At 44.1% G+C, this 144,179-nt stretch overlaps 1 protein-coding gene, 1 long non-coding RNA gene and 1 pseudogene across 10 annotated transcripts; 1 reads left to right on the plus strand and 2 right to left on the minus strand.

The window, feature by feature from the left end:
• Nucleotides 1-2,913: 2,913 nt before the first annotated feature.
• PSEN2 (presenilin 2) lies at nucleotides 2,914-30,688 on the minus strand. Of its 8 annotated transcripts, none has more exons than XR_005214760.1 (14): nucleotides 30,611-30,668; nucleotides 24,023-24,059; nucleotides 23,780-23,856; nucleotides 19,425-19,584; nucleotides 17,554-17,768; nucleotides 15,884-16,025; nucleotides 13,873-13,940; nucleotides 12,975-13,195; nucleotides 10,761-10,859; nucleotides 8,710-8,793; nucleotides 8,104-8,205; nucleotides 5,339-5,457; nucleotides 3,451-3,662; nucleotides 2,914-3,356 (listed from the first exon to the last, which is right to left on the minus strand). XR_005214760.1 is itself a non-coding variant. In XM_037822728.1 (14 exons), exons 5-14 carry the CDS (start codon nucleotides 19,563-19,565, stop codon nucleotides 3,507-3,509), a joined length of 1,347 nt encoding a protein of 448 aa, XP_037678656.1. In that variant the 5' UTR covers nucleotides 19,566-19,584; nucleotides 20,878-20,997; nucleotides 23,780-23,856; nucleotides 24,023-24,059; nucleotides 30,611-30,668; the 3' UTR covers nucleotides 2,914-3,506. The 8 variants fall into 8 exon arrangements, 7 of the variants coding, with proteins under 7 accessions (XP_037678656.1, XP_037678641.1, XP_037678645.1 ...); XM_037822728.1 differs by adding an exon at nucleotides 20,878-20,997 and having other exon boundaries at nucleotides 2,914-3,662; XM_037822713.1 differs by having other exon boundaries at nucleotides 2,914-3,662.
• Nucleotides 30,276-33,106, plus strand: LOC119524087. Of its 2 annotated transcripts, XR_005214761.1 has the most exons (4): nucleotides 30,276-30,791; nucleotides 31,117-31,219; nucleotides 31,373-31,564; nucleotides 31,645-33,106. It is a non-coding gene; the product is annotated as an uncharacterized LOC119524087 (long non-coding RNA). The 2 variants fall into 2 exon arrangements; XR_005214762.1 differs by lacking the exon at nucleotides 31,117-31,219 and having other exon boundaries at nucleotides 30,280-30,791.
• A 24,549-nt stretch (nucleotides 33,107-57,655) lies between these two features.
• Nucleotides 57,656-87,962, minus strand: LOC119511297 (annotated as a pseudogene).
• Nucleotides 87,963-144,179: the final 56,217 nt, after the last annotated feature.

Genomic DNA, 144,179 nt, shown 5'->3' on the forward strand with positions numbered 1-144,179 from the left:
TTCACCAACAAGAAATAACAATTAAAAATGTTTATGCACCCAATCAAGGCGCTCCAAAATACATGAGACAAACATTGACTAAACTGAAGGGAGCAACAGACACATCTACAACAATAGTAGGAGACTTCAAAAAAAAAAAAAGTAAAGTGCCAGATATATACAGTATGGTACTAGTGGGGATTGAATCGTGTCCCCCAGAAAAGGCATCTTCGGGTCGCAATCCCTGGTCCTGCAGGTGTGAACCCATTGTAAAGAGGACCTTTGAAGATGTTGTTATGAAGCTGTGCCCAAACCGAACGATGGTTGGCCTTAACGCAACACGGCTGAAGTCTGTGTACGCAAACGGAATTGGACACGGAAGAGAAGCCACAGGAAGCACGAAGCCGGAAGTCAACTGGACCCAGAAGAGAAAGAAGACACTGCCATGTAATGGAAAAGCCAAGGACTGAGGATCGCCGGCAGGCAGCCCCAACACACCACAGTCTTTGGGAAAAAAGAGCATTGCCTTGCTGATGCCTAGATTTTGGACTTCTCCTAGCCTCAAAACCATAAGCCAAAAAATTACCATTGTTTAAGGCAACCCATTGTATGGTATTTTTTTTTTTTGTAGCCAGGAAACCAAAACAGATACCATTTCTGTAAAGTTTTTAAAACATCAACATGCAAAACTAAAATACAAGTGTATGGGAAGGCAACAGACTCAGAACATCAGGGATGGGGGTGCTATGAACGGGACCTCAAAAGTATAAGGTTTTATGTCTAAAAACAAATCTGCAGCAAATATGGAAAAATATTAAGATTAGTTGATTGCTTACATCTGGGGGGTAGGTATGTAACTGTCTCCACACCAGATCCCTGTTCTGTTCAGTGTATCTGAGTTAACATCTTTTGCCAACGCTCCTTTCTTCCCTTGTTCCACAAGTGCTCGGGCTCCCCAGTGCCGCAGCGCCTCGGGGACAAGCTTCTGCAGGTGGGCTCTCCTCAAAGATCTTGTTTTCTCTCCAATGGCTCTTATCCTGGCGTTTTCTCACATTTACTTGTTCTTCCCCATCTTAACAGACTTTCCCTTAACCATGTGGCCCCTTCAAGCACCATCTTTTTCTCCTTCCTTCACTGTCAATCTGCTTGAGTCCAGGGCCTCCTCCTTCTGCTTGGACCTCCACCCGCAGAACCCCCTGATCAGGCCCTTGACAGACTTTCCTAAGCCCAATAAATACAAACATTTATCCAGTATCATCTTTGGAAACCCCACCCTAAAACTCTTTCAAAGACAAACTCCGCCCGAACTGCCAAATTCAACGGGCTTTTTGCGGTTTTCCTTCCCCTTCCCCTCTTGGTGACTTTCAGCACCAGGGACTATTCCCTCATCTTAAAACCAGTACTTAAAATGGCAACAAAAGCCTACTTCTGACGTTCCCAACCAACGCCACCACCTGCGTCTGACGCTCCTTAGTCGCAAGCCAGCCAAGGCCCGGGCTTCCTGCTGCCGGTGCTGCGGATGCTGCCACTAGGCAAATGGCACTTGGCCTTCTCAGTTCTCCCCTGCTGGGTCACCACGTTTTATTTCTGCTCTTCCACCAACAGCCCAGGGAAAAGCAAGCTCCTGTAAAGCATCAAAATACAGAATTCCCTCATTTCTCTCATAATAAAGAGCCAGTGACAGCACGCATGTTATTTCTGGAACAAGTAGACGGAGCTATCAGCACAGCCCCAAACAGGGCGCCTGCATCTCCTCAGTTTATTCAACGGCCATCCTCGGCAGCAGAAACAGGAGCTGCTCTGCACTGCTTCAAGGGGCTCAAGTCCCCACTGAAGGGCATTTCTTAGAACCTCTGCAAAACCCAGGCCCTGATCAGAGTACAGAAGAGAAGGAAAAACCAGCCCGTCCGCTCCCTCCAACTAAAGCGCCTGGAGCAACGACCATAGAAGGAAAGGAGAGAGAGTTTCTGAACACCAGTGCCCCTCAGCCTTCCCCCAGCCACCACCGCGTGCTGGTTTCTCTTAAAGACAGACACTTGGATGTCTTGGCAACCACCAGGAAGTGCTTCTGACAACGTGCCCAGCAGGCCCATGGGAGAAGCCAGCACACAGTGATCTGCCCAGTGCACTAGCGAGCTGTTGGGCATCATGCCTCACCACCCTCTGAAAACCTTTGTTCAGGAAACTTTCTAGGTAAAGAAATGATTTCACAAAGTCAGGGATAAGCTAAGCCTTTTTCTTTCTTAAGTGGGCAAATCTCTTTCCTCCAGGATCTGTGACACATGTTGTGCCAGTTTGGATGTATTATGTCCCCCAAAACGCCACATTCTTTGATGCAATCTTGTGGGGGCAGATGCATTAGTGTTGATTAGTTTCGAGCCTATTGGTTCAGTGTTTCCATGGAGATGTGACTCAATCAACTGTGGGCGAGAACTTTCATTGGATTATCTCCATGGAGGTGATGCCCCACCCATTCAGGGTGGGTCTTCATTGGATCACTGGAGTACTTTAAAAAGAGCCACACAGGCCCAGACACAGAGCAGCTGTGAGTGACATTTCGGAGAGCACCTGAGAGTGACATTTGAAAGAGCTGCAGCTAAGAGAAGACAAAACACCCCAAGAGCAACATTTTGGAGAACGCCATTTTGAAATGCAACCTGGGAGCAAGCGGATGCCAGCCATGTGCCTTCCCAGCTAGCAGAGGTTTTCTGGATGCCATTGGCCATTCTTCAGTGAAGGTACCTGTTGTTGATGCCTTACCCTGGATACTTTATGGCCTTAAGACTGTAACTTTTTAACAAATAAACCCCCTTTATAAAATCCAATCCATCTCTGGTGTTTTGCAAATAGCAGCATTAGCAAACCACAACACACGTCATCGCAGGAGCACCAGCACAAACAGATGCAAAGAGAAGGGTTGACATTTACAAACAAAGAGACCCAACTCCAACATTCCAGTGGTATTCTTCTATTTATTGATATTAACATGAAGCCATTTCCCAGCAGCAATGATGCTGTAACAAGAACAGGACTGAATTTCTACAGGTAATAAAATAACAATGACATCATAGATAGAGCACTGGGAATATTCCTTGCAGAAAACACTGGCTTTTCTTCCTCGATCAGCATGACTGGGTGCTTAGTCCAGTTTCCCGAGCACGTACTCCTGGTCCCTCATTTACACTGGCCCTCGGAGAACTCCGGATCACGGAGCCTGGACCGGCATCCTTCTCCATGTCCCCTCCCACACGGCGTGGGCCTTTCCGATGATCTGGATCTGCTTCTGTTTCCTCACTTCTGTGAAGCGAGTGCTGATAAAGGAGGAGCCGAGGGCTGGTGACGAAACAACTAGCACCAAAAAGCTGGTTCTGCTTCATCTTCATGAAGTAAACACAATACTTTTTGTTATTCTTTCTTTTTTAAGGAAAGAAAAGTCTTAAAAATATATGGCACTAGCGTGTAAGACTATACCACTGCATCATGTTAGAATCTCCTGAACATCCAGCCCGCAGCACTTGCACTTCTCGTCAGATGTAGAGCTGGTGGGCGGCCAAGGTGTCCATGAATGGCCGCACCAGGTTGTCCGTGGAGAAGTAGAAGATGAGGCCGAACGTGATGGAGATGGGGAGGGCGGGCAGCGCCTTCTTGAACACGGCCAGCAGCAGGAGGGTCAGACACAAACCCTGCACGACACAAAAGGGGGTGTGGATGCCAGGGCGGAGGGGTCGGTTAGGGAAGGACTCAACAAGGACCAAGTCCCTGGGTCAGGAGCTTGTGTAAGGACTTGTCAGGAAACTCCACAGAGCACCCAATTATCGTCCTGGAGCCTCCCCACAGCTCTGTAGGGAACCTGAGCACAGAAGTTCACTCCCACTATTACGGGATGATTTGTGCCCCACCAAGAGATATGTTCAAGTCTTAATTCCCAGAGCCCACGGAGGTGACCTGATTTGGAAGTAGGGTCTTTGAAAATGTAATTAGCTAGGATGAGGCTAAGAAGGGCCCTAACCCAATGTGACCGGCATTCCTGTAAGAGGAAATCTGCACACAGCCAGAGAAGAGGGCCATCTGAGGATGGAGGCAGAGACTGGAGTGACACAATGAGCCACGATGGTCAAGGATGGCCGGCAACCAGCAGACGCTAGAAGAGGCATGGAAGGATTCTCCCCTACAGGTTTTGGGGTCAGATGATCCTTCTGGCATCTTGACTTCAGACTTACAAACTCCAGAACTGGGAGGCAATAAATTTCTTTTGTGTTAAGCCACCCAGTTTGTGGTACTTTGTTACAGCAGCTCGAGGAAGCTAACACGCACTCACCACCCTGCAAGTTGGTGGATGAGCCAGAAGGAAGGGCCCTGACTCCTAGACCAGTGCTCTGCCCACCAGAGCACACGCCCTCCTCCATCCCGCTACCGTGCCATAGGAACGGTAGGACGCCTCCCCGTGGATCATATGCTCATATGAGAGCTGGCTGGGATCGACAGAAAGGCCAGTGAGGCTGTCAGCAGCTCACACAAGGAACCCACCCGCCCTGAGGCAGGTGCAGAGTTGCCCATCCTGCCCGCTGGCCGAGGGAACCAGAGGGCCTGCCCTAGCCTTGGGGGAGCAGCAGGGCAGCAGGGCAGAGCCTGGAGGTCCATTATCCCATCCCTGACACACACTTGTGGGCAGACGCAGTATCTTCAAATAAAAGGAAACACCCACCTTAATGTGCCCTCCACGTCACATCCAGGGCTTTCACTATAGGGCAGAATACCAAGTATGTGCCTCTCTGAGGCTCCACTTCCTCTAACCCACATAACCCTGTTATGTGCACCTGGCCACAGTAAGTGATTCTAGGGGCCTCCAAATTTCACTGCTGGGGTCCAATCCCCAGGAGACCTCTGGAACCCAGGACCCAGTGACATCCAGGTGACATGGAGAAGAGGAGAGGGCACCAGCACAGGGTCAGACCCCGAGTCAAACTAAGATACGCATCCTCTTAGCTTTGTGCCCAGGGGCAGGGCCCAATATTTAGTTCCTCTCGCATCAACCTGAGGGAGCCAGACCCACCCACAGGTACTGGGAGACAAGCACACCCCGTCCCGCCAAATGGCTGGCACGGAGCCCTGCGGTCACTCGTGCCCCCGTGCTGTCTGGGCCGTCTGGGGAGGGTCTTGCTGACAATGACCCCCCGGCAGGCCTCAGTCTCATCTGGAGAGTCCTGACAACCTCTGCTGCTCCAACCACTTGCTTTCGCTCCAGGGGTGGGGGAAGACCTGAGAACTCCCAAGAGATCCTGGGGCCCCCACGAAGGCCCCGAGGGATGGCCAGGAGGGGTGGGGGTCAGGGGATGGCCCGGGTGTCCACCGCACTCACGATGAGGATGGCGACGAAGCAGGCCAGTGTGGTGTTCCAATCCCCGCTGCCCGTGGCCGCCGCCTTGCCCACCAGCACGCTGTAGAAGATGAAGTCCCCGAGGCCCAGCTTCACGCCCCCTGCGGGGGAGAGGGCGGAGTCGCTGGTCTCCCAGGAGGCTCCGGAGGAAGCCAGCGGGGAACGGGGGCCCCCGGGAAGGGGCGTCCGAGCCCCCACCCAGCCCAGCTCTCGAGGATGAGAGACGGGCTGCATGCGAACAGCAGTGCCAGGGAAACGGGGGGAAACCCAGGGTCTGGGCGCCTTACAATCTGGATGGTCAAAAGCTGGCATTTCTGATACTCAGGTAAAACCAGTGCTTGGCACTTAGGTGAGCAAAGAAGAGAACAGATAAAGATGTATTGCCTGGGGCTGGGAGGATGCTGTACAACTTGGTGCCAAGTATGAATTATAAATAATTTTAGGATATTCAATTTTACTCCTTTCAAGAACAGGGATAATGCCTAGATAGACATCCTCTGGAGACCCTGCCCTTTAAAAATAGGTAAAAATAATTTGTAATTGGCAGGTCCATTACTGATAAAGATTCTTTAAATGCTTGCAAGTTCACTTCACAATTGCCCTGTCCTCTAGTTTATGGGATTATTTTGCTCCTCACAAACAGTAACACTGTTTGTATACTAAACTCCAACGACAAGGGCCACCTGCCCACCACTCCCTCCTCCCCTCTGGGCGCCGACAACGAGGTGTCCCCCTTCCCGGTCCAGGCAGCGTCCTGCTGCCACCCTGGGCCACGTCTGTCCCTTCCTCCACCAGACCTCTCTCCACCAACACTGCCTTTTCTCCTCTGACTTCAGCTTTGCCCAGTTAACTGGCTCCATCCCTGGCACCTAATAAACACGTTTTAAGTTTTGCCTGTTTTAAAAACATGGCTTTCCTTGTCCTGGCCCCTCTCTTGCTACCAAACTTAACTCCTGCTATCTTGCTCTCTCCCCTCCCCTCTTCTTTTTCAATCAGGAGTCCCAAAAGGTCCCCGTGCTCACCTCCTGGTCCCTTCCAGCACCCAGGGACACCAGGCTCCTGTCCCACAGCCCCGTCCACCCAGCCCAGTCAGGGCCCATGCGGTGGGCGCTGCAGCCCCCACATCACCAGCCTGTCAGTGCCACGGCCTCCTCCAGCTCCTTCCCTTCGTCCAGCCATAAATGATGCCACAGGCCATGTCCTCGGCACTCCGCTCTGACCCTGCACCCTTCCCTGGGTTCTCTCCTTGGAGCCCCCATTCTTCTCTCTCCTTGGAGCACTCATTTTGTCAGCACTTGCTGAGAACTCTGGATGCGCTACAGGCCCCCCACCACCTGCACTACCCAGGCCTGTCATACCCCACGGCTGGGGGTCCCCAGGCCGCCTCCTCACTTGTGCCCCACTGCCTCCTCCAGGCTCTCAATGTCTCTTGCCCAGACCGTGACTGTGCCCGCCACGTCTTCCAGCGGCCTAGCCCCTGCTGTTCCTCACTGCAGCCAGGGATGTGTCTGGAGTGCAGATCTGCCTGTTCTATTTTCCTGCTTAAAGCTCAAGAATATCTCCATCACCTCAGGGATAAAACCCAAGCTCTTCCCTGTGTGCACTGCCCTTGGGGGTCTGACCCTCACTATCCCCAGCTGCTCCCTCTGCCTGGCCATCCAACAGCCACCGAGCGCCCCGGAGGCTTCCCGTCCTCTGGTCTCCCGGCCTCAGCAAGTAACTTCCCCACCGCCCCATCGGCTGAGTGCCACCTGCTCATCTCTGGAGACCCACCTCCAGTTGACCTTCCTCCCCAAACCTGCACCCCATCATCAGCGTGCTTTATACCTAACCACGCCCCACCTGGGCTGAAATCCCACAGCTGCTCCCGGGAAGACTGTTTTATACAGCAGCACCCCTGTCCCACTCACACATGGAAGGTGGCCCACAAATAGGTACTGACTGACTCAGTGTTTGAATCCTCCTGGGAAAGTAACCACGTCATCGCAGAACTTCTCTGGACGTGTCTTCAGGCCTGTCTTCCACTGGATTAGGCCACCCTGTCTCCCGGCCACAGTGGTCTCTGCCTGGGGAAGCCGCCACCCAGCGCTGCCCCTCGCCCTGCCCCCGCCCCGTAGGCCACTGTGGACCCCAGGACAGAGGCATTGGGGTCCCTGCTGTGACCTGCTCAGCACCCGCACCCCTCATCTCCCCCACAGCTGCACAGGGGCATCCTGCAGGCTACTCGAGCCAACACATCCCGATGAACTTCCCACCAGCCACCACCTGCCCTCCCGACGGTGCCCATCCTCCCACACAACTGAAAACCCTTCAGTGGCTCCTACCACTTGTGGGATAAAGACCAGAATCTGTCTTGCTGGAGAAGGCCCCAGGCCCCTGCCTGCCTCCCCAGCCTCGGCTCTGCCCTCACCATGCAGCTCTGGGGGCCTTCTCACACTTCCCCTCCCCTAGTCACGGCCGTGACTCAACCTTTGCTCAGCTCAGAAGCTGCTTCCCTTTTAGATGGAGTCTGTCCCTCAGCACCTACTCAGTGCAGGCACATGGTTGGGACACGGTAACACATTAAACAAACGGCCCAGCCTGGACACAGAGGCCCCGTGGCCTGTCTACAGGACTCTGCCTTGGCGGGTCTCCCTTCGATGTGGTGAAGATGTCCCTGATGTGAAAAGGGGCTTCCCCTCCCCACCACAGATTCCGGGGAGCACCCACACCCCCCACAGCAGACCACCTGGACACGGGCACCTTACTTTCCTCCTCTTCCTCCAGCTCCTCCCCCGGATAGCCAGGCAGCGGGGGCTCAAAGACTTCTGGGTACGAGGGCTCCCCAAAACTGTCATAGGAGTCTTCCTCTGGTGTCCAGGAAGAGAAGACAACCAGCACCACCGTGAGGAGGGGGCAAGGAAGGGAAACAAAAGCACAGTCAGAGGGTCCCCTGGTCTCTGGGGAACAGAGCTCCAGGAAGGGGTCCCTTGAACATCACCCCCTGACCCCGGTGCTCCCCCAGCCTCACCCACCACCACCCACGTCCAGCCCTCAATGCAAAGAGAGTGGCTCTCGATTCCTTTCAACAAGGAAAGGAAACGAAGCAAAACGAAGCCAGGGCAGAGGATCCACAGTTCAAACCTCCGTCTCCAAGATGTGTGTGTGTGTGTGCGTGCAGGAGGGTTGGCTTGAGGATGGCACACCCCCTTCCGCCCCCCTACTTGCGCCACTCAGAGAGGCCAGGCGGAGCTGGGTGTAGGATGGAGGAGCACACACCCCGCCTCAGCCTCTGCAGAGCTGGGAGCAGGCAAGGAGCCGCCTCCCAGTAGACAGAGGCTGCCAGGATACTCACAGGCACCCTGCACACTCACCCATCTCTGGGTCGTAGGGGAGCTGGAGGGCTCCCTGAGAGGACGGGTCCAGCTTGGCCATGCCCACTGTCCACACCATGGCGGCTGCAGAAAGGAGAAAAGGGCCCTGTCTCAGGAAATACCAGCTGTGGCAGCCCTGGGGCCTCGAAGGCAGGGGGCCAGCTCTGTCCCCAGGAAGCGTGAACAGGACCCTCTGTTCACCTGGGGGCCCCAGGAGAGGGGTCCGGACTCACTGGCCAGGTGTGGGCGGACAACTCCCTCTCCTTTCTTTGTTTTGCCCTCCTCAAATAACAACAGAGGCGCACAGTTTTGTGAAATAATGCTCTGATCTCTGGTCCAGAATTCGCTCCTGAACTTACCATCCCTTATCTCTGACTCTCCACTTGAAAGTCCACTGAGCATCTCAAATTGAATACACCCCAAAACACACAGCGATGGTGCTACCCAACCTGCCCCCTGCCCCCTGGCTTCTCCCTCAGGAAACACCAACCCCATCCTTTCAGTAGCTCAGATCAACGACACTGACATCATCCTTGACTCCTCTTTTTCTCACAACCCACCCCCTAGTCATCAGCAAATCTTGTCAATTCTGCCCCCAAGTATCTCCACATCCAACCCCTTCTCGCCATCTGTACTGCTGCCCCCTGGTCCAAACACCTGCCCTCTCTCTCCTGGGTTATTGTAATAGTCTCCACTAGGCTGTCCTGCTTCCACTCTTGTCCCCGTGCGTTTCTGTCTTTGCTTAGCCACCTGTGTGACCATCCTGAAACGTCAAGTCGGGTCGGCTCCCATCTCCCCATGGCTTCCCATCCCACCCGGGAGCAAGAGCAGAAGTCTGTGCTCTGGCCGAGCACGACCTGGACCCTCCTCACTCCTCCAGCCTCACCTCCCTCTCTGCTCCGGCCATGCTGACCTCACTGCTCCCCGAACATGCCCGGCAGATGCTGCCTCAGGGCCTGCGCACCTGCTGCTGTTCCTTCTGCCTGCAATGCTGTTCCCTCAGTTCTCTCCCTTCCCCGGGCCAGGTCTCAGGTCAAAGGTCACTGTCTAATTGAGGGCTTCCCTGGCTACCCCGTGCACACCACCAAGTCCCTCCCTAACCTGAAGTCCCCAGGTCCTCACCCTACTTGAATTCTCCACACAGCACTTACTACCTCCTGACTCCCGTCTATTTGGTTCCTGTCTGTTTCCAGGGTAGGATGTGAGCTCCGGAGTGAGCCCCAGAGCCTCAGAGCCAGTGGGTGTCAGACGGATGCTGAATGAAGGGACCAGGGACGCACACGATCTCATCCCAGCCTCAGAAAGTCCCCACCATGTGCTTTCACACCGTGAGGCAAGACTGGTAATGCAGCTTCATTCTTTATTTGAATTATCTAGCACTCTGCAGCCACTTCACAAGCTATTTCCCCAGAAATTCAGGGCTCTCTATTTAAACAAGCTCCACCATCTCAACCATCGGGGTGGGTAAGGAAACCACAGGGCTGCAGGTTCTGTGAGGGCAGACAGTGTCCCTAGCGCCTCGGCAACACTTGCTGTGAAGTGGGGACGTGACAAACATATAAATCCAAATCCCTGAACTCTGACCCCAAACCAGGGGTGATTCTGGATGCCTTCCCTTCGGAGACGATTAACGTCCGTCAGTCCCCCCACTGCCGAGAGAGCCCAGTGAAAAGGAGGAGCACCCGCTCCCCCGGGCTCTGCCCTCAAGAGTTCCTCTCCAAAGAACCTCCCCAGGAGCCCAGGAGGGGGAGGCGGAGGGGAGGGCGCAGGGCCCCAAGGCACAGGGTCTGCACCACTGCAGGACGGACGGCACTGCACGCGGGACACAGCCCCTCGGGCGGCCCCTGCCTGCTCCACCTTTCCAAGCTTCTTCCTGTGGGACAGCAAGAGAGGGACTGCCTGGTCTCTGGAAGGCGGAAACCCCCGCGGGGTCACCAAGCCAGCTCCACCCCTGCGGTCAGGGAAAGGATCCTGTCTTTGGTCAACCTTGAAAGCCACGGGCAGTCCCTCGTCCCACACAGGCTGCCGAGCAAATGCACCAAGTCACTCACAGGAGTAGATCAGGGCAGGAAAGATGGGCTCGTTTCTCTCCTGGGCCGTCTCCACCAGCATTCTTAGTGGCCCTTTGGGGCACAGCACAGCCACGAGATCTGGGAAAACAAAGAAGTCCTTGCTGTGTTAAAGACATGTACATTCCTCAAAAAGCTAAGCAGAATTACCATATGGCCTGGCCATGGCACCTCTAGGTATATACCCAAAAGAACTGTAAGCAGGGACTCAAACAGATATTTTCACACTGATGTTCATAGCGACATTATCCACAATTGCCAAAAGATGGAAGCAACCCAAGTGTCCATCAATGCACGAATAAACACAATGTGGTAAATACGTACAATGAATATTACTTGGCTATAAAAAGGGAATGAAGTTCTGATATGTGGTACAACATGGATGAACCCTGAAGACATTGTGTTGAGTGAAATAAGCCAGACACAAAAGAACAGATATTGTATAATTCGACTTAAAAGAGGTATCTAGAATAAGCAAGGTCACAGAAACAGAAAGCAGATTAGAGGTTACTAGGGGCTGGGGTGGGGGTGGGGGTGGGGAGTTAACATGCTTAGTAGGTACAGACTCTGTTTGGGGTGACGGGAAAGTCTTGGTAATGGATGGAGGTGATGGTATCACAACACGGGGCACTGATTAATACCACGGAAGGGTGCACTTAAAAATGGCTAGAATGGGAAATTCTGTGTCATGTGAACGTGAGACAGAGAGAGAGAGAGAGGGAGAGAGCGCAAGAGCGAGCGCCCCATGCAGGGAGTCAGGGGCCCGGGTCTCGAGCCTCTTCTAACAGGCTTGGTGCCTCCCTGGGCCTTGGTTTTCTAGATATAAAATGAGGCTGGTAAGACTGGAAGGGATGGGCAGTCTGAGGTATTAAATGCCACAAACAGGTCAATAAAGACCAGACCAGAAATGAATCACTGAAACTGGCATTTTGGGTGATATCTGGTGGCCTCTTCAGAGAACAATTTCAGTGGAGTAATGGGGACAAAATCCAGACTGCAGAGGAGGGAGAGAAAGTAATGGATGCTATTGGAAAGCGAAACACAGGAAGCTGGTGTGCATGTAAACTGGTAAAACCTAATTAGAGAGCAGGTTCGCCTTAAAGCGTACTGCCTCTTCAATCCAGAAATCCCACTTGTGGGAATCTTTCCCAAGGCACTAATTGCACATTCACACGGACACCGAGCCCACGGATCTTCAGCAGCCCATCATCTGTAACAATATTGCCTTTATGATACTAAGATACCGCAGTCAAGCTCAAGGTCCGCACAGGGGCCGGCACACAGCAGGGGTCCAGGGCAGATCTGCGTGTTTGAGTAGGAACGAACAGTGGTCATTTGATTGTGTATTTCTGACATATGGTAAAGAATATCAGGCCATCATTAAAAGCACTGTTATATCAATGTTTAAATGTGGCAAAACATTTGCAGCATATTAAAGTGGTTTTTTAATCGCAGGTTTGTTTTGTTTTTTTTTTAAAGACATTTCTTCCCAAACAGCTCCCAGAGAGATGAGCCAGCACTCAGAGACAGGGAGTGATGGGGCCACAGAGTGAGGCTCTCAGAAAGTGCCTTGCATTGGGCTAATATCCCAAACCTGCCAGTTTCCAGTACAATCCAGGGTCTGCACTGGCTGGTGCCCAGAGCAGGGTCTAAAAAGAGTAACTGCAAACCAGGAAAAGCTGTGTGCCTCAGAGACCCAGTGATGGGCTTGGAAGTCAGGCAAGATCTGGATTTGAAATCTATTTCTCTAAGCCTTGAATTCTTTGTCTCTAAAATGGGAGCAAAGGCTCTGGTAATCATGCTAATATTAATCAAATAGCAAACATTTTGGGTGCTTATTATCCGAAAGCACTCTGCCAAATGCACGTAGGGTTTTTGAGGAGCGAAGCACCTGGAGTATGTAAAGGCTTAGCAGTGCCTGGCGCAGGGCTAGTGCTCAATAGTGATTGCCATCATGAGTCATGCCAACAGTAACGGAAAATAAGGAGTTCACAAGACTACTGGGCTTTCCCTCTAGAATGCTGCCAGTCTGTGGGGCTCAGATGTTTTCCGAAGGGGACCCTCTCAGAACGGAGACCACTGAGGCAGCCTCAGGCAGGGAGGTTACCTTCCCAGCCCGGCCACGAGTGCAGCAGTGAGAAGACTCGGCAGCCAACAGCCCCACTGTGCCCCCCGCCCCCAGTGGGGCCTGCCTACCATACACGGAGATGGCACCCAGGATGACCCAGGCAGACCACTCCGGGAGGTACTTGATGAACACCAGGGCCATGAGCGCGCTGATCATGATGAGGTAGGCCTGCTGCAGCACGAGCGGGCCCTTCCAGTGGATGCACACCATGCCCACCGCCCCGAAGTTCCAGACCGTCAGCAAGAGGGTGGGGTAGTCCATGGCCACGTTGTAGGTTTTGAGCACTTCCCTGCAGGACCAAAACGGAGCCCATTGTGGGGGGTGGGGGGAGCGACGAGACGTGAGACCCTCACACAGCTGAGCCCCAACCTGGGCCTCTCCAACCTCTGGCCTTATTTACTAATAGCCCCTTCCTCCATCTCCAGTGGTCCTATAACTAACCTCTTGAAGTGTTTTCTCGAACAAGGTGGGGAGTAAACTGATGATTCACACTTGGGAGGGTTTACACAGACGGGTGCCAGATGACCTGGAAGGCCCTCTGCAAGTGGAAAAGGTCCTTAGGAAAGCATTTTTTCTCCTGCCTCCAGTCTCTCTGGGGCCCTGGATCAGGCTGACATCCCATATCAAGAAGCAACAGAAGGAATAATTTTTTGCATGAACTATGAAGTAAATGTACTCAATGCCACTGAACTGTCCAAAGATTAGGATGTAAATTTTGAGGGGTTCCTCCTCCCCTTGGGTGAACAGAGAGCCTCCTCCATGGTGGCTTTGTTTGTTGTTTGACATAAGGAACCAACTACACGGAGCCCCCACTCCACCCCGGTGTCCCCAGACCCGAGGAAGAGGAGCTGGGGGCCTGGACTCTTGGGCGGCTGATGCCAGGGAGGTCTGGGGCACCGCATGGCCCTTCCCCGCCCAGGCCCCTCGTAGGCACCGGGGCCGCCGGGGTCAGCAGCCACCACTCACCCGAGGTAGATATACGTGAAAAGGAATAGCAACATCAGCGAGGACATGATCAACCAGCCATGGATAAACTAAACGAAAGAAGCAGAAGGGAAGATCACGAGGCATCCTGAGCCACCAAGTCAGAAGGCCTGGGGTTCCTGGTACTGATGCCCAAGGCTGAAAATCTTTTCCTAGTTGTGTTATGTTATGACTAAGGCAGCTGTTCTACAGAGGAGAGGAGGGAAAGGCAAAGAAATACCTCAAGGACACCCAGCAAGTGCATGAAGGTGACGAGACTAAAATTTAGGTCTACTGACACCTAGACCAGTTGCTCTCCCCACCCGTCCACTCACTAGCTGAGAAAGAACCTTCTGGTTGCCTGCTGCATGCCAGGCCCCTGCTCTAGGCTCTGGGGATAAAACCAGCAGAGTCTCTGCCCACATGTACTGCATTCCAGTGTGAGGGGAGATGGGCAATTAATGTATAAATATATAATGTGTTAGCAGGTAGTGGTAAGTGCTATGAAGGAAAAAACCAGGCGGGATAAAGTGAAAGGGAAGCCTTGAGGATGCTGATTTACACAGGGTGGCAGGACAGGCTTGAGAGACAACGCAGGGACCCCCGTCCCACATGAGCACCTACAAACAGGTCCTCAGAAAGACATGTTCCCCTTCCCCAAGCAAGGGAAGGACGAGGACACGGGACGTCACCTCTCCCAGCCTCACCCGAGTACAGGGCTACTGACCACTCAGTCCACTGGGACGTCAGCCGGGGACCTGGCTTACTCGGCATGGAAGTGGCAGCCAAGGCCATGCTGTGAGCCCAGACACAAGGAGAAAGGGCCACCTCTGGAACGTGCGGACCCTCTTCATCCCAACCACCCCACCTGCTGGGCCATCATCACCCCTTGCCTGTCTGAACGTCACAGAACCTCCAAGGGACAGAAGGCGAGCCCGCCCGGCCTGCTGGTGCGTCCCCAGCATCCAGAGAGGGACCAGGCCCAGAGGCAGGCTCGGTAACTCAGCGAACGGCTGGCTGCACAGCACCGGGTTTCCACCCACCCCAGGCTACTCCCAACTTGTGTTCGTGCATGCTGTATCCTCGGCCCCAAGCAACATCCTTCTACCTTGCTTCCCACCACCCTCTCCCCGCCCCCCACCCCCACCCCCAAGCCTAAACACCCTGCTTCATTTACGTGGCTACTTGCCATTTATCCACGAGCTTCTGCTTAGGACAGTTCCTGCCCCTACTCACCGCCCAGCCTCCTGCTTTGTGGGGCTCGCTCCATCTGTGTACTGCGACTCTCTCCTCTTTCCACACCCAGTGCTCCTGATTTCTATCTACCTGCTCAATATATGATGGTTCCTGAATAAAAAGCTTTGTGCTGTGCCTGCATTCTGAATAGTTTTAAATGAAGTAATGCTAATGTCTAGCTTACTTCTTCTCAGACTTAAGCATTTCAAAGCCTTCCTTGGGAGAAAAGCCTAGAAACCAACATCTAAAGCTTGTGGCATCTTTGGGGACAGAAAATGCAGATGCTGTGGGCCAGGTGGGACTCAGCTCCACTACTCTCTGGGCTGTCCTGCAGCTACAGGTGGGTCCAACCCAAACCCTCCCAGGGCTGGGAGTCCTCAGCACAAAATCTGTACCTCTCCGTCCAAAAGGGAGATGAAGAATAAAATTAAATCTGGAGGGGAAGTATCAAGGTGAAGAAAGCCTAAAATAGAACTTCTTGCTTCTTGTGAAGGAGAAGCAAAATAAACTTCACTTCTAAATATGAGAAGTGACACTGCAAAAACAACTCAGTTAAGTGGGATTGTGTGTATGTTTAAAAAACAATAGTATTGGGTAATCCATGGTGGAGCACAGGGGTGGGGTGGGAAAGAAGCCCAAAATTCATGCCTATTTTGCAGAAAAAAGGAACTCTGAAAATTTAAATTAAAAAAAAAAAAAAAGTTGCTGTGTAGCTGGCTGGGAGGCCCTTAGGAGAGGACACAGGCGGGCGGGGAGGGGCCCGGTCCTCAGTCCTCACCTTGTAGCAGCGGTACTTGTAGAGCACGACCAGGAAGATGGTCATGACCACGATGACGCTGATCATGATGAGGGTGTTGAGCACGGAGTTGAGGAGGCGCTGGCCCACCGAGGGCGTGTCCTCGGTGAACGGCGTGTAGATGCTGAGGGGAAGGGGAAAGGGCTGGTGGTAGCCGGGAACAGCCGACGGCGCCAGCACCCACCTCACGGGGCCTGTATCCCCTGTGCTGGCACGGCGCTGCCCACCACCGTCACGGGCGCCCCCAGTCTTCCAACCCCTCTCCCGGCACCCTGGCCCCTGCTGCTGGCTGAGCTCCATGGAGAAACGGCCTCGGGGGCCTCACTAAGCTCCCCCCTTGCCCACTGCCCTCCCCTTCCCTGGACCATCCACAGATAATGGATAAACAAAATATGGCCTTTCCTAGAACAGAATACTAGTCAGCCATAAAAAGGAGTGAAGTTCTGATCTACCCTACAACATGGATGAACCTTGAAAGCATGATGCTAAATGAAAGCAGCCAGACTTGGAAGGACAAATATTATATGATTCCACTGGCATGAAATACTTACAACAGGCAAATTCACCTCACCTCAGGCAGATTAGCAATTAGGGAAGAGGGGTGAATGGGGAGTTATTGTTTTAATGGGTAGTTTCTGTTTGGGGTGATGAAAAATTTGGGCAATAAATGGTGGTGGTTGCACAACATTATGAATGTAATTAATGCCGTGGAATTGTATACTTAAAAATGGTTGACATGGCAGATTTTATGTTATATATATATTTTTACCAAAACAAAACTCTTTTCCTAAACCCCTAACATCTGATACACCTTCCTAGGCATATACTTTTCTCCATGGCCCTATACCAAACAAATATAATGTTGACAAGGCTGGATGATGATACTTTACACTAAAGAATGTAATTTCTGTGCAGTGTCTCTACTGGATAATTAGGTGAGCAAAGACAATAAACAGAGCAACAATTTGTTTTATAAACAAGTCATCTTTGAAAATAAAAAAACATCTTCGCCCATTCTACTTCTCAGCTCTGGTCCCCAGACCCAGCAGCGACCCCACCCAAACCTTCTCCATAGGCCCCACCCGGTCTACGACCCTTTCACCCCTGCAGCCTCCCCCACTCCCAGCCAAAGGAGCCCAGTAGCTACACTTGCTGCTGATAAACCCAAGAAACCAGAATAGGAAGCAATTTATTGATGCCTTGCTCTTTCCAGCGTGGACTGCCAGAAGCAAACCACTGGCTAAGTTCTCTTAAAGCTTTTCACCTGTGCTGTTCTGCATCCCCAACAGACTATAAGCTTCCTGGGGGCAGAGTCTTCTCTTTCTACTCCTTTCTTTAAGAAAGTAACAGCAGTGATAGGAATGTGTCCATACTTGTGCCCTCTGTAATAAAAGCCAAGATGTCTGAGCACTCGGTGGCAGAGACCGTGCCTTTACACGTATTGACACAATTCTCCCAGTAACTTCATTATTAAACCCATTATACAGACAAGGAAACTGAGGCAGAGAGAGGTTAAGGAATGTGCCCAAGTGGGTCACACGGCTCAGAGGCAGAGGACCAAGGCGTAAACTCGGCAGCTCTTCGCTCCTGCCCTTCACCGCCCAGGCAGGTGGTCAGTGCAGGCCGCACACAGCCCTGCCCCCCCGACTCACAGCTGTCCGTTCTTCTCCGTGTAGAAGCGCACGGACTTGATGGTGGCCACCACCACAATCATGCACAGCGTGACCGGCACAAACAGCATGATCACATGCTTCGCCCCATATTTGAGGGTCAGCTCCTCCTCCAGGCCTGGCGGCCGCCCGGGCACCCCACTGCAAACGTAGCGGTCAGGGTCCTCCTCGTAGTCCTCCTCGCTGTCCTGGCTTCTCTGTGGGAAACCACATTATGAAGGACATGGAATGCCCCCCCGGGTGGCCTACCCATCGGGTGCACAGATTTGTGAAACCCAAAATGAGAGGTTTAAATGTTGCTTTCCAGAGGCCAGAACCAGTCGCTGAGCTCTAGTTTAGGCATGGGAATGCAGGGATTTCTAGGACAGTTTACAGGTTTATGAGGACAGCAGTAGAGGAGACTTGGAACTGGTGCTAACCACAAGCCCGGGCAGGCAGGGGGTGCTGCAGCACCCTCAGAGGAGGCAGTCTGCAGGCCCCGGGATGGGAAAGACTGATGAATTTGGAAAACATCAAAAGATCGTTCCCCTTCCTAAGCCCAAACTCCTCAGATACGATTCAATTCTATTCACGTGGCCATACTGATTCCGGAGACAGGCCACATGACAGGAGGAAAACAGAGCTTGAACATTTTTGGTTGATAAATCACAAACTAGAATAGTCAGTATGCATGGGGAATCTTGACTATGAATGAGAACACAGGAAATTTGCAGAGGAAGAGATTACCTTAAATGTTTTCCTCCACAAAATCAAGCATGCAAATTTGGCAGCTCTGAGCTAGAGAGGTTAAATGGCTATAAGCATCTGGGAGGACGAGGGCTATGGGAAGGGAGGAGAGTACAGAAGAGTACAGAAGAGCAGCTAACAGGTGGGAAGTCTGCCAGGCCCAGCACGGATGATCTGTGAGAATTTCTGGTTTGGAATTGTGGTAATTCAGGGTCATGAGCTGTCTTGTTAATTAGACTTACAGCCAAAGAAAAGGCAAAATAAAACAAAAATTAAAAATGTCGCTTCAGCAACAGTTCTTTGCAGAGACAATTCCGATCCAAATATTTAGCTGAGAAAGGAAAACGGTTAATGAATAGGATCTGCAACAAAGAAAACTGCACAAAAATTCCAGGCAATAAAAGATGAAGATGCTAGCAAGACAAAGCTAAGGAGTGACTTAGCAGTGGCCTTGAGCTGGTGAGATTTCACTCCATGCATAGGGGAAAAAGGGTTACTGCTTCCATGGAGAACAGATAAAGCCATGAACTCATATTTCAGCAAGGGAATTAAGGTTGGCCAGGAGACAACAAATGCCATACGGAAAGGTTTTTAAATGCTATAATCAACAAAACAGAGAACGGAGTTCAGGAAAATTCAGATGTTCTTCTGCCTTGATGGGGGAGGGAGGGGGGAGGGCTAAGCAACTCACAATGTTATAAGCTCCTACGCTGGGGGCTGCAGAGACCAGATCACAGCGGAGCCCACCCACCTCCAGCTCAAAAATCAAACATGAATTAGGTATACTTGTCTTTTGGTTACCAGGTCTGGCTACCAACCAGCAGCTTTCCACCCACAATTGTCTAGCTTCTGTGCTCCCTGATCCAGCACCCGAACTCACTCTTGTGGTACTCTGTGCAACCTGCACCCAGAAAGGTAGGTAGAAGGGGCAGGGACTGGAGTGGAGAGCATATTTAACCCAGCCCAGAGTCAGTGTAGGCTGTGACCATGGTGAGTCCACTGTAGAGCCCTCAAGGATGTTCGGTGGAACTCCCTGATCCTTCCTGGCCGGCTCCCCGCCCTGTTGGCCACTTCTCACCTGCATGTTCCCCCTCCCTGGTTTGCATCCCAATGGCACAGGAACCTACCCACGGCGCAGTGTTCTCGGCGTCCTCCGGGCCCTGCCTGCCCTCCTGGCAGGCACGTGGGGTGGGGCTCTCGGCTGACATCAGGGACGTCCGCTCGTTGCAGGCTTCCTCCTCGCTGTCAGAGGCCATGAACGTGAGCATGGCCCCGCCTCGGGAGCACCTGGAGAGAGGAGCACAGGGCCTCGTGCTACTTCCCTCCAAGGCAAAAGGCAGCGGAGGGCAGAGAGGAGGCTGGGGAGGCTCGCAGACCTGGACACAAGTCCTGGGACCACCAGGAAAGGAGAGTCCTGGAGAGCAGCCCCCGAGGCCGGAGCTGCCCAACTAGAAAAGTCTGAACACTCAGTGCACCACTGTGTACCAGAAACTGTGCTGGGCTCTGGGGATACAAACGTGAATAAGAAACACCCTTGTCCTTAGAAAAAACAAAGCAAAACATATCCAGTGTGACAAACTATATTCCAGGTGTTCACCAAGAGATACAGAAGCACAAAGAAGGGACTAAGTCTCAGAGATGAGGAGTATTTCTAGAGAAGATGACAGGGGATGGAGACATTTTTCCGGTGGGAGGGAAGGGCAGGGGCACGCAGGACACTCCAGCCAGGGCCTCACATGGTCAGATGGGGCTGGGCGGGCGACGGAGATGCGGAGGGTCTCCTGTGCCGTGCTAAGGAGGCTGTACTTCATCCCAAGGAGAATGGTGAACAGTAAGATCAGATAGGTATTCAGAAGCATCAGTCTGACTGAAAAGGGGAGTAAAAAGAAGAGAAGGTGACCACCTCAGAGACTTCTGCACAGTCGAAGTAGGAATGAATATGTCCTGAACAAAGGGGGTAGCCGGGTGGATGGAAGTGAGAGGGCAGATTCCAGAAAGGATTAGGAGGTAGAGTGGACAGATCTGCATGGGGGATCAAATAAAGGACAGAATCTAGGATGACGGCCAAGCACGAACAAGAAAAAGACTGTGAATCCGACTCAGGAACTTGCTGAAGATTTATGGGTTAAAAAAGGGAGACATCTGAGTACAAAGGTCTGGGGTGGAGAGTCCTGAGTTGAGAAGCAGTGGCTAAAGCCACGGAGGCCAGTGAGACCATGCAGGGCAAGCAGGAGCGTGAGGTGGGACAAGTCCAGCTAAGAGCAGGACCCAGGAGAAGCCCACACTGAATGGACTACAGAGGAGGGGAGGCCTGTCCCCCCAAGACCACCGTGCTGTCCTGAATGGGGTTCACAAACAGTAGCAGCACCACCCGGAACCTGGTGCATCCCAAAATCCACACTCAGAGAAGGCGCAGGGCTGGGAAGAGCTGCAGGCAACCCCTGGGGAAAATGACCACCCCTCCCAAGATCCTGGACGAGGGCAGAGCTATCAACAGGGCCAGCTCTCCCATCACTAACCTCCTTGAGACCCATGGGGCTGAGCTTCATGTCTCTAGGGAAAGACCACAAGATCCACTACCTGCTGAAAGGTCCCTCCAAGCAATCTCCAGATTTTATGTGAATTTCAAACGAAGCAGGCAGGTTCCTTCCACAAAATCAGCCAGTTTCCTTCTTCCCCAAAGGGTCCGGGGCTGCCACTCTGTTTGAAGACATCAACCCTGGCTGTGGCTGGGATTATTCTCAAGTGGATTCTTAGCTCATCCCTCACATACAGGCACACCACAGAGCGTGCCTCTGTCCACCTCGTTGACTCAGGCCTGCTACAAAAGGCTCCCTCAAGAACCTTCACATTTAGGACAGACAAGTAGAGTGTTATTAGCACAGAGCAGAGAAAGACGACCGCTGGGAGGTGGATGAGAAGGACAATGTATTACTGGAGGCAAAAGGAGGGGGACAGTCCATCTAGTTGCTGGCATTAGATGTCTTACAGAGTAGAAATTAAAATAGGCCTCAAGACTAAGAATATTTTGCAAGGCAGAGATTGAAGGAGGTGGGTCATTCCAGAAAGAGGTAAATGCTTATATAAATGCATGGGGTAGGGAACAGAACATGGCCTATTCGGAAATTACCCAGCAATGATTTGGTTGAAGTGGGGGTGTCTAGAAAGCAGAAGTGGGAAGGGTGGACAGGAAGGAAGGCTGGGACCATCCTAGGAGGGGCCTGGGTGCCTGACCGAAGAGTAAGAGTGTATTTCAGCCATGGGCAGCCAGAGGAGGGGCATGCCGCTGAGAAGCACTCTCTAGGTGGGTGTTGGTCTGGTCTCTTCACTTGGGGTCCCCCCAAGACTAGGCTCAGCCCAGGACCACAGAAGGAGGATCTGCTACTCGGTAGCCAGCCCATGGGAGTCAGCACGGTCTACGTGACAGAGTCCAATTTGGGGGGGACACAGCTTCACAGCCCCAACACAGGGTGAACCCTTCCTTGGGAAGTTCTTAGCTTTAATTCCTTCACCTATGGTGAAGAGACATGCTATTTAATGGAGTTTAATGTTTTAATCTGTGAGACTCGATGTCTCTAGCATAAAAATAAATAAAACAAAATAGTTACTAAGGTTAAGAGACTTAAAAGAGTAGGAAGGTCATGCTGGAGGTTGCTCTCATGCAAATCTTAGCCAGATCTCACAAACTGCCAAGGGATGCAATGCCCCAAGCAACAATGTTCCTCAAAATCCTAAGGACATCTGGACACCACAAACAAATCACAAGATAAAGAACTCAATAAATGTCTAACCTGAAGGACAACTGGAGTGCCCCACATATCCATCAACCACAAGCAACATATGTCATCTTTTTTTTTTCTTTAAAAACCCTTGCATAGAAGTGTTAAGACGGGACACTTGAGTTGCTACCTGAATCTGTGCTCCCCGAATTGCAATTCTAAGACCCCAAATAAATGCCTTTGTTGCCTTGCAGTTTAATTTGTTATTTCTCGATTGACAGTGCATAAACCCTAAGTAAACCTGTTAGGACCTGGAAGTTCTCATTAGCCTCCTCTCACAAGGGGCACCCAAAACAAACAGCTGGTTGCATCTTCTCAAGCTAAATAATAACCTTCCATCTGGAGCAACGGCCTTAGCTGAGACCTGAAACTACAGGTGGCTCTTCTAATACTTTGATTTTTAGCCTGTCATTGTGTTTTGTGTTGGGTGTGACCAAATAATTTAGCTGTAGTCTGCCCCAGTTCCCCTCACCCCTCTGGTGTGCCTGTCATTTACCGGTGCAGTGACTGGAGCAGTAGGTAAAGGAGCCCCCTTCTAAAACATCCCCAGGGCAGAGGGTGAGCCCACCCTCCGAACCCCACCAGCAGGCGGCCTAAAAGGCTGCCTCTTCTCCTAGACTCCCAAAGTGCAAAGCAAAGGGGAAACGGACAAACAGGCGGCGAAGATGCTTCTTTAGAGGAGAAAGGGAGCTACATGGAGAGAAGGTACTGGAAGGCCAGGGCCTCAAGACCAAGGAGGATTAAGTCCTTCAAATTTCCATTTTTCCAGCAGCCAGCCAGACTGTTCCCTCCTAAAGTCTCCCCGACCTCTGGGAAGGATGCACTGGGGGAGGAGAAGGCCCAAGGCAATCAGTCCTCTAAAGAAGCAGGGAACAACGGGGCCTAATTGAAGAGAAATCAGGGCTGAGCTCTGCACAGGCTGTCCACGCAGGGCCCCCAGCAGCTAGGACAGACTGGATCCCCAACATCACAGTTTCTCAGCGTGGCCCAAGCCAACTGACACCCCCCCTGAGTCCTTGCAGTGTCAGCTGCTGAAGCAAGCCCAGGCTTGCATGGATCCCTAAATCCTCAGTGATCTAGGGGTGAGGCACTTCTATCCTCCCCCATTTTACAGATGAAGAGATGGAGGTGTAAAAAGTGAAAAGGAACAAATATTGTATGACTTCTCTTGTATGAAATATTTGGAACAAACAAATCATAGAGACAAAAAAGCAGAAGCCTGGTTACAAGAGGTGGTGGGGTGGGGTGGGGAGTTACTGCTAAATGAGTATGAGATTTTGGTTTAGGATGATGAAAACAGTCTGGAAATAGTAGTGAAAGTTATACAGTACTGTCAATATACTTAATGTCAAAGAATTGTCCACTTAAAATGGTTAAAATGATTTTTATGTTACATATATTTTACTACAATTAAAAATAAATTTTTAGAAGTGAGTTTTTCAAGATCACCCTTGATCCCGGCTTAGACTCTATGCTAGACTGCTCATTAAAAACGCAGATTCCCAAGCTCCGTTCCTGCCTGAATGTCCAGGGATCCATATTTTGAGACGGTCCCTGGTGATGCTCAGGCCTGACCCTGACCTGTCCACCAGCAGCCAGCCTGGGGCTGCCCACAGCAGGCATTGCAAATAGCCAAACAGCTAAGTTTCGGGTCAGGGCCCACCTCCCGGCCCTCAATTTTGGGGGGCAGCAGCCTCACTCACCTTCCAGCTCTGCTTAGCACTTACTGACTGCTGAACGCCAGAGTGAAAGAATGAACGGTCCGTTCAGACTAGGAAAGCTGCAGGGGGAGAAGAGCATTCTCAGGCTGCAAAAGTCCCCAAACCAGGCCCACGGTCGGGGAGAGTGTGGAAAAACCCGGGCTCAAGCACTTCAGGTACAAACTGGACTGACCTTTCTGAAGGGCCAGTAGGCAATAAAACTCAAAAGCTTAAAAACAGTCATACCTTTTTGATCCTGAAATGTAACTTCTTGGAATTTATCCTAAGAAAATAATAAAAGATTTACATAAAAACATGTTCATTACAGTTATTTATAATTGTTTTTTAAAAAAAGTAAAAATGACTGAAATGTCTTACTCTTGAAGGGTAAACACAAATTTAAAATAATAAAGGGTTGAATTCTCCCTGTTGAACAGAAGGAAAGAGAGTTCCACCTCACTCCCATCTCTCTCTGCTTTTATTTCAGAAAACCTGCCATCATAAGTTCACTTTTTCTTTGTATATAAATTTAAGACATAAAAGGTTACATAAGCCTTTTGCAAATTTCACCACACGAGGTTTTTATTTCTTTGTAACATCATCAAGAAAGATACCTCCCTACCATCCAGTTTTTGGGAAGAGATTAGCAAACTTCGAGGGGGGGGACTCCCAGGCCCTGAATTGTAAATCTACCTCTGAAATAGCTTGAGAATGTGTATGTAATGGCTGTATCAGGGATTGCAAACCACATTCAAAGGGTGAGCTGCTTTTGCAATCTCTTTGGGGACTGCCTGTGATGCTTCACATTCTTATTTAATGCCTATTCAAAGATGAAGTTGTTTTTCTTTTTCGTCTGCCTTTGTGGAAAGGTTTTCTGGGTTGAGAGATTTTGATTTCAATTACATTTCCCCAACACTCTACACCACAGTATACCCATCTGATGGGGACTACTATACAACCTCTGAAAATCTTCCCTCAAAAAAAAGAAAAAAAAAAGTTAAATTTAATAAAATATAAAACTTCACATATACTATATAACCTGAATGTTTTTATAAAATGTGTGTGTATGAAGACTGGCAAGACATATTACAAAACACTGAAGGTGGTTATCTTTGGATGGTGGGACTGTGGGTGATTATTACTCTTCTTTATATTTTTCTGTGTTTCTCAAAGTTTCTACAATAGGCATGAATTACATTGCAGCAGTTGTTTGGTTTTTTTTTTTTTAAGTTTTTAGTTTTTAAAAGGGAAATAAAGAGCGTCAACTTTTAGGCAGATTTTCTTCCACTCCTGCCTCCTCCCAAGTCCCCTTTCACTGGACTGGGGGACGACCTTCAGGACGGCTTGCACTTTCTCCCTGGCTCCTCCAGTTCACCCAGCTCCTAGAGGCACACAGAGCAGCCGGGCTGTGCTCCTTGTGCTTCCCTCTTGAATTCCTAAGAGTCTTGCTTTGCCAGGCATTTAAGTTGGTATTTAAGCCTGATGGTGCTTTGAAACCCTTGGAGGGGAAAGTCACCACCCAAACAGATAAACAACCTTCAACCTTCGCCATGGATCTGTCCACATCAGAGGGCCAGTGACGCAAAGAACTCCCGCTGGAGTCGGGAGGCTGACTCATGGGGCCCGTGGGTGTGCGGCGGGCTAATTCCCCCGCCACTGATGCAAAACCCTGTCAAGGGCACAGCAGCCAGCTCCCCTCATCTCCCACCTCCTGCTCCCCACTGTCTCCGAGGGAGCAGCGGGAAAATGCAGAGGTGCTGGTGGGCAGCGGGGTGGGGGGAGCGTCTAGTGTACGATACTATGTTCTGGAAACCCTCCTCTGAACTAAGCACTCTGGCCGAAAAACTGCCTCCAGATTAGGATGCAAAATCAAACATCTGAAGAAGCCACCGCCCATTCCCATTAATCAGCTAAAAGGGATCAAAATGCTGAATTAGCCAAACCAAGAGACTCTGACCCAGAGAAATTTCCCAAACTGTGCCTGTGTCAGCAGTTCCTGCAACTGTTATGGAAACCTGGTGACCCAGTTTCCTCAACCTTTGTTTCATTTCAGAGAAAGGTAAAGGATTGACCTTAAAATTTAAGGCCAATGGACCTGAGGTAGGAAACAGATTTAAAAACACTAAACACTAGTGGCTCATGGAAAAAGATAGAAATCACTGCTCCAAAAGCAAACTGGAACTGCTGCACTTACTACAAACACTTGGGGCTGCAGAGAGGTTTTAGATCCAGGGCACCTAGTTAATGTTTTGCAGCAGGCCGAAAAGAACAGTGTTCCCTGGCTCTCAAAGAGAGAAGCCTTGGATTTAGACAAGTCACCTTCTATGGCCTCACCTTATAATACTCCCACAATCCCTGGGAAGATTCCACAGTCTTCCCTCATACTAAGGAAGGGTTTGCATCTACCTAAGGTCAGAAGACACCCTTAGAATTCCCTGCCTGCCTCGGTCCCCTAGCCCTGGGCATCTGACCATGTGTCTGGCCCTGGCTGGCCTTCATCCACCCCTCCATCCACCCACCTCAGCCTCACCAACTGTGCTGGGTACCATATCAGGACAGAAAACACTTGCTGGGCAGCTCTCCCCAATACAGGAGGCAGTCTCAGCCAGAGCTGGGGCAAAGTCCCAAAGGGAGGCCTGCTGGCTGCTGTGCCCCCCAGGTCACGTGCCCCAGGGGACACAGATGGCTCTAGATTAACTCCCTCCTGGCCTTTCCCGGGCCCAGGCAGACTTCTCTCATTTCCATTAGTGGTGGCAGCAAACTTTGAAGCCCATCACATGGGCCATGTACCTGACACACCAATTTATTACTATTATTATTTTTTTTTTTTGGAAATGAGAAGCAACAAGCCAGTGGTCAAAAGCGGAGGCTCTGGAGGTCCGCAGGGCTAGACTCGCCTAGCTATGAAACACATATTCCTTTGCTAAGTAGCTCTGTACAATTTATTCATCTTTTGCAAAAAAGAGGAATAGACATACTTTCCATTATTGTAGAAACTGGAGATGATGTGTAAAGCATCTGGCACTTCATACATGTTTGATAAACAGCAGTTGTGATGCAGAAGAAACAGAGGAGGGTACACAGCGAGAGGTGATGGTGGAAGCCTGCCGATGCCCCTCTTGGAAAGTTACGGATCTCCTAAACAACCAGACATACAAGCTCCCTGTGTTCAGCCCCATCCAGGCCCAGAGAAAGATCTTGCTTCCATCTGTGTCCCAGTCTCAAGGAAGTCTCTCTCCTGCCCCACACCCCATCCCAGAACTCCAGCCCTAGGCCTGCTCTGCCTCCCTCAGCTACTAGCACTGAGGACCCCACGGTGGGGGGGTGGGGGGGGGCACAACAAGAGAGAGGGGCCTTGAGGGGTGGCTGGAGCACAGGTGTGGACCACAGGGGAAGTGCCCATGCATGGGCCCAGGGGCAGGAGACAGGGCACTGCTTCTCTGGGTCAATTCAAAAGGGAGGGTAGGAAAACGCCCAGCAGTGGGAGTGGCAAGATAAATAATTATACAGCCATCAAATCCAGTTTTTGAGGTATATTCAATGACAAGAAAATGCTGAAGACATAACATTAACATAAATAAAAAACAGGATATAAAACTTCATCTACAGTTTCCTACCTCTTATGTTCTAACAGATGAATGTAAGTACAGGCATTAAGTAAAATGCTGGAAGGAAATGCATACAGCATGTTAAAAAGTGGTTATCTCTGGACTGAGAGCTCATGGATGACTTTTTAAAATATTTCTTAAATTTTCTAGAATGAACATGGTTAAGGTACAGCAGAAAAGTGAGCACCCTTTTAAATTTTCTTCCCATTCCTAAAAACTATATATTAGCAAAGATGAATGAACACTACACTCTTCCAGTCAATGAAGAAGTTAAAAAGTAATGATCTGCTGCAGTAACATTTGGTTTTTCCTGAGGACTTACTTGAAATTACTCTTTTCTCCAGCCATGAACATGGCGGCTGCGCCACAGAGAGCCTGTGTCAGATCCAGCCAGCTTGAGGAGAGAACACATCCAGGCAGCCTCTCCAGAGCTCCTGACTGCTCCCTGCCCATCTCTGAGCCCTGACCACCCTTCCCCCAGCCCCTACTCAGCTGCTGTAGTCCAAGGAACAGGTGGGAATTCTTGCAGAAACATTTGTTGGCTTGTCAATCCCCAACTAAACAATGTCCATAAGGCAAACCAAAAGCTGAAAAACAGCAAGAGATGTTTTCAATAGAAACACAGGTTACCTATGTTTTGGTTGCTTAAAAGACAGGGGGGCTTCTCAGGTATTAGCCAACGGATACCCCACAGAAATTTACCAGGCAGTAGTGCAGGGATGTGGGTAGGGGGTGAAAGTGGGAGTCTCTTTCATTTCTAAAGAAGTGAAAGGACTAAGCCCTCAAGCTCACCACCAGGTGCCATACAGCTGGACAAATTTGCTAATTCTCGGAACCCATTTCCTATTCTGTAACAGGGTAATAACAAAAACCACTTCAGTGTTATTGAAGCTCCCAAGATAACTGTGACAACTACTGTACCAAACAGCTCTTTATTGTATATGAAAAACTCATAAAATAAGGTATTTGTCATTATCATCATCAATAAAGAGAGGCCAAGGTAGGTGACCTCTCTGTGCAACGGGAACCGAGAGCAGCAATAGAGGAACTGACAGGAGGGGTGCTGTTAGACACGGCAATCTGACAATCCAGGCACACCTGAGCAGCAATCTCTGGCCATGGCCCTTCCCCGCCAGACAGAAACAGGGTGCTTACCTCCCACTCATGAAAATGCCAGACTCTAGTCCTCCGCCACAGGCACTTCAACACCACCGTATGCTTTCCCCCCAACTCTGAACCAACATTCTCCCAATACCCCCACTTCCCCCTCCTGCCTTAAACGCCCCTTCACTAACCCCAGGCAGGATCTGGATGACCTGCACATGTGATGGGTGGCTGATGCGCTGGAGCCACGACCCCTGGTTGCTTCGCCAGCTGGGCCCAGGAAACACAGCTGCTGACACTATCTCCTCCTCCCCACTCCCACAAAGCCACATTCGCACGGAAGGGGAGCCTGAGTCTCACACACCTGAAGCAGCTTATCCAGAGCCTTTAATTACTACTGAAGTTCTTGGCTGAAGGCCTTAGAGGCTCAGGTGTCTACAGAATGGACTAAGAAGGCATCAGGGGCATCCGTTCTGGAAGCAGGGGTCTATCCTGATCAAGTTAGGCCTGGGAGAGGCTTGGGAGCCCAGGCTGTCAATTTTGAGTTAAGCTGGCTCTGTAACTGTTCTGCATAGGATACCTCTCAGGTTCTCCATCTGTAAATGGGGATGGTGGGACAATAGGCAGTTACTACACCAAAATGGTTCATAACTTAAAAAGGGAACACATAGTAAGTCATTAGACAGGGAAGACATTTCATTTAATGGGCCCAAGGGCTGAGGTCTGGACTGTAACCTGATAAATTAAGATTTAACAAATCATTATGGTGAGTGCATCATTATATGGATGCCTTTTTCTTTTCCAGTATATGGTACAATAGCCAAAAGGAAATAACCTGAAATGACTGAAACCCATTGAATTGCAAAGTGTAAAAACCTGAGGCCTGGCCCTGGCCTTGTACCCCTTATAGTCTTAAAATCACTAAGGCAACCCCTAATGTTAATGAAGGAACTTGAATCAGCTCAGAACTAACCATGGACTTGTTCCTGTTTTACAACTTTGGAGTCTTACAATCACAAAGGCAACCCCCTAATGTTAATGAAGAAACTTGACTCAGCTCAGAATTAACCAAGGACTTGTTCTTGCACAGGTTAGCTTAGTGCTAGCCTCCTTCACATTTAGAAATTGTAGCTGCTTGTACTTGTTTATTACAATGGGAACAATTCCATCTCCCCTTGTTTGAATCCATAAAAACCCTAAACTCCTCAAACTGGGGGAGACAGATTTTTAGGCCAAGAGGTCATCTGATCTTCTGCTTTGCACTTAGCAATAAAATCTTTCTCTCTTTGAAACCCCAGTGTCATAAATTGGCTGTTATGGACATCTCAGCAGAAAATCCCCGTTTGTTGGGTATCAAGAGGGCATAACTGGAAGTCAGGACACCTGGGTTCTAAAGCCTGGCTCTGCTATATCCTACCTGAGAGTCCTTGAACAAAGTCACTTTAGCTCTGTGGGCTCAGTTTCTTCACTGATAAAATTCAGAGTGGGGACTGGCTTGTTTTAGAAGCTTAATGCGAGGACTCTAGCTACAGCTGTTAAGTGCCTGATCAAACAGCCAAACACAGCTGATAACGAAAGCTTCTCGGCGACCCTGTTCCCAACATAGGAGGGAGACCTCCACCTTACCCCTCTCCACGCCCGGGACTGCCAAACCAAGAGATTGGGCACAAACCGGGTCCCAGACCAGGATAAAAGAACAAAATGCCCCCGCCAACACGCCCCGAGACCCACGTGCGCTGTTCCTTTAACTGCACTGCCCCTTTAATTGCTCGCACTGCGCCCACCGGCTCCGGCGGCGGGGTGGGGGAGGAGGCGGCGGCGCTGTGGAGCTGGCGGCCCGCGGCCTGGGGACCGCTCCTCACGTCTCCTCCACCTCCCGGTTCCCGGGCGGCTCCCACAGCGGCTTTCCCAGCGCCCTCCCCTCTCCCCTCCCTCGCCCGCCATGGAAGCTGGGGCCGCGGCGCGCGCAGGGGGACGCACCATCGGAGCCGGTGACGGGGCCGCAACCAGCCCAGGCGAGGGGCGTGCGAAGGGCAAGGCCCGGTCAGCGGCTCCACCCTGAATTCTCCGCGCCGCGGGCGACACACACCCGGCCCGCGCGCCCCCAACCCCGCCCGCTCACCTGCTCCGCGGAGGGGCTCGGGCAGTGTTTACGCGGCTGGCGAAGCGCCCGGCCGGACCCGGCGCCGACGCAGGCCCCGCCCCGGACCCGCCCCCGGACCCGCCCCGGCTTGGTTTGCGACGCTACGTTCCTTCTCCCACCCCGACTCTGGCCCACCTGGGGTCCGGCCGCCCGGAGGAAGGTACGTAGCGGGCGGAAGGACCTGGACCGCCCCTCGGCCTCCGCCGGGAGCGCACCGCTCGGGTCTTGTCGGCAGACGACAGGATAAACCTGACATTGGGTCTGGGCAGTATCAGTGATGTGGGCAATGACCTTAAAAGGAGTGGAGGCCGGAATTGCAAGGGGTCTTGCAGCATGTTGGGAGGAGTAGGACATTTGCTTCGTTGTCAGCCTCATTTCTCGTAGATTTAGATCCTTGTTCCCCCGACACTCCCGCAATGAGGGAGCACAATGAGGGAGTCTGATGTGACCTAACATTATGAGAAATTTCCTCATCTGTTTTCTAGAGAACTTCAGAGCCAGCAGCAACTCTGGATAAAACTGAACAGGGATGGAGTGGCTACTGATGACCTCAGAATTGGTTGTAATTTTAGGATTGAAGTCCACGGGGTAGGATGAGATTTTCATTGATTTAGCATTGTCTGAGTGGCCTCACTTTGAACACTGGGCACTGCTGATTGCATTTTTTCTCCTTGATACTGTACTCTCCTTGTTTTCCTCCTTCATCATGGCTTCACCTCTGCTGCCCATCCTTGTTTCCAGGGTTCCAGCTTCAGCAGGATTCTTTCCTCACTGTGCACACTCTCCCTGGGAAATCCAGCCATGCCCAGAGCTGCTACTTCTATGCTGATGAAGCCAAATGCTGAATCTCCAACTTAATCCACTCCCCTGAACTCCAGACACATGGACAACTGCACATGGACCAGTCCACTCAAATCCCACAGACAACTCTAGGTGAGGTCATAACTATGGTCTGGGTAATAAGATGGGAAGATAAGGGGGATGTTCTTACTTTCAGTCTTCCTGCTGTTTAGAATATGGAGGTGATGGCTGGAGCTCAGGCAGCCAACTTGGACCACGAAGATCATGAGGACAGTGAAGCAATAAAATAGAAGAAAGTCCTTAATGATTGTGGAACCACTGGCTTGGAATTACTTACTTCCTGACTTTGTTTCAAGGAAGGAAAAACAACTTTCATCTTGTTTAGGCCATTGTTATTTTGTGATTTCATTATATGCAGCTAAACCATAGCTTGATTAATACACAAACCTTTCCAACCCCGGTCCCACCATACCATGTTCTCCTCTGGCTATATTGAACTACATACAGCTCTCTCTTCCATTCCTTTGCACATCATTTACTACAAGGCATAAAGATCTATCTACTCATCTCCGTTACTGCCCCGTGAAAGTTTTTAGAGCAGGTTCTGTGTCTTTCTAGGCACTCCTGTCATGGGATCAACTTTTCTAAGGCAAGAAATGGAGGGTTAGGGAAGGAACATTTATAGTACCTCAATTATATGTGTCTTATATTTGTTTCTCTTATTTGAATTCTTGGAGCAATTTTGTGAGGGGAGACATTATTATTACCCATTTATAAAAGAGGAATTGGAGACTTACAAAGATGAAGGTGTTTCCCAAAATATGTACAGATAATGAGTGGCAGAACCAACTCTGAAACTCAACTCTGTCTGATGCAACAGCCCTTTCTACTCTGGAACGTTCCATGTCAGTGTGGGCCAGGCTGTGGCTGAGTCATCTTTGATGAATTAATTCCCTTTGCAGTTCTCCTTGGAGGTTGTCATTCTCAGCAGCTTTTCACATGATGGTTTGTGAGGGATTAGCACCTTCCTGAAGTTGACCTCAGATCAGGAAGGGATGACCTCTGCTTCGGGTTTTGGTGTTCATGGGATTTTTTTTTTCCTTTTAACACACTTTAGAAACTAATCACTGAACTTTAGAACCAGATGGACCTGGGTTTGAAATCCATCTCTTCCACTTACTTGCTGCGAGACCCAGGAAAGTTACCTTAACTCTCTAGGTCCCAGTTTTCTCATGTTTGAAGGGATATGATATCCCTCAGAGGATCATGAAGAAGATAAAAACAGAAGTAGAAATGAAAGTGGCAGAAGCACAGCAGACACTCAATCCATGTTGTCTTCCTTCCTTCTCCTCTCTATTTAAGGTGGGGATTTTGTTTTGTTTTGTTTGACACTGTGCTACTGTTCAAGATTATTCTGCACCCCTCACTGCACAGGGATCATACCTTCTGTTCCCTGTTGAACACAGGACCAGCCAGGTGACTTTAAGGAATGCCAGCAGCTGCTAGCAGTTCTCGGCAGAGGCTTTCAGATTTTGGGCGTGCTTCACCATGCTCTTTTCTTTTTGCCAGATCAGCTATGTTCCAGATAAGGGCCACTCTATTAAACTGGGTCCATAGCCAACGTGTGAAGAACATGTAGTATGAACGATAAATAAACCTTCATTGATGTAAACCCCAGAAACTTGGGAGTCATTTGTTATTGCATCATAACTTAGCCTGATCTGACTGACACATTTGCTATTTACCATCTTGCAGTTCTGTGCTATATTTTCCTTTTTAAACTTTTCTAAACGGTTTGTTTACTGCATTTATATTTTAGGTGGTGGGTACTTTTAAAATAAGTATTTTTTTCTAATTGTAAAATTTAGATACCTTATAGAAAAATTGGAAAGTATAGAAAAGTAAAGAAAAGTCACTGTTTTGGTTTGCTAGAACTGGTGAAATGCAATATACCAGAAATGGGTTGACTTTTAGGATGGGGATTTATGAGAGTACAAGTTTTCAGTTCTGAGGCCATGAAAAATGTCCAAATTAAGGCATCAACAGGATGATACCTTCTCTAAAGATAGGCTGCCAGCATCCAGAACGTCTCTGTCACCTGGGAAGACACATGGCTGGCATCTGCTGGTTCTTCTCTCCTGGGTTTCATTACTTTCAGCCGCTGGCTTCAGTAGCTTCCTCTTTGTTTTCTGTGGGTCCTCTGGGGCTTTTCTCTTTAAACTTCTCTGGGGATCTTTTTCTGTCTTTTATCCTCTCATAAAGGACTTTAGTAAGAGGATTAAGACCCACCTTGAATGGGCTGGGTCACATCTCAATTGAAATAACCTAACCAAAAGTTCCCACCCACAATAGGTCTACACGCACAGGAATGATTAAAAGAACATCTTTTCTGGGGCACATAACAGCTTCAAACCATCACAGAAACCCACTGACATTTTCATCCTCTGTGTTCAGTTTTTCTCTAGTATTATTTTCAAACTTTCTTAAATGAGGATTTGGTAGACATTTTGGAAATTGGAAGCCTTGTTTATCATGGAGAGTTGCAGATGATCAGAAGAGTAGATGAGCACTAGTGGCATTGGACCTTGCCCATGGCACACCATGGAGTGAGCAATTTCTTTGCTTCACTCTTGAACAATGCAGAGTCACATTTCCATGTCAGAATATTCTCACCAACAAGGTTCCCAGATAGAGTCAGTCTGCCAGGCAAGAAACTCAGACACAACCTGGGTGCTGGCAACAGATCTCCAGGTATCACCAGTGATGTCCTGAACGCTGGGCAAAAAGGATGCTTGAAAGAAGCAGCTCTCTCCTTGATAGGTCTTTGCCAGTAGGCCTGGTCATTGTCAGCAATCGCCTGAAAGACTCTGGTCAGTTCACCTTATGATGCTTACTTACCACAAATACAGCATTTTCTCTATGTGTTTTGGTTTGCTAAAGCTGCCAGAATGCAATATACCAGAAATGGGTTGGCATTTACCATGGGGATTTATTAGTTACAAATTTACTGTTCTAAGGCCATGAAAATGTCCCAATTAAGGCATCAACACGACAATACCTTCTCTGAAGAAAAGCCAATGGCATCCAGGGTTCCTCTGTCACATGGGAAGGTGTATGGCCGGTGACTGCTCATCCTTCTCTCCCAGCTACTGTTCTCTCTAGGTCTGGCTCCTTCAGTTTCTGTGGGTCCTTCCTTGCTTGTCCTTGCTTGTCCCAGGGCATTTTTTCTGTGCCCTCTGAGTTTTTTCTGTCTTTCATCCTCTCATAAAGGACCCTAGTAAAGGGATTAAGACCCACCTTGAATGGGCTTGGTCACACCTCAATTGAAACAATCTAACCAAAGGTCCCACCCAAATAGTTCTGCACCCACAGGGATGGATTAAAAGAACATGGCTTTTCTGGGGTACATAACAACTCCAAACCATCCTTAGAGGATGTTTGTGTTATTTTAAGAAGCTCTTCTGGTGTCTGCTTTTACTATTTCAATAATTTAAGCGAGAGTTTTCAAACTGTTTGGTTTCACACCCCTTTACTCTCCTACAACAAATCAAGGATTCCAATGGGAAAAATTGCACCTATTGCAAACTATGGACTATAGTTAATAGTGATATTTTAATATTCTTTCATCAACAGTTACAAAAGTACCACACCAATGCTAAGGGTCAATAATGGTTGGAGGATAAGGGGTATGGGATGATGTTTTGGGATTTTTTGTGTTGTTTTTGTTTTTTAGTAATGAAAATGTTCTACAATTGATTGTTGTGGTGAATGTACAATGATGTGATGATACTGTGAACTACTGATTGTACACTTTGGATGAACTGTGTGATGTGTGAATATATCTCAAAACCACTTAAAAAGAAAATTGAGGACTCCAAAAGGCTTTTGTTTATGTGGATTATATCCATCAATATTTACTATATTTGAACTTAAAACTCACAAATTTTAAAAAAATTTAGTAATTTATTTAAAAGTAATAACAAATCCATTACATGTTAACATAAATAGCATTTTTATGAAAAATATATTTTGGAAAAAAAAATAGCGAGCCAAGTGAAACTGTTTTACGCTTGTGATAGGCTCATAAATGACCCCCAAAGAGGTCCACGCCCTAATCCGCAGAACCTGGGAATGGGGACTTTGCAGATGTGATTAAGGTTAAGAATCTCGAATTGAATTATCTAATAATTTAATTTTTAAAGTGGAGAGCCTTTCCTGGCTGTGGTTGGAGGGAGATGTAACTACTGAAGAAAAGTCAGCCGGAGAGAGGTTTTGAAGATGGAGGGAGGAGCGTGAGCCAAGGCATGTGGTTGGTTGGACTCTGGAAATTGGAAAAGGCAAGGAAACAGATTCTTCCCTAGACCCTCCAAAAATAATGTAGCCCTACTTTGGTGTTAGGCCAGTGAGAGCTGCGTCAGCTTCTGACCTACAGAACTGTAAGATAGTAAATTGTTGTTAAACCACAAGGTTTGTTGTAATTTGTTATAGCAACAATAGAAAACTAATAACATTTTTGCAGGTCTCTTTAATGTCTGGCTTAACAGAAGACACTGGATTTTCACATCTGCTTCTGCATTCAGTCTGTTATGATATGCTTTGGTTGACATAAATGAAGAAAATCTGGCCTTACACAGATTTGTAGTTGGAAAATGCAGAAATATTTTAGTACCCTTTTCAGATAATTGTGAATTATTCTTTATTACTGTAGCTAATGTAACAAATTGACTTTCTTAAAGTTAATTTGCAATGAGGAATCCGAAACCATATCAATGAACTTTTTATACTGTATTATTTTAAAAGCCGTTGGTCTATCCTGCCTTTTGAATGGATCCTTTACCCATGCATGGTTTTGTAACATCATATATCGGTCATTTGGAAAAACGTGGTTCACTGAGTTATGAACATCTTCCAAATGTTGACACATTTCATTATACAATGTTTTTTTTTTTTTAATTTGTTAATATAACCACCAATCTAATCCAAAAAGTCTTTAAGTATTGGGAAGCTATCAAGCTCTCAATGGCAAATACAAGTTTATCAGAATTCTCATTTTTCACTTGAAAGCTTAAAGTTTTATCATTGGCAACAAATACCATCAGTTGTTTCTCTTGAAATGACAGGCTCACCTTGTTTATTTTCAAGAAAATGTCTGCCAAATACCCAAGTCTGAAAAACTAGGTTGTCTGTAATTCTTTCCAAAAAGAAGGTGTTCCGTGGAAAAATCAGCTAGTAGAGCTTACAATGCACAAAACCACGTAAGAGCTTTTCCTAGAGACAACCAAGGTACTTGAGTGTGTCACAGAAGTGCTTTGTGCTCACTTCCTATTTCCCCACACAGAATGTTAAAATGATCCTTGAAATATTCCATGTTCATGGATAGGAAGGCTAAATGTCATTAAGATGTCAATTCTACCCAAACTCATCTACAGATTCAATGCAATCCCAATCAAAATTCCAACAACCTACTTTGCAGACTTGGAAAAGCTAGTTATCAAATTTATTTGGAAAGGGAAGATGCCTCGAATTGCTAAAGACACTCTAAAAAAGAAAAACGAAGTGGGAGGACTTACACTCCCTGACTTTGAAGCTTATTATAAAGCCACAGTTGCCAAGACAGCATGGTACTGGCACAAAGATAGACATATAGATCAATGGAATCGAATTGAGAATTCAGAGATAGACCCTCAGATCTATGGCCGACTGATCTTTGATAAGGCCCCCAAAGTCACCGAACTGAGCCATAATGGTCTTTTCAACAAATGGGGCTGGGAGAGTTGGATATCCATATCCAAAAGAATGAAAGAGGACCCCTACCTCACCCCCTACACAAAAATTAACTCAAAATGGACCAAAGATCTCAATATAAAAGAAAGTACCATAAAACTCCTAGAAGATAATGTAGGAAAACATCTTCAAGACCTTGTATTAGGAGGCCACTTCCTAGACTTTACACCCAAAGCACAAGCAACAAAAGAGAAAATAGATAAATGGGAACTCCTCAAGCTTAGAAGTTTCTGCACCTCAAAGGAATTTCTCAAAAAGGTAAAGAGGCAGCCAACTCAATGGGAAAAAATTTTTGGAAACCATGTATCTGACAAAAGACTGATATCTTGCATATACAAAGAAATCCTACAACTCAATGACAATAGTACAGACAGCCCAATTATAAAATGGGCAAAAGATATGAAAAGACAGTTCTCTGAAGAGGAAATACAAATGACCAAGAAACACATGAAAAAATGTTCAGCTTCACTAGCTATTAGAGAGATGCAAATTAAGACCACAATGAGATACCATCTAACACCGGTTAGAATGGCTGCCATTAAACAAACAGGAAACTACAAATGCTGGAGGGGATGTGGAGAAATTGGAACTCTTATTCATTGTTGGTGGGACTGTATAATGGTTCAGCCACTCTGGAAGTCAGTCTGGCAGTTCCTTAGAAAACTAGATATAGAGCTACCATTCGATCCAGCGATTGCACTCCTCGGTATATACCCGGAAGATCGGAAAGCAGTGACACGAACAGATATCTGCACGCCAATGTTCATAGCAGCATTATTCACAATTGCCAAGAGATGGAAACAACCCAAATGTCCTTCAACAGATGAGTGGATAAATAAAATGTGGTATATACACACGATGGAATACTACGCGGCAGTAAGAAGGAACGATCTGGTGAAACATATGACAACATGGATGAACCTTGAAGACATAATGCTGAGCGAAATAAGCCAGGCACAAAAAGAGAAATATTATATGCTACCACTAATGTGAACTTTGAAAAATGTAAAACAAATGGTTTATAATGTAGAATGTAGGGGAACTAGCAGTAGAGAGCAATTAAGGAAGGGGGAACAATAATCCAGGAAGAACAGATAAGCTATTTAACGTTCTGGGGATGCCCAGAAATGACTATGGTCTGTTAATTTCTGATGGTTGTAGTAGGAACAAGTTCACTGAAATGTTGCTATATTATGTAACTTTCTTGGGGTAAAGTAGGAACATGTTGGAAGTTAAGCAGTTATCTTAGGTTAGTTGTCTTTTTCTTACTCCTTTGCTATGGTCTCTTTGAAATGCTCTTTTATTGTATGTTTGTTTTCTTTTTAACTTTTTTTTTCATACAGGTGATTTGAAAAAAGAAGGGAAAGTTAAAAAAAAAAAAAAAAAAAAAAAAAGAAAAAAGACAAACAAGGGGAAAAAAAAAAAAAAAAAAAGATGTAGTGCCCCCTTGAGGAGCCTGTGGAGAATGCAGGGGTATTCGCCTACCCCACCTCCATGGTTGCTAACATGACCACAGACATAGGGGACTGGTGGTTTGATGGGTTGAGCCCTCTACCATAAGTTTTACCCTTGGGAAGACGGTTGCTGCAAAGGAGAGGCTAGGCCTCCCTGTATTTGTGCCTAAGAGTCTCCTCCTGAATGCCTCTTTGTTGCTCAGATGTGGCCCTCTCTCTCTGGCTAAGCCAACTTGAAAGGTGAAATCACTGCCCTCCCCCCTACGTGGGATCAGACACCCAGGGAAGTGAATCTCCCTGGCAACGTGGAATATGACTCCCAGGGAGGAATGTAGACCTGGCACCGTGGGACGGAGAACATCTTCTTGACCAAAAGGGGGATGTGAAAGGAAATGAAATAAGCTTCAGTGGCAGAGAGATTCCAAAAGGAGCCGAGAGGTCACTCTGGTGGGCACTCTTATGCACACTTTAGACAACCCTTTTTAGGTTCTAAAGAATTGGGGTAGCTGGTGGTGGATACCTGAAACTATCAAACTACAACCCAGAACCCATGAATCTCGAAGACAGTTGTATAAAAATGTAGCTTATGAGGGGTGACAATGGGATTGGGAAAGCCATAAGGACCAAACACCACTTTGTCTAGTTTATGGATGGATGTGTAGAAAAGTAGGGGAGGGAAACAGACAGACAAAGGTACCCAGTGTTCTTTTTTACTTCAATTGCTCTTTTTCACTCTAATTATTATTCTTGTTATTTTTGTGTGTGTGCTAATGAAGGTGTTAGGGATTGATTTAGGTGATGAATGTACAACTATGTAATGGTACTGTAAACAATCGAAAGTACAATTTGTTTTGTATGACTGCGTGGTATGTGAATATATCTCAATAAAATGATGATTTAAAAAAAAATAAATAAAAAAATAAAAAAAAAAAATGATCCTTGAGCAAGGATAGAGATTTAATAAAATTAATAATTTTTATGCTTTATTGAGAATATTCTCTATCAAAACTGGCTTTTTTTTAAAAACCACTAAATTAGTGGCAGTGAAGAATACTAACACTACTAGTACTGTTTGGAGCCACTGAGTTGGCACCAGCAGCTTTACCCACCGATGCCTTTGTTTCTCAGTATATATGTCTACGTAGGGAAAGAGCAATAACAATGTCTCATGGTGTCTTGAAAACCAGTTTGCCCACACAGATCCCAAATGTCTGCAGAACACACTGATTTAAGCCATCTCATCTAAAGGCAGCTCCACCTTCATCCTATATCTCTATCAGACAGAGTAGATAGGCTTAGCATTTTGGTGTTTTTTTCTTTAAACCATTCAAGGATGTGTACATCCACCTTGTTGATGTGTTTCTAACAAGATTTATGAAATGCACAGCACATACTTTGCATAAAATATGGCAAATGCTTTTCTTTTTAAATAGTCTTGCATCTTGTTCATTTTCTTTGGTTTTGTGAACCACTATACATGTTATTTCTAAGGGAAATTAGTAGCTATCAAATGGTTATTCCTATTTAGTGAGGAATTACTTCATTGAAGGTAGAGGGAAAAGAGGTAATGTGTATGTTTGGATAATATTTAGTTTCATTACAGTTTGTTTTCTTCCACATCTAAATAATAAGGTAATACTGGATTATGATATAGTAATCAACACTTATCATTATCTCTGGCTTTACAGAGTTTGTTTCTATTTGAAAATACATCATCAAAGAAAAATTAAAAATTCTAAATAGTAAAAAGGAGAAAACTAACTTACGGTCACCTCCCAAAGATAACCAGTGGTAACATGTTGGTGTATTTCCTTCCAGTTTTTTTTTTTTTAATACAATATGTAAATCATTTTGTAGCCTGCTTTTCCCCCCTTAACATTGTATTATATGCACTTATTCTTGTATAGTTTTCATAAACATTATTCGAAATAGTGGGACAGAATTCCTGTGAATGGATACGGTGCCGGTTTGGATGTATTATGCCCCCCAAAACGCCATGTTCGTTAATGCAATCTTGTGGGGGCAGACGTATTAGTGTTGATTAGGTTGGACTCCTTTGCTTGTTTTCATAGAGATATGACACAATCAACTATGGGCAAGACCTTTGATTGGATAATTTCTGTGGAAGTCTTACCCCACCCATTCAGGGTGGGTCTTGATTAAATCACTGGAGTCCTATGAAAGAGTTCACAGACAGAAGGAGCTCAGAGTAGCTGAGAGTGACATTCTGGGCTAAAGCCAAGAGAGGCATTTTGAAGATGGCCATTGGAAGTAGCCACTTGCTACTCCAGAGTTTGCCTGGGAGAAACTAAGAGAATACCCCCAGACGCCTAGAGGGAAACGTCCTGGGAGAAAGCCATTTTGAAACACAACCTGGGAGCAAAGGAAGAAGGTGCTAGCCGTGTGCCTCCCCAGACAACAGAGGTGTTCCAGAGGCCATTGGCCATTCTTCTGTGAAGGTACCCTGTTATTGACGCCTTAGCTTGGACACTTTTATGGCCTTAAGACTATAACTTTGTAACCAAATAAATCCCTTTATAAAAGCCAATCCATTTCTGGTATGTTTTGCCTTAGCAAACTGGAACATATACACCATACCTTATTTAACCATTCACCTATTGCTGTACTTTCTAGATGATTTCCAATTTTTAATTGTAAGGGCATGAATTTTTCCCCTTGTATTTAGAATTATTCCTTAGGATAAATCTTCAAAAATGAAATTACTGGGACTTTTAAGGCATATTATAAAATTGCTCTTCAGAAGATTTACATCGAAGTATACTCTCCCAGAAGGGAATGGGAGGGCTTCTTTCACTCTATCCTGACTGTTATTAGATATTACCATTAAAAAAAAAAAAAAAAAAAACTTTGCTAATTTGATAGATGAAAAAACTTCATGTTGTTTTACTGTACATTGCTAGGAAGCATGAATCTTTTATTCCATATTTGTTTACCATTTATATTTCCTCCTTTGTGGATTGCCTGAGTCCTTGATCTACATATCTTTTGGTTTCTTGATGCTTTTCTTAATAATTTATACACACTTTCTACCATAAAGCTATCAGCCCATTTTCAATATTTATAATAAATATTTCCTGAGCTAACATATGGGGTCATATCAAATCAGATCCTCATGAGTCAGCGAGCTTGCCAGTATCAAATTTTACTGATACAAGTAATCAAGAGGCACAAAGTAGAGGTAGTTCTGAGACATCGGTGTGGCTCCCAGGTCCTTCCTTCCTGCACTGAACATGCCCTCTCTGGCCCAGAGTATTATATGAGGTCTCTAATGAAGTTTGTGGGTCCCCTCACATAGAGGGGGTGGGGGCATTCAGGTTGTGAAACATCTCCATTTTATATCCCAGAGAGTTGTAAAACTAATGTGACCTTCTATACCCATAAATCCATAGATTCTTTGTTTACCATATACAATTCTAAACCAGAGACATTGTATTAAAAGAATCTCACTAATAAGCACCCTCCTCCTAGCAAATATCCAGTTATCAGCATATTTATAAAGAGATTGAATCAGGTCACCAGCCTCTTTACTTCCCTGGGAGTGTCCTTCCAGTAATCAGGAGAGGAATGGAGGAATGGATACAGGCTAGCTGCTTTAATTTTTTTCTTCCCCATCTTCTGATGGCGGAGAGGGGAGGGTGGGACACCAGAAGTTTTAAAAACTTTTGAATAATTAAGGGGAGGTCTCATATGTCAATAATGGCAGAGTAGCTTGTATCAGTCCAATCTTCTCACATATAACAATTATAAATTCTAGACAAAACATTTTTAAAATATATTATTTTAAGGTACTAAAGGGCATCCAAAAGCAGACAGAAACTGGAGGCTATCTGACTCTTGAGGAAAGGAACTGCACTGAGTTAGACCTTCTTTTATATGACTTCTCCCTGGGAACACCAACCAGTCTGTGACAGCTTGGGGTAGCTAGACCTCAAGCACATTATATTGGCTTGAGTTGCAGAAAATGGAATTTGAAGCTGGCAGAGTGGCTGGAAATTGAGAGAGGCAATGTTGGAAAGGAGGAGTCCATAAGGCATAAAGTCCCCCCATGTCTGCAAACAAACTCCCCTCAAATCCATGCCTGACCCCCAAACAGTATTACTACATTACCAAAGTTAAAGAAAGACACTTTGTATTGATAAAAGAGACAATTCATAGAGAAGACATAACTATCCTTGTGTATGAATCTAATAATAGAGTTTCAAAGCACGTGAAACAAAAATTGACAGAGCTAGAGGGAGAAATAGAAAACTCCACATTAACAGAAAGCTTAACAGTCCTCTCTCAGGAATTGGTAAAACGAGACAAAACACACCACCCCCATACACACACATACACACACACCCCACACACCAGTAAGTAAAGATATAGAAGATTTGAACAACACTATTAGTTTCCAGTAGCTTCTGTAACAAAAAACCACAAATTTGGTGGCTCAAAACAACACAAATTTATTCTCTTACATTTCTGGAGGCCGGATGTCTGAAAAGGTTTCACTGGGCAGAAACCAGGTGTTGGCAGGGCGGCCCTCCCTCTGGAGGCTCTAGAGGGGAACTGTTTCTTGCCTGTCCCAGCTTCTGGAGCTGCATTCCTGTGTTCCTTGATTCATGGCACCAGCCTCCATCTTCTTCAAAACCAGAAGTGCAGCATCTTGCTTCCAGTCCCCACAGTGCTTTCTTCCTTATAGTCGACTTTCCCTCTATCTCCCTCTTACACACCAACTCATGATCTTTACTTAATTGCATTAAGCCCCTGTGGCCATATAAAGTAATATTCACAGGTTCTAAGGACTGGACCGGGATACCTTTGGGGGCTTTTAGGCAGTTTACTATAGCAACTCTGTGGCCCCCAAAGATTCATCCCACATGCAAACCACGTTCACCCCCTCCCATTATCCCCAAAGTCACAACCCATTATAGTATCAACCCAAATCCCAAATCTCATTGAAATATCAATTCAAAAGTTCCAAATCTCATCATCTAAATCAGGAATGAGCAAGACTCTGAGTATGATCCCTCCTGGGGCAAAATTCCATCTGTGGACTTGTGAAAATTAAAAACAAGTTATCTGCTCCCAAAATACAATGGTGAGTGTCTTAGTTTTCCAAATCTGTTATCACAAACATCCCAAACAGGTTTGGCTTAAACAAGAACATTTATTGGATCATGGTCTTGAGGCTAGCATTCAAAAACTGAGGTGTCTGCAAGGCAATACTTTCTCCCCACACTCTGTGACAATCCGGGCCTGGCTGCTTATGCCAGTGATCCTTGGGATTCCTTGGCTTGTAGCCCTTCCTCACATCACATGGTGATGTCTTCTTTCTCTTCCAGGTTACGTTGACTTGCAGCTCCTTCCCATAGCTTTCTCCTTAAAAGCCTCCAGTAATCCAACTAGACCAACCCTCATTCAGTTGGACCGCACCTTAACTAAAAATAACATCGTCAAGAGGTCCTAGTTACAATGGGTTCACACTCACAGGAACACAGATTAAAAACATGTCTACATTGGGGTATACAATTCAATTTCACACAGTCTGCCCTCTGGACCCCCAAAAGAACTGTTCTTCCCACATACAAAATATATTCACTCAATCACCATATCCTAAAAGTCTTAAGTCATTTCAGTAACGATGCTCAGTACAGAGTCTCATCAGAATCAGTTATGGGTGTAGTCTATCCTGGGACAAAATTCCTCTCCATCGGTTAGACCCAGTGTTCTGGTTTGCTAGTGCTGCCATTATGCAAAATACCAGAAATGGATTGGCTTTTGTGTGTGTGTGTGTGTGTGTGTATGTGTGTGTGTGTGAATATAAGATTTTATTAAAGTGTCTCACACAACTGTGAGGATGCATGAGTCCAAATTCCATGAGGCAAGAGGCATGATTCCAAATTCTGTAAGGTAGGTGGTGAACTGGCATCTCTGATGGAGGTGTTCAATGAACTCCCCAGGAGATGCTGGCTAGCCAAAGAAGTGAAGGTTCTCTCTCTTCTTCCTTAAAAGTCTTTAGCTGATTGAATTCTCTCATTGAAGTAAACAGTCACAGATGCAGGTCAGCTGATTGATGATTTAACAAATCAGCCTTCTGGTTTATTAATCAGCCACAAATGTTCCTGCAGTAACAGAGAGACCAGTGCTCACTTGACCGTACACCTGGTCACCATCACCTGGCCAAGTTGACACATAACCCTAACCAACACAACCCCCATGAACATGTTTACCGTCTCACGTTGGAAGTGATCACCAATGGCTTAGCAGTCTGGTTAGATTCATAGATGACAGAGAATCAAATATTCCCTATTGTAGCAAAGGAACCTTTGTAAACAACTGGTGGTGTGGAAAGACACCATATATGTTACTTATGTTTATGAATATGGCAAGGATCTTATTAGGATGGTTATCTTTAGAATGACATAGGCAATGAGGAATACACTAAACTGCTTTTCACAATGAGGCTGGAGATCCTGGTGGGAGAAGCTGAGAATGATTACTTCCTGAAACATGAGGATAATGGTCTTAATCTCTGTGAGACCCATGAAATTGCTGAATTTCCCATACCAGTGTCCACTGTAGGTGGAAACACCATCCAACAGGACATGCAAATTCTGATGACGTGAAATTTTTGGCCCAGGAACATGGATTAATTCTCCTAATAAATTTCTAACATATAAAAATCAAGTTTTATTTTTACTTCAGACCCTGTGGCATTCCTAAAATTAATAATGGCCTCTAGTTTTCTTTTGCAAATTTAATAGTAGTTTCTATATACCAAAACATGTCATCTGCAACCAAAAAGTTTCATTGTTCTCCATGTTTTCTGCATTTTCCTTCCACTCTTTGAATTATTACATTATATAAGACCATCACTATGTCTGTACATAATAGAAGTTATGAGAAAAAACAACCTTTTCTTGGTCTCTATTTAGGGTAAGCAGTCAGTTTTTCAGCATTTCATAAAACATAAGGTGTAGTGGTGAGAACAGAAATATTTCTAGTGTCCCCAATTTTAGTAGGAAAGAATCCAGCAATCTTTTAAAATTATGAAGTTAGCTGAAAAGTTATCATATATGCATGCTCTGGATCATACTTTTTTTAAAATTAATGTCAAGGACTGAATTCCCACATTTGGACCATCATAATGGCATTGCCTATGGGCATTGTACATTTTGGGATCTATTCTCTCTTTGATTATTAAGATGATTATTTCAGTGGGTTCTGACTGGTACTCCCTAATGGGCCATTAATGAGGGGAAATGGGAATTATCTGGACCTCTGCTTGACTCATGGATTGGCTTTTATAAAGGGGGGTTATTTGGCTACAATTCTACAGTCTGAAGGCCATGAAAATGTCCAAATGAAGGTATCAACACAGGTATACCTTCACTGAGGGAAGATCAATGGTGTTCGGAAAACCTCTGTTAGCTAGGAAGGCACATAGCTGGCATCTGCTGATTCCAGGTTGTGTTCCAGCTCCGCTCTCAGCTCATGTGTGTTCTTCAAAAGTGTCTCTTGGCTGCAGCACCTCCTTCCGTCTGTGAACACTTTTATAGGACTCCAGTGATTAAATTAAGATTCACCCTAATGGGTGGGGTAACACCTCCATGGATATTATCCAATCAAAGGTCTCGCCCTCAGCTGTTTGAGACACATCTCCATGGAAACACTCAAAGGATTCCAACCTAATCAACACTAATACATCAGCCCCCACAAGATTGCATCAAAGAACATGGCGTTTGGGGGGACAAAATACATCCAAACTAAAACACCCAGGAAACCCAGGAAAAAAGTTATCTGCTTCCAAAATAGAATGGTGGAACCAGCACAGGATAGACATTCCCATTCCAGAAGGGAGGATTTAGAAGGAAAACAGGGATCCTGGATCCCAAACACATTAGAAAACTAGCAGGACAAACTCCATTAAGGCTCAAGGTCTGAGAGTTATCTGTGGCTTGATCCCTGGCCTCTGGGCCTACTGGAGTGGCAGCTCCACCCTTTCCAAGTAGCAGCCATGCTCTTCTCAAATCTGGGGCCAAACCCTATCCTCTCCCAGCAATGAAGTGGTGGCCTTGCTTTGGGGTAGCAGCTGAACTCTCCTGAATGGGGTGGGAGCCCTCCCCGCTCGCCCGCTCGAAGACCCTGGGCAGATAGCCTGCCACCTGTAAGCGCAGGGCTGAACCTACCCTTTCCACTCAGGGCTGGGCCCACTGTCTTGGCCTGAGGAGATCTTTTCTGTCCAGAGCTTTTCTTCCATGGTTCTGCCTTTGAAATCATTCTTCATTCAGTTGATCCTTACTCTATCCCTTTCAATCCCAGCTGGCAATGCTTCTGTTCATATAGATTTTGCAAAAACCTTGTCGGCTTTGTGTGCAGTTCAAGGGGATCCCAACCATCAGACAAAAGTAATTTCTACAGATCCTTCCTGGATAAGTGCATTTCCAATCATAACTTCCTCTGAAATAGCTGACTGGAACCATGTTCAGCCACATCTTCTTTAACGAAGAATGTGTTATACCCTCAGTGGAGCCCTGTTCTCTGGGGACACATTTCCCAGAAACTCAGGGATGTCCCTGATAGAGCTGCTTCTGGCCCTAGTCACAGAGTACGCCACCTAGACAGGTTGGAAATTCTGAAATCATTGCTTAACAGCTCAATTCTTGGTTATTCCCTTTTCTCTCTTATTTTACTATAATCAGCAAGTGGAAACCAGGCCATACTTTCCACATCTATCTTGGAAAACTCTCAGCTAAATATTCAAGTTCATTGTTTACAAATTGTGCATCAGAACACACATTCTCCAAGTTCTCTGCTACTTTATAACAATGTGCTGGTTTGAATCTATTGTGTACCCCCAAAAAGCCGTGTTCTTTTAATCCAATCTTGTGGGGCAGACTTAATGTGGGTGGTTGTTTCCATGGAGATGTGACTTGCCCAGTTGTAGGCAGGACCTTTTCATTAGATTATTTCCACGGAGATGTGATCCTGCCCATTCAAGGGGGGTCTTAATTAGGTTACTGGAGTCCTTAAAAGAGCTTAGGGACAGAGCGAGAGCCCAGAGCCTACACAAACCCAGATGTTTGGAGATGCTAAGCTAAGAAATTAAGCCCAGAATTTGCCCCAGAAAAGATAATTGAGAACCCACAGATGCTTAAGGAGAAAGCCACTGGAATCAGACGCTGAAAGCAATGCAACCCAGGAGCAAAGGACCAGCAGATGCCAGCCACATGCCTTCCCAGCTGACAGAGGTGTTCCAGACGCCATTGACCTTTTCCTCAGAGAAGGTGTCTACCTCTTGATGCCTTTATTGGGACATTTTCATGACCTTGGAACTGTAACTTTGTAACCTAATAAACATCCTTTATAAGAACCAATCCATTTCTGGTATTTTGCATTTTGGCAGCATCAGCAAACCGGAACAAACAAGGATCACCTTTTTTTCCAGTTTCCAACAAAACACTCATCATTTCCTTCTAAAGCCTCTCCGGAAGCAACTTTAACATCCATATCTCTACCAACAGTCTCTTCAAAAAAAAAAAAAATCTAGGCATCTCAAAATTCTTCCAGCCTCTTCCCATCACCTGATTCCCAAGCCATTTCCATACGTCTGGGTTTTGTTTTTTTTTTTTACAGCTGTATCCACTCCCAAGTACCAAAATTTGTATAATTTTCTCCCAGCTGCTGTAACAAATTACCGCAAAGTGGGTGGCTCAAAACAGCACACATTTATTCTCTTGTAGCTTTGGAGGTCAACACTTCCTCTGAATACTCTAGGGGATAATCTCTTCTTTACCTTTTCGAGCTTCTAAGGCTGTATCCGTTGCCTTCCTTGGCTCGTGGCCCCATCCTTCACCTCCAAAACCAGTGAGCACAACATCTTCAAAGTACTCTCTGTTTTGTTGTTGCACCACCTCCTACCTGCTCTGTAGTAAAATCTCCCTTGGCCTCCCTCTTATAAGGACACTCTGGTTATCTTTAGGGCCCACTTGGATAATCCAGGGTAATCACCCCATCTCAAGATCTCCAACTTAATCCTAGCTTCAAAGCCCCTGTTACTAGAGAAGGGGACAGTCACAGGTTCCAGGAGACCCTCGGGGCTATTATCCAGCCCACCACAAACACTGTCAGTGTTTTTTAAGTATGCATGGAATGTTCACCAAAATAGACCGTATGGTGGACCAAAGAAGAACTTCCAACACATTTCAAAAGATTGGAATCTTACAGAGTATGCTCTCTGATTACAACACAAATAAATTAGAAACCAGTGACAATAAGATAACTAGAAAAGCGCTACATATTTGGAAATTAAACAGCACCCATGAGACAAGGAAGAACTCATAAGGGAAATTAGAAAATATTTCAAACAATGAAAATATAACCTTTCCAAATTTGAGGGATGAAGCTAAAACTGTGCTTTGAGTAAAAATTATAGCATTAAATAATTAAAAAAGAAAAAAGGTTTAAAATTAATTTCACCCCGAGAACTAGAAAATAAGAGCAAACTGAACCCAAAGTAAGCAGAAGAAAGGAAATGGTAACAATAACAGAAATCAATAAAATACAAGCACACAAATGATAGAGTAAATTAGCAAAGGCAAAAGATGGCTCTCTGAAAAGATTAATAAAATTAACAAGCCCAAGCAATACTGACTGAAGAAAAAGAAAAAGGATAGAACAGACTACCAATATTAATAATGAAAGCAGGGATATTGTCACAAGTCCAACAGATATTAAAAAGGTAAGTAAGGAATATTATAAATACCTTTATGTCAATACACTCAACAACTTAGATGAAATGAGAAAATTCCTTGAAATATCCAAATTACCAAAACTGACACAAAAATAAATACAAAATCTGAATGGTTGCTCTATCTACTACAGATACTGAATTCCTAAATAAAACATTTCCACACACACACAAAACCACGCCCAGATGGTTCTATGGTAAAATTTATTGAATAATTAAAGAAAAAAAATAATACCAATCTAACACAAACTCTTTCAGAAAAAAAGATGAGGAGGAAAGAATAGCTCCAATTTGTTTATGAGATCAGCAACAAATATTCTTGAAACCAAAATATGACTAAGATGCTATAAAGAAAAGAAAATTACAGACCAATATCCCTTGTGGACATAGATACATAAATCTTTAACAAAATACTAGCAAACTGAATCTAGCAACATGTGAAAATGATAAGAAGTCCAAATGGGTTTATCCCAAAAGTGCAAAGTTAGTTTCATTTTTGAAAATTAATTCACTGTACAGAGAGAATAAAGAAAAAAAACCATATGATCATCTCAGTAGTTGAAAAATTCAATACTCATTCATAACAAAAATTCTCATAAAACTGAGAAAACTAGGAATACAGGTAATTCCTCAATCTGACAAAGGCTATCTAAGAAAAACCTCTAGCTAACATCTCATTTAATGGTGAAATACTGACTGCTTTCCCGTAAGGTTGGGAGAAAAGCAAGGATATCTGTTTTTACCATTTCTGTTCAGCATTGAACTAGAGCTCCTAGCCAGTGCAATCAGGCAAAGAAAAAGAAATAAAAGGCCTAAAGATTAGAAAGGAAGAAGAAAAACTGTCATTATTTGCAGCTTACAGAACCGTCTGTAAGGCAACTATTAAACAGCCACTAAAACTAGTAAGTAAGGTCACAGAACACAAAGTCAGTATACAAAAATCAAGGGTATTTTCATACAACTAAAAACAAACTGTTAAAAAATGGAAAATTTAAAAATCCCTTTTAGTAGCATCAAAAAACAAAAAATACCTAGTGCCTTAGTTTGCCAGGGCTGCTAAGACAAATACCACAGAATGGGTTGGCATGAACAATGGGAATTAGTTGTCTCAGGGTTTTAGAGGCTAGAGATCCAAGATCAAGGCCTTGACAGGCTATGCTTTCTCCTAGAGTCTGAGGCAGTCTGGAGCTGACTGGCTGCAATCTTTGGGGCTCCTTGGCTTGCATCTCTGCCTCCATCACATGGTGATCTGACTCATTCTCTTGCTACTTCTGGTTTCTGACTTCTACTGACTGACTGTGTCCGAATTTCTTCTGCCTTATAACAACTCCAGTCATATGGATTAAGGCCCACCCTGATTCAATTTGGCCTCATTTTAAACAGGATTTTTGAAGAGCCTTGTGCCAGTTTGAAGCTGTTATGGACCCCAGAGGAGCCATGATCTTTTAAACCAATCTTGTTGAGTGGAAACTTTTGATTGAATGTTTCCAGGGATATGTGACCCACCCAGCTGTAGGTGAGACCTTTTGATTAGATCATTTCCATGGAGATGTGGCCTTGCCCTTTCAGGGTGGGTTTTGATTAGTTCACCAGAGTCATTTAAGAGAGCTCATGGAAAGAAGGAGCTCAAAGAAGCTGAGAGAGACATTTGGGAGAGAAGCTAAGATGTGCAATCCAGGGTTTGCCCCCAAGAGAAACTAAGAGCTGACACAGAACCAGATGCTTGGAGATGCTTGGAGATGCAGACATATGGACATCTGGAGATGCTAAGCTAAGAGATGAAGCCCAGAGTTTGTCCCGGACAAGCTAAGAGAGGATTCCCAGATGCTTAGAGAGAAATGCCCTAGGAGAACCAAGCAGAGAACTGAGAGAAGCTAAGAGAGACAGAAGCCAAGAGACATTTTGGAGAAAGCCACAGAGAAACATAACCCGGGAGCAAAGGACCAACCACATGCCTTTCCAGCTGACAGAAGTGTTTCAGATGCCATTGGCCTTTCTCGGTGAAGGTAACTTCTTGTTGATGCCTTAGTTTGGACACTTTTATGGCCTTAGAACTGTAAATTTGTAACCTAATAAATCCCCTTTATAAAAGCCAATCCATTTCTGGTATTTTGCTTAACAGCAGCTTTAGCAAACCAGAACAAGCCTATTCACAAATGAGTCCACCCCTTAACTAATAAGAACATCCTTAAAAGTTCTGTTTACAAATGGGTTCTGTGCCTGTTTGAATGTATTATGTCCCCCAAAATACCACTATCTTTGATGTAATCTTGTGTGGGCAGACGTATCAGTGTTGATTAGATTGTAATTCTTTGAATGTTTCCGTGGAAATGTGCCCCACCCAACCAACTGTGGGTGATGACTCTGATTGGATAATTTCCATGGAGGTGTCACCCTACCCATTCAGGGTGGGTCTATATTAAATCACTGGAGCCATATAAATGAGCTGACAGACAGAAGGAACTCAGTGCAGCTGAGAGTGACATTTTGAAGAGGGGCTACAGCCAAGAGGGACACTTTGAAGAACACACAGGAACTGAGAAGAAAGGAGCTGCAGATGAGAGACAGTTTGCAGATGGCCATTAAATGCAGACTTTCGCTCCAGAGAAGCTAAGAGAGGGAAAACGCCCCAAGAGCAACTAAGAGTGACATTTTTGAGGAAATGCAGCCTAGAGAGGAAAGTCCTGGGAGAAAGCCATTTTGAAACCAGAACTCTGCAGTAGACGCCAGCCACATGCCTTCCCAGCTAACAGAGGTTTTCTGGACACCATTGGCCATCCTCCAGTGAAGGTACCTGATTGTTGATGTATTACCTTGGACACTTTATGGCCTTAAGACTGTAACTTTGTAACCAAATAAACCCCCTTTATAAAAGCTGATCCATTTCTGGTGTTTTGCATAACGGGCAGCATTAGCAAACTAGAACAGGTTCAAACGCATAGGAACACAGATTAAGATTTTAACATGACTTTTGTTGGGTACATGATTCAATCCCCAATATTTAGGAAAAACTTTATCAAAAGATACACAAGACTTCTACCAAACTACAATGCAGTCATGAGGAAAGTCTAGAAAACCTAATTAAATGGAGAGGTATACCATGTTTATGGATTGGAAGATGTCAGTTCTCTCCAAATTTGTCTATAAATATAGTGTCATACCAATTAAACTCCCAATTAAATTAAAATATTTTTGGTAGAAATTGCAAAATTATTCAAAAATTTTTATGGAAATGCAAAGGACCTAGAATAGCCAAGACAGTCTTGAAATAGAAGAACAGTTGGAGGACTCAGAGTACCTGATTTTAAGATTACTCTAAATCTATGGTAATCAAGACACTATGGTACTGACATATGGACAAATAGATTGTTGGAACAGAATACAGAGCCCAGAAACAGTTTGCACACAGATGGTCAATTGATTTTTTGTTTTGTTTTGTTTTGTTTTGTTTTTGTCAAGTGATTTTTGACAAAGATGCCAAGGTAATTCAATAGAGAAATAAAAGTTTTCAACAAATGATGCTGGAATCATATTGGATAAATGTATGGGAAAAAATGAACTTTGTCCTCTACCTCATAGACCTACTTCTAATATTATATAACATCTAGAAAAAAATTAAAAGAATGCTTTTATGACCTTGGCATATCTCAGAGCAGATACAAGAAGCAATAAATAGAAAATAAAAAATTGATAGACTTTTTTGAAATTAAAAATTTTTGCTTATTAAAAGACATCTTAATAACAAAACAAAAAGTCTAGCCAGATTGTTGGAAAATATTTGCAATACATACATTTGATAAAGAACTTCTATCCAGCATATAAAAAGAATTTCTACAAATAAATAACACAAGAACTAATTAAAAATTGGCAAAAGATTTGAACAGAAACCTCACAAGAGAAGATATACAAAAGGCTAAAACAGACATGAAAAAAATGTTCAACATCACCAGTTGCTACTGAAATGGAAACTAAAACCACAATTGAGATACTATTTCATACTCTATGAAATGACTAAAATTAAAAAGGCTGACCGTACCGAATGCGGTGAGAATGTGGAACAACTGGTAGGAGTGTAATATGATACAAATACTTGGGACAATTGTTACATATATATTTATCTTATGGCCCAGCAGCTCCATTCCAAGGTATTTACCCAAGAGAAATAAAACATGTCCCAAAAAGGTCTCATACAAGAATATTCTTAGCAGCTTTATTCATAATAGCCCAAAACTGAAAACAGCTCCAATGTCCATCAATAGGAGAATGGATAAAAAAAATGTGGTAGAATTATATAATAGAATATTCAGCAATAAAAATAACAACTACTGATAAATGCAACATGCGTAAATTTCAAAAATATTATAGTAAATGAAGCAAGACACAAAAGAGTACCTCCTGTATAATTCCATTTATATGAAGTTTAAGAACAGGCAAAGTTAATCTATGGTATAGGAATCAGAATAGCAGTTTCCTATGGGTGGATGTGTTGAGTAACTGGAAGGAGTACCCAGGAACTCTCTAGAATTGTAGTATATTCTTCCAGAGTAGTGACTGTGTAGTGTATACACTTATCCAAAATCACTGAGTTGTATACTTAAGATCTGGGTATTTCACTGTATGTAAATATATATATATATATATATATATATATATATATATATATATATATGTATTGTGCCGGTTTAAGTGTATTGTGTCCCCCAAATGCCATTATCTTTGTGGTCTTGTGTGGGGCAGAAGTTTTGGTGCTGGTTGGATTTGCTTGGAATGTGCCGCACCCAGCTGTGGGAGATGATTCTGATGAGATGTTCCCATGGAGGCATGGCCCCACCCATTTGGGGTGGGCCTTGATTGGTGGAGCTATATAAATGAGCTGACTCAAAGAGAGAAAACTGAGTGCAGCTGGGAGTGATGTTTTGAAGAGAAGCAGGCTTGCTAGAAAGGAACGTCCTGGGAGAAAGCCGTTTTGAGGCCGGAGCTTTGGAGCAGATGCCAGCTGCCTTCCCAGCTAACAGAGGTTTTCCGGATGCCATTGGCCATCCTCCGGTGAAGGTACCCGATTGCTGAGGTGTTACCTTGGACGCTTTGTGGCCTTAAGACTGTAACTGTGTAGTGAAATAAACCCCCGTTTTATAAAAGCCTATCCATCTCTGGTGTTTTGCATTCTCCAGCATTAGCAAACTAGAACATGTATATATATATGATATGCATTGCACATCTGAAAAAATAAATGCTACTAAAAAGTTGTTTATGGTGGAGATCAAAAACAAAACAAAATACATTTAACTGGGTTTTTTCCTTCTCTTTTCTTACCCATTATAAGCATTTGATACCTTAAAATAAAATAATAAAGATTTTAAAATGTTTTTGGTATTTTCTTCTATTCAATCTAAGCTTAAAGAAATTTGAAAAAAATTTTTGAAAAAGTATTTCTTTTTTTCTTCTTTCTATTTCACTTTTTGTATTTCTCTTTAATCCATCCAGAATTTCTCTGGAGGGGAGAATGCCTGCTTCCAGTTTTAGATAGAAAAGGGCTTTCTTTTCACTTTCAAGTTCCCTACCTTTAACTCCTTGATCCTAGGTGCCTGCTTCTGGTGGCAAGGAAGGGAGGGAGGGAGGGAGGGAGGGAGGGAGAAATGTGGTGGCAAAGCATGAGGCAGCTCTTCAGTTTGAGAGGAGCAAGAGAGGGTGTCAACCTCTCCACAAAAGAGTGGTTGTCTCTTTTCTGCACATAACCATTTTTTCTCTAAATGCCTCATTTTCTGATGAATACAGCTCAAAATTTGCCTGTTTCCTCGAATTAAAACAAAAGTACAGCCGTTGAAATGCCCAAAAGAAGGCAAAACAGAAATAGTCAACTGGAAGAATAGGGAAATACTCTAAATGGAATCTAACCATCTTATGTGTATGAAATGTTCCAAATTTGGTAAGCATGAACCTTAGGGGAAATAATTATTGGGTGGTTGATTTTGGTCTTTGGGTGTCAGAATTGGGGAACTGGGGTAGTTGTAAATACATGCAGTGAGAAGATCCTGGTCTGAGCTACGGAGTTATTTAAAGTCCTGGACTTGGTGGCACCTACCCTTTATCCTGGAGCTAAACAACAGCTGGTCTTGCCATGAGTTGAAGAGAACATTGGAGTCTCGGAGGCCTTTTCAAAACCAGGCCTACGTGACAGCTACTGTCAGTAATAGCAACATCTTCAAATACAAAAAGCAGCCAGGAAATTATTGATCTTCCACAGATCTTCATAGCACTTATTCAAGGGTGTTTAAAGCTGTGAAACCTGCATTCTCTGGGATTTGTGAGTGCCACAAAATGTGATTATAAGCTAAAGCTATTTGAAAAATTCTCTACAACTCATAGAACTTAATGCCTATTAGCCCCTCCAATTCACCTCTGTTGAAGATGCTGCAATAGTGCCACAGCTTAGAACATTATTTTGGGATTTCTTCTGTTAAAATTGCTTTCAGAGCCAGGATATGATGCACATGGGGTGGGGGGTGTGGGGGGGTGAGGATCAGCTTGATTTTCTTAATTCACAACAGTTGGTTCTAAATAACTTCCGGCTGTTTCTAAAAATTCAATCTTCCCAAAAGGACAAAGGGTTGCCACCAATGAAGATATTAGAAGGAATGTGCTGCCCGCTCTTTTGAAAGTTGTGCCAGCAGAGTTTCCTATGTGTTTCACTCAGTGGTCCACAGCACTCCCCAGTGGAACTGACTTTGAAAGGGGCTTCTCTTATTTGAACACATCAGTCCTACCAGGCTTGTTATCAAATCGGCTGCGATACACATCACTTTGCCCACATGCCATTTTTTTCTTAGGGTTTTCTGTTTGGTACTATGCAAAGCACTGACACTCGATGGAAACACTCGTGTACAGATTTCTCCCCTGCTGAAAAACTGAAAAGCAAATGACGCTAAACCTGCTTCTAACATTTCTACATTTGTTCTTCAATTTTTTCATCCTCTTCTGCTCCCACTTGATGGTTTCAAGGATGAGTGGTGGCAAAAAGTTTGTTAGGAGTGGGAGGAAAATGAAAACCTTTTCTCATATCTTGCCACTATCCAAAAGGACACTCCTACATCCAGGTCAGGAAGGAAGGGCCCCTTTGTATCTCAGGCTGCAAGTCTGGAATTGACTTTGAAAATAGGTTAAAAAAAAGTCCTTCCTTCACAATTTTCTAACCTAAAAATAATCACCTCACCTTCATAGTTGAAATGATATGGCAAATGTGGCAAAATGATAAAACCAGTGAATCTGGGTATCGGGGGGAGGGTATATGTTGGAGTTCTCTGTATGGGGTTGTATTACTTTTATAACTGTCCTGCAAGCTTGAGAGTATTTCCAAATACAAAGTTTAAAGAAAAGTAGCCAGTCTCCTGCCCAGATGATGTCAGGATTGTCCTGGATTCTAGGCTACCTCCTTAGGTACCATCTCTACTCTCCCCTCCAGGTGCCGAATAATGTTTTCTTCTCAGCAAAAGTTCTTGCATTTTTATTTCCCTCTGCCTGTCATTTTTTCCTGTCGTTGCCTGGGACCTTTTGTTAAAAGCTAGGTGTCTTTTAGTCATAACCTGATTTCTTTCAAAATCTAAGTAGGCCCTTTATTGTTAATTTGTATATTTACTTTCTCAAAATGTGTAAAATAGGAGTGCATTTTCTCTCTGGTTTAAGCATAACCACATTGATATCTTTAGATAGGAGGACAATTCAGCTGACAGAGACATCTGCCACCACAGAGCACCCGGAAGGATTCAGCCAAATTTCCTGGCTTAGAAGGAATCCCCTTCCTCTTTTACTGATCCTAAACGTCTGACCCAAAGGTGTATGTGCCTGCACCCCACTCCCGCCACCTGCCCTCCACCCCCTACCCCTTCCCACATGCTCCTCCAAGAGAATAGCTTTCCCAGATGGAGCTCTCAAGGTGACAGTCGGAGATGCTTGGATTTATTTACAGGTTATGTCATGTGCGTGTGAATTCAGTAGAAATAACCTTAATCCCACTGAGAAATAATGAAGTCTTGTGACAACGGAAATAATCATTATTAAAATATTGTACCTTACAGCAATGTGAATAAAGCTCTAAAATCAGGTTGAAGTTCATAAAACACAAGTGGCACAGTTTTTTCCCTTTATACCTGCAGTCAGGGGTCCTCAGGGGCGGTGTTTCCAGGCCTCCCCCTCTTCGGTTACTGCCCCCGGGAGGCTCAGCACGCGGCCCTGTCAGCCCGGCCTCGCCTGCCCGGGTCCGGGACGCGGCTTCTCTCCCGCTAGGGGGCGCAGGGCCGCTTCGCACAGAGCGTTCCTGGGGAATCCGGGGAGGCGGGGTGCTCCCTTCCGGTGAGGCAGGGCCTGCTGGGCTCTCATTTTAGGCCCTCCGTTGGCCTTGGGTATTCAGGCCCGACCCCGCTGAGTCAGAAAACAACATGTTCTCTTGGGGACCTTGGCCGTGGCCCCCGCAGAGAGTCAGGGTCTCGGCTGGAAAACGAGTTGTGGGGGGTGGTGGGGGGTACAACGTGGTCATCTTTCTGGGAGCACTCAGAGCCCAATGGGGGGAAACAAAAGAATGCCCTCGTTCCCTTCACATTTTGAATTCTCAAATTTACATTAAATCTTAAAAGAAAAATTGCAGGGTCCAAAGAAAAATGTATTCATCTACTCTGTCTTCCTATATGGCACTTCCTAAAAGAGTTGACAATTGTGTGGGAGGCACAGGGTGCCATCACCGCTACTTCCTCACTTGTATCTTACTGGTGGCCTTTGGACCACGTAGGCTGTAAGAGTCACCTTTAAAAGGGCAGATGCTCCGGCCCCACCTTCAAGAGGTTCCAATCCACTAGGTCTGGGGTGTGGCCCAAGAATCTCTTTCTGGCAAATATCTTGTTTGATTGTCAGATAGATGATTCTCAGACACTTTGAGAAACTTCCCATTGGATTTATGTCTTCTGGTTCTTCAATTAATCTTATAGTTCTAATATAAAACTTATATTCCCAGTGGGAAAGAGTCATGCAGGAACCACATACATTCTATTTCAGGAAGACGGCCAGTTCCTTTTCCTCTTGTATAACTGGGAGCCCACTGGGCAGGACACTATCTTAGGTTCTGAAACGTGGTGTCTCCCAGCAGCCCCCACCTCAGTTCTAACCCCTGCTTCCCATTCAGCAGCTTCGGAATGGGAAAAGCCTCCTACTTTTGAGGCTTTACAGTTCCCCTGGGACCGGCAGCCTTCTAAATTGCTTTCATTTATTTACTGAGTTCTGAAAAGAAATTTTGCCTCCCGGGATAGAAGCCCACGAATGAGAACCCCCATTGCTTCTCCCTCCCTAATATCAGGACCTCCCTCAGCTCCAACTCCAAACTCACAAACACATGGTGTTGCTATGACAACTGTGACCATTCTTTAAGGACAGCCCAGCAGCCAGACCTGTGAGTAACCGAAAGGCTTTGTAGGGTGCCTCCTGCTTCGATGGCTTGGTAAACCTCTCTGTCAACAAGCTTAAGAATCAGTCATTGTGTTACTCATGTCTGGGACAGCCAAGATCAGGACATTCTGAACCAAAATCTACTTGATGTGGAGGTGACAGGTAGCTGGGCAGTGGGGTACTCCTAGCACTTCTTAAACTGACACAAACAGTGTCTTTAAAACCACAGCAGCACTAATGGCTGCATCTTCAGAGCACCTGGGAGTGAACATTCACCAGCACACACGGCACACATGGCACAGTGGCCTGGTTTCCCATTCCCTACACTCCTGGGCTCCCAGATTTCGGCACCCTTTTGCGTGATTCTCATAACCTTCCCTTGAGCCTCTGGTTAGCAGCCTCTGGTTGTCTGCCCTGGGTCTGTTATTAAGATCTCTGATCAAACCTGCCAGCAGTTTATAATTACCCAGTACTGGCACCCCCTCATGACTCTAATTATCAGACTCCAATACTCTTTGGCAGACTGCTCCTGAGCCTGTCTTCTGAAAAACCCCACCCCCCATCAAGTATCAACTCACAGGCACACATGACAGCCATCAAAGACTGCCTCCTGGCAGCACAGACTGGTCCAGCGTGGCAGGGAAGGGGCTCTGTGGCTACCAAGAGGCCTCACAAACTGGCCAGACCCAAAAGAAGATGGGTCACTATGGCCTGGGTGCCAGACCTCACCTGTACGTGCTGGGAAACGAGGCTGTCTGTGGCTCAGGGGCTCTGGGATTCAAGGAGGCTGACGGGTAACAGCTCGTGAGAAACTGAGGCATGAATGACTTACAATGAGAAGTAAGAGCAGATCCTTATGTCAGCCCAATCAGGCTGGGCAGCAGGGCTTTTCTCAGTGACCATGGGTCAGAACAAGTGTGTTGAGAGAGATGATTCCGTGTCAATGGCATGGGTCTCTGCAAGCACTTCAGAGCAGACTTCAGCTCGGACGCCCTCCCTGACTGCACTTGTCATTAATGGCTGTGCCTTATCAGTTAAATCTTTTGACCATCACCCCTAATACGAGGTGCACATACACCTGCTAGGTGAATCAGAATTCCTAGTAGCCTGATAAGGTTGTCTCTTCCCTAGACTGACTATATGCCCCTCATTAAATTTCAAGAGGTTCCACTTTTTAAGTCCCGGCACCTGGTGCACAGTAAGGATCCAATGGCACATATAGGTGCTCCTAACTATGAGCTCAATTGGCCAAGGGCATCTGGATGGGCTCTGCCAAACTTAGCCCTGTGTTCCCTTTTCTGGGCCCCCGTGGTCAACTGCTCTCCTGATGGTTACATTCTTTCTTTGCAAACACCAGGCTGTCCTGGGAGACACACTGTCTTTTAGTTACCTTATTGATTCAGCAACCAAAATTTACTGAGCACCTGCTATATGCCAGCCTTTGAGGAAACAGCAGTGAATAAAATAGTCATGGTCCTTTCCCTGCTGAAGTCTGAAACCAGGCATTAATCACGTGGGATGAGTGATATGAAAGGGTAAGGATACAGCGCTCTGGGAGCACATAGTAGAGGGATGGGAGGCCTCCTGGAGGAAGTGACGTCTCAGCTAAGCCTGGAAGTCTGGGGAGGAGTGAGCTGGATGAAAAGAAAGGGGGAATGGTTTGGTGAGAGGATAAATAATTCAGGCGGGGCAAACAGTGTTTACAAAGACTCAGATATGGGAAGGAGTAAACTGTGAAATGAGCTGAGGAGGTGGGTTGTGGCCGCCACAGGATTTGGGGTGTGGCAGCCAGGAGAACGCACCTCTGGGCCTCTGGCTCCGGGGAGCTTAACTGCCCACAAGCCCCAGCTGCTGGGCTCTGAAATCCACTTGGCTGAGGCTGCGCCTCCTCCAGCTGCTCCCAGCTGAGGACTGAGTGCAGCAGGGACACTAAGGCAGGCTCCTTCCTGGGAGCGGTGGGACTCTCCTGAGGCCAGCTCTGGGTCAAGGATTGCATGACAGCTTTGCTGAACCTTCCTTAGAAGGCACCGTCTGGGAGGCTTCTTCTCCACCTCCTCTCCCTGTCTCCTTCACTTGGGGTCAGGCTTGCATCACAGTCTAAAAGCTCCCCACACTCCTCCAGCTCCCTCCCGGTGTTCTTTCACAGATATTTTCCCAAATAAAATCCTTGCATGTTTAATCCTAATTTGGTGTCAGCTTCTGGGAGGGTCTGAACTAACACATGGGCCTTTATCCTAATGATAATTTAAAGTCCTCGAAGGGCTTTAAATGAGTGAGTTACAGGATCAGGGTGCCTTTGACAGAGCTCAGTCTGGCTGGAGGTGGGGAGTTTGATGGAGGGTGAGGCAGGATGGAATAGGGCTTCCAGGCTGTGGTCCCGGGTCTTCTGTTCAGCTGGAGGGGCCAATAGTAGAGACAGGAAGGCCCTCGAGGAGGTGACCACAGTGATGCAGGTGAATGGTGGCTTGGACTCGGGTAGTGGTGGTGGAGGTTTTAAAAGTTGGTTAGATTTGGGAGTTATTAAGGAAGAAGAGATGGAAGTGGTGATGGATTAAACATGGAAGGTGAGGGAGAGGGAGGAGTTAAGGGGACTCGAGGGTCCCGGCTCAAGCAACAAGGTGGAGGAAGCTTGTGGTTGGGAGTTGTGTCCGGCTTTGTTTAGGGGAAAATGCAGCATCTGGCCAATAGGGAGGTGAGCTCTGCTGTCCACCGTCCAAGCTCTCTGGCCTTGCTACTGCCTGTGTGAAACACCCCTTGGGAACATCCACCAACATTTGCTTGATTTCATGTGCACCAAACAGCCTTCTGATTGTTAATTTGGCCCCACATGCATTCAGGGACCAGGAAAGGAATAGTGCCCATTAAAAATGAATAAATGAATTAATTGGCATTTTAGTTTATTCAACAATGTCCTGGTTGTCTGATGGTCCTGAGCCAACCTGTCCAAGTCTTGATCAATTCTGATATACTGGCAAGGCTGGAGGCTGGATGCTGGACTATGGCAAACTCACCAGAGGAGCTTCTCTCCACACGCAGAGGCCACTGTGTCGACAGCCAGCTGGCTCAGTGAAACTGATTCCAAATTTCTGATTTCCAAAATTCTGTCCAGAACTGTAACATAAGAAATTTGTGTTGTTTTAATCCACTAAGTTTGTGATAAATTGTTTTAGCAGCAATGGGAAACAAAAACACACATCAACCACACCATCTCACCTTTTCAAAAGTCAGAAAAGCAGATTAATATATATGCACATATACATGAGGCCACGGACTAAAATGAGGGGGCTGTGTAGCATGGACATGTGTCATATTTGTGGCTGTTTAGCATCTTTCGAATAAATACCTTTCCTATTTTGAGGACAACTACCTTTCTACCAGAACAGCCTTTCCCAGGTAGGCGCTAAGCATGTGATCAGATGCCCCTGTGTGAGAAAGTGGAGCAATCGTTGCGCTCTCAGGGGCAGCCGGGCAGAGGTCCTGGCGGTGGTGTCCCATCTGAGCCTCCAACATGCCGGAGGTGGTTCCCTTGTTGCCTGTGCCCAGCAGAGGTAGGCAGGTGATTTGGATATTCTCCCCAGAGGTGGAGACTCCAGGTCTGATTTTCTGGTCTTCTGGAGATTCTGTGGGCCACACAATATTCTTCGATAAATTGGTTTGCTATTTAATCTCATGGTATGGATTCTTTCATTTGCAGTTCACCCTATGGAGTAGTGGTAGTACATCGGTTTGTTAGCAGCTAGAAGATGAAGCGTTCTGCTTTTCTGGTCAGGCAGAATTGCTCAGTAAATTTAGGAAATGGAGGCCAGAGTACACGTCAGTTCCCAAGTACAGCTGCGTTGCATCTCGGCCACCATCGAACAGCTGATGCTGTTTAAGCCTTGAGCGGGGCGGAGGGGGACCCTATCCAGATAATGAGAGAAAAGTGCCTGTTGTGTTTGCAGGTGGGCTTTAGGAGGGCCCTTCTGGTGGAGCCAAGGGGTAAGCAGGTAAGGGAGGTGCCAGAAGCCTCTTTCAGAGTCAGTTTTTCCCCGGGTGGCCAGTCCCCACTTCCCAGTTGGGGCGCAGGGCCTGAAGTGCCCTGACCCTTCCTCTCCCTCCCTTGCTCCCCCTGGCCTGGGCAGGGAACTCTCAGGATGAGAGCCAGATGTGAGCCAAGCCTTGACACACACCCCGTTCCCAGGAGCTTGTGTTCAGCTTGGAATACTATCCAGGAGATGACAGATGTGCCTTCTTCCTTGGATCAGCCTCAGATGAAGTCATCCTTTCCCTCTGGACTCTGTCAGGATTATTCCTTGGTAATTCTGAATCATTAGACAGTTTATTGGCATGTTGGAAACCGGAGATATTGTGTGAATGCCTCTGTGAATGAGATTTTATGCTATGCATTTTTGAGGGCCTGAAACAAGAATGTTGACCAGAAAATTAAATGATACATAGAGGCTTTTGAAAATTAGGAAGCATAAAACAAGGGGAAACACATTGTTAATGGAAGTTCAGGAAGGAATGGGAAATTTAGCTGCTATAAAATCAAAGCCAAGTATCCAAATGATCCCACAGCCTCCAGGGGATGCTGTTTGTGAGTTTTCTTGGACCTTACAAGGGGCAAGTAAGGTAGAGTAGTCTTACATATGGCTTCATTTGAAGAATGCTAATCCCAGGAAGACTTTTTCACTGTTGAGGAAAGATTTTCTGATTACCATTGCCTGAAATCTACCCTTAGGAATTTTTGTTCCTTTGACTTAAGGCTAAAATATTTTAACCCCAAAGTCTTAGAAGGGTAAAAGTTAAGACCTTGTTGATAATAATTTAATAATAATCAATGTATAATTATTCAGTCAGAGCCTTTCCAGCGTTCCTTCAGCAGAACAATTTCCCAAGAAGTGATGGGGGTGGTGGTGGTAGAGAGGATGAGAGAGAGGTGAGGACATTAACTGATGAGTAAATTACCATTAGGGAAAAACTAATCGTGCAAAGGTTGCCCTTCCAGAGGAAAGCTGGAAAGCCATCAGTGGTATCCATTGTCCCTTCCATGATGACCTCTGAACTTGGTTCCTGACACCAAGAAGTTAAGCCCCAGAAAGGGTTTGCTCTTGGCCTGATCTTACTAGCTAAAAGTTCAAATAGAATTCTGATGGAAATTAAGATTCTTATCCAGTGCAATTCAAAAATCAGCGGTCCATGCTAATTGTGTTTTGCCGATATGGTCGCAATAACTTGAAATCATTGCTGATGTGGATGAGTTCTATTAAATTGATTTCTGTTTAACGCATGCTTTTCTAAGTGTATGTCCGTTTAACGAAGGGTATTTAAAGATCTCCACATCTGGGCCCAACCTGGGTATACGTAGGGGGCCTGGGACCAAGAGCCGCCCTTCCCAACCAAGGACTCCCTGTCCCCAAATCCATCCAGTTCATCGGTGGAGGAGAACCCTGTCCCTCCTCACTCCTGCAGCACGTGTCACAGGCATTCTTGGCCAGCATCTGTATCCTTCAAGAAAATCTAAAAATTGCTACCTCTTCTGTCCTCCCAAGACAGTCTCTTTCCCCAAATCTGCTGCTTTACAGGATCTTGAGTCTCAAAGTTAAGGAATCTCCTGAAGGTCACCAATCTGAAAAGGTCACCAATTAATTTTCTGCAATGCTAGCACCAATTTAATTTTAAGATGGTCTAACGTGGAATGGCCCACACATTTCGTTGTTTGTTTCTGCTTTGAGGTGACCCCAGCCCTTCCTGCACCCCAGGAAGCAGGATATAGTCATTCTTCAATAATCTATAAAATACCAAGAATCACCTACTCAACATTCTGAAAATGACAGCAAACTTTTTAAAGTACAATTACAGCAGGGGGACATGGTAATGTTAATGTATCCTGCTTTGGAAGAACAAAACATCCCCTTTAGCCCTTTGCTTCCTTTCCCTCCCCGAAGGAATTTGCTATTGTTTGTAAATACTGGTTTTATGTAACCACATCTCAAACCTAGTCTTTCTGAATGTTCATAGCAGGTAAACTTTTTTTTTTTTAAACCAACTCTATTGATTTGAAAAAAATCAACTTATTTCAAATAAACTTATTTCATGTAAATTATGCATGAAATAAAATGCTCCCATTTTTAAGTGTACAGTTCAGTGAGTTTTGAAAAATGTATACAACCTGTGACCACCACCATCTGCAAGATATAGAATGTGTTTCCATCACTCCACAAAGTCCCCTCATGTCCCTTTGCTGTCAATCCCCCACCTGACCCCCAGCTCCAGGCAGCCACTGATTTGCCTTCTGTTACTATAGATTAGTTTTAACTGCCCGACAACTGAGTTATGAGAGGCCAAGAGGACAGGGAGAGGCGCAGCTAGCTCCCTGCTCTCCTGGAGGCTGGAGCTGAGGCTGCAGTCATGGCAGTGACGCCGTCTTGGCTATTCCAGCTCCAGCGTGCTCCCAGTTAAATGAACGGCCTCAGCCGGCAACACAGAGCAGCAGAACTACCCAGATGAGCCCAGCCAACCCACAGGTAATGAGAAATAATAAATCCTTGTTGTTTTAAGTCTCTACATTTTGGGGTAGTTTGTTACACAGCAATAGGTAACTGAAGCCATCCGGAACATTGATACAAGATAAAGCCCTCATAGAGACTCTTGAAAGGACAGCAGTGAAAGGCCGGGGTATGCAGCTGTCACAGTGCTCTGAAGTCCTGGCTGCTCCTTTGTGAATCCCGTTGCAGTGCCTGAAATCTGCTCCTACCAATGGAACCAGAGCCCAGAGTGCAGTCGCAGGACAAAGGAGTCTCAGGGACTCTCAGGAACTCAGTCTGGGGGTTGGTTCAAGGAGGAAAGGGATCCCAGATTCTCTTTCTTCCCTTTCTTTCCGAGTCTCACAGGATCAGGTGGAATATAGCTGAAGAATCTGAGTCTCTCTTTTAGGGAGGTAAGTTACAAGCTTCCTAGAACTAAGTTTCCTTAGGAAGACCCAGATGAGAAATGATGCAGGAATTTCCATGGTCAAGGCTTGGCATGGTATGTAGCAGACAACAGCTACTCTCAAAAGTGTTTATTAAATCAAATGTTTCTGCCTGGGTTATCGGGATATTCCACAGACCCACGAGACTGAAGCAATCCAAGACTGGTGCTAAAGTAACCATCAGGCACGGAAGATCCACTTTGACCATTCCTGGGTAGTGATGCACACTCTACAGCAAGTCAGTCGCAGGAAATTTAATTTTGAGATGAATTTCTTGGCTTCTTGTAAACTCTGTCTTTACCTAGCATTTAACCATAGGGTGGGGTGAGCTTGGGACATCCATATAAGTCCATCACTTGCCCTTTCTTTCCTGGAAGCCTCAATCATTTTCAACCAAATCTGCAGGTCATGGAAAAAAAGATCTCCTCTAACAGGAACTCATTTGAATTGGGAAGGATTCTTATTGGGGTATATGTAAATCATTGCCCTAAAAGTTTGAATAACCAGGTGGTAAAAGCAAGGAATGAGCATTTCCTGATACAAAAGGACAGTCTGCTTCTGGCAGAGGCTGTTTTGAATTGGCTATACTGAGTCACAAAAGCCAAACGACTTCGGCCCTATTTCCCCTGAAGCATCCACTAGCTGGCGATCCCCTGGAAGAAAGGAGGATGGGGGACGAGAGGAATTTCCTGTGTCTGGACCAGAAGGATGCTCTCCCACCTCTAGCTTGATTCATAAATGTTTGTAATGGTTGTAGCACATCCTCTGTGGATTGAGGTGAGTTTCTCCAGTGTCACCTCCCAGAAAATAAAAAAGGCAAAGAGGTGGGATGTGGCAACCCCAGGGGTTTTCCTGCAATAAGAGCCACGGATGAATGACCAAGGACGGGCAGGGCACAGGCGCAGTAAATATGGGAGCAGCTCAACGTTGATGTAAAAAAGCCAGTGTTCTCATTTTTCATATTGGTTTGTGTCTTATTAAACAAATCAAAAGGACCTGACCCTTCGCTTATGCAAGATCTCTTAGTTGTGTGCAAGCATTTTGAAACGCTTTAAGTGCTGCACAGATGGAAGGTGGAGTTACTTTTGTTTTTAGCTCTCTGTAACCAGAAGTCGGCCACGCCCTCTGGCATCTGACTGAGTAGGAAAAAGGCCCCAGGGTGTCCTGTGCTGGGGACACCGGGTGACTGTGCCGAGTGCATGCCAGCCAGGAGATCCCGGCAGGTGCAGGGCTGATGGGAAATGCGCAACCTGGATGGTTTTCCTGCTTAGACAGTGTCCGGCTGAGTCACTCTTCCCTCTGCCTGGGGAGTAAGTCCTCCGCAATCTCTATCACAACAGCCCTTTTCCCTCCTTCTCTTGGCTTTCTTGCCTTCTCTAGGACAATAAACTTACCATAACTACGACCCAGAACACACTTTAATAGACTTTCCTTTGTATACTTAATGTTTAAAGCAGAGGGTCAAATGGCAAATAAACAGACAACAAACGTAGCAAAACTGAGCTACTATTAAGGATTTTTAAAAGAAAACAAGGGGTGGGGTATAATCTAAGGTCAGGGCAGGTACAGAGCAAACTCTACTCTTAGTGCCTTTATAGGCTAAGAAATGTTATTGATATTCTCAAAGATGACCTAAAAAGACAGACAGGTCTTCAGACATATTTCTAAAGAATATTTTCTTATTATCTAATTAATATGCTGCCCCAAATCCTTTTTTGGAATGAAACAAGACAATAATAATAATATATTTTAACTTTATTTTGTAGTTACTTTCACAGACAGTATTTCTTTGATCTCACAATGGCCTAGAGCCAGTAGCAGTAGCATTGTGAGCAGATCAGGGACAGCCTCCCTTCTCAGATTTGCTTGACTCTGTAGACACAATACTGGGGCAGCTACTAACATCGAGGTGGTGACAGGGTGGGTATGTCGGGCCTGATGCACAGATGTCCTTCAGACTTTCCTGTGTTTTGCTGACCCTGTTGGTGATACTTTCTGATGATGCGTTATGGGCAGCATTTTAATCTCTGTGACATGTGGTAACACAGACTCATTGGCTGGAGATTTTCCTTGGGCCATTATAAAAGTAAGGCTTATCTTTGGACTCTTTTAGTCACATGTTGCAGAAACCTGTTTAAACTGGCTCCAGTAGAAAGGGGACACTTATGTAAGGATATACTAGTGTCTCAAGGAACCTAAGGGCAAGAAGGGCAAGTAGTCTTGGAAGGGAATGGAACCAGAACAAACACACATTCCAATGGACGTCACATTGCTGAACCTGTAAACAGTGAATGCGTGACTCTTCCCCAACTCAAACAAGGTTGGGATGGCATAATAGTGTTTAACAGTGTAGTCCTAGCCCTAAAAAGAAGGTGAGAGAGACAAACTCGATAGCCAGAAAAATAGCACCCGATTATACACAGAAATTGAATGTGTAATAAAGAAAGCATAAAAATGGGAAGGATTAGTCAACAGATGGTTTCAATACCATTTAGAAATTCACCTACTTAATAAACTAATAAACTAAATTAAGTTCTGAATGAATGAAAAGGGAACAATTTTTTAAAGTATTTTTAAAAGGTATACCATAAAAACTAAAATAAAATGTAATTTAATATTAATTAAGTTTCTAGTGAAGAAAAGGGAATGACTTTGATGTTCAGAAACCACAGGAGAAAAATCATAAAGAAAAGCTGCACAGGTTTGATACTTACCAAGTGCTTATTACGATCAGTCCCTATCTTTAAGCATTGGTACATATTATCTAATGTATTTTTCAACATTATGAAGATGGTATTATTATCCTCATTTTTAAAGATGAGTAAACTGAGGCATAGAGATGTTAAGCAACTCACCCAAGATCACACAGTAAACAGTAGAGCCAAGATTCATCCTGTAATCCTCTATGTCAAACGGCCTCCTTCATATCTATTTAAATAGGTTTCAAAGGACAAAATTCATTCATGCATTCATTCAGCATGTAGTTATTGAACCTCCTCTAAGGGACAGACACTGCTCTGGGCACCAGGTGTGGTGATTAATGAGGCAGATCTCGAGGAGCTGATGATGTATATCTAGGCTCTGATCTAGACCATAAAGAAGTAAGTGTACAAATAACTGAGAGGATTTCTCTTGGCCAGAGCTGTAAGGAAGAAAACATAGGGCTATGTGATGGATAATGACTGGGGTAGGGTGACTTTGGAGAGATTAGGTGGTTGGGGAAGGTGAGAGGAGGTAAACTTGTTGGTCCATGAGGTCTATGGCATTAGGGAAAAAGGGGGAACCAAGAAGTACTCCCGGTTTGGGGCTAGTGTGGATTGGAGTGCCACTTACTAAGATGGGGAAGACTACAGAAGTTATAGTGTGTTTAGAGGGGAAAATCTAGGGTTCTATTTTTGACACATTAAATTTGAGTGGCCCATTAGACATCCAAGTGAAGTTGTAAGGTAAACAATAAATAGCCTTACAAGTTACAACACGTGCATAGCAAATATCACAAAGTGTTACTATCATTATACATATATTGATGCATACATTGTCTTCTTGTCAAGTACATTGACAAGAAAAACACACCAAACCTCCAATAGATGAGTGGGCAAAGGAAGGGAAAGACAATTTAGAAAATGGGAAATATAATCAACAAACATGGAAAAATATTCAGTCTCACTAGTAATCCGAGACATACATATTGAAACATCTATGAGGTAGTACTTTTTAACCACTAAATTAGCAAAACATACTTAAAATAATAACACCCACTGGAGCCATGGAGAAATTGGCACTCTCATACATTGATGGTGACATTGTAAGGCAGCACAAATATTTCTGAAAATAATTTGGCAAGAGTCATAAAATTCTTATACTCTTTGACCTAGTTTTTCCACTTTGAGGCTTCTATCTTAAGAAAAAGTTACCATGTGCTCATAGCATTTACCATGGGGATATTAACAGGGAAAATGTGAAAACCAACAAGTTGTCCAACAGTAGGGAAATGGTTACATAAATTACAGTAAATCTGCTCTAGTCTAATATCGTGCAGCCATAATCTATGATGGTTGGGTTTGTCTCAAGTAATGGGAGTGGGGGAAGTTCCAGCCTCCTGATTGCTAAGTCGATGAGGAGGCCAGGGAGACCATAGTCCTGCCTCAGGCCTCTTTGTGGGGTCACACCGGCTGAGGGAACTTCAGGCCATGGCCCTGTAGCCTGGGCATCTGGAAGGGACAGAGTTGCTGAGGTATTGGGATGGGATGGAGTCTCTGAGACACCCAGAAGGCGAGAGGGTGGAACCCACATCCCGAAAGGCCCGTGCGCCCTTTCAACCCTTGGTTATGGATCTTCTGACAACCTGTTTGGTCACCACAGCCTTCCCCCGTGATGGAGCTGAATTGCCCTGTGCTGCTTGAAGAGGGCCTGGCTGGTAGGAACTCGCAGTTTACCTGTCTGCCTTTCTCTTACCATCCTCCACTTTGCATGGGCTTTGTCTTAAAGGCACCTGAAATCACAAGCAAAGTGTCTCAGATTCATCTCCTGTTGAGCTACTCGGCAAGCTGTTCAAATATGGGTGGTCAGCAGAACGGCACCCTATCAAGCTGCTTCCCCTGGTTACTAGGCAATTTCTGTGACTGCTAAAGCCAGCTTGGAATGCATTCTCCTGTCTTTTGTGGTTAGCTGGAAATCAGCAGTCTTCTTGGGGATATTTTGTTGGAGTCAGATGACCTCGTAGTTTTCCATTCGTGTGAGAGGGAGAGAGCTCAGCCCTGCCTCCTGGGGAGCCTTTGTTAAGTACTGGCCTTGTGACCCCTCAGGGCAGCTCTGGCCAAGGGCGCTTTAAAACTGACCAGAGGAAGTAAAATTGACTGGAGTACGCGGACAAGAGAATCGGAGGAGGCTCCAGAGAACACTCCCCTCATACCACAGAAAATCAGGAATTGGGAATCATCTCACACTCCTCCCCACGACTCACTTGGAGAGACACCTGTGTCCAAGTTAAACAGCACTTAGGAGCCTCCCTGGACCCCGAGGTGTGCCTGGGGTCGCATTACAGAGGCAGCGACATCACGCCCTGTGGACCAGCCTCGCCCCGGGGACAGGTCTCCAGGGCTGTAGCAACCGGAACTGGGTAACCAGCTTGCTCCTGCCGCTCTCTGCATTTCTGTGGTAACTTTTCTGTCAGCCGCTCACTCACTTAGTCTCCAACACCATTCTCTGGTATTGGCTGTGCTCACCTGTCTGGAGGTTTGGTCTCCCAGGGTTCGGCAGGTAGACGCCTAGACACCCAGCCCCTGAGGGCCACTCACTGCACCCTGTGCCAGAGCGTGCTGCGGGCACCTTGGAGCCTGCCTCAAAATACGGAGAAGGTCTCGGATTGCCTCATAAGAGCTGGGATATGAATTCTGAATACTCCATGAACTGCTCAGGGCAGGCTGCGTGGCCTCTTCAGAGGTGCCGGGCATTGCTTGTCATGCCCACCGCCCCACTGAGGGAATCTGCCCACCACGTCCCTGCTAAATGGATTCAGCAAGGTCATACTTTGGATGCCGTGGCCCTGCCCCCTGGCTGCAGCGGACTGGACCCAGCTGGCTGTCTGACCCCAGCCATCTGCCCGTTAATCAGGAACTGTGGCTGGAGCTTCGGCCTGACACAGCTGATTAGATCTCTCTTTCTCTCTCTCTCTGAATTCACTTTGAATCAGGAAAGGAGGGACTAACTCAGTGAGACAGAGAATCAGGGATAAAGGAGTAGAAAGCATAAGTAAAGCAAGCAGCAGCAGAGGCTCCTCAGGGGCATGAGAGCTTGAGTGGGAGAGAAAAGGAGACAGACAGACAGACAGAGACAGTGAGAGACATACAGAGAGTGACAGAGAAACAGAAATGGTATAGTTCTAGACGGCTTTCTTTTCTCTTGGTGCTGAGCTCTGCAGGTCTTCCTGTGCTTGAATTCCCATGAAATATCCTTTCACTGGTTCCCTGCTTTCTGGAGCCTGCCAGAAACCACACAAGGCCTCAGAACACACCTCTCAGCCTCCTCCTGAGTTCTCACCCGCAGCCCAGTGGCCTCCTCCACGCCTCTTTCTCCCCTGCGTTATCTGCGGGGCCAGCGAGGGGTTTTCCTGCCTGTCTGTGGCTTTGACTCCTCCCTGCCTTGTTAAGGGAGGGATCCGTGGAAGCTGGTGGCAGCCCCGCTGGACCGAGGCTCGGACGGTACACGATGCGCCCTCCTCCCTCCACAGAGAACCCCTCGTTCCCCACTAAGCGTGCCAAGCAGCCTCCAGCAATGGGGTCAGCAGACGGGTTCCAGAGCCGCCTGGGGGCCGTGCAAAGGACCCAGCCCTTGGAACCAGGCTCTGGAAGGACAGAGAGTCCAGAGGCTGGACAGGAAGACAAGGAACGCTCACAGAGGCAAGAGTGCGAAAGAGACAAAAGTGCCTCCTTGGGAAGCTGGAGGAAGTGCCTGATCTCTAGCCAAAGCAGGGTCAGCCAGCAGGGAGAAGGAATCTTCCTTAGACTCCGTTTGGGGTGACTACTTCCCCAACACTTGACTGGGAGCTTTATTCCAGGGCTCACTGGGGAGCACAGATACCGGGCGTCCCCCGTGGGTGGGCCCAGCCTATTTCCTCAGACACCAGAGGGCGGAAGCCGGGTGCTTCCTGTTATCTCACTTGTGTTCTCTGCGGAGCACTTGACTGCCCACTTCACGTGCCCCACGACCGTCCCGATGAAGACCGTCCTCAGCCTCACTTCTTAGAAGCCCACATCATCTGTAGGGCTTAGGTGGGCTATTTTTGCCCAGGCTCAGTCAGAATCACCAGGATTCCACCGCTGCAGACTCCCAGGGCTCACCCCAGATTCACTGACTCAGAATCTCCAGACACGGAGCCTGAAATCTGTAGTTCTAAACATTCCCCACGTGATTCTGGAGCACAGCTGGGCTTGTGAACCGCTATTCTAGGCCAACCCCATCTACTCCAGAAATGGAAACAGGCCCAGAGAGGTGAGGTGTCCTGCTGCAATCTCCCGGCGTTTAGTGGTAAAAGCTAGGTGCTTGCCTCTCCTAGGAGAAAAGGGAATGGACATATTGACGTTTATTTAGCACCCATTAGGAGCTGGGCACTGGACACACCTCATTTCCTCACACCATAATGGAAAGATACAAACGTGTGCGTAATAAAAAGCTTTTTAATCCAACAAAAAGAGGACGGAAAGGATACCACTTAGAATTTCCATTTCTGCTTAGTCAAACAAGTTCAGGCTGGGTTCCCTATCAGAGCTTCCCTGCTTACCTCCCTAAGGCCTGGGACAAGGGGAAGGCAGCGTCTACAAACCTCCAGCAACAAACAAAGGAACCAGCAAATGAGACAAAACCAGAGAAACCATGGTAAACCCCCAAGGGCAGACACCAAGGCATGAGCTCAGTATCTGATACACAGTCATGCTCACTGAATACTTGTCAAACGAATAAACTGGACTTCTAGTTTTTCATTGCTTCTGTTAACCCAGGCTTATTGATCTGCTCTACTTGGTTGGATTCGGCAATCCTTCTGGGAATGGAGTGTCCTCTGTGGATGGAGGGGTGTCCTGTGGGACATGAGCAATACTCACTTCTAGAACTCGGTACAACAGCTTTCCCCTTCATCCACCATTACAGCTCTCGCCTCCTCCCTAATGGCTGAAGTTCTCTCCTCAGCAAATGGCACCTCCACCCGTTCAGCCTCCCAAGCCAGAGAAACTTGGATTCCTCCTAGACAAACGCTCCTTCACCCACGGCCTCCAATCAGGTCTACCTCTTAAATAGGTCTCTCTCATCTTTCCTTTCCTCTCCATGAACCTCAGGGGAAGAGTTCTTTATTCCTCCCCTAAAAGATCCTCCTTCTCCACACTTCTTCCCAAAAAGAAAGCATGTTGGTCTGTTCAATCAATTTCCAGGACACTGATTGGCCACAATTCCTTGTGGGCAGCATCTTGAGAATGTTTGTAATACTTAACAGGGCAAACGTTCTCAAAAATCCATACTTTCTGAGGCTGGCCCTGCGGCTTTCCCACACGTTAAAGGTTACCCCTTTAATCTGGGAATTGGGCTTAGGGAAATAAGGCACACTGACCTCTAGCCTAAGCCAAAGAAAGATTGCACATGATTCTACATTGGGATTTGGGGCTCAGGTATCTATCAGTCTATTAAATTTGGCATCCAATAAATGATCAGCGTGATTATCTCATCTAAGTTCTGAACCAGATAAGAGATGGAAAAAGGAGCAAGAAGGCATATGGGTATCAAATTCTCACCTTTGCTATAGATAAAGCTGATACGGGAGTGAGTGTGTTCCCTCCCACCCACCCTGGCCCGGCTCTAGACTGGGTAGCCTCCTGACTTCACCAGCCCCTATCAAACTTGAGGCATGGGACAGCAGGCAGCACTGAGGGCTGCACCCCCTGGGAGGAGTCAGCGACGGGGTGGGGGAGACCAGGAATGCCACGAATGATGTCTCTACACTTGGAAGGAAACGTGAGGAGAGAGGAATTCGTATCATATGGCAACCGAAAAGCAGTACGTCCCTTCCTTGCTCTGCATCTGTTCCCTGGATATTTCCCTAGGAGCTTTGTGGGTAGGCAGGGTAGTGGGCTGAGGGAGGATTTTGTCATCTCTGGGTCTTGATAAAATCATAACAGCATCCAGTCCCACCATCATCCCCAAACTCTCCATCCTTCACACTACTGCAAAATTTCAGGCCTTTGTCATCACCTTCCTTCTGGATTACTCCAATGGGCTCCTCACTGGTGTCCTGAAGTCCACCTTCACCCTCATTACCCACCTCCTCCATGCAGCCGGAGTGATCTTTCTAAAAATATGGATCTGACCAGGTGACTCAGCTCCTAAAACCCTCAGTGAGCTCCTCATCACCTACCCCTTCTGATCAAGGGGACAGTATAAGGACAGTATGCTTTCTGGTGGCTAGGTCTGCGATTTCCTCAGTCTGGGTTGCCAGAAAATGTAACTCAACAAAACCACAGAAATTTGGTAAAGTTCATCTAAGTTCAAATGAAGAGTCAAGTTCAAATTTCTTAGCTTGGCATCAGCCCAGAGACCCACATGTGTAATACCTATATTTCAGTGGCTGGAAAACTGACATCATGGGCATTGATCAGGGTTCCCCAGAGAAGCAGAACTAGTAGGAATTTTTTTTTTTAATTCAGTTATATTGCGATATATTCACATACCATACAATCATCCATGGTGTACAATCAACCATTCACAGTACCATCTTATAGTTATGCATTCATCACCCCAATCTATTTTTGAACATTTTCTTTACACCACAAAGAATCAGAATAAGAATAAAAAATAAAAGTAAAAAAGAACACCCAAATCATCCCCCCCCATCCCACCCTATTTTTCATTTAGTTTTTGTCTCCATTTATCTACTCATCCATCCATACACTGGATAAAGGGAGTGCAATCCACAAGGTTTAAGAAATTTTATATATCTGTAATTTATTTTAAGAAATTGGCTGGAGTGACTGTGGGGCTGGCAAGTCTGACATCTGCAGGGCAGGCCTGCAGGCTGAAAACTCAGGTAGGAGTTTATGCTGCAGTCTTGAGACAGAATTTCTTCTCTAGGAAACCTCAGGTTTTGCTCTTAAGACCCTGAAATGATTGGATGAGGACCACCCACATTTTTTGAGGGTATCTCCTTTACTTAAAGTCAACCGAATATAGAAGTTAACCACATCTATGAAATACCTCCACAGTGTTTGATTAAATAACTGGGTATACTATAGCCTAGCCAAGTTGACACATAAGACCAACCATCACATGGCACAAATGAAGTATTTAGACCATTGATGCATTTTCTCTTTCCTGACCACAACTTTGGTGTCTATAGCAGCAACTTCAGCTTAGAATCTTTAATTTCATCCTTCTCATATGGAGGAAAAAGAAGGTTGGAATCTAATAACAAATAATTATCAGCTCAGGCCTTCTTCTCTCTCATTCCAGTAGGGACAACCATACACTTTAGGATGAAAAAAAAAAATCCCAACTTAAGGCATTTTTGTGCTAGCTCCTGCCACATGGCTTCCTCCCTTTGTCACAGATGACGTCTGCAGCCCGCAGTGGCAGAACTTCAAGTGTGTTTTCACCCAACTGGGTGCCCTGACACCCACACAGAGAGGGAGCGGGAGGGGACACGGCGTTCCCGTCTGCCTGACTTACAATGTCTCCCTACCCCATGCACGTCCCAAGGAGCAGCCTGGAGCTTGGCTCTGCTCCTGTCTGCCTTCTGCAGATGCTCAGCTCTCTCCTGAGCAAACTTGGGGGCTGACAATTCATTCCCCTCATGAGTCTCCCAGCCCCCTCCCAGCGGGGCATCCAGAGGTCACCGCTGTCCCCATCTAGTCTCCTCCTCTGGATGTGGAACACAGCATGAGAGGTGTAAAGTAAACTGATTTCTGATGACAGATGGTTCTGGAGTGGAAAATAAAAGCAAGAAAAGAATAATGATACTAGTCATTCCAACTTTTTTTTTTCCTTTGAAGGGAAATGTCATACATAAAACAGAAGGAAGCAAGATTTTGTCATAAAATATATCTTCCCAGAATACACCAACAGTGGCTCAGGAGAGAGTGGCCAAGGCCTGGTTTGGCTGAACTAGACACTCATGCAGTCAAGCTTGAGAAAGAGAACCAGCCCTGGCCACGGAAGCCCCTGTGACTTCCTAAGGGGGCATCCTGTGACGGGATCCAGCTCCCCCAGGTGGAGCAGGTGGCCAGCAAAGGCTTCTTTCAGCAAGAAGTGCCAGCTGGAAGGGGTGAAGCCCCCAGTGCTTGCCTTTGATGGGCACGGGACAGTCAGCTGGTGCTCATCCTGGCAACCCTCTCCATGACTACCAAGGCAGAGGATCTCTCTTTGAATCTCTGGGGAGATGAGCAACTGGGCACCTTTCTGAGGTCTCAGGTGAGAACCTCAGAAATCTATACGAGAGGGTCTCAGCTCTCCAGGATTGGTTACATAATTCGTGATGCCCAGTGCAAAATGAAAATATGAGACCTACTGTTCGAATTTCAAGACAGCAAGAGTAGAGAATAAAACCAAGCGTGGGGCCCTGTGAGATTGCACAGGTCATACGTCCTGATGCTCTGTCTCCCTGATCCTGCCCCACTGCTTTAAGCTTTGCCAGAATGCCCCTAGGATTCTTTTTCACTTTTCATATCTCTACTGTGTCTTACCCTCTCTCTTCCTTCCCTCTGGGTTTCCTCTTCTCCCTTCCTCTCCAACATCGGAGTTGCTTCATTGTAGTCTTCTCTGACATCCCTGCATCTTCTGGAAATCTGGGCCTCATCTCTTTTCAGGACAGTTGTTAACCCCTTACAATCCAATGACCTTTAGACTACTTTGTCAAGATCAGGCTAGGATGTCCTCTCCTCATATTAGGAGGGCAGGTCCCTTTTGACTCAGCAGTGAAATTTCAGAGACACATCTGGGGGAGTGAGGGGAGGCAGGGATAGAACACACAGGAGGATGCTGGAAGAAAGAGCCCTGGAGTGGGAGGCAGTTCCTGGCCTGCCAGTCCCAGGAGCCACACTTCAGACACCTGCCATGGCCAGGTGGGTGCAGGGAGAGGTGGGTGGAAGCTGGGTGGGAGAAAACAAGAGGTGGCAAGGACTGCAGGGGACGACTCATGCCTGTCTAAAGCAGCCACCATGTGCTCCAGCCCATTACTGACAGGATCTTCTGATTTTCAAAAGGAGCCGGAAATCCAGGATTTTGAAACTTCTTCTTTTTAAAGCTCTGTATTGCCAGGTCTAACCCACAAACTACTGGTTGAGCCCTACTCACACAGTCTGTGTCCTCTAGCAGGTCTCCTCCCCTCCTGGCCTTTTCCAGAGGAGGGTAAGGACATTCTGTGATGTCCGAGGTCCCTTCTGGCTCCAGGGACCTAGGACTCGGCCCCAGGTGAAGACGAAACCTTCCAGTCTGCCAGGAACCCCCTGGCTAGGAGGCCGGGCAGGGAGGCCAGGGGGCGTTCAGGGGCTGTTGGGAGAAAGAGCCGGCCTGGGGAGGGGGAAGGTAGGGGCTCAGTCCTTAAGGGGGATTTCGCCTTTGGGGCTCAGCCACTTGGAGAACAAATTGATTCTAAATTCAAACAGGGTAGCAAACCTTTAGACAGCCCTATATTTATCTTTAAAGAAAAAGCAAGGCTGCTTCAGGGCATGTTTCTTCTCAGCTAACAGGTACCGAGTAGCTGTGTTCTGTTGTTGGTCTGGTTACATTTTCCAAGCTGTCTTTCCTACTGGGGGAGACAATCAGTTGGATTTCATGCAGTTTCCAGCCCCAGGTAGCTATCCCGAGGGCTGTGCAGCACCATCCCACCATGGGCTTGTCCATCCGTCCAGTCTTCCAGGCTCCCTGAGAAACGTGGAGGACCATCCCCTCACTCACGCAGTTGGTGCCTGCCCATCCCACACTCCACGAGTCTCATCCGGGCAGAGGATAGGAATCCCAGTCCCTCCCCTCACATCCCCCAGGTTCTGTGTCACTTTCCCTTATTTTACCCTCCCTGGTTGCCATTAATTCTTATTTTAACCACGATATTTGTGCCATCAGCACAGCAGTCTTCACTTCCAAGAGAAGCCCTGCTCCGACTGCCTGTCCCAGAAAACCAGACATGAGTCAACTAAAGGACTGGTTCAGAATGTGGGCTCCAACTCGGGGGCTCCACAGACCTTCCCCGCGGTATCAAGGCTACTGGCGGTCATCCAGGATAATGGGGAGAAGCCAAAAGAGGGATAATTAGCAATCACAACAACAAATACCCTTCATAATCAAAAGTACATGCTTAAAGATACCACAGTGGTTCAGCTAATGAAAATGCTTTGGATTCCTTCTTTTAAATATCTCGGCTTTTGCAATTTTACCCATTATGGATAGAAATTGTTTAGAAATGTTTTATTCACTTTCCTGTCTTCTTAGATTAATATGTTGAAATTAATTTTAGCCACTTTTCTCAATTAACAGACTCAATTAACAGTTGGATTATTGGTTAATGTTGTGTGATAGAATGTTGGAATGCCCCCAGGAACTACTGTGTTATTTAAAGCTATTTATAGCTCTTCTAATTGACTAGTCTACTATGTGTTTTGAAGTCTTGAATCTACTTTTCTTAATTGTTTCCTGACAATAAAGAAAATATATTTACACAAGTAGAGTGAAAACTCTTTTCCATTCTTCTAATTTTTAGTCTTCTGTGTACATAGAACAAGAGTTTCAAGGAACTGTCTGTAAATTCAGAGTCAATATGACTTGAATGAGACCCTGAGGGGCTCTCCTATGAGTAAAGTTCAGGATATTTATGGCAGAAATTTTGTGGCATTTAAGCTGTCCAGAGTCCTTTTCTCACTTAATCAATCATTCAGTAAATATTTATTAAGTACCTACCAATGGCCAGGCCCTTTTCTGGGCACTGTGGATACAATAGTGAAGAAGATAGCAAGGTCGTTGCCCTCTGTACCAGTTTGTATATATTATATCCCCCCAAAAAGCCATGTTCTTTGATGCAATCTTGTGGGGCAGACATATTAGTGTTGATTAAGTTGGAATGTTTGGATTAGGCTGTTTCCATGGAGATGTGCCCACCCAACCGTAGGTGATAACTCTGATTGGATAGTTTCCATGGAGGTGTGGTCCTGCCCATTCAGTGTCGGCCTTGATTACTTTATTGGAGCACTATACAAGCTCAGATAGATGGAGTGTGCTTGCTACAGCCAAGAGGGACACTTTGGAGAATGCACAGGAGCTGAGAGAGTAGCTGCAGATGAGAGACAGTTTGAAGATGGCCATTGAAAGCAGACTCTTGCTCCGGAGAAGCTAAGAGAGTACAAACACCCCAAGAGCAACTGAGAGTGACATTTTTGAGGAGCTGAAGTCTAGAGAGGAACGTCCTGGGAGAAAGCCATTTTGAAACCAGAACTTGGAGCAGACGCCAGTCACATGCCTTCCCAGCTAACAGAGGTTTTCCGGACACCATTGGCCATCTTCCAGTGAAAGTACTCAATTGTTGATATGTTACCTTGGACACTTTATGGGCTTATGACTGTAACTGTGTAACCAAATAAACCCCCTTTATAAAAGCCAATCCATTTCTGGTGTTTTGCATTCTGGCAGCATTAGCAAACTAGAACACCCTCCTAGGTGGAACTTCCATGCTAACAGTTGGTTGTACTCTAAAAGGTGAAGCTGTGGAATAATTAAGTTCCAGGTAGACAAATTGTGGCTGTGTTTGTCTTTTGTATGTGGTTCAGGGGCATATACTTAGTTCATAAACATATTAGGACACACACATACTCTTCAGACTCTGTGCTCCCAAATCCCTCTAATCAATCTCAATTTTGTCTTACCTCAGATGCCTAAAACACAGCTGGGAGTGGAGGAGCTCAATCATTTGCAGAAAATAGAATCCTGACTTTAATCGTCATCCGTGGACAAGTACTGGCAGATAATTATGAGACAAATTTCAAGTAAAGCACTCTCATTTTTCCCAGTGCTTGTTTGCTTGCTTGCTACCTTCCTTTCTTTTATTCATTTAACAGAATTTATAGAGCACCTACCCCATTCCGGGTACTTGACTAAGTACCAGGAATATGAAGCTAAAGAAGATTTACCTCTTGCCCTGAGGACCTGGCAGTGTAGTGATGAGTGTAAGCCAATCGTCAGAAGGCAGCAGGCTAAACAGTAGGATAGAAATTTGCACTGCACGGGGAGAGCTGGGAACACAAAGAGAGGTATTTTATCTAGAATAAGAAGAGCAGGGGAAGGAAGGACAGAAGACTTCCTGGGGGAAGAGGCATGAAGAGTGAGTGGAAAGGGTGTGCCTATGGCCGGTGACAACTAACCACTGAGCCAGGTCTCCAGGTCTGAGTGTTTAGGAGAGGTAGGCGAGAATGGAGCTAGTGGCAGATGTGGAGGACAAAAGGGTTTGCTTAAAGACCCGCATTATTCATCTCTTTCTCAACTGGCCACTCACAAGGCATATTTTTAAGTTAATTTGAGCCAAGTCCCTTCCAGGATGGTAACCAGTGTCTGTTGAGCATAAGCAGAAACGGGGTAGAAATCTCAGTTACCATGCAGGGGGGAAAGGCAGAGAGAGATCCCTGGAGCAAGATGTGGTAGGGAAAGTAGACCCTCGGCTGCCATCACCTCCCTGTGAAACAAGCTGTGCCTTCGAGAGGGGCGTCTACCGGGTAGAGGCTGCTGGGAAGGGGACTGAGGCGGGTAGACACACCAGAAATCTCCAAGCCCGTCTCCACCACAGGCGGGAGGGAGTCCCAAAAAACAAATCTGACCTCAAGGCCAAGCCTAACAACAACTGTATTTGGTGTTCCTACATCTGAATAACCCAGCCTGTGGGAAATGGTTAAAATGAAAAGAGCTGTCTTTTCTCTCTGTAATTCAGAAGAGAGGATATAAAGAAATCACATACTTCCACATGCTCAGAGTGTATATTTTCTTATGAAACCAGACATGGTCCTCTCTTTATGAAAGGCTGAGTCCAAAGGGATTTAGAAGGTTTAAGCTTGCAGTCCCTCAACACATTTAAAGCTACAAAACCAGACATACACATCTCCTTCACCTCCAGCGTCTCCCATTGACCCTCTTTCTGAATTGAAACAGTTAAATCTCTACTGAAAATCTGCCCAAGCAGGAAACCCCTTCCTTGCTGTCCCCTCGAGTGTCCTGAGTGGCCACTGCTCGGGCTGCTCACTTGGCTTTTGTTTGAATCCACCAACCTGCTCTGAGCCCATGAAGCCACTGGACTTGCACAGCAGCCCCAGGAGTCCAAGAGTAACTCACTTGTGTAACCACCTAAAGTTTATCAAGTTAAAGACATTTAACATTGATCTAAAACTTGGAGTCTCTACTCCAATTTTTTCAGATGTCCCCAAATTGTCCTTTAGGCATTTCTCTCCATTATTAGATCCAGTCTGGGATCATATATTGCCTAGAGTTTTTATTATTTCTTTAATCTCTCTCTCTTTTCTTAAATTGTGGAAACATATATACAACATGGACTCTCCCATCTCAATCACTCCCAAGCATACAGTTCAGTGGGATTAATCACACTCACAATAGTGTGCTACCCTCACCACCATCCTTACCCGAACTTTCCTATCACCTCAAACAGAAACTCTGCACCCATATGCGTGAACTTCCCCTTCTCTCCCTCCCCCAGCCCTGGTAACCTGTACTTTGCCTTCTGTCTCTATGAATTTTCATATTCCATTTATTTCATAAAAGTGGAGTCATACAATATCTGTTCCTTTGTGTCTGAGTTATTTCATTTAACATGTCTTCAAGGTAGTATCACGTATCAGAACTTCATTCCTTTTAGGGCTGAATAATATTCTATTGTATGTATATATCACATTTTGTTTATCTATTCATCCGCTGATGGACATTTGGGTTGCTTCCTCCTTTGGGCTGTTGTGAATAATGCTGCTATGTATATTGGTAGACAAATATCTGTCCGAGTCCCTGCTTTCAATTCTTTTGGATATATACCTATAAGTGAGATTGCCAGGTCATCTGGTATTTCTATGTTTATCTTTTTGAGGGACTGCCAAACTGCTTTCCACAGCGGGTGCACCCTTTTACATTCCCACCAACAACGTACAAGTTTCCCCTTTTTCTTTATCCTGGCCGACACTTGTTACTTTTTAAAAATAATAGCTATTCTAGTGGGTTTGAGGTGGTATCTCATTGTGGGGTTTTTTTTTTCTTTTTAAAATGTTTATTATGAAAACATATATACAACATAAAATTTCCTTTTTAACCACTTTCATACGCACAATTCAGGTATATTGATTATATCCACAATCATGTGCTACCATCCATTACAAAACATTTTCATCCCCCCAAACAGAAACTAGGCATCCACTAAGCAATACCTCTCCATTCCCCCCACCCATCATCACACCCTGGCACCCTATAATCCACCCTTTCTTTCTCCCTCTCTCTCCTTCTCTCTGAATTTGTTTCTTCTAGTATTTCATATAAGTGAAATCATACAATATTTGTCCTTTTTCTGGCTTCTTTAACACTTAACTTAAAAAAATTTTTTTTTTAATTCAAGAAATTGTATGTTTACAGAAGAGTCATGTAAAGAAATACAGCGCCCCCTCATACCCCCCTATTGTTGACACTTTGGTAACTTTGCTACAGTTGATCAAAGAATATTACACTTTTCAGTTCTGGGACTTGTCCTACCTATCTCATAGCAGTTCAGTTTAACGCCCCCCACCCCCCACCCACCCCAACCCTTTTTTTAATGTGAGGCTTTTCTGCGTCTGGTTTCTTCCCCATTAAAGTACTGGCCCTGGGGAGTCAGATGGAGTCAATCCACAAAGATGAGTCACATCAGAAAGGTCCGATTTACGACGAGGTGATCCAGCCAACTGAAACTGGATTGCGTGAGGGCTCAACTGTTCTAGCGCGATACATCTCTCTCTCGCTCGCTCGTGCTTGCCCGCCCTCTCTCTCTCTCTCTCTCTCTCTCTCTCTGTCACCCTCCCCCCCCCACCCCATGCAGCACTTCTCAGAGGCTGTGTTCCGCCCTGGTTCTCTGTGGACCGAGTCCCTGTGCCTGGATATGCGTGGAGTTCTAGCCGCCGTGAGCCGCTCTATAGTCTCTGTCCGTGGTGGGGGGACCCAGGCTGTGCTGCCTCCAGGGACTCCTAAGCTGCACAGGACTGAGTGACGGGGAGGGGAGTGGGAACTGACCCGAGGTCCAGGATGGAATTTTCCTACCTGATCTTTTTCTTCTCCTTCAATTCAGCATTGTGGAATCCTTCTCTAGTTTCTAATGTCCTCCAGAGTTCTAAGCAAGTGGGATTTGTCCTTTTATACACTATATCTCTGGGGAGGCTTTTTCAGGGGATATCTTATGATGCCATGTTGATGATGTCAGTCCTCATTGTGATTTCAATTTGCATTTCCTTAGTAGCTAATGATACTGAGCATATTTTCATGTGCTTTCTGGACACTTGTATTATCTTTTTTGGAGAAAAGTCTACTTAAGAACTTGGCCCATTCCTTTAGAATCCTTTCTCATTTCTTTCTGTGCATATTTTTCCAAAATTTTCTTTGTGGTTGCCATTCTTCAGACATATTCTTGATGGCTTTGTGCTCCTTCATGTTTCGCAGTCATTGCCATTGAGTTCCTCAGTGACCACACTCTGCACGATGCCCTCACGCAGGCAGTAGGGAGTGATTCCGTAGCCTCTGGGGTTGGAGCGGGGAGTGTGGAAGCTCTGAACACCACATCTTTTTACACAAGATGTGCTGGGCTTTGTGCATGTTGCATGTGTACGTGGTTATGTTCTCAGCTCCCTTCACGAGCTTAAAGCAAGAAGCTGGGACAATGAAGTGTCTATACTGCTTCTTCTTGCAAATGCTGTGATGGCACTCAAATATCTGTAACTCTTCAGAGGCCCAAACATCAAAACTAACTTCTCCACATGGCAGCCTCCCATGTGTTTGACCAGGCCTTGGTATTTGAAAGTGTCCAGCAGGAGCTTTGTGGCGACCTCGAGTGGCACCTCTGCTGCTTCTGAAACACCTCCCAGCACTCACATTGCTTACCCAGGTCCAGTGTGCAGCAGCACTGGATCCTGCTTGGGCAGTGGTGGCTCCCCAGCAGCTGCCTCCTGGGCCTGTGGCAGCGGGAGCTTAGGCCTCTGCTTGGCCTGTGACTGAGGTCCCACCACCAGCCCTTGCCCTAGGCCTGGCCCGTGGGGGCATCATGCGCGGCTAGTGCTGGGGGCCTAGGTGGTGACGGCTGGACCCAGGGCCATTTCTGATCGAGCGTCTGGGCAGGCCTGCTGCTCCTCACCAAAGCATGGCTCCTGCCACCAAGACACAAAGGCCTGGCCACAGGTGATTCCCCGCTGCTGGCCTCCTTTATTTTTGAAAGATAGTTTTGACAGATATAGAATTCTTGGTTGGCAAATTTCTCCTTTGAATATTTTGAATATGTCTTCCCACTACCTTCTTGCCTCCATGCATTCTGATGAGCAATCTGCACTTAGCCTTATGGATGCTTTCTTGTACATGACATGTTGCTTCTCTCTTGCAGCTTGTAGAATCCTGTCTTTATCTTTGGCATTTGACAGCTTGATTATCATATGTCTTGGTATGGGTCTGTTCATTTTTCTTCTTTTTGTTCCTTAGACTGTATAATTTTAATTGTTTCATCTTCAAGTTCTCTGATTCTTTCTTCTGCCAGCTCCAATCTGCTCTTGAATTCTTCTAAGGAATTTTAAATTTCTGTTACTATGATCTTCAGCTCTGCTTGGTTCCTTTTCATAATTTCCATCTTCTCATTGACATTCTCTTTGTGTTCATCTATCATTTTCCTGATTTCCTTTAGCTCTTGGTTCATGTTTTCCTTTAGCTCTTTGAGCATATTAAGGAGCATTTTTAAAAAGTCTTTGCCTGGTATGCCTAAGCTCTGGTATTCCTCCTTGATGGTTACTAATTCTTTATCCTGTGTTTTATATGAGCCATCTTTTCCCGTTTCATTGCGTGTTTTATGTTTTGTAATCTTTTGTTGCAACCTGGACATTCTGTTATTTTAATGGGTTATCACTGAAATTTAGATTCTGAGGTATCTGTTCCTTAAGCTTGTATTTAGCTAGTGTTATGAACAAGATGTATTTACTTGAATGCCAGGAGCTAACAAACTAACAAACAAACAACAACAACAACAACCAAAAAAAAAAAAAGCAAAGAAAAAGCAACTACCTTCTCAGTCTTTGCAGATTGGCTTGTGTATTCTTCAGAGTTGAGCTGTTCTAACAAGTTTAGAGAATAGTCTAAGGCAAAACTGTAGGGTCCTCCCTGGTCTTTTCTGCAAATACGTTTTGTCCTAGGCATGCACATGTGGCCCTAGGAATTCCCCCATTTACACAGATCTGAATTTCCCTTTTCTCATGGACCTGGAAACTGTACTGTATGTCCCACAGTCAGCAAACTTTTGCCCCCAGCAGCTGCAGTATGACTGTTTTCCTACAATGTTCTGTTGGAGAGCTCTGTGAGCTGCCTTGTATATGCAGGCCAAGTTCTGGGATGGCAAGCCAGTGACAAGTGTCCTGGTTCAGTCCTTCAGGCTGCCACCAGACAGGCTGACAGAGACGTACATGTTCCCAGTATGTGCACAAGAGTTTCTCACTCTCCCTGGAACCAGGGCCAGGGACTTACGCTGGGAGCAGAGCTGGTGAAAAGATGGGGGAGGGGCCAGCCAGGGTGCCATAGGGAGACTTTCCTATTGTTTTAAGTTGCCCTTTTCTCAATTTGGCATTTGCCTTGTAACTGCAACCCTTTAATTGTTTTCTGGAGCTTTGAGAAAGATGGTTCTGCCATCTCTTTTCTGTTGATTAAAGCTTCTGTGGGGGGACAGAAGCCTGGAGGGGCTCACCCTACCAATTTGATGACTGGAAACCCTGGTGCTGACATGCTTTGCTATATATAAAATTTCGATTGGAGAGAAATTTCCGTACTGCATTTTCATGTAATAATCCTCTAGGCACCACAGGACAAGGGAATGAGGCTTCCCTTGAAAGGAATGGAAGTCCCTTGTCAATTGTCTTAGTTTGCTAGGGTTCCCATAACAAAATACCACAAACCAGATAACTTAAAACAACAGAAATTTACTGTCTCCAGTTCTGGAGTCTGCAAGTCTGAAATCAAGGTGTTGGCAGGGCCATGCTCCTTCTCACTTCTCTAGGGAAGAATCTGTTCTGTGCCTCTCTCTTGTTTCTGGAGGTTTGCCAGCAATCCTTAGGCTTCTAATTCTGCTGCAGTCATCACACTGCATTCTCCCCTGTCTCTCCCTCTCTCTCTGTGTCCAAACTTCCTCTTCTTATAAGGACACCAGTCATATTGGATCAGGGCCCACCCTAGTCCAGTTTGGTCTCATCTTAACTAATAACATCATTACGACCTTATTTCCAAATAAGGGCATATTCACAGGACCTGGGGTTAGGACTTGAACATGCCTTTTTGGGGGACACAGTTCAACCCATAACATCAATCACCCTGGGAATGGCCAGGTCCTAGAGCAAGAAACGAAGTCTGGAAGGTAGGCCTTACATTGGGATACAGAAGGAATACCTTCCCTTTTTGGATTTCATGCCCTGGGGCTGGGATCTTAGGAATTTAGAGATATTTGATGGTCTGGGTGGTAATAATGGAAGGGGGTGTGTGCTAGCATAGCAGGTTCCTATGTGGTTAAAAAGGTGCCCCATCAGATGAAATCACTGCCCTCCCCCCTATGTGGGGATCTGACACCCAGGGGAGTGAATCTCCCTGGCAACGTGGCATATGACTCCCGGGGAGGAATGTAGACCCAGCATCGTGGGATGGAGAACATCTTCTTGATCAAAAGGAGGATGTGAAAGGAAATGAAATAAGTTTCAGCGGCAGAGAGATTCCAAAAGGAGCCGAGAGGTCACTCTGGTGGGCACTCTTACGCACAATTTAGACAACCCTTTTTAGGTTCTAAAGAATTGGAATAGCTAGCAGTAAATACCTGAAACTATCAAACTACAACCCAGAACCCACAAATCTTGAAGACGATTGTATAAAAATGTAGCTTATGAGGGGTGACAATGTGATTGGGAGAGCCATATGGACCACACTCCCCTTCATCTAATTAATGGATGGATGAGTAGAAAAATGAGGGAAGGAAAACAAACAAACAAACAAAGGCACCCAGTGTTCTTTTTTACTTTACATGTTCTTTTTCACTTTAATTTGTATTCTTATTATTTTTGTGTGTGTGGTAATGAAAACATCAAAAATTAAATTTTGGTGATGATGCACAACTATTTAATGGTAATGTAAACAATTGAATGTACACTTTGTTTTGTATGACTGCATGGTATGTGAATATATCTCAGTAAATACGAATTAAAAAAAAAAAAAAGGTGCCCCATGGAGGACTCCAAACATACTGGCTGGGTTATGGGCTCCGTGAAGTGACCATATTATTAATCATCTAGGTCAGGATGCTTTGGGGAGTCCCAGGAGACACTAACAGTAATTATACCAGGTTAACAGACACAGGGCAAACCAGGACAAATGCTCACCCTGGCTCTGCAGGCCGCACATCTAACTGCCAGTTGTAAGTTTCTCTGAGTTGTAGTTTTCTTGATTTATTACCCCTTCCCCAGCACCACTTATGGTAAGGTCTTGTTAAAGGCTGCAACTGAGCAGTGGGGAACTCAAGGGTGAATTTGAAGGGTTTGTAGCCGTTCTTGGACCAGAGCTGTAAAAGAAAGAGCCGCAATGCTCTGAGACTCATGTGAGCTAAGAATTGTACTCACAGCTGCCCCAAGAAGTTTCAGCCATCCTGGATTGGAGGGGGCAGTAAAGAGAGAGGAGGCTGGTGACCCTGAATGGTGGACTCAGGTCTGGGCCCATGTGGGCGTCCACTTGAGGACTCTCAAAAGATGCTAGAAGGGAGAGGAGACTTTCGAGAGTGGCAGAGGGGCTGTTGGGCTAGTGGACGTTGAGTTTGACTATTTGTGACCTCATTGCAACTGCACACTGTGGGAGCCCAGTGGATAAGCAGGTGGCAGGTTTGTTTAGCAAGCACTTGTGTATGTGCACTATGCATCAAGGCCTGTGCTAGGTGGTGGGGAAACAGGGCTGAGCAGAGTTCTCACCTCTGAGAAGCTGACAGCTTATTATATGCAATATGTATGATCTCAAGAAAAATAAGTTCCCATGAAACACACCCTTGTTTGCCTGAACCATTTAAGGTTTCTTTTAAAAGAAATGGAGGAGAAAAGAAAGCTATTGACTAGCTTTTTTCCTTTTGCAAAGACTTTTTTCTCAAGTATTGAAATAAGTGTCTGCTTACTTGCTAAAGTTTTAGTCTTAAAAAATGGTTTTCTTCCTGTGTTGCTTTTGTTAAGAAAAACGAGAAGAGTGCTCTTTTCCTTTCTTCTAATGACGCAGCAGAGAAAATTTTCAACTTGACACCCTCCTCCCTTCCTCTCTTCACCCCTCCCCAAACCAATTTGGCATTTTTCCATTTTGAACCTACAGGTTCAAAGTAAGTCTGAGCAGTGTGAGAACCAGGTTGTGGCTGGAGCTCACCTCCTCCCCAGGTGCTTTTTCAAAGTTTTGCTTTTTTCAGCAAGAATTCCTGGGCATGGTGTAGACTTGAGAGTCCCAGCTCCACCACTTACCAGCCTTATTTCCTTAGGCAAGTTACTTAACTTCCCTGAGCCTGTTTCCTCCTCTGTAAAGTGGGTTGAGAAGAACAATGGGGTCCAGTTGTTGCAGGGACCAAATGAAATTGGTGCTCAGTTACTGTTCTTCCCTTCTCACCCACCTTTCCCAATGAGACCAAGGTCATAGGACAACATATTTCATATGCTCTGGGATTTTCAGTATAGCCCTGATTAAATTTCACATATTCTGTCCAGACGTCTTCATACAAAATGGTTGAGAAATTCAACATTTCAGTGTCCATCCAGCAACTCCGACCACCTCTCATACTGGAACTAGCTCAAGTGCCTCTTGTTCAAGCATAAGTCCCATATTTTATTCTAAAAGAAAATTACAGTTGGGAGTGTCCAGGGGGACATAACGGGGAAGTATGGTTGGGTCCATACAGCCTGCCTCAGTGGTGAAAAAACTGTTTGTTAGGGTTATTAACTTCCCAGCATCTATGTGGTCTGCTGGGTTCTTTGGGTTCTGCAGTCAGGCAGTGTGTTAAATTCCCTGGCAAAAACAGCTACGCTTTACTGATGACATGCCACACACTCGGACCTCTCTCAGGCCATTTTCTATGGATGGCTGTGATTGATTTTCATAACAACCCTAAGGTAAGTTGGTGTTTTGACTTTTTCAGGTTGCAAGGGATAGAGACAAATACTGTTCACCACCAGTCATGGAGGGTCGGTGTGAAGATATTTGGGAGGTAAAGAAACACAGGAAATCAGTCCAGCGTTGAGACAGTCAGACCTCAAGGAGACCTGGAATGCTGTCATGGTTCCGCCGCAGCTACTGTTTGCTCAAAAGCAGGTGTGCACTGTGTCCCACTGAATGACTCTGCCTGGGGCATGACTCAGTTTACCAGGATCTCTGAAGCGTTTGCAGCTGCTCCTCTTGCCACCAACTACGTCTCTCTTTTCACTGCCTCGTGGCTTTTGTTTACTCATGGGTGTCCTCACTGCCTTTTATCTAACTGTCCCTCAGCTCCAGACCCACTCTTCTGCTGGTGTTCCCTCTGTGAGGCTCTCCTTCAAACATCTGGGAAAAGCAGTCTGGTCAAAAGAAGCCTTCGTCCTCTTGCTGAGCCACCCTGAGGGCCTCTGCCGGCTCTGAAGAGGGCTGCCTGGGACTGACGGGCCCCCAGGCCTTTCAGTACGGGCCCTGCACTCACCAAACTGCTGGTGGCCGTGGGTCGTAGTGAAGAGCCACAGCAGGGCAGCCTCAGCATGTACCGTGCCCAGTGTATTGGGGATGAGAAAGTGGACAGGTAGGATTAAAGATTAAGTATTCATGAGCAGCAGAGCAAAATTCAAACTCGGCTTGGAATCTCCAAATCCATTCCCGTCCTCTACCTGCTGCTTCTATTCACCCAAGCAGGGAAGAGGGGCTTGACTGGGCCTGGGTGCCCCTACCTAAAGGTCCATCAACCCCACCATCCCACCCCCAGCAGCTGACCCCCTGCTAGAGACCCTGGTCTCCCTTGATGTCCCGTGGACCCAGCATTGGCAGGACAAACGGCCAGGCGACTGCCAGCAGAGCGTGAGGGTAAGGACCAGGCTTATGGCACCAGTGACAAGAGCTAAGGAGATGAATGACAGCAGGAAAGGCGGCCACGTGCAGCTGCAAATCAGAGAGGGCAGCCTGGGGCACGAGCAATACTCACGGCCTCCACGTCAACCTTCCCCTTAGGTACCCCCAGTCTGTAGATGGTCATGTTTCTGGGCCCCAAACTGAACATATGTGGCCTGATATATAATGTTGAAACAGTGAGACCAAAGATTCAAAATCAGGACTGCCCTGGAAAATCCAAGGCCTGTTGTGGTGTTCAGGGGTGTGTGTGGTTGAGAACAAGTTCATTTGAGAGCTTTAGTCAGCCACAGCTGGGTGGGGGCCCAGGAAGGAGTCTGCTCTCACAAAAAGATAAGAACTGCACTTGTAAGAGGTGCTCTCCTCGTAGCAGCCGGCCCAACTGCTGCTCAGTTCCTGTGGTAAGCTCAGCGTCACTCACCAACAAGGGAGAGACGACCCCAGTCACCTCTTCCTTCTCCTCCGTGGCTTGTCCCCATCCTGTGTGCCCCTCCCCACCTCACAGTCACTGAAGGTTAGAACCAGCCCTGATTTGTCCTTTCTTCCCGGCTATTCCTCCCCCACTGCAAATGAAGAAATAGAGGCTTACGGAAGTAAGAATACTTTCTAAGATCATAGAGCACATTTGGAGGCTGAACAAAGGTTAGTCCAAATGCTTCTATCATTTAAGAATTAGTCAACCCATCCCATCTATCCCTAAGAAGGTATTGTGTCATGTGGCCAGCGCTGAGTTCAGTGCCATGGGAATTAAAGCAAAAAAGATTAAAATTCCCATTCAGGAGGTAACGTGTTCTACTTGTAGAAAGCAGAGAGTAGAGAGTGAAATTAACCTGTGCTCTGCTCTCCAAGCTGTGTGCGCTGGTAGGGGTTGGAAGAGGCTCCTTTTCTTTATTTGCACAAAGGTGCCATATGAGCAAGTAGAGACCCTGGGAGGTGAGACACCCCAAGACCAGGCGAGTTAGACAGAGTTCTTTAATGTTGAGGCAGTTGGCAACAGGGAGCAGCTGAAAGTGGGCCGTGGGCAACTTAGCAGTGAGAGGAGCTGCAGGACAGCCTGGGGAAGGAGGCCCTGTTCCAGTCCTCAGACAATGCAGTGGCAAAGGAGACAGCTCACAGCTGGGGCTGACAATGATATACCTGTGACCCAACCCCTGCCTCACATACTTAAATGGTGCCACCGCTTACGCAGCCTCTCCTCCACAGTGCATGCCCGGTTGTAATTTAACATCAGTGTGTGTGGCCATTTGATTTCTGTCTATCCCTCCACAACCTTCCCCTGCCCTTGGACTGCTGAATGTTTCATGAGCGCAGGGGTTGCATCTATTTTGCTCTTTTGTATCCCTAGCACTTAGTAGGCTCTCCGCAAATGATTGTTGAATGAATGAATGAGTGAGTCACCTGTCATCATATTGGGTACTTTGATGAAAGACTTTTGTATTTGCTCCCAGCTTCCAATTCCCACTTTCTTAATGGGTGAAATGCTTTTCTTTTCTTTTCTGTTGCTTTCTGATTTCAACAGTAGAGTAATAGTACCACTTTAAGAAAAAAAAAAGATTATTATTCCTTTGGGATCTGTTTTCTGTCTTTCTTTTTTTTCCCCCTCTTTCAGTTTCTAAGCTTTTTTTTTCCTTCCCTCATGACCATGGTCATTATAGAAATTTTGAAAATTAGAAAAAGTATAAAGAAGCTGGGAAAAAAAAAACCACTCAACATGAACAGGCTATGACTGGCAGTTTGTTGGCACATTTTCTCCAGGACTCTGAAGTCTCTTAGGGGCAGAGTAAGATTTCAAAAGCCCCAGCCTAAGGGCTTGTTCCCAGGCTCCTATCCTAGCTGCCTCCAGCCCAGCTGCCTCACTTGCCTGCTTCTCAAAAACATTAAGGAACCAGCCCCCAACCCGTCTCCTTTCTCCTCACCCTAGGGCTCGCCCAAGGTCTAAGGAGCTTTGGAAAGGTTTGTTCTTCCACTTAATAGTGGAAAATGGAAATGCCTTTGGACTTGCGCTTTTAACCTGACTCCTGGCAGCCAAACTTTCTTAGTGAATCAAGTGTCACGTTTACGGGTCTTTGGGATTACGTTAATCTCTAGCACCATTATCGTTTCCCAACTTTTCCAACCCCCTTCCAGACTGGTTTCCTTGACCCTGGCAAATAGTCAAACCAGCCACCAGTGTGTCACTAATGTCAGCATATGACTAAAATGTGTAGTGAGGTGTCTTCAAAATTACCTGCCTACCGATTTTATAATTTCTAGCCTTTCAGGATGATACTGGATCTTTCTGAATCTCTCCTGGGGTTAACACTGGTAGTTTGGGAGCTACAAAAGAGGTACCAGCAGGAACGGAAAGAAGTTTTGTCCAACCTCGTCCCCGCGGCTCCGTTGAGGATTCTGCGGTCGGCGGAGGCGCACTGCGTGTGTGCTGCGACCCGGGGGCGGGGTGGGGGCGGCACGCAGTGGGGAATGGAGGCCCTCACCGTCCCTGGATAGAAGAGGGTCTGTGCCTTTAAGGAGCTTAATGATTTCCATGGGGAAGACAGAGCCTAATTATGTATATGTGCGGATTTGAATGTATTATTCAAATCCAGAAAAAGCCATATTCTTTGATGCAATCTTATGGGGGCAGACATAGTAGTGTTGATTAGCTTGGAATCCATTGACTGTTTCCATGGAGATGTGACCCACCCAACTGTGGGTGATAGCTCTGATTGGATAATTTCCATGAAGGTGTGGCCCCGCCCATTCAGTCTGGGCCTTGATTGGTTCACTGGAGCTCTATAAAAGCTCAGACAGCAGGCACAGTGTGCTGCAGCTGAGACAAACATTTTGTAGGCTGGTGTTGGAAGCTGATGCAGACATTTTGGAGAAGGCACAACCTGGGAGCAAGCAGGTGCCATCCACGTGCCTTCCGAGCTAACAGAGGTTTTCCAGACACCAATGGCCTTTCTCCAGGGAAGGTACCCTTTGTTGATGGGCACTTTATGGCCTTAAGACGGTAACTGTGTAACCAAATAACCCCCCTTTATAAAAACCAGTCCATTTCTGGTGTTTTGCATTCCGGCAGCATTAGCAAACTGGAACAATATACTAAAATAAGTGATGTTTTAGGAATCCCCAGGATGGAGAAATCAAATGGACTGCAGGATTCCTAGAGGGGGTGGGCATGAGCTGGTCCTGAAAGGAAGTTAGAGGATGGTTGTGCACAAGAGCACACTCTAGATGAAGAAAATGATTTTAAGAAAGCACCACCATGGCCTGTTTCAGGGGACTGTGAACAGACCTCCATCTCTGAAGTAAATATAAAGCTTTAGAATATGCGTGACTAGAATTTCTTGGGAAATTGAAATCCTTTCTATGACAGATAAAGCTACATTTCAACTTTTTAAAGGGATGAATACCATTTTAAACTTTTTTTTTGCAAATGTTTAAAACCGAGAAAAAGTAAAGTATAACATAAAAATCAATTCTTCACTGGTTACATTCTGTTATAGTCTCTTTTCATTTTTGTTTATGTTTGGTGTCCAGCCTCTTTTTTTTAATGCAATTTTATTGAGATATATTCACATAGCATATAATCCTTCAAAGTTTTTGTCTTTAAAGAAGTAAAATATAGATAAAACTTCGGTCGCTTTAACTATCACCCCATCCATCTTCCCAGGGGCAGCCATTATCAGAAATTTGAAGTTTAAAATATTCTTATATACCAACCTATGTATACACAGATATTTCTCAACTCTTTTTTTCATCCGTTTAGTTGCAGGAACTGGTAATAATTCTCTACTTCTAATCAACTCACACCCAACCCTCTCTTTGCCAACCATGTCTCCTAAGCCATTTTCTCTAGAACCCCTTCGCACTCTCCTGCCACCTCCATCCATCCATTACATTCCCCTGCACCATCCCCCAAATATGCCCACTCTCCTTTCTTTCAGAATCAATCTTACAGGTTTCTTTCTTCCCTTCCTCCAAGCCCATGCCACATGATCTTGCCCTTGTTTTGAACTCCCCTAATACAAATATTTAGAACCTGGCCTATATAACTCCCCATCTTTATGAGTTGAATATTCTCTGTTTTATTATTTAGGTGAATTAGAGAATAGCTGTTTGAGAGGAGAGGCCAAGTCTTCTCTTGTATCCTTCATAGTCAACAGCACAGGGCCAGGCTTAAAACAGTATTTCAAAATAATTGGATTCCTTGGTAATCTTATATATTTTAAATTTTTGTTTAAGATCATTATTCTGTGAAGGGGTCCATAGGCTTCACTAGACTTCCATAGGGCCCATGGCACTAAAAAAGGTTAAAACCCTCTGTTTCCTGACATTTACCTGGGAATAGAGATCACATTTACCAGTCCATTCCAACAAATGTGCTCTTAGTAGAAATGGTGTTTGCAATTTCCTTGAAGCATCCTTAAAAAGAGGGAGCATGTCCTTCTTTCCCTTTTCCTCCTTTCTGCTTCCTGGATTGCAAATGCAATGGCTGGAGCTCCAGTAGCTATCTTGGACCTTGGAAACAAAAGCCACAGAAAGCAGTACAATAAGAGAGACCTGCTACCCTGACTATATGGAAGGCTGCACCAGCCCTGGACCAACCACCTCCAAACTTCTTAAATATGAGAAGGAAATGAACTTCTAGTTTATTTAAGCTGCTGATACTCTGAACTTCTCTGTTAGTTGCTGCTGAATCTAACCCAAACAGAGGCAGAAACTTTTCTGAAGATAAATGGAAAATGGTTTTGTTTACCTAAAGCATTTTCAGAAATTACCCCTCATTCTATAGAAAGAATCATTTCAAACCCACATAATGACTCGTTAGTGCCTTAACCTCGTATCTAGTATTTAGAAAAAGGTGAATTGTGTGGGAACGTATTTTATTCAGAGTTTCCATTTTTGACACAACTAATGAACTTGATAACTTTGAAACTCATTTTTTCAGCTAGTTCTTTATTCTGCTCTGGTTTCTCCTAGAGATAGAGTATTTAGGAGTAGCCTGGCTTTGTGCCCACCAACTCTTTATTTATGATATTCGACTCTTTTAAGAACTTACCTTAAGAATTTTTAAAACCAAATAGTAAAGATTCTTTTGACATGCCCATTATTGATGAATTTAGATAAGTATGTATGATATAACCATCAATAATACTATTTTAAGATACTGTCATTTCGGAAAGGTATAGACTAGCAGACCCTGTCCACAAAAAAAGATTATGATATAACTGGTACAATATCGGAATGAAAAAATAAATAGCATACAACAAATGCTGTAAGAATGGTGCAGTCAGCAAGTGATACAGTAATTCAGAAGAGGGAACAACTGTGGTCCTTGAAGGAAGGGTAGGGCTTTGTATGATAAAAGCAAAGGAGAAGTGACCACATTAAAGACTAGAAATGAGAATACCAACTACCTGGAACAGGAGGTCTAACTCAAATTGTATCTTCTCTATAAAGTCCTTTCTGACTCTAGGTAGAACTAACCTGTATTTCCTCTGTGCTTTCCTATGGTTTTGTGAATGGCTCTAACAGCCTGCATATTCCAGGAGGGCAGTGGTCACTGTGAACTCTCTCAGGGCAGGGAAATTCTTATCTTTGTAAGCCCAGCATCTACCAGGGCTCTGGGAACACTGGTTACATGGGCTTTTAAAGTTGTGATGAATGAATGTCATCATTGACAAATGTATATATTGCATCTTAAACAAAAAAATCACCCAATATTTCCTTTCAAATTATGTAAACTAATTGTAGAGTGATTTTTAAATGTCTAGGTAAACATTTAAAAAAAGAAATTAAAACCACTATCCCTAAACCCACCATCCAAAGAAAAGAGCATTTCAGTGTCTATCTTCACACAATTGCATGTATAGGTTTCATTTGGAGTCCGGACTGGAGACATAAATCTGATATCTCTGGAATGGCTCTTCTAATATGAATTTTAGAGTGTTCTTACTCAAGCTGCCCTGAAACATGAACCCAGAAGCAGAGGAGGGAACCTTAGCCCAGTCTTAATGCAATCCTTTGTTGCATCAGAGAAATGATAACCAAAAGAGCAATCAGTGTGTTCCAGGTACCAGAGGGGCTTTGAGTGGAGAGGATGGAGGAGAACCTCCTCAGGGAGCTTAAAGAATAACTCACCCCTGTGTTCACAGGCAGCCATTTCTGAGGTTCCAAGATGAAACGCTATCATTTAATTGGGGCTCCCTTTACATTTAACAAGGTCTCTGTAAAGGGAAATATTTGCAAACCTGGAAATTTATAGGCAGGGTCTTATAGCTAGTGTGCAGAGACTCATGTGGTCACAATGTCAGCCTTTATCATTCTTGGTTTTGGGCTCTAAAGCACTCAAGTATCTCTGGGGTTGTAAGTGATGGGACTCAGGAAAGTTCTTTATAATTGTCTTCCACATTTGCTTCCCACCTTTAAAAACTATATAAGACAATCAGGACAGAAAATAATCTCCTCATTTTATAAACAAGGGACTTGAATTCCAGAGACTAGAAGTAAAATGACTTGACTGGGAAGTGTTTTGAGTCAGGACACACTCCAGGCTTCTCACCAACTCCAGCTCCCATCTACTTTAAACAGTTATCCCTGACAGTAAACACAGTGAAAGATACAGCCTTGTGTAGGAGGGAGATCTGCACATCAGGAATAAATCTAGTGGAGAATAAATGGAAGTGAACAATGTAAGTCTGTAAGAACAGGAATGAAACTGGTAACTGGAGGTTGGAGAATGCTTTTCTTGACCCAAACATTCCATCGTCATTGTTCTCCATCTATTGCCCACACATCAAAGCATTTGACCAGAAATTCACATTACATCACTGGATCCTGGGAAGGTGGCATCCCTGGGCCTGCTGGGTGTAGGGTGGGTAGAGAATGTTTGGTATGGAAGGCATGCAGCACACCATCTTCTTACACATGGGGGTGCTTAGGCAATGAACAAACGAACACATGAATATGCTTTAAAGCACTTTTGAATCCTTTGCAATTTTTTCTGCTAGGCAAAGCATTCTCTTAGCACTGAAAACAATACTCAACAGTGCCAGTCAATGGTTCAGTGCCTGTGCCTTTCTCCCTCCCCTAGGAGAGGAAGGGCAGCAGAGCTTTCTTACGTGCATTAGTTAGGGTGGAAGCTAAACTGCTCTAACAATGAGTCCCTGAAGTGTCAGTGCTTTAAAGAACACATACATTTACATCTCTCTCATGTACAGTTCCAGGTGAGAGTATTCCAGACTGTGGGAAACTCTTCTGCCTGGTCATTCAGTGACTCAGTTCCCTTCCAAGTTGTTGCTATGTCATCCCTGTGGAATCACTGTCATCGGCCTGGTCAAAGCTTGGCTGCTGCAAGTTCCAACTGTCCAGATGCTGGAAGAAGAGAAAAACCGGGGAGGAGGATTCCCATTCTCTTCATGCCTAGCAGAAGTTGTGCATATCACTTCTGCTCATGTTCTATCGGCAAGAACTTTATCACTTGGCAACATTTACGGCACAGGAGGCAGGGAAATATAGTCTAGCTATGCACCCTGGAAGAGAAGAGAATGGTTTTTACATCTCTACCACACTCTGCATGCTTGCTATAGAGTAATATCAAAGACTCACCTCCACCCCAGGTAGCTTGTCTGTTGGTTGGAATTTTTTTCTGGTCTGCCCATTCACATGGAAGGAAGTCAACTTTTAAGGAAGCAGATGGGAGCAGGCTTCCTACTGGGAATGAAGACCCCTCAGTCTGGAAAGGTGAAGGATAAGAGGGAAAACCATTGCTAGTGATGAAACCAAGCATGGCCTATGTATGATAAACACTCATTAATCCACACAGGGTGGTCTCCTCCTGTATGGGTCAGGGTTCTCTAGGGAAACAGAATCAAAAGGAGATATCTGTAAATAGTATGAGATTTTATAAAGGTGTCTAATGCAACTGTGGGGATGCAAGAGTCCAAATTCTGCAGAGCAGGCTGCAAGCTGGAACTCCGATGAAGGTCCTTGATGAATTAATTCCCCAGGAGAGGCTGGCTGGCCAAAGGAGATGAAAGTTCTCTCTTTTGCCCGCTGAAGCTATCATCTCACTCTTAAAAGACTTCAAGTGATTAGACTAAGCATCTCTCATTGTGGAAGACATCCCCCTTGGCCGACTGCAGATGTAATTAGCCACAGATGTAAGCAATGTACTGATAATTAAAGTCCATGAAAAGTTGTTGCAGCAACAGATAGGCCAGTGCTTGCTTGACCAGACAGCTGGACACCGTCAACTGGCCAAGACACAAGAACCCGACTATCACACTTCTGAAACCTGAAATTTAAGTGAAGTTAAGACAAGATACTCAGCTTCATACAGTGGGAAAAAAGTACATGGAATTTTTAGAAAATTTCTGATGAAACAAGATTCATCTAAACATTTAATTTGACTTCAGCAAGGATACCAATGCCCCCAACACACACACACACACACACACACACACACACACACACACACACACACTCACACCACCCAGCCCATCTCTTGGGGGTTGGCGCTATTGACAAATAGGGGAGGAGGAGGAGGCTGACACAGCCTATGTTTGGGTGCCCATGAAGAGTCTTGAACCAGAGGGGCAAGCCGGCCTGAGAAGAGCTGGTCTTCACCAAATGCATCCACCGATGTCACAGTCAGCTCCAATAAACTCTTCAGCTGGCCTTGTCCCTAAGCCAGAACTGGTGGTCTCATAAATCTTTATCTTAGTCTCTTAAAAGACAAGTGCTCTCTCCTAATAACACCAGAAAGCTTTTAGGGAAGAAAAAACTGGCAAGTGCTGAATGAAACCCATCGATGGCCATCTCCATAATTCGAAGGCTTTCAGGACTCCAAACCATCTCCTGCCTCCCAAACTGGCAGAGGCACAGCCTGAGACAGTGCCTTCCACACACCCAGGGCCAAGGCGTCTTCACTTCTCTCTCTCCTGTGATTAGGTCTCCAGCGACTCCAGGACGAGTTCTGGATGTCAGCGCCCCTTTCAGAATTCATCTTCCCACAAGGGGAAGCCCGGATTTCTCCATTTTATTCTCCAGAAGCTCAGCTGCCCAGGCAGTGGAAATTTTGATTCCATTTCCTGCAGCTTCCTGTGCATCTCATCCCTAAGAAGGCACTGTGGATTATCTCAACAGTGTCAAGATGTGAAATAAATTTTCATCCCAGCAAAAGGCCAGAAACATCAGACTAGGGGTGGGGTGTGAGGTGGAGGTGGAGGGATGGGAGAGGGAGAGGGAAATGAAAGTCAGAGACTGACATATTACAGACAAAGGAACATCTTTGGCTCTTCTCCAGCCCTAAGAATAGAATCTCCCTGATAGTGCTGCGCTCCTCTGCCCTATTATGGAGAAGAGGTTCGGGCCGTAAGACTGTTCCCAATAAGCAGAGGTGTGCAGTCAGACTTCCCCTTTCTTTTCCTTTGGAAGTCATGCACGCTCTGTTTGTGGCCCTAGAAACCCTCCCTATCACTGATTACACATTGTCTAAGTTAATAAAACCTTATGGGGGTTGCTGCTGTGTTTAGGACCCAGCCCCTTATTTGGTCTTCGGAACCACATTTCCCTGATACCCAGCACTCCTACTGTACTGGGCAAAAGGAGGAGAGAGGGACATGAGGAGACTGTGAACAAGGGGTCAAAAAACTGAAAAGTAAAGCCAAGACATGGTGAGCATCTGTGTTGTTTATCTCTGTCCTTGTGTTTTTAACACAGTAGCTTATGTGAACATAGTTGACCATTTATTTGATGAGAAGGGGCTTTTGGAGCCTCCGTTTATCCTGTCAGATGCTACTCATGTAAGGAGAGACAAAATGGTAATAATGGAAGTTTCACAGTCAAACAAACTTGGGTTCGACTCTTGGCTCCCCCACCTACTGGCTGTGTACCCCAGGACAATGGTTTACCTCTCTGAGCCTCTGTTCCCTCACCTGCAAAATCTGGCTAAGAATACTGCAGAGGGTTGACAGGCAGGGGAACATGGCAGTGTGGAGAGGGGTCACTAGGGAGAGGCCTCCTGGGGTCACACTTAACTTGGCAAATTAGCCACAGTCCAGATTCAGTTGCGCAGCCTCAGAAACTGGATGCCACACATCATGAGGTTGCCCATATTTTTTCAGGGGCCAGTTAACATTAACCTGGCCCACAGGGGCGGGTCAGAGTACCCAGTCACTGAGTGGAAGTGAGAAATACAACCCCTCAGAGGACCGGACACTCACATCCCCCGTCAGAGAGCAGTCCCCATCTACGGGTGAGGATGTGGGGAACCAGTGTCACTGGGACTTTCCTTGGTAAACCTGCCTGAGGAACAAATGGATCAACTAAATTGGTTAAAGTAAATGGTCTTTATTATCTGCTAATAAGCCTTTAATAATAATAACTATTATTATTTATTTAATTCCTTTAGTTCACCTCCCACTACTCTCCTGTTTCCCACACCACAGTCATACTAAACAGCTTGCTTTCCCACAAATGTGCCATGTTCTCTGTTGTGCACATTTGTGGGTTCCCACTCGGCATCTTTTCCCCTCTTCCCCTTTTCTAACATTGCTCACATTTTTACACAGCCATCGCCCACACACACCACACAGGCTTCAGGGAGACCGACTTTGCCCCTGGCTCCCAATTCAGATTGGACCATGATTGGTGGAAAAATCCATTTAAAAAAATCCATACCCCACCTAAATCATTAATCAGGAGCAGATGGTGCCTTCATTTGGCCCAGTCGGGGTGGATCCCGGGAATCTTCCTGGGAATGTAGGGACAGAGTACTCTCTCTTCTGGCTGCTGTGGTGTGTGGATATCTTCCTGAAACTGCTACAGCCAACTTGCCTCTCTGGGGAGAGCCAGGCTGAGGATGGAGCTGACACTCGGAGGAGGGCAGGGCTGAGAAAATCATGGAAAACAGGTGTAGAACCCAAAGCCTGCTCCTCTAGACCAAAGGTTCTCAATGGGGGTGGTCTGGTTTCTGGGGGCATTTTGGAAATTTATAGGGCTCTTTTGGTTGTCACAGTGATTGGGGATGTTACTGGCAATTTAACTGGCAGGTGCCAGGGATACTGGGCATCCTACAATGGGTGGGCAATCCCACAGGGCAGAGACCATCTATAGTCCTGCAAGACTTTGCTGTGTCCTACAGGACGTCAATGTGGGTAAGAATCCTGTTTTAGTTTGGGTTCCCCTGAAAACAGAGCATGAAATATAGACTTAAGTATAGTTCATTCAGGAGGTGAGTTCAGGAAGCAGGGAGAGTGAGGCAGGGAAGGAGAAAAAGCTGATGGCACCTGGGGCTCAGTCCCACCTGAAGAAGGGGAGGCAGCCGCACTTATCCACAGATCCTCTTCCTTGTTGGCTGAGGTTGTCCCAGGTGCTCAGCTCACCACCACTTCCTGGTTGTGCACAGGCTGGTGAATGAGCCCCCACTGCTATCCAGAGTGGCAGAAGCAAGGTCAGAAAGCCAAGACGCTTCAGAGGCACTTTAGGCGAGTCAGCCTTGGGGAAGTCAAGGTCCATGTGGAATTGCACACCGCAGCAAGGGCTGACACCCACATGTGCTGGCCTGAATAATGGCCCCCAAACGTGTCCACATCCTAATCCCTGGAACCCATGACTATGCTACCTTACATGGCAAAAAGGAACTTTCCAGATGTGACTAAGAAGGATCCTGAAAAGGGAAGATCATCCTGGATTATTCCAGTAGGCCCAGATAGTCCTCAGAAGAGGGATGCAGGAGAGTCAGAGTCGAAGGGAAGGCAATTAGGAAGATGGAAGCATAGATTGGAGTGATGCACTATGAAGACAGAGGACTGGGCCACAAGCCGAGGAATGCAGGTGGCCACTAGAAGCTGAAAAAGAGAAGGAAATGGATTCTTCCCTCTGAGACTCCAGAAGGAGCCAATCTTGCTGGCACCTTCATTTTAGCCCAGTGAAACTGGTTCTGGATGTCTGACCTCCAGAACTGTAAGAGAACAAATTTATGTTGTTTTAAGCCACTAACGTGTGGTAATCTGTTACAACAGCCATAGGAAACTAATACACAATGGTGTGTCGGAGGGAACACGAGGCAGATTATAATTATCTGAGCCCTAGAACCTAACTCCATTTTACATGTAAATCCAGAGCATTTCTTTCATGGTTTTTGGATGCACAGAGTTTTACAGGGAAGACTGGGCTTGGCTTTATTCAAAATTTTATCAAGAGCTTTCCCCTATTTTGGAAAATAATGCCAACTATGGCAAAGCTACCTGCAATATTTCAGTTGCCAAACCTACATGCCTGTATCAGCCTACATTTATCTTCTGGAGTAGTTGTGTCCAAGCATTCACATATTGAAATATAAACTATTTTGTTATAGATATGTTCCTTTTTATTATCCCTCTGTATGACAGGACCTCATATTGCTTTTTTTGTAGAAAATGTGTGCATGCAGGTATATCATATGTATTAATTCCATTCCAAGACATATAAATATTTGTTAGAAAAAGAGTCTTTGGGTCAGACAGGGTTGATAAGCACTGCTCATAATTTTTTTCTTGGTAATGTTAGCCTACTGTCTAAAGTAATTTTCTGTGGATTGCCAGCAATTGCGTCTTCACTGGTAAATAACCGTCCCTTGCCTCTAGAGAGTCTGGGAGGAAGGACACGTGAGCTTATGTCCTGCTATGGCCTATTTCTTCACCTATGGCAGACACCATTAATTCAGTAGCGCACTCTCTCTGATGCAGTCTCAGAATTCCTCTCAACAGAGTGACCCACTGATTGCAGTTGGTATGCGAGTCCACTGCCCTTCCAATCCGGAATGTGCAGCGCCCTTGGCTGGTGACACCCTTCTCTCCGCCCCCGCCCCTCTGCTGGCTCAGCTTTCCACCTCCTCCTCAGGGACCTCGCCCATCCCCACCAACCGCAGGGCGGGGACAGGAGCCTCTTGTCCCCGTTCCCATGGCGCCTGAGCTTGCCTCTGTCATCACACTCATCTCACAGTTTGGACAGTGCCTGTTTATTTCTCTCTCCCTCTCCACACTGCAGAACAGAAGCTGTGATACATCCCTACAGTGTGTGGTAGGAGGTGGAGCTCAATAAACCTGTGATAAAACCAGGCACTCAGAGGACACAGCCAACACTTGCCATTCCAGTTCTTCCAAGGCTTACCAATTCCCTTCTGGTTGGCGATTTTTAATTTAGATGTGTTAATATATTCCTTTGATTTGTAGTAAAATCATAAGGGCCTGTGTGGTGAACACGCATGGTTTCGTTACCCAGCTGCCAAACACACACTGGGCTGGAGGGAATCCCAGCACTCAACCCCCATCCTTCTGCTGGTAGGGAACGTGCTCTAAACCGATTAGGCAAATGCTCCTACTCCCAACTTTGGAACTTGATGCAGGAACAGTGAAACAGAGTCGGTTAGAGACTATTTGCAGGGGCTGTGGTGGACTCCAGAGCCCAGTGGTGGGCGGGATGTCCAGGGGCTGCAGTGGACAGTAGGAGGTGAGAGTGTCAGGGTCAGGAGTAATAATGGCCGAGCAGCAGTGATGGCAGCTGCAGGGGCCTAAGCCGATGGCCCCCGAGGTGGGTCTTGACCAGACTATGTCTTTTTTGGACCGGTCTGAACCTGGTTCTCCAGCTCCCTGTCAATTGCATGAGCTCCAGATGCCCTTCCAGTGAATCCCTGCTCACTCCTTAGACTCCTGCTCTCTTCCCCACAGCTTCCTTCTCCCTGTTCCTCTCACAAATCTTCATCCTCACCCCCCACCCCCTAAGTGGATCCCTCTGTTTCCCTGGGTGCTCCCCTCACCTGTCCCAACACATGTATCAATGCCCAGATCTGAGTCCCCGGCACCCCTCCCCTCCCAAGCCCTGCGGCTGGCCTGGGGTGTGTCCTCACTCTCAAGAAAAGGAGCTAGAGAAGCTGCCGGGCCCTGGGTGAAGGTGGCCGGGGGTGCCCCAGCTGGAATTTCCTCGTTGCAATTCCCATTCCTGTGAGCTAGATCTGAAGTCTAGAGAAGCTATTCAATGAAAACTCATGCTCATGTATTCAGGGACACTACTGTCCAACACCAAATTAAAGAGGAATTATTTTCTCATTTCACAAGGACCCGGACAAGCCCCGGGTGTCAATGAACCCACCCTGTGGAGAGAAGCAGCTTTGATTTCTTCTCACTCCGCCCAGGGGCCAACATGGATGATAAAAGAGCAACATTAATCTTTAAAGACTCCTCACTTTGTTTCCCTGGGAAGGGTTCCAAATTCAATTAAATTCTTTGGATGGAGGGAGTGGAGAGATTAGTCAAATCCTCCTACCACAATTGCAACAATGACAACAACCAGTAACATGTACCTTGTGCTCAGCTCAGTTCTCAACACTTCAGTCACATCTATTTCATTGACTGCCATAACAATTTGATGTGGTGGACCCAATTATCCCCATTTTCCAAATGGGGATTAAGTAACTTTCCCCAAGGTCACACAGCAACTGGCAGTCTTGGATGCTAACCCCAGAAGGAAGGAAATAAAAAGGAAAAAGGAGAGTGGGGAGACAATAAGGGAAATGTGGAGTGGCAGAGTAATACTTCCTAAAACAAGATGTAGGATTGCCTAAGAATCTTAATCTTCTAGAATCTGGAGCAAAGAGCTGGTGCAAGGGATTATGTGCCAAGCAAGGCACATTTTATTTAAAAAAAGAAAAAAAAAATGACTTTTTTTTTTTTAAATACATTGACTGGGTGACTGAAGAGAGCTATCTGTTGTCTCTTCCAAAACAGTAAACAAAATTTCCCCTCAACTGTAATAAGAAATTAACACAAACACAGTGTCCTGGAAAAACTCACACCCAGCATTTCACTATCCTCCCGGAACCACAAAGTTGCATGGTAGTGAGGGTGGATGAAGAACAGTATCAATGCAGGATTTGGTGTGGACACCTCCTGAGCAGAATTTGAGATGCTGAGCTGCAGACAGTCGTGGAGAAGCACCTTCGACAGTACACGGCACTCCACCCCACCCTGGACTCCAGGCTGTAGTGGGACCTGCATATCAAAAACGCACAAAGCACGAATGCATCAAATAACACAGGGAAGGTTTTGCCTCTTTGGATCTGGTGCTCGGTGCTGATACGGTATGGCCTATACCCCTAAACACTCGTTTTACTGACCAACTCCCACAGGCCCTGAGACTGCTTCTCTGCATCTCTTGCCCTACGTATTTTTTTTTAATTCTGTTTTATTGAGATATATTCACATACCATACAGTCAATCAAAGTGTACAGTCGTTTACAGTACCATCATATAGTTGTGTATTCATCGCCCCAATCTATTTTTTGAACATTTTTCTTGTATCAGAAAAAGTGAAAATAAGAATAAAAAATAAAAGTAAAGAACACCCAAATCACCCCCCACCCCATTTTTGTCCCCATTTTTCTACTCATCCATCCATACACTGGATAAAGGGAGTGTGATCCACAAGGCTTTCACAATCACGCTGTCACCTCTTATAAGCTGCATTGCTAAACAATTGTCTTCAAGAGTCAAGGCTACTGGGTTGCAGTTTGATAGTTTCAGGTATTTACTTCTAGCTATTCCAAAGCATTAAAACCTAGAAAGGGTTATCTATATAGTGCTTAAGAATGCCCACCAGAGTGACCTTTCGACTCCATTTGGAATCTCTCAGCCACTTTAACTTTATTTCATTTCATTTCTCATCCCCCTTTTGGTCAAGAAGGTGTTCTCAATCCCACTATGCCGGGTTCAGATTCATCCCTGGGAGTCATATCCCATGTTGCCAGGGAGATTTACACCTCTGGGAGTCAGATCCCTTGTAGGGAGGAGGGCAGCAAGATCACCCGCCAAGGTGGCTTAGTTAGAGAGAGGGGGCCACATCTGAGCAACAAAGAGGCACTCAGGGGGAAACTCTTAGCCACAATTATAAGCAGGTTTAGCCTCTCCTTTGCAGTAATGAGCTTCATAATCTTGCCCTATATTTTTGAAACAAAAAGTGCCTTGATGTCTGTGGCTTATAGCACTGTCAGCACTAGAGATGGACAGTGCTTTTGGAGTTGGGGGGAGGTGGAGATTTGAGCAGTGGAAGCACTTGGATCAAAGACAAATTAATTGGCTTGTCAAGTCCTTCTCAGCATGAATTAATGAATTATTGTACAACGAAGCACATCGAGCAGCAGTGTCACCCATCCATTTTTTTGCTTCTCTTTAGATTCCCATTTGTGGTTCCAGAGGTACTCCCAAACTAGTGCAGTATTTGCCATCATTGCACATGCCAGCCTCAGAATATTTTGCTATGTTGAACATCACTTTTACATTTGTGTATTTGTGAATCTAGATGGATCTTGTGTGAAATATGATACTAATTTTTTGCATTATATTAACTAGCTGGGCATGGAACTCTAGAATTATAAATGTTTTTATTTTTATAAAAAAGATGTAAAAAGATTTTTTCAATTTTCAAAAGAGTAAATTAAAAATTAAATTTTTGTTTAGAGAATGTTGATTTTAAATGTTTCTATTCATTATATTTTGGCTTTTAAGTTTAATAGATAAATTTAAATATTTTAGAAGAAAAATAATTTTTTGAACATAGTAAATTTGCTTTTTTACACTTTCTTTCATTTATGTATTTGTGAAAATTATCAAAATTTTATGCACTTTGAATATAATTATGTTTATTATTTAATCCTTTAGATCATTATTATTAATGGAAACATTATTATTTATTATGATATGATTTTGCTAAAATTAAGGCAATAAAATTTAATTTTGTGGAATAAATAATAAGATAAAATGTGAATTATGTATGTTTTTATTTTGTTACTCATCTAGACACTGTCAGCTCAACAACATAACACTATATGTCCTTTAAAAATAAAATCCAGTTGTCTTTGATAGTTTGTTGACTTGCAGGTAAAAATTAGAACTTTACACATATCTTAAAATTTTGTTATTACAAAGATAAATTTCTCAATTGGTTTGCTTTATTGCTTCTTAATTTTTGGACATATGGCATGTGGCGCTGCATCTGTACAGTTGCTTTGGGACCCACATTTGGGGTGGGACTGCTACTCTGGAGATCGAGGGTGGCAGGGGTGTTTTGGAGGCTGCATCCAAAAAAAGCCACATCTAGCCTAGCAGGTATTCTGAAGTTCTGATCAGTAACTTTCCCAAGGTCACACAGGCTGAGTTCAGAATCTCAGAGCATCAAATCGAGTTAGAAACTTTCCAATAATAATACTAAACATGGTCCCAGGGTTGGAAAAGGCCACCTTAGCAGATGGGTTAGCCTGAAGAGGAGGAATTCAGAAACTGCATGGTGTCCATGACAGCCAAGTCAGGGAGGGTCCTTGGGAAGCTGACTGAGGTCAGAGGGTTGTTGTTTTGCAGAGCATGAAATCAGCGCCTTCCGTCTTCCCGCTCTGGAGGGAACGCAGCGGACATGTGTCCTGGGACCGTGTCAGGGCACAGTGCCCAATTACCTTGAGCATGGAAGGTTCAGGATGTGCCTCTCTCCTGAGTCTCCCTCCTCAGATTAACCCCAAACCAAGGCTTCTCCAGACTGTGTTTACAGGAAACGAAAGACAGAACCTGGAGCCCTCCAACCCAAGTTAAGGATACCACCTTCAAGTGTTGAAGTTGGGGCATTTGAGTAAAGAGTCAGCACATGTGAAACCTCAGGGAACTCAGGAAGTGACCTGGGTTCTACTTCTAGCTGCTATACTAACTAGCTAGGTGACCTTGGACAATTTCTTTAAACTCTACAGGCCTCTGTTTCCTTGTCTTGAAAACAAAAGCAGTCTTAGATGATTTTTAAGGTCCCTCTTGCTTTGCAACTCTGCAGTTTATCTGCCAGAGGGATTCCTTCTGTGTGTCTTGGATTATGCCCGGTATCAGGATTACTTATTCCAAAAAGCAGTTGCTCCTTTGTTTGCCAGCCTCAGGGGGAGCCCACACATTTGATAATGTTATCAGGGAGTGGGGGTGGCAGGGAGCGTCTGGCTGCTGGGGCCCACTGCCTCGGGCATGTCACAGCGATGGCCCAGCCTCTTTGGTAGAGGTCATTGCGCCCTTGTAATACAGGCAGACATGCTCGCTACCTTTTGGGAAGTACCCACAGAACAGTAGTTCCCTTTAAACTATAGAGTTCCCTTGAGCTCTATGATGGGGTTCAGTCTGTACCTTCTGAAAACCATGACTGACTTTCATTAATTTAATCAATAAATATCTAAATGGGACTAATGATGCCTACCGTATGGTGTGCTATGAAGAGTAAATGAGTTCATATTATACTTTGAACAATGCCTGACACACAATAAATTACAATAAATGTCAGCCAGCGAGTACCTGCTCCATGCCAGACACGTGCTGGGTGCTGGGATGCCAAGATGAATAAGGCCAGGTGTCAGCCCTTAGGAGCTCACAGAAGTGACATGGGCATGCACACAAAAGTGCACTATGAGAAGTAATATAACACAGGGATTAGCAAAAGTTACGAGAGCACAGACCAGGGCGTCCCATTCTTTCTGGGGAAGGAGAGTGGGATGGAGGGTGAGATGGCCGTCCATTGCTTCTGAATGCCCGGCACCCCTCTTTCCTTTTCAGACAGGTGAAGCCATCTTTCTTGTGGGCATCCCACGCCATGTGGTTCAGGTAGGACTCATCCCAGAAGAGGGCAGGTGACCCAAGTCTGGCCTATCAGGGTATTCCGTCTCCCTGGTGACAATCATTGGTCAGGTGTGAGCACATGGGGATAATCTGAAAGCTCCTCAGGACTTTTACCAAACCTACTGGAAAGGCATTTATTCTCTTTTCGTCTGGGAGCATGAGCTTTAAGGACAATGCAAGCCTGGAGCTCTGAGTGACTATCTCTATCTTTAGGTGGAGAGAAATTGAATCTAAATCAGAGGAAAAGCTACTGTGGGGGTGGGGGTGGGGGTGGGGTAGAGATTGTAACATTCTCTGAAGGTCTGGATCCAGTCGTGCCTGAAGCTACAACTCCCAGTTGCATGAGCCAATAAATCACCCCTTTTGCCTAAGTTAGGGTTTCTGACACTAGCAACCATAAACCCTGGCTAAAACAGAATGTTTTAAAAAGAGGGAACGTTTGAGTTGGATTTTGAAGAACGTGTAGGATTTTGTTAGGCAAAAAAGTGACAGATATTTGTCTTTGGGATTCAGGAACAAATCAGAATTCCCAGGAATTTGGGGGATTTCCCCCAATCAAAAATCATTCTGTATTTTTCTAAAACTTTAGTTACAGGTCTTTAAATAATAATGAGTGACCGTAATAACAAACAATGAATCATGTTTCTGTGGTAGGGTTATAATAAATGTTTTAGAGGTTTTCCATTAAAGAAAGATACAGTAATAAAAGTGAATGATTTATTATGAGCAAATATATTGTAACAAGATTAAATATTTCAATAATATATAAAAATAATCTCTATCTGATATAGATATTTGATAATAGAAAACATTTAAAACGTGAAGATCAAACGCAAAATAAATACCAGATAAAAGTATTATATGCACAGGGTTCCTATTTGGAAGGATGGAAATATCTTGGTAATGGATGTGGTGATGTAGCACAATATTGTGAATGTAATTAACAGCACTGAAATATAGATCTGACTGTGGTTTAAAGGTGAAATGTCTGGTTGAATATATGGTAATAGAAAAAAATTTAAAACAAAATCCAATGAACTACACTAAACAAACAGTGAACCCTAAGTTAAACCATAGATTATAGTACAATTATAAAAGTGTGCTTTCATCAGCTGTAACAAATGCTTCACACCTAGGCAAGGTGTTAATAGTAGGGTGGTATATGGGAATCCTGTATTTTATGATTGTTCTGTAAACTTACAACTTCTCTAAGAAAAAAAAAATTGCAGTGACACTGAAAATGTTTTAAAATTGGAAGCTGGTGATGGTTGCACAACTCTGTGACTATACTAAAACCCACTAAACTGTACACTTTAAAAGGGTGAGTTTTATAGTTCTGTGGATTATATCTCAATAAAGTTGCTATTAACAAATGGAAGAATATGATCATAAATACTAAAAGTTATTCTTTAAATGAAAATTTTAAAAATGCAAAACGTTAATTGCCCCAAATGATGGTCTCCATCTTTGTTTCATGACAAATATCCCAAGATGTAGAAATATCTTTCATTTTTTTAAATGCATTTTTTTATTGTGAACTTCAACATACATACATAACAATGATAACTTTCAAAGTACGATTTAACAAGTAGTTAGAAAGCAAATTTCAAAGAATGTCATGGGTCACAGTTCCACAACTTCAGCTATTTCCATTATTGCAAAATATAACATAAGTGTTAACTTTCGATGTACAGCTCAATAAGCAGTTATATAGGTAATTTCAAAAATTGTTATGGGTTACAGTTCCACAGCTTCAGTTCTTATTATGAAATATAGGGCATATACAGAAGACTTTCAAAACACAATTCAACAAGTAGCTATAGAGCAAATTTAAAAAAATGTTGTAGGTTACAGTTCCACCACGTCATTTACCTTCTTTTAGCTATTACAACACCCCAGCATCTAAAAAAAATGTATATTTATATAGACCATTGTTAAATATTATCTTGTTTGTTGCTACACCTGCCTCTCACTTAATCTCTTTCTCCATTTTCAGGGGTGTCTAGGCAGTGAGCACCCTAACTTGTTCATATTGAAATGGGGTGTCGACAGTATGGGGAAGGGGCTGCCTCTGATTGCTGTTCTTAAAGAGTCTGTTGCCTCTGGGTTTTAGAACTTCTCTGGCATAGGAACACTGGTGGATTTAAGTATATCTTTCATTTTGTGCTGACATTGTATTGTTAAGAGTGATTCCCAAAGCACCTTCAAGTTGGACATTAGGGTACATGTTGCTTCAGGTAAGCTCATTTCCTATTTCACAATGAAAATACGTTGTCTCCATGCCTTGATTCTTGTCTTGTCTTTTGGAATTGATACTGTTTTTGCTGGTTCAGACTGTAGCCCCATTTTGGAGCATTCTACGCCACACCCACACTGACTTCTCTTTGCTTTTCTTCCTTCCTGGGGTCTAGCTGAATGCGCAGATGCTCAGCGGGGTCTGTCCACTCTGGATGGTGGGAACGCCAGCATCTCACAGCCCTGCCGGGCCTCAGGGATCTCCAGGCGGCTTTCAGACACCCCCTCCATGCACACAGCCCAGCCCTGGTGGGAGGAAGCCCGCAGGCAGCCCCGTTTATAATCCTGGGGCTCCCCACTGGCAGCTCCCACCTCTCAGTCCCCTAACCCACAAATTCCCACTGCTTCAAGCTGACCTCGGATCTCTTCCTCCTCAGCCCAGCGAGACCACCGCTATCTGCTTGGAGCATCTCCCTGCTGTGGCTAAGAGAGTGCCCAGCGGTCACCTGAAATGTTTCCCCGCTCTCAAGGATCAAACCCTGTTTTGCCTGAGGTTCAATTCCTGGACACAGTTGGCTCACCTATTTTGTCCATTATTATAGTTGTTTATTGAGGGGGAGTAAATCCAGTATCAGTTATTGCAATGTGAGCAGATGTGAAAGCTCACCTCTTGATTTTCAATAGAAAATTATAATTATTATTACATTGTCCAAATTTATAATTTGTATTTTCTATTTTGTAGCCATAATTCCATCCCTTTCTTCATCTTTTTTGGCATTAGTTCTATATTTAAATGGGTCAATATTTTTCATAAGTCTTTTTTACAATAGTCTCTCCATTCTTGAGTTCTTCATTTGATTCATCTCCTAAAGGGTAGATTTATAATCAAGCAGTTTGCTTTTTTCAAGAAGGACCTACTATGTTCCTTGAGATCTTTCATGTTAGAGAATGGTTGCTTTTTGCCTTTATGCTGAAATGACATCTTGTTTGATTAACATTTTCTCAGGTCACACTTTCTTTATAAAAAGTACTGTCTTCCTTAATTATTTTCCTACCAATTAAGTCTTTTTAAAATGTTTAGAATATCATTTACTTTATTTTTATGAAATGTTGATACCTACAAAAGAATATGTGTAATCTGTATATATTATGAATCACTGTAATAAAATGAAAACTCATGAATTTGTCACTCAACTTCAGAACTACAATGTTGCTACTATTTGGGAAGCTCACTTCATGCCCGTCCTTCAGGAGTATATCCTTCCCAACCCACTGAGAGGACCATCACCCCAAGTTTTCTTTACAGATTTACCATGAGGGTGTCCTTAAATAACCTATTGTTTAGTTTTGTTTGTTTTTTAACACTATGAGTGCAGTATGCTTCTAAGATTTAATGACATTGGTGTGTGTGGCTATAGTCCGTTTGTTATCACTGAAGTAGAGTATCCATTTTACGAATATGCTACAATATATTTATCCATTCTCTTGTCAATTGATATTTAGGCTGTCTCCAGAGCTTTTCTGTCATTAGCAATGCTGGTATGAACACAGTTGTGCTTGTCTCCCAGATACGTAGCGATCATTTTTTGTAAGGTATATACCTTACCCAGGAGTGAAATTGGAGGGCTCTAGAGTGTGTGCATATTGAACTTCACAAGCTAACACCAAATAGCCTTCTAGAGAGGTTAGAGGTTCAAACTGACATCCCCTGTGCCAGGGGATGGTGCTTCCCTGGCTCCAGCTGCTCTCCACGGTCCTCTGGCATTGAATGTCACTGTGAAGACTGAGACCTGCCTGGTTTTTGCTCCTCATTTTTGGTTTGCTTTTTCTGCCAAGATGCTTGAAGAATATTTTCTTTATCACCAAAGCTCACTAATTTAATTAGAATATTCTTTGCTATTTGACATTCTGTATCACATTTTCTTGGAATACAGTTGTTCTTTTGATATGTATGTTCACTCCTTCATTTCATGGAAATTTTCTTGCTTATATATTTGAATATATCGTGTGTTCCCTGCATTGGGTTCTCTACTTAAGTGCCACCAATTATCCTTACGTTTAGTCATATTCTTCTCTCTTATGTATCTATTACTTTCTCTCTATATATCTGCATTTACTCTACATCATAATTCCAATTTTAACTGTATTCTGTTTCTTCTTATTCTGTTCTTCCAGTTTCTAATTTATATTTTAATTCTATAATGATCTTGCCCTCTATTCATTTCCTTAAATCTGAAATTTCCCTGTCTACCTAATTTCTATTGTTTTATGACCTTATCTTTGAGCTCTTATTTCACTGAATTCATGTTCTAGTTAAGTTGTATAGCATGAAGAAATTAATAGGAATTTCCTTCTGCTGCCTGAGTTATGATTTCTTCTAATTTGGAGTCCTTGGTTTTTGCATGCTACTTTCCTCCTCACTTCCAGTGTGGTTTTACAGTCAACATGCGTTTTCTTTTCATTTTGCATATCCATTCATTTTATTTGCTGTGATAGAGTGTAGGTGACTCAAATCTTAGAAGGAGCCCTCTGGCTGCTGGTGGAGAACAGACAGAAGAGGGTGTGGAGCACGGGCAGGGAGACCATTTAGGAGGCTCCTGCAGGGCAACAGGCAGGAGGGGCTCTGCTCAGGCCAGTGGGAGAGTGGAGGTGCTGCAAAGGCGGCCGATTCCAGGTGACTTTTGAAGGTAAAAGTTTGATGGATTAAATGTTTCATACATACACACACAGAGATAGATTTATATGCATAAACACACACATTTTGTACATGTGTATATTTAGGTAAAATAAGAAAACCATAATTCTACTGAAGGTACTGTTCAAAAGTTAATATTACATATAAACAAACTAAGGATAAAGAAGGGAGAGATCAGTTATTAAGCCGAGAATTGATTGGCACATGCCCGCAATTCCTTTTCTCTAGGTAATAATAACCATAATGATAGTTAAATTGATTGAGTGCTTACTAAGTGCCAGATGATTGTCTAAACACTTTATATATGTTATTTACATATACTAATCATTTAATTATCACAGGTATCCCATAATTTATGTACTATTATTATGCCCATTTTAAAGGCAATGAAACTGAGAGAAAAGTCAAGTAACTTAGATGAGGACTACTTACAGAGAAATTAAGTTTCACTTGCAGTAATGGATGGAATAATAATTAAATAGCCACCTAAACATGCACATTCCTCCCAGGGACTCTATTACTCATCTGTAAAATGAGGGCTGTAGAAGGGATGATTGTGAAAGCTTTGTAGCTGGTACAATTTGTGAATCCATCATTGCTACCAAAGAAGATAGTGTCCCTTTTGCCTCCTTTGCATTTTAAACATTAAATGTAAACAACTGAGGTTTCCTAAGTGGAAACAATGAGCAAGTAAAGATAATTTTAAACAATAACTTAATTTCATGGAGTACTTACACTATTGCTTAAATAATTGTGATTGATAATAATTAGTTTGATGACTGGTGTTCCTTTGTTTAGAAAAATTGTACTCTTTCACATATACAAGGCTTAATATTCACCAGTACAGATGAAAAGTCAACAAAGATTACAAGGGTCAGCTACTTTTCAAAAGTGGCACCCAAGCCATCCATCCAACCATCCATCTATCTATCCATCCATCCATCCATCCATCCATCATGTGTTCATTCATATAAGAAGTATTTATTGAATTCCTATTACATGCTGAATTGTTTATTGCATGTTAAGATCTTACAAGACATCAATGTATTCAGTGTGGAATAGTGTTAAAGAATATGAACTTTGGAGTCAGGTAGGCCTGGTTTCAAATTTTGACTCTGCTAGTTACTGTGTAACTTTGGGCAAAGCACTTAACTTCCTTGGGCCTCAGATTCCTCAACTGTACAAGGAAGATGATATCTACCTTTACATGTCACTATAAGGATTAGAAGCAACACAGACAAACCATATGTAGCCCAGAGCTTGGCTTGGGGTAAACTCTCAATAAATAGTACCCCTCAGGTCACCTCTCTGGACAGTACTTCAGCCCTATGAGTTCCAGCATCCTGGGGTAGCTGAGGGCCCCAGCCAGTCCAACATTATGCATCATCAGAGGTATAGTTAAGGGCTCTTTGGGCATGCACCCTGTGCAGTGGGAGTCAGGTCTAAGAAGCTAGAGTACAGGGAGCTGGAAGGATTAATAGAACAGCAGTACAACCTGTTCTTGCCCACAACGCGTGTCATCTTCATGGACCCACAAGTAGGAGGCCAACAGCTCTGAATGACATTGAGTGTTCTGAAAAAAATCCATATTATTATATACTAGGAAGCAGGTTATTGTAGTGGTTAAGATAATTGACTTTAGTAAACAATATTCATTCAACAAATATTTATTGAATGTCTGCTATGTGCCAGACCAGTAATTAAGTATCTAGGAATCCATCCATGAACAGAACAGACAAAAATCTATGCTCTTGCAGCTTACATTTTGGTGAGAGAAAACAACAATAAAGAATAAATACAATAAATGATTAAATTATATGGTGATAAAAGGACTTTCTGGTAAATCAAGATGGTGGCATAACAAGCTCCAGGGGGCTGCTTCCCCACAGAATCATAGAACAACTAGCAAAAACTGGTAAAGTCATCTTCCACAAAACCCTGGAAGACAGTTAAAGGGTTCCAGTAACAGGGCAACAGCCAAATCAAGAAAAAGGGGCTTGAAAAACTAGGCGAAGCTAGTGGTGCCCTTGCTAGCTCCTCCCCATTCCCTCTCTGGTATGGTGTGGAGCCAGCCTGTGCTCCCATTGTGGGTCCCTGGCCCTGTTCCAGAAGGAGCTGAATAAATCCTAAGTGCATACTGGGGTGCCTGTATGTCAGTGCCAATTTAGCAGGTGGAAGCCTGAAAGACTGAGCCAGGAAACTTTTCTTGGGCTCACCCTCCCAGAATGTGTCCTGAAAGCAGAGAAGCAGCTTGCAGACAACTAAAGGAGTATAACAAATAGTTAAGTTGATCAGCCTGGGGCAAAAGATTACCTGCATTAAGTCATACAATGGAGTACCCAGAAAGGAGTGAAAATCTATTTCATAGGGAGTGGAAGGGGTATTCTAATTTCTGTAATTGGAGGAATTCCTAAGGTCAAGAGTAAGCACATTCCAGGACAAGAAGCACACACCATGCAGGCTCAGATAAGACAAAGATGTCCCTGTACTTCACATTCACCTTGTGCTGATCTCTTCTTGATAGGAGGGCTAAGTGATGAAGGGGACCACCAGCCAAAGCAGAGCCAATTTGCAAACACTGTGAATGGTGCTTTTTGGTTTGGTTTGTTTGTTTGTGTTAGCTCATGGCACTCAAGGAAATCTCTGTCATATTACTATCTGGATATAAACTTAAGGAATGGACATCTCAGGGATTAAAATACTTTAAAATACTAAAACGTGCAGTGTGCAGCCAAAGATTACAAGACAAACAAATAGACTGGAAATGATGGCCCATCCAAAGGAAGAAGATAAAACTCCAGAAATGATTGATGAAGAGGACAAGACTTTGGACATACTGGACAAAGACTCAATATGCTCAAGGAGGTAAAGGAAAACACAGATGAAGAACTTAAGGACATCAAGAAAATAATGAATGAACAATAAGAATCTCAATAAAGAGATAGAAATGTTAAAAAGGAACCAAACAGAATTACTGGAGTTCAAGGCCACAGTAACTGAAATAAAAATTCTCTAGAGGGTTTCAACAGCAGATTGGAGCTGGCAGAAGGAAGAATAGTAATCTTGAAGACAAGACAATTGAAATGTTCAGTCTGAGGAGCAGAAAGAAAAAAAAAATTAAAAAAGCAAACAGCTTAAGAGACCTATGGGAAACCATCAAGTCTACCAATATATACATTATGGGAGTGCCAGAAGGAAAAGAAAGAGAGAAAGAGTCAGAAGGAATATTCAAAGAAATAATGACGTAAAACTTCCCAAATTTAATGAAAGACATGAATATGCACATCCGAGAAGCCCAATGAACCTCAAGCAGGATCAACTCATAAAGGCATAAAGAACCACTCCCAGACACATAGTAATCAAACTTTCCAATGCCAAAGACAAGGATAGAGTGCTGAGAGCTGCAAGAGAAAAGCAACAAGTTATGTACAAGAGAATCACAGTAAGACTAAGTGCTAATTTTTCATCAAAAACCATGGAGGCAAGAAGGCAGTGGGATTAAATATTTAAAGTGCTGAAAGAAAACAACTGCCAATCAAGAATTTTATATCCAGTGAGACTTCCTTTCAAAAATTAGGGAGATATTAAAACATTTCCAGATAAACAAAAGCTGAGGGAGTTCATCACCACTAGACCTGCCCTACAAGCAATGATAAAAGGAGTTCTTCAGATTGAAAGGAAAAGACTCTAGAAAGTAGATCAAAGTAGGGATAAAGAAATAAAGACCTCTGGTAAAGGTAATGACATGGGTAATTACAAATGTCAGTACTATTGTATTTTTTGGTATGTAATTCCATTTTTAATTCTTATGGGTTCTAAAATACAAATGTATAAAAAGTAATGATAGAACAGAATGGAGAGGCGGGGCAAGATGGCAGACTGGTGAGCTGTATGTTTTAGTTACTCCTCCAGGAAAGTAGGTAGAAAGCCAGGAACTGCGTGGACTGGACACCACAGAGCAATCTGACTTTGGGCATACTTCATACAACACTCATGAAAACGTGCAACTGCTGAGATCAGCGAAATCTGTAAGTTTTTGCGGCCAGGGGACCCGCGCCCCTCCCTGCCAGGCTCAGTCCCGTGGGAGGAGGGGCTGTCAGCTCCGGGAAGGAGAAGGGAGAACTGCAGTGGCAGCCCTTATCGGAAACTCATTCTACTGATTCAAACTCCAACCATAGATAGACTGAGACCAGACACGAGAGAATCTGAGAGCAGCCAGCCCAGCAGAGAGGAGACAGGCATAGAAAAAAAACAACACGAAAAACTCCAAAATAAAAGCGGAGGATTTTTGGAGTTCTGGTGAACATAGAAAGGGGAAGGGCAGAGCTCAGGCCCTGAGGCTCATATGCAAATCCCGAAGAAAAGCTGATCTCTCTGCCCTGTGGACCTTTCCTTAATGGCCCTGGTTGCTTTGTCTCTTAGCATTTCAATAACCCATTAGATCTCTGAGGAGAGCCCATTTTTTTTGTTTGTTTTTTTGTTTTTTTTGTTTTTTTGTTTTGTTTTTTTTTTTAATCCTTTTTTCTTTTTCTAAAACAATTACTCTAAGAAGCCCAATACAGAAAGCTTCAAAGACTTGCTATTTGGGCAGGTCAAGTCAAGAGCAGAACTAGGAGAGCTCTGAGACAAAACGCAATAATCCAGTGGCTGAGAAAATTCACTAAACACCACAACTTCCCAAGAAAAGGGGGGTGTCCGCCCACAGCCATCATCCTGGTGGACAGGAAACACTCCTGCCCATCGCCAGCCCCATAGCCCAGAACTGCCCCAGACAACCCAGTGTGATGGAAGTGCTTCAAATAACAGGCACACACCACAAAACTGGGTGTGGACATTAGCCTTCCCTGCAACCTCAGCTGATTGTCCCAGAGTTGGGAAGGTAGAGCAGTGTGAATTAACAAAGCCCCATTCAGCAATCATTTCAGCAGACTGGGAGCCTCCCTACACAGCCCAGCAGCCCAGAACTGCCCTGGGGGGACGGCACTCACCTGTGACATAGCACAGTCATCCCTCAACAGAGGACCCAGGGTGCACGGCCTGGAAGAGGGGCCCACTTGCAAGTCTCAGGAGCCATACGCCAATACCAAGGACTTGTGGGTCAGTGGCAGAGACAAACTGTGGCAGGACTGAACTGAAGGATTAGACTATTGCAGCAGCTTTAAAACTCTAGGATCACCAGGGAGATTTGATTGTTAGAGCCACCCCCCCTCCCTGACTGCCCAGAAACACGCCCCATATACAGGGCAGGCAACACCAAGTACACACGCAAGCTTGGTACACCAATTGGACCCCACAAGACTCACTCCCCCACTCACCAAAAAGGCTAAGCAGGGGAGAACTGGCTTGTGGAGAACAGGTGGCTCGTGGACGCCACCTGCTGGTTAGTTAGAGAAAGTGTACTCCACGAAGCTGTAGATCTGATAAATTAGAGATAAGGACTTCAATTGGTCTACAAATCCTAAAAGAACCCTATCAAGTTCAGCAAATGCCACGAGGCCAAAAACAACAGAAAATTATAAAGCATATGAAAAAACCAGACGATATGGATAACCCAAGCCCAAGCACCCAAATCAAAAGACCAGAAGAGACACAGCACCTAGAGCAGCTACTCAAAGAACTAAAGATGAACAATGAGACCATAGTACGGGAGATAAAGGAAATCAAGAAGACCCTAGAAGAGCATAAAGAAGACATTGCAAGACTAAATAAAAAAATGGATGATCTTATGGAAATTAAAGAAACTGTTGACCAAATTAAAAAGATTCTGGACACTCATAGTACAAGACTAGAGGAAGTTGAACAACGAATCAGTGACCTGGAAGATGACAGAATGGAAAATGAAAGCATAAAAGAAAGAATGGGGAAAAAAATTGAAAAAAATCGAAATGGACCTCAGGGATATGATAGATAATATGAAACGTCCAAATATAAGACTCATTGGTGTCCCAGAAGGGGAAGAAAAGGGTAAAGGTCTAGGAAGAGTATTCAAAGAAATTGTTGGGGAAAACGTCCCAAATCTTCTAAACAACATAAATACACAAATCATAAATGCTCAGCGAACTCCAAATAGAATAAATCCAAATAAACCCACTCCGAGACATATACTGATCACACTATCAAACACAGAAGAGAAGGAGCAAGTTCTGAAAGCAGCAAGAGAAAAGCAATTCACCACATACAAAGGAAACAGCATAAGACTAAGTAGTGACTACTCAGCAGCCACCATGGAGGCGAGAAGGCAGTGGCACGATATATTTAAAATTCTGAGTGAGAAAAATTTCCAGCCAAGAATACTTTATCCAGCAAAGCTCTCCTTCAAATTTGAGGGAGAGCTTAAATTTTTCACAGACAAACAAATGCTGAGAGAATTTGCTAACAAGAGACCTGCCCTACTGGAGATACTCAAGGGAGCCCTACAGACAGAGAAACAAAGAAAGGACAGAGAGACTTGGAGAAAGGTTCAATACTAAAGAGATTCGGTATGGGTACAATAAAGGATATTAATAGACAGAGGGGAAAAATATGACAAACATAAACCAAAGGATAAGATGGCTGATTCAAGAAATGCCTTCACGGTTATAACATTGAATGTAAATGGATTAAACTCCCCAATTAAAAGATATAGATTCGCAGAATGGATCAAAAAAAATGAACCATCAATATGTTGCATACAAGAGACTCATCTTAGACACAGGGACACAAAGAAACTGAAAGTGAAAGGATGGAAAAAAATATTTCATGCAAGCTACAGCCAAAAGAAAGCAGGAGTAGCAATATTAATCTCAGATAAAATAGACTTCAAATGCAGGGATGTTTTGAGAGACAAAGAAGGCCACTACGTACTAATAAAAGGGGCAATTCAGCAAGAAGAAATAACAATCGTAAATGTCTATGCACCCAACCAAGGTGCCACAAAATACATGAGAGAAACACTGGCAAAACTAAAGGAAGCAATTGATGTTTCCACAATAATTGTGGGAGACTTCAACACATCACTCTCTCCTATAGATAGATCAACCAGACAGAAGACCAATAAGGAAATTGAAAACCTAAACAATCTGATAAATGAATTAGATTTAACAGACATATACAGGACATTACATCCCAAATCACCAGGATACACATACTTTTCTAGTGCTCATGGAACTTTCTCCAGAATAGATCACATGCTGGGACATAAAACAAGCCTCAATAAATTTAAAAAGATTGAAATTATTCAAAGCACATTCTCTGACCACAATGGAATACAATTAGAAGTCAATAACCATCAGAGACTTAGAAAATTCACAAATACCTGGAGGTTAAACAACACACTCCTAAACCATCAGTGGGTTAAACAAGAAATAGCAAGAGAAATTGCTAAATATATAGAGACGAATGAAAATGAGAACACAACATACCAAAACCTATGGGATGCAGCAAAAGCAGTGCTAAGGGGGAAATTTATAGCACTAAACGCATATATTAAAAAGGAAGAAAGAGCCAAAATCAAAGAACTGATGGATCAACTGAAGAAGCTAGAAAATGAACAGCAAACCAATCCTAAACCAAGTAGAAGAAAAGAAATAACAAGGATTAAAGCAGAAATAAATGACATAGAGAACAAAAAAACAATAGAGAGGATAAATATCACCAAAAGTTGGTTCTTTGAGAAGATCAACAAGATTGACAAGCCCCTAGCTAGACTGACAAAATCAAAAAGAGAGAAGACCCATATAAACAAAATAATGAATGAAAAAGGTGACATAACTGCAGATCCTGAAGAAATTAAAAAAACTATAAGAGGATACTATGAACAACTGTATGGAAACAAACTGGAGAATGTAGAGGAAATGGACAATTTCCTGGAAACATATGAACAACCTAGACTGACCAGAGAAGAAATAGAAGACCTCAACCAACCCATCACAAGCAAAGAGATCCAATCAGTCATCAAACATCTTCCCACAAATAAATGCCCAGGGCCAGATGGCTTCACAGGGGAATTCTACCAAACTTTCCAGAAAGAACTGACACCAATCTTACTCAAACTCTTTCAAAACATTGAAGAAAATGGAACACTACCTAACTCATTTTATGAAGCTAACATCAATCTAGTACCAAAACCAGGCAAAGATGTTACAAAAAAGGAAAACTACCGGCCAATCTCCCTAATGAATATAGATGCAAAAATCCTCAACAAAATACTTGCAAATCGAATCCAAAGACACATTAAAAAAATCATACACCATGACCAAGTGGGGTTTATTCCAGGCATGCAAGGATGGTTCAACATAAGAAAATCAATCAATGTATTACAACACATTAACAAGTCAAAAGGGAAAAATCAATTGATCATCTCAATAGATGCTGAAAAAGCATTTGACAAAATCCAACATCCGTTTTTGATAAAAACACTTCAAAAGGTAGGAATTGAAGGAAACTTCCTCAACATGATAAAGAGCATATATGAAAAACCCACAGCCAGCATAGTACTCAATGGTGGGAGACTGAAAGCCTTCCCTCTAAGATCAGGAACAAGACAAGGATGCCCGCTATCACCACTGTTATTCAACATTGTGCTGGAAGTGCTAGCCAGGGCAATCCGGCGAGACAAAGAAATAAAAGGCATCCAAATTGGAAAAGAAGAAGTAAAACTGTCATTGTTTGCAGATGATATGATCTTATATCTAGAAAACCCTGAGAAATCGACGATACAGCTACTAGAGCTAATAAACAAATTTAGCAAAGTAGCGGGATACAAGGTTAATGCACATAAGTCAGTACTGTTTCTATATGCTAGAAATGAACAAACTGAAGAGACACTCAAGAAAAAGATACCATTTTCAATAGCAACTAAAAAAATCAAGTACCTAGGAATAAACTTAACCAAAGATGTAAAAGACCTATACAAAGAAAACTACATAACTCTACTAAAAGAAATAGAAGGGGACCTTAAAAGATGGAAAAATATTCCATGTTCATGGATAGGAAGACTAAATGTCATTAAGATGTCAATTCTACCCAAACTCATCTACAGATTCAATGCAATCCCAATCAAAATTCCAACAACCTACTTTGCAGACTTGGAAAAGCTAGTTATCAAATTTATTTGGAAAGGGAAGATGCCTCGAATTGCAAAAGACACTCTAAAAAAGAAAAACGAAGTGGGAGGACTTACACTCCCTGACTTTGAAGCTTATTATAAAGCCACAGTTGCCAAAACAGCATGGTACTGGCACAAAGATAGACATATAGATCAATGGAATCGAATTGAGAATTCGGAGATAGACCCTCAGATCTATGGCTGACTGATCTTTGATAAGGCCCCCAAAGTCACTGAACTGAGTCATAATGGTCTTTTCAACAAATGGGGCTGGGAGAGTTGGATATCCATATCCAAAAGAATGAAAGAGGACCCCTACCTCACCCCCTACACAAAAATTAACTCAAAATGGACCAAAGATCTCAATATAAAAGAAAGTACCATAAAACTCCTAGAAGATAATGTAGGAAAACATCTTCAAGACCTTGTATTAGGCGGCCACTTCCTAGACTTTACACCCAAAGCACAAGCAACAAAAGAGAAAATAGATAAATGGGAATTCCTCAAGCTTAGAAGTTTTTGCACCTCAAAGGAATTTCTCAAAAAGGTAAAGAGGCAGCCAACTCAATGGGAAAAAATTTTTGGAAATCATGTATCTGACAAAAGACTGATATCTTGCATATATAAAGAAATCCTACAACTCAATGACAATAGTACAGTCGGCCCAATTATAAAATGGGCAAAAGATATGAAAAGACAGTTCTCTGAAGAGGAAATACAAATGGCCAAGAAACACATGAAAAAATGTTCAGCTTCACTAGCTATTAGAGAGATGCAAATTAAGACCACAATGAGATACCATCTAACACCGGTTAGAATGGCTGCCATTAAACAAACAGGAAACTACAAATGCTGGAGGGGATGTGGAGAAATTGGAACTCTTATTCACTGTTGGTGGGACTGTATAATGGTTCAGCCACTCTGGAAGTCAGTCTGGCAGTTCCTTAGAAAACTAGATATAGAGTTACCATTCGACCCAGCGATTGCACTTCTCGGTATATACCCGGAAGATCGGAAAGCAGTGACACGAACAGATATCTGCACGCCAATGTTCATAGCAGCATTATTCACAATTGCCAAAGATGGAAACAACCCAAATGTCCTTCAACAGATGAGTGGATAAATAAAATGTGGTATATACACACGATGGAATACTACGCGGCAGTAAGAAGGAACGATCTCGTGAAACATATGACAACATGGATGAACCTTGAAGGCATAATGCTAAGCGAAATAAGCCAGGCACAAAAAGAGAAATATTATATGCTACCACTAATGTGAACTTTGAAAAATATAAAACAAATGGCTTATAATGTAGAATGTAGGGGAACTAGCAATAGAGAGCAATTAAGGAAGGGGGAACAATAATCCAAGAACAGATAAGCTATTTAACGTTCTGGGGATGCCCAGGAATGACTATGGTCTGTTAATTTCTGATGGATATAGTAGGAGCAAGTTCACAGAAATGTTGCTATATCAGGTAACTTTCTTGGGGTAAAGTAGGAACATGTTGGAAGTTAAGCAGTTATCTTAGGTTAGTTGTCTTTTTCTTACTCCCTTGTTATGGTCTCTTTAAAATGTTCTTTTATTGTATGTTTGTTTTCTTTTTAACTTTTTTTTCATACAGTTGATTTAAAAAAGAAGGGAAAGTTAAAAAAAAAAAAAACAAGGAAAAAAAAAAGATGCAGTGCCCCCTTGAGGAGCCTGTGGAGAATGCAGGGGTATTCGCCTACCCCACCTCCATGGTTGCTAACATGACCACAGACATAGGGGACTGGTGGTTTGATGGGTTGAGCCCTCTACCACAGGTTTTACCCTTGGGAAGACGGTTGCTGCAAAGGAGAGGCTAGGCCTCCCTATGGTTGTGCCTAAGAGCCTCCTCCCGAATGCCTCTTTGTTGCTCAGATGTGGCCCTGTCTCTCTAGCTAAGCCAACTTGAAAGGTGAAATCACTGCCCTCCCCCCTACGTGGGATCAGACACCCAGGGGAGTGAATCTCCCTGGCAACGTGGAATATGACTCCCGGGGAGGAATGTAGACCTGGCATCGTGGGACGGAGAACATCTTCTTGACCAAAAGGGGGATGTGAAAGGAAATGAAATAAGCTTCAGTGGCAGAGAGAATCCAAAAGGAGCCGAGAGGTCACTCTGGTGGGCACTCTTACGCACACTTTAGACAACCCTTTTTAGGTTCTAAAGAATTGGGGTAGCTGGTGGTGGATACCTGAAACTATCAAACTACAACCCAGAACCCATGAATCTCGAAGACAGTTGTATAAAAATGTAGCTTATGAGGGGTGACAATGGGATTGGGAAAGCCATAAGGACCACACTCCACTTTGTCTAGTTTATGGATGGATGAGTAGAAAAATAGGGGAAGGAAACAAACAGACAAAGGTACCCAGTGTTCTTTTTTACTTCAATTGCTCTTTTTCACTCTAATTAGTATTCTTGTTATTCTTGTGTGTGTGCTAATGAAGGTGTCAGGGATTGATTTGGGTGATGAATGTACAACTATGTAATGGTACTGTGAACAATCGAAAGTACGATTTGTTTTGTATGACTGCGTGGTATATGAATATATCTCAATAAAATGAAGATAAAAAAAAAAAGACATAATGCTGAGCAAAATAAGCCAGGCACAAAAAGAGAGATATTGTATGTTACCACTAATGTGAATTCTGTGAAAAATGTACAATGTTTTATACTGTAGAATGTAGGGGACCTAGAGATACCAATTAGTGGAGGGGGAATGATAATCTAATAAGAACAGATAAACTATGGAGGGTAATCTCAATGCTATGGGAGTGCTCAGGAATGATTATGGTTTGTAAACTTTCTTGGATATAGTAAGATCATGTTGGAAGCAATAGAGTTATTTTAGGTTTTTTTTTTTTCTCTTATTCCTTTGTTTTCTTAGGGGTTGTTAATTTTCTTGGGGTATGGTAGGAACATGTTGGAAGCAATGTAGTTATTTTAGATTATTTGTTTTTCTTATTCCTCTGTTTGGACATGGTTTATTAATTTTCTTGGGGTATGGTAGGAACATATTGGAAGCAAAATAGTTATTTTAGGTTGTTTGTTTTCCTTAATCCATTGCTTTGTTTGAAATGTTGTGGGGTTTTTTTGGTTGTTGTTTGCCTGTTTGTTTTTAATTTTTTGATAAACAAAGTTAAAAAATTGAAAAAAAATTAGTAGAAAAATGGGAGTAAAAACTAAATGACAAATAGGGTGGGATGGGGGCATGGTTTGGGTATTCTCTTTTCACTTTTATTTTTTATTCTTATTCTGATTCTTTCTGATGTAAGGAAAATGTTCAGAAATAGATTGTGGTGATGAACGCATAACTATATGATCATACTGTGAACAGTTGATTGTATACCATGGATGACTGTATGGTTTGTGAATATATTTCAATAAAACTGAATTTAAAAAAAAAAAAAGTAATGATAAAACAAAAGGTGGAGAAACAGAGGGTTAAAGGAAAAGTGTATGTGTATGCTATTGAAGTTACATTGGTATCAAATCAAACGTGATTGTTATGGATTTAAGATGTTAAATTTAAGCCCCTTTGAAACTACAGGGAAAATAAAAAAAAAAAAAACAAATAAATATGTATGTATGCATTAATGGAAGAATTGAAGGATAAAAAAAGGTATAAGGTTTACAAAAACCAAGTAGCAAAATGGCAGAAGAAAGTCCTGCATTATCAGCATTTACTTTAAATGTAAGTGGATTAAATTCTCCGGTCAAAATGTAGAGATTGGCAGAATGGATAAAAAACATGACACAACTATCTGCTGTTTACAAGACACTCACTTAAATTCAAAGGTACAAGTATGTTGAAGTGAAAGGATGGAAAAAATATACCATGCAAATATTAATCAAAAGAGAGTTAGAGTTAGTGTTCTAGTTTGCTAATGCTGCTGGAATGCAAAACACCAGAGATGGATTGGCTTTTATAAAAGGGGGTTTATTTGGTTACACAGTTACAGTCTTAAGGCCATAAAGTGTCCAGGGTAACACATCAGCAATCGGGTACCTTCACTGGAGGATGGCCAATGGTGTCCGGAAAACCTCTGTTAGCTGGGAAGGCACATGGCTGGCGTCTGCTCCAAAGTTCTGTTTTCAAAATGGCTTTCTGCCAGGACGTTCCTCTCTAGGCTGCAGTTCCTCAAAAATGTCACTCTTAGTTGCACTTGGGATATTTGTCCTCTCTCAGCTTCTCCGGAGCAAGAGTCTGCTTGCAACGGCCGTCTTCAAACTGTCTCTCATCTGCAGCTCCTGTGCTTTCTTCAAAGTGCCCCTCTTGGCTGTAGCAGCTTGCTCCTTCTGTCTGATCTTATATAGAGCTCCAGTAATTTAACTCAGAAGCACCCTGAATGGGCAGGCCAACACCTCCATGGAAATTATCCAATCAGAGTCATCACCCACAGTTGTGTGGGGCGCATCTCCATGGAAACATTCAAAGAATTACAATCTAATTAACACTGATAGGTCTGCCCACACAAGATTACATCAAAGATAATGGCGTTTGGGGGACATAATACATTCAAACTGGAAAAAATAGACTTTAAGTCAAAAAATGTTATAAGGTTAAAGAAGATCACTATATACTGATAAAGGGGTCATTTTAATAAGAGGACATGACAATTACAAATACATGTGCACCTAATGTCAGAGTTCCAATATATATGAAGCAAATATTGACAGATTTGAAGGGAGAAATAGATGGTTCTATATTAGTAGTAGGAGAGTTCAATATACCACATTCAATAATAGATAGGACATCGAGACAGAAGATTAATAAGGAAATAGAGGACTTGCATGATACTCTAAACCAGCTAGACCTAACAGATACATATATAACAGACTTCACCCAACAGCAGCAGAATACATGTTCTTCTCTAGTATATAAGTATTATTCTCCAGGATAGATTATATGTTAGGTCATAAAACAAGTCTCAGTAAATTAAAAAATATTGACATCATAATGTATCTTCTCTTATCACAATATAATAAAGCTAAAAACTAATAACAGAGAGAGAACAAGAAAATAAACAAATATGTGGAAATTAAACAATGCACTCTTAAACAATCAATGGGTCAAAGAAGAAATCACAAGGGAAATCAGGAAATATCTTGAGGTGACCGAAAATGAAAACACCACCTACCAATCTTACAGGATGCAGAAAAGGCAGTGCTGAGAGGAAAATTCATAGCTCCAAATACTTACATTAAAAAAAGAAGAAATGTCTCAAATCAGAGACCTAACCTACCAACTGGAGAATCTAGAAAAAAGAGCAAACTAAATTCAAAGTGAGCAAAATTTGTCCATTTCATCTAAGTTATCTAATTTGTTGTGTAGAATTATTCCAAGTATTCTCTTATAATTATTCCAAGTATTCTCCACTGTAGTGGAGATCAATGAAATAGACAATAAAAAAACGAAAGAGAGAATCAACAAAACCCAACAGTTTTTTGAAATGGTCAATAAAATCAACAAACTGTTAGCTAGACTGACAAAGAAAAAAGATAGGACACAAATAACTAAAATCAGAAATGACAGGGGGGACATTATTACCAACCCAACAGAAATAAAAAGGATTATAAGAGAATACTTGGAATAATTCTACACAACAAATTAGATAACCTAGATGAAATGGACAAATTCCTAGAAACATGCAAACTACCTACACTGACTCAGAAAGAAACAGAAGATATCAACAAACCAGTAATTAGTAAATAGACTGAATCAGTAACCAAAAACCTCCCAATGAATTAGTAATCAAAAACCTCTCAACAAAGAAAAGCCCAGGACCACATGGCTTCACGGAGAATTTTACCACACATTCCAAGAAGAGCTAACACCAATCCTACTCAAACTCTTTTACAAAATCCATCACCTTTTCTTGGTGAAAGTATTAGAAAACTAGGACTAGAAGGCAAATTCCTCAATAAGAAAAGGGGCATAAATGAAAAACCCACAACTAGCATCATACTCACTGGTGAAAGACTGACCACTTTCCCTCTAAGATCAGGAATAAGACCAGGTTGCTCACTGTCACCATTGTACTGGAAGTTATTCAACATTGTACTGGAAGTTCTAGCCAAGAGCAATTAGGCAATAAAAAGAAATAAAAGCCATCCAAATTGGAAAGGAAGAAGTAAAACTTTCCCTATTTGCAGATGACAGGGTCATATAAACAGCAAAAATCCTGAAAAATCCACAACAAAGCTACTAAAGCTAATAAATGAGTTCAGCTCAGTGGCAGGATACAAGATCATCACCCAACTATCACTTATGTTTTCATATACTGTTAATGAAAAATCTTAAGAGGAAATCAAGAAAAAAAACATTTATAATAGCAGCTAAAAATATAAAATATCTAGGAATAAATCTAACCAAAGAAGTAAAGGACTTGTACACAGAAAACTACAAAACCTTGACAAAAGAAATAAAAGAAGATCTAAATAAATGGAAGGACATTCTGTGTTCATGGATGGAAGACTAAATATTGTTAAAATGTCAATTCTACCCAAAACAGTTTACAGCTTCAATGCAATCCAAATCAAAATTCCAACAGCCTTCTTTGCAGAAATGGAAAAGCAAATCATTAAATTTATATGGAAGGGTAAGTGGCCCTGAATAGCAAAAGCCTTCTTGTAAAGAAGAACAAAGCCCAGGGACTCACACTTCTCAATTTTAAAATGTATTACAAAAGCCACAATAACCAACAAAGCAGGATACTAACACCAAGACAGACATATAAACCAATGCAATCAAATTGAGAGTTCAGAAATAAACCTTCATATCTATAGCCGACTGCTTTTCAACAGGGGTACCAAGTCCATTCAATTAGGAAAGAATAGTCTGTTGAATAAATGGTGCTGGCAAAACTGGTTATTCATGTGCAAAAGAATGAAGGTGGATCTTACCTCACTCCGTATACAAAAATCACCTCAAAATGGATTAAACACTTACATTTAATAACCAAAATTATAAAACTCTTAGATGAAAACACAGGGAACCATTTTCAGGACCTCATGTTAGCCATGGTATTTTAGATATTACACCAAAAGCAAAAAGAAAAAGAAAAAAATAGACAAATGGGACCTCATCAAAATTAAAAGTTTTTGTACAACAAAGAACTTCATCATGGAAATTAAAAAACAACCTTCAGAATGGGAGAAAATATTTGGAAGTCACATATCTGATAAGGGTTTAATATCCGGAATATATAAAGGAATCTTACAACTCAATAACAAAAAGACAAAAAAAAAACAATTTAAAAATGGGCAAAAGACTTGAATAGATATTTCTCCAAAGAAGATATACAAATTGCCCAAAAGCACATGAAAAGATGCTGAAGATCATTAGCTATTAGAGAAATGCAAATCAAAACCATAATGAGATACCATTTCCCACCCACCAGAATGGCTACTATTTTAAAAATGGAAAATCACAAGTGTTGCAGAGGATGTAGAGAACAGGAACACTTGTTCATTATTGGTAAGAATGTAAAATGGTGAAAGCATGGTGGAAGACAGTTTGGCAGTCCCTCAGAAAGTATAGAATTATTATATAACTTGGCCATCCCACTTCTAGGTATATACCCAAAAGAATTGAAAGCAGGGACTAGAATAGAAATTTGCACACCGATGTTCACAGCTGCATTATTCACAATAGCAAGAAAATGGAAGCAACCCATGTGTCCAACAACCAATGAATGGATAAACAAAATGTGGTAAATACGTATGATGGAATAATATTAATATTATTATATAACGAAGTTCTGATAAATGCAAAAACATGGATGATATGTAAAGACATCATGCTGAGTGAAATAAGCCAGACACAAAAGGACAAATAGTGTATGATTTTCCTGATATGAAATAATTAGGATAAGTAAATTCAGAGTCAGAAACTAGAATGCAGATTACCGGGGGTGGGGAATCGGGAGTTAAGGCTTAAATGGGGTGATGGAAAAGTTTTGGTAGTGGATGGTGGTGATGGTAGCACAACACTGTGAATGCAATAACAGCACTGAGTTATATACTTGAATGTGGTTAAATGGGGAAATTTCAGGTTATATATACGTTACTAGAACAAATTTTTTTTTAAAAAAAGGACTTTACAACACAGTGAACCTTAATGTATACCATGGGCTAGAATTAATAGTACAATTACAATAATATTCTTTCATCAACTGTAACAAAGGTACCCCATTAATGCCAAGTGTTAATAGGGGGGTTATAAAGGATCTCTATTTTCTGTATGATTTTTCTCTAAACTTCCAAATTCTCTAATAAGAATCATTTATATTTTTAAAAACATGGTGACAAAAGATGTGGAAAAAAATGCAGATCAGGGTAAGGGACTTAGGGGTGGGTTAGGGAAAACAGTTTTAAATTTCAAAGAGTGAGGTCAGTGCAGCCGTGACATTTGAGTCCTAGTTATTCTGCTCCATAGTTCTATGACATTGGGCAATTTACTTAATCTTAAAGCCTCAGTTCCCCATCTATTTCATTTTTTGCAAAATGCCAGTCAGCTGTGCTCAAGTCAGATCCAGCATCCTCTATGGAGGTTGCAATCTTCAGTTTGGAAAATACTGCACTCCTGGAGCCAGAAACTGTATCCTTTTTGTCTGTATACCCCCAGCACAGATAATAATGTTAAAGTCTATTGAAAGAATGAAGGTATAATGGTTAAATTAATGTTATTTCAAATTTAAAAAAACTGATGAGGTAAGACACAGAGAGTTTAATTGATTTTCTCAAAACCACCCAGCCACAGGGGTCTAGTTGAACTCAGGTCTGTGTGAAACTAAAGCCCATGCTCATTGCACTATCCCTGAAAGCGAGCCTGACACAGGGCTTTGGTGCACACGATTTAAGGAGGAGGCGCTCTCGAGAGAAAGGGAGTGAGAGGGGCAGGAGCTGAACAGGAATGTGGTCTCAGTTGGAGACTAGTTTCTTCAGCTTAATCCTGTGGAGCATGAATTACCCCACAGAGTACGTACCACTCTGAGGCAAGCTGGGGGCTAGCTTTCATATCTCTCGGTCGGTCAGTCATTGGATACAGGCTGCAGGGGAGAGGGACAAGCAGCATCGTCCAGGTGAAGCTGTTGCCATTTGGACCTTGGCAAGTCTCTGGAGAAGGGCAGCTGCAAGGCATCAGCAGCCCAAATCACAGCTAACCACGGATCACCACTGGGCGATTAGCCCATCAGCCAGACACCAACAGCATCTATTCCACTCACATTGCATCCTGCACAATTGACTCAATGGATAACCTATTGAACATGCTCACTCAATAATAAAGTGAAAATGATATCTACCCCAGAGGCAAATGAGATGATGTATATAACCCACTTAGCCTAGCACCCATTGAAAGTGCACAATAAATACAAATAATGATTAGCTATCGTAGAGATTAGTATTAATTTAACAACATACGGGAGCAATACTTTCTGGCTCAGACCTGGATGGGTCAGTCCAGTAACCAAAGCCCCTGGGAGCCCAAGAGCTCCCGAGTTCCCCAGTGCTCAATTCCTGTGAAGATACCAGCGATCCTGCTGGTCCCACTGGGTATATCTCATAGGGATTGAACTCAGAGATTCAGGATGAAATCATCACCTCAGCCCTAAAATAAGTTCAAGACTGCAGGTGAGGAGAGGTGAAGGACAGGGCACAGGAGTAGACTGGGAGATCACGGAAGTCTCCCCAGCCCCAATCTCAGTCGCAAGCAAGGAGAGAGCTGACCTCATCTCAAAGTCATGATTTGTGCTAACATCATTGTTTCCAGATCCTGAGTCATCACTGAAGGTAAAACTTCCCATGCTCTTCCTGTGGCCTTTTGTCTGGCACTCCGCATTTCCTGACTGGTGCTTGTCTATCCCTCTCACTCTTCACCCCACCAGCTGGGGTATTAACATGCCTAGTTCCTGCTGAATTTTCAGAACCTCACATGACTCATACAGCACTTTAGTGAATGCAAAAAGAAGAGAACTGTTCCCGTTGCTGAAGACAGTAGTTTCACACTTTTGAGATTATTTAAATCTGCATTTTCTTCTTGTACCCTCGAACCACTTGACCTGGGGTGGTGAATGATGAACGTGTAGGAAGTCTGGAAGAAATCAAATTGGGCACAAATGTCACATGTACCTGCATAACCATTTTTTGCTATTTCTAGAAACATTTTCTGAGACCTACAGTGTAACTGAATTCTATTTCTTTGTCTCTGATCCCTCCCCACCATAAATACAGATATCTCCTCAAGGTTCACTCCTCCATCCCATTCTGTTCTCTCTCATCTAATTCCATTGTCTCTGCCTCCTCCCTTTACTGATGACTTGCCAAACTCTGTCCAGCTGTCCTCTCCCCTGAACATCAACCTCAGGGCTGAGGCAGCCAAATGATAACAAATCCAGCAAGTTCAAATTAGATTCAGAATCTTCTGCTCCTTTGGTGTTTTCTTTCTTGATTAAAGACGTAATGACCACATCCTTCCATCAAAGCTCAAAACCCCAGAGTCTTCACTTTATGTTAAGGGATTGACTTCCCTTCTTACTCTCACATCACCTGAGTCATCAGGCTGCCCCAGTTCTACTTCCAAATTCCACTGTGTCTCAAATCTACTTCTTCCTGTCCATTTCCACCTCTGCTTTCAGGCCCGTGTCATCCCTACCTGAACCATGGAGATAGCCTCCTAATTGGTTTCTTTGCTTCATCATTCATTCACTCATTCCACAAATACTTATTGAGTACCCACTATATGCCAGGCTCTGTTTTGGGATCTGGGGATAGAGGAATAAACCAAATAGAATGATCCCTGCCTATGGAACTTAGATTCTAGCGGAGTTAGCCAGATAACATACGATGAATAAAGGACTCGGGATTAAGATAGCAGATTGAAACTACCTCATAGAACTGGTTTTTTACCTCCACCTACCATGTGTCAGGAACCATATTAATCTTTTTGTCCCTTTCATTTTTTAAAAAAAATTATAGCCATCGTAGTGGGTGTGAAGTGGTATCTTGTGTTTTTTTGTTTGTTTTTTTAGTAATGACTTTATGAGGTAGAATCTACATACCACACTGTTGATCCATTTAAAGTGTACAATTCAATGGTTTTCAGTAGGTTTACAGAATTGTGCAACCATCACCACAATTCCAGAACAATTCCATTACCCCATACAGTAACTCCATACCTTCTAGCTTCCACCTCCATCTCCTCCGACCCTCTTTCCACTCCAGTCCTAGGAAACCACTGGTCTATTTTCTTTTCTATAGATTTGCCTATTCTGGATCTCATAGAGTTTTGTTCTGCCAGTACCTTAAAAACAACCAAAGATAAAAGAAATAAAAATAAGCAAACAACAGCTATCCAATAAGGAAGGAGGCATAATCTAGTGTACCAAACTTCAAAAATTGTCCACAAAGAAAAGAAACAAGATTCTAGGGTGAAGTGGAGAGAGCCCCTGACCCAGGCCCCGCCGCCCCAGGAGCTGCAGTGGAGAATCAGCAAAATCCGAGAATCTTACTAATATCCCCAAAGCTGAGAGAAGCCAAGCTTACGGGTATCCTTACCTATTTCCTCCTCTGACTGAAGGGTACAGAAATGGCCACTGGGAAGAAAACGTGTAGAATGGGGGAAATGAGCAACTGGGATGACCCTGACCAAAATGAATTTGGGCAACAATGCAAATTCTGAGGTTCTACCCAACATGGGAACGAGGTACACTCCTCAGCCTGGAAGCGTAAACCCCGATGTGGTTCTCCCGAATCACAGCTGTTCTAACTGAGTCTGCCTGACCCCTCCCCACCCAGTTCCCTCAAGTTTAAGAAAACTTCATGCCTAATCCTCACAATGAAATGGAGAGAGAAAAACAAATTGCTTTCAAATCCTCCTCAGGTGCCTTCTTTAGATGGATTTTCCACATGATGCCAGGAATCCAGGTCTTGTAGCAGCAACTGGAGACAGATGTTATTAGGGAAGTTTTCTTGCTGCAGGACTCCTTTGGGGCTATTTTCCTAGAGCTGCATTTCGGGGATGTTTCAGTGGAAACTTGTAACAACTGCTGAAGCTGCACTCAGGAGACCAGGTTCCGGAAGAGCATCCAGCTTATCCCCAGCTCAGTCTCCCAAGCTCTGCCTTAACAGGAAGTACAATGTCTCTCAGATAGAAGCAAAGCCCCAGCCTAAGAACTCCTTTCCCTCACTCCTGCCTCCATTCACCCTAGCTTTCATTCCTTAGTTTTAGTTTAGCATGGAACTGGACACATAATAAATACCCTTAAAAGCAATTCAAGGCCTCCTCTTCTGCTGGGCTATGGACTGCAGATAAGAGTAAACTGTGGAAAAACGAAGTGGGAGGACTTACACTCCCTGACTTTGAAGCTTATTATAAAGTCACAGTTGCCAAAACAGCATGGTACTGGCACAAAGATAGACATATAGATCAATGGAATCGAATTGAGAATTCAGAGATAGACCCTCAGATCTATGGCCGACTGATCTTTGATAAGGCCCCCAAAGTCACCGAACTGAGCCATAATGGTCTTTTCAACAAATGGGGCTGGGAGAGTTGGATATCCATATCCAAAAGAATGAAAGAGGACCCCTACCTCACCCCCTACACAAAAATTAACTCAAAATGGACCAAAGATCTCAATATAAAAGAAAGTACCATAAAACTCCTAGAAGATAATGTAGGAAAACATCTTCAAGACCTTGTATTAGGAGGCCACTTCCTAGACTTTACACCCAAAGCACAAGCAACAAAAGAGAAAATAGATAAATGGGAACTCCTCAAGCTTAGAAGTTTCTGCACCTCAAAGGAATTTCTCAAAAAGGTAAAGAGGCAGCCAACTCAATGGGAAAAAAATTTTTGGAAACCATGTATCTGACAAAAGACTGATATCTTGCATATACAAAGAAATCCTACAACTCAATGACAATAGTACAGACAGCCCAATTATAAAATGGGCAAAAGATATGAAAAGACAGTTCTCTGAAGAGGAAATACAAATGGCCAAGAAACACATGAAAAAATGTTCAGCTTCACTAGCTATTAGAGAGATGCAAATTAAGACCACAATGAGATACCATCTAACACCGGTTAGAATGGCTGCCATTAAACAAACAGGAAACTACAAATGCTGGAGGGGATGTGGAGAAATTGGAACTCTTATTCATTGTTGGTGGGACTGTATAGTGGTTCAGCCACTCTGGAAGTCAGTCTGGGCAGTTCCTTAGAAAACTAGATATAGAGCTACCATTCGATCCAGCGATTGCACTTCTCGGTATATACCCGGAAGATCGGAAAGCAGTGACACGAACAGATATCTGCACGCCAATGTTCATAGCAGCATTATTCACAATTGCCAAGAGATGGAAACAACCCAAATGTCCTTCAACAGATGAGTGGATAAATAAAATGTGGTATATACACACGATGGAATACTACGCGGCAGTAAGAAGGAACGATCTGGTGAAACATATGACAACATGGATGAACCTTGAAGACATAATGCTGAGCGAAATAAGCCAGGCACAAAAAGAGAAATATTATATGCTACCACTAATGTGAACTTTGAAAAAATGTAAAACAAATGGTTTATAATGTAGAATGTAGGGGAACTAGCAGTAGAGAGCAATTAAGGAAGGGGGAACAATAATCCAAGAAGAACAGATAAGCTATTTAACGTTCTGGGGATGCCCAGAAATGACTATGGTCTGTTAATTTCTGATGGATGTAGTAGGAACAAGTTCACTGAAAATGTTGCTATATTATGTAACTTTCTTGGGGTAAAGTAGGAACATGTTGGAAGTTAAGCAGTTATCTTAGGTTAGTTGTCTTTTTCTTATTCCCTTGTTATGGTCTCTTTGAAATGTTCTTTTATTGTATGTTTGTTTTCTTTTTAACTTTTTTTTTCATACAGTTGATTTAAAAAAGAAGGGAAAGTTAAAAAAAAGAAAAAAAAGAAAAAAGACAAACAGGAAAAAAAAAAAAAAAAAGATGTAGGGCCCCCTTGAGGAGCCTGTGGAGAATGCAGGGGTATTCGCCTACCCCACCTCCATGGTTGCTAACATGACCACAGACATAGAGGACTGGTGGTTTGATGGGTTGAGCCCTCTACCATAAGTTTAACCCTTGGGAAGACGGTTGCTGCAAAGGAGAGGCTAGGCCTCCCTGTATTTGTGCCTAAGAGTCTCCTCCTGAATGCCTCTTTGTTGCTCAGATGTGGCCCTCTCTCTCTGGCTAAGCCAACTTGAAAGGTGAAATCACTGCCCTCCCCCCTACGTGGGATCAGACACCCAGGGAAGTGAATCTCCCTGGCAACGTGGAATATGACTCCCGGGGAGGAATGTAGACCCGGCATCGTGGGATGGAGAACATCTTCTTGACCAAAAGGGGGATGTGAAAGGAAATGAAATAAGCTTCAGTGGCAGAGAGATTCCAAAACGAGCCGAGAGATCACTCTGGTGGGCACTCTTACGCACACTTTAGACAACCCTTTTTAGGTTCTAAAGAATTGGGGGTAGCTGGTGGTGGATACCTGAAACTATTAACTACAACCCAGAACCCATGAATCTCGAAGACAGTTGTATAAAAATGTAGCTTATGAGGGGTGACAGTGGGATTGGGAATGCCATAAGGACCAAACTCCACTTTGTCTAGTTTATGGATGGATGTGTAGAAAAGTAGGGGAAGCAAACAGACAGACAAAGGTACCCAGTGTTCTTTTTACTTCAATTGCTCTTTTCACTCTAATTATTATTCTTGTTATTTTTGTGTGTGTGCTAATGAAGGTGTCAGGGATTGATTTAGGTGATGAATGTACAACTATGTAATGGTACTGTAAACAATCGAAAGTACAATTTGTTTTGTATGACTGCGTGGTATGTGAATATATCTCAATAAAATGATGATTAAAAAAAAAAAAAAAGAGTAAACTGTGGGAGTTTTAAGTAGATAATAGAATAAATAAGGCTGAGAGAGGTATGGAAGTTAAGCCTAGTGTCAGAGCCTGCAGACTCTGTGGCACTGTGAGAGCTCATCTGTTGTTTGGTATATGCGAGTTCAGAGGGAAAAAGGTGGACTGACCTTAGCAACTTTCTACTTTTAATTAGGACATGGTATTGCACTTAGGGATGTCATCCACATTTTCATATCCCATCCTGCATGCAGCACAGTGCTTGACTAGTGGACCATCCGATGAAGGCTGGAGCTAGAGGGGACTTCAGAGGTGGAGGGAATCTGCTCATTTTAGGGGCCTGGTTGAGGGGCTACAGGGAGGGGCTTGTGGCCCTGGAGCCCAGGTCCTAAAGGGCAGTCAGTGAGTATCAAGTAGCTACTAAATGAATAAGGCGTCCCCCCATGGAGGCGTGAGGTCTACCTCACCACTGAGGTGGCCTTCATGTCGAGTGTGTCTGGGAGTCTTGTCACAGCCCTCTGAGGAGAAGCCGGGTCCCTGTCACAGCCCAGGGCTTGTTTTGTGCATGAACTTGCACAAGGTCTTCAGGTCCATCTGGGTCTGCATTCTTGGCCTGCCGTAAACAATCACTAACGTTCTGCCCATCCTAGGTTCATAGATACATAATGTCATCTCATTTAATCCCTCAAAAATCCTCCAGGGTAAACAGCAGTATCCTATTTTGCAGGTAACTAAACTGATGCTCAGAGAGGCAACCAAATTTCCAAATTCATACAGCTGTAAGTGGCAGAGCTGGGATTAAAACCTGCGTCCATAATGGACTTTTTACCAAAGGACCCTATGGATAATAAGAAAAAAATAATGAGTAGGAAAAGTTTGTACCAGGACCACTACAATGACCTCCTAACTGAGCTCCCCGCAATTGCCAGGAAGCTTCTTCTCAATCTCCATGTGGGTCCTCAAGTGCCCAGAAAATACCTCTGCTTTATTTTTTCCTCATTGTTCTGAGACAGTTTAAGATGCGTCTCTCTGAAGTGGCCCCCAATTATCCCCTCTGACAGGTATTCCTGCCGCTGCATAACTTGGCCTGTTCATTGTGGGTGGGACTTGTGACCTGCTTCTAGCCAAGAGAATATAGCAAAGATGATGGAATATCACTTCTGTGATTACGTGATATAAGATTGCAACTTCCTGATCAGCCGCCTCCCTCTATTGCCTTCTTGGCTTGCATGCTTTAATGAAGCAAGCAGCCATGCTAAGAGGCCCCTGTGGGAAGGAACCGAGGGCCTCGGTCCAACAGTCTGCAAGGAACTGAATCCTACCACCAACATCGTGAGCCTGGAAGCAAGCCCTTCCCAGGTAGGCCTCAAATGAGACTCCAACCCTGGCTGACAATTTGACTATAGTCTGAAACAGATGACCTAGCTAAGCCAGTCATATCTCACAGAAACTGTAAGGTAATAAATTGTGTGTTGTGATAAGCCACTAAGTGGTAATTTGTTATAACAATAGATAATTCAGACAATCCCTTACTGAGTTACAACCTCCTGAAAGGCAGGGGAGGCGTTTTATTCATCTTTGTAGTCCTAGTACCTAGCACAATTGCTCTATGAATGCTTGTGGCCCCACTGAACTAACTGGTCTTCTGTCTCCTTCTCCTGCAATATCTCCTCCACATCACCTCAGAGATCTTTCTAAAGTGTGTAAAACTCCTCAGTGGCTCCCTATCATTTTCAATAAAAATTTAGCCTCCTTAGCATAGCAATCAAGGGACTTCGCCACATGTCCCCAAACTACCATTCCAAGCTCCCCCCTCCCACTCCCCACTATTGACCTCCTTCTCACAGTATACTCCAGCCTCAACAACTCACCAATCCTCCAACTTGCTCCTTCATGGGTCAGGGCATTTGCACATGCTGCTTCCCTTGCCTAGAAGATGCTTTCTTCTTTGCTTGGTGAACTCCTATTCATCCTTTAAGCCCAGCTCAAATATCCCCCTCTTCTGAAGCCTTCCCACCTCCTCCCCTAGCCCAAGAACAGACTTCCCATTACGCTCTCTTTTTACTTTGAGTGCTATTATACCACTTGTCACACTAAATTATATCCTTCCTAAGCTTGGCTCCCCTTCTAGACTGGGAGTTGTCTGAAGACAAGTACAATTCCTCTTGTAATCTTTTTCTTCCTCTTTCCCCTGCACAGAGCCTAAAAACACAGTAATGGTTTGATGAGTAATGAACGGTATTAACGCTAATGCCCAAAGCTAAAATGAGGGACTCACGCATAGACAACAGCTAAATACTCTGCCTTGGTGGAGATACAGAAGGAGCCTTGAAGATGCTTGAGGTGTTGGCTGAGGCTGGTTTGCAAGCAGCACAGATACAATCTTATGTTGGTGCTGTCCTTTCAGTGTAAGGGAAAGGAGAAATGGGAGGCCTACGACACTTCCCCTTTCTGGTGGAGGTTACTGTCTATTTTGTGTTGTAAAATTATCTGGTGACCTTTTCTGAGTCTCTTTGCTTAAAGACCCAGTATAAAATCTTAAAGGCTGTCCCTGGTTTTTCTGGATTTTTGATTGGGAGATAAACAAACAAACAAACAAAACAACACAAGGCTGACTATACCAAAATCTCAAAGGAAACATTTTGTAAATTCCAGATAACTTACACGTCTTTGATGTCCTTTTTCACTACTTATTTTTGTCACAGAGGGTCTACAGATTTCCCACAAATCCAGTTATCTAGAGAAGGGGGCAGGGAAGGGTTGTGGGTGCTGAGGCTGCTGCCCCATCACTGTTTAAGGTTTAAAACAAAGGCAACCTTCTGAATCTCCAACAGGTCCAGTGTTGGGAAGGGATCCCTGGAGAAGGGTGTAGTGCAAAGCCATAGAGCCAATATCTTAAACTGACAGCAAATGACTTTAAAGTAAAATGAAGTCTTAACACCACATATCAACATGAGTGTTTAAGTTGGCTAAATTCAGATTTAGATATGAAAAACAGGATCACATCTTTTCAATCAGTTGCTTATCAGCTCATGGTTGTTTCCAGAAAATGAAAGAGGGAGAGAGTGAGAGTGAGAGAGAGAGAGAGAGAGAGAGAGAGAAATGGGAAGAAGGAAGGAAGGAAGAAAGGAAAGAAAGAAAAGGAAAGGAAGGAAGGAAGGAAAAGAAAGAGAAAGAAAGAAAGAAAGAGAAAGAAAGAAAGAAAGAAAGAAAGAAAGAAAGAAAGAAAGAAAGAAAGAAAGAAAGAAAGAAAGAAAGAAAGAGAAAGAAAGAAAGAAAATACACATGCACCTCTGGCTCAGATAGCTGTTCCATGGCTTTGGGGTCTCCGTGCCTGAATTAGATTTGCAACAGAGCCAATCCAACTGTGCTTAAATCTGTTATTCAGGGGATTGAAAAAGTCAATTTGAAATTAGATAAGGTCCCCATGTCCACATGCAAATGGAGTATACCTGTAAGTATCTTATACTTTCCTTGCGGAAATGCTTCCAGTCAGCTTGGTTTTCCCAAAGCTGACACCAAAACGGAATACCTTTAGATTCATGAGAGGTAGAAAATCCTTCTTCTGCTGCTGTTGCCTGAGTGGGTGATATTGATTATTCAGCAAACATGTACTAAGTACCTACTACACATTAGGCACTGGAGATGAAAATGGGAATTAGGCATATACCCTGCCTCAAAGAGGAGGACAAGAAAAGGTAACAGATTACAACATAGTGTACAGTAAGGGGGTGTTTAGTAAACATTTGATGAATGAATGAAAACGTAAGCTATTGTAATACATGGAAACCCAGATTTTATGGGGTGCTCCCAGGAGGACGTATAACAGGACTGGGTGGGGGTGGGGGTGTCAAAATGAACTAGAATCAACCTAGAATCATACATAACATTTGCTATTTACATTGCTCTTCCAGACTCTGTTACCTATTAGTAGCGGCAAAGGACAGCAAGACTGTATATGTGTGTGTGTTTTAAATAAATAAGGTTGTTACTAAAAATATATTTTTCAAAGATTAGGGAACTAGTCAATCATGAATAAAAATTTATGTATGAGGAAAAGTATTAGGAGGCTGGGGGAGAGAGAGTTTCTACAAAGAAACACGACAGCTGCTTTTTCCCTTCAAGGACTGATTGCTTGATTCATCTATTTCTGTAATTTTTCCCTTTAAACCTTTTATTCTGAAACAATTTCAAACTTATAGGACAGTTGCAAAACTAATATAAAACCCACACAGAGAACTCCAACATACCCTCCATCTATTTTCTTTTTCAATCTAATAACCATGTGTAGATCCATATGTGTGGAGCTAAAACCTAAGGTTAGAAAACCAAATATCAGGCCTTCACCCCTGAAGACCCCACTATCTAGCAGAGGACAAAGAGACAGGAAGACTCGAGAATTTTACACAGTGCTGCAAATAGTTTTAAAAGTTACATATGAACTGGAAAGGGGACGCAGATTTATTCCATGAACCACATTAATGAATAAATGAATGAATAAGTCAATATCTTACCCAGAAGGGATATATATGTCAGGCATGTGCTTGGCACAAAGATGGGGGCCCATAACATTCTCATCAAAGGCTATATCTGCCAATCAAAATTCTAGCAGACTCCTTTGCAGAAATGGAGAAACCAATCATCAGATTCCTATGGAAGCAATTGCCAAAGGATGGAAGAAATCCAAGTGTCCATCAACAGATGAATGGATACACAAAATGTGGAATATACAAACAATGGAATATTATTCAGTTGTGAAAAGGAACAAAGTTCTGATGTATGCTACAACATGGATGAACCCTGAGGACATCATGTTGAATGAAATAAGATGATATAAGCCAGACACTAAAGGACAAGTATTACATGATCTCACTGATATGAAATAATTATAATATGCAAATTCATAGAGTCAGAAACTTACAGGTTACCAGGGGTGATGGTGGGAGTAGGGAATGCGGAGTTAATTCTTAATTGGTGAAGAGTTTCTGTTTGGGGTGATAGAAAAGGTTTGGTAAGGTATAACGATGATGGAAACACAACATTGTGAATGTAATTAACATCACTGAATTATATATCTGAATGTGGTTAAAAGGGGGAAATTTTAGGTGGTAAATATGTTGCTAGAATAAAAATTTTAAAGAAATACAACCACAGGACTGTAAAACACAAACAGTGAACCCTTATGTAAATTATGGACTATAGTTAATTGTACAGTTATATAATATTCTCTCATCAATTGCACCACACTAATGCAGAATGTGAAAATTGGAGGTGGGCATATGGGAACTCTATTTTCTGTATAACCTTTCTGTAAACCTACAATTTCTCTAATAAAAAATAAATAAATTTTTAAAAATTCATATGGAAGGATACATGGCCTCAAATTGCCAAAACCATCTTGAAAAAGAAGAAGAAAGTTGGAGGACTCTTCCTTCCTGGTTTTAAAACTTGTTACAAAGCTACAGTAATCAAAACAGCACGGTTCTTGCACTAAGACAGACATATAGACCACTGGAATAAAAATGAGAGTTCAGAAATAAACTCTCATACCTTTGGTCAACTGATTTCTGACAAAGGTGCCAAGTTCAGTCAGTGGGAAAAACTAGCTTCTTCAACAAATGATGCTGGGAGAACTGGATATCCATATGCAAAAGATTGAAGGTGGACCCCTACCTCACACCATATACAAAAATTAACTCAAAATGTTTATCAAAGACCTACATATAACAACTAAAACTATAAACTCCCTGGAGAAAACATAGGGAAGCATCTTCAGAACTTTGTGACAGGCAGTGATTTCTTAGACATTCACAAAAACCATGAGTAACAAAATTAAAAATAAACAGGACCTCATCAAAATTAAAAACTCTTGTGCATCAAAGGACTTTATCAAGAAAGTGAAA

Source organism: Choloepus didactylus, chromosome 2 (assembly GCF_015220235.1).
Source record: "Choloepus didactylus isolate mChoDid1 chromosome 2, mChoDid1.pri, whole genome shotgun sequence".
Classification (NCBI taxonomy): domain Eukaryota; kingdom Metazoa; phylum Chordata; class Mammalia; order Pilosa; family Megalonychidae; genus Choloepus; species Choloepus didactylus.

What these genes read in the sequence shown, in the direction of transcription:
- PSEN2 (XM_037822720.1), bottom strand. Translation starts at nt 19,565, where the DNA reads ATGCTCACGTTCATGGCCTCTGACAGCGAGGAGGAAGCCTGCAACGAG. An exon ending in GGGTGCCATCTCCGTGTATG is followed by an intron (nt 10,860 to 12,974) that starts GTAGGCAGGCCC and finishes TTGTTTTCCCAG; the next exon opens with ATCTCGTGGCTGTGCTGTGC. An exon ending in GCTGGAGGAAGAGGAGGAAA is followed by an intron (nt 5,458 to 8,103) that starts GTAAGGTGCCCG and finishes TCTCCCCCGCAG; the next exon opens with GGGGCGTGAAGCTGGGCCTC.